The sequence below is a fragment of the Coturnix japonica genome, chromosome 5 (assembly GCF_054131305.1).
Source record: "Coturnix japonica strain WE chromosome 5, WE-NBRP24, whole genome shotgun sequence".
Taxonomy (NCBI): domain Eukaryota; kingdom Metazoa; phylum Chordata; class Aves; order Galliformes; family Phasianidae; genus Coturnix; species Coturnix japonica.
Window position 1 is genome coordinate 7,383,462 of NC_140667.1, and position 126,053 is coordinate 7,509,514.

The following is a 126,053-nucleotide window of genomic DNA, read 5'->3' on the forward strand; positions in this document are numbered from 1 at the left end:
TGAGACGCACCAGTTCTAAGGGCCTCTCAGCTAATGAACTCCACTTCTCCATGTTCCTGAATTTCTGTTAAATAAATAGGTAAGAGAAGAGCTGAATACTATTCCAACAGAATGAATTAATCATAGAACTGAGAACCGTCACACTAGACCACACATCCATTGCCTACATCATCACTTGGCTTAGGTAACAAGAAAGCTAGTCTTACAGAAATGAATCAAATACTATACATATATATATATATATATATATAATTTGAAAAGTTATGACATAGTTGGTAAGAGTTCAATTATATAATGAAGTACCTGTTGTGTTCTTTTTTCCCCCATTACATATCTGGCATAATACAGCTTCATCTGGGTGCATGTTTCCTGTTGACCAAAAGCTGATATTACTGAAGTGCTCTATTTTCTTTGTCATTTCTTTAAGGATATTGAACAACGATACTTTGTCTTTGTTTTGGACCTCAATATCTCTGTCCTTTAATAGCATAATAGCAAGGGATCCTGGCACAGAGGCTTAAAACAGAGATCAAGAATCCAGGAGATGTATTCCTGCTCCCAATCTGAGCAACAGTTAATGCTACAGTCACGTAATACTGCACCCATTCTCTCCAACAGTCTACAAAAGACAAAGAGGGGAAAAACATTAACTTGAATATGATTTTGAAATGTGCTTGCATTCAGTTGCAGTCAGTTCGAGTTGGTTTTTGAGACACATAAGAGCTGACAAGTTCTTCCAGAAGCAGAAAATGAATGGACAGAAATTATATATGTAAAAATAAATAAATATTTTTAAAAATTATTCTTTAGTGCAATTATAAATTACAAAATTTGTACCATGTTGGTAACTTAGATAAATAGACCGATCACCAAATATCATAGCATTGCATTATTATCATTATTAACCAGCCACATTTTATCTTTTGATTCCTGGATGCTGATTTTCGATCATTTGTAATTCATTGATAAAGAAAACACTTGTTCAAAAATTTACCAAATTCTCCTGAATAATGCACATCTAAAATATCTGCACTGTGTTCACAACCTTTTAATCTGTAGAAATGTACAACTGGTAATAAATAAAGTATTATGAGCTATTTGTTCACCTCTAAAACACTAGTTATGTATGCTAAACATTTTATTGAAGTGCTGGAAACAGTAAGCAGGTCATGTCTGAACAGCATGTAGAACAAGTCAGATCTGGAAAGCTATTAAGTCTCCTTGAGATGTTAAGGTTTCAGCCAATTTACATTAAGTTTACAAGAAATGATCCATGTCTGAGTCATCTGAGATTTTAAAGATACGATACGAGAGCAAATTTGGTGACATACAAATGGATATGAGAACTAGCAAGGGGGACTGCAGTCAATCTGCTGCTCATTGTACCTGGAAGTCCTATCTGCAAAAAGCCCCTCTTCCTATCTTTTGAAAGACATATTAAGACAAAGATGTATAAGAACTTATCTAGAAATTACTCTTCACCAGGTTTGCTGTCCATAATGATGTTGCAAACTCTTCTTTAATTGTTGCAAGGAGTTCAGTAACAGTTTCTCTAAAGTAATGGGTAGGGAGAACAGATGGGAGAAAAAGCCAGACAAATATGGTACTAGCATAAACTCTGCACAGCCCTATCTAGGAAGCAGGAAATGCCAGACAGCACCATAAAGAATATTGTACTAAACAGGTTTCTGAAAATCTTGGGACAAAATGGAACACATCAAGGGAACTCCTGTAAAGCTTCTTTGCCTTATACAGGAAGAAATCACTGTTTGGTGTTAGCTAGCCTAGGAGGGATAGATCGACATCAATATCAACTCTTACAAATGTATCACTCCCTAAGTGATAAATTATACAAGGCATATCTCAAGGGGCATAGATGAGAGATAGACAGGCTATGAATGTTCAACAGTCTGGTTCAAATAAAGATATAAGGATACTAGAGCTTATCTCAACTATTTAAGGATTCCTTTTTAACTTCTCCCTCCCATATTCAAATCCAGTCCTCCAATCCCAGTTTAGCTAGTTTTTCCTCTCTTCTTAATCTTTTCTCTACAGACATATATTTGAAACTCAGTTCGCATGGCCCAGTCCTTACTAAACTCAGTTACTAGAGAATACATTGCTCTATATCAAGCTTAGCCCTTCTGAGAATTAATTGAAGCACTCATATAAAACTGAGGAATAAAAGATAAAAATAGACTACATGCTGCTAGTCACGAGCAGCCAGAAACTCTTACTGAATGTCTGAGGAGACCCAGACTGCACCTCTTCTGAAATTACTCACTTCTTTCCAAAATATGGGTGCATTATGCAAAGAGCACAGCAGCTCCTTTGCACAATATTTTTAAGTATGAGAATTTCAGATAATAGAAATAAGTGTTATCTCTATTAGCAAATGTAATCTTAGTTATTCATAAAGTGATTTTCTGAATTAGAAAGCAGCCAATAGTATAGAACTGCATAACATCTATGAGCAGGTAAGACCAAAGTATTTGATTGCACTGTTTTGTGCTGTCCTGAGATTGTGCACCAGGCATTGGACTGCTTGGTCCCCTTGAGCCAGGACTCTCTCAAGCATTCACATTTAAGTTACTCCATTCTACCCAGATAGATAGCGTTACATTGAACCAGAGAAAGAAATCAAGTCTATGGCTGCATGGCCTTGTTAGACAATCTTGTGGGAGAGTCTGGGTCTTCTTTCTCCCTTGTGCAGGTAGTGAGCATGTTGCGTGTGTCTGCACAGCTGAGCCTGCTTCAGAGGTGAAAATGTTGGAGCCATAGTTACAGAGTATTGCATATGAGATAATTAGACTTGCAGATAGAGCTGCTAACTAGCTAAGGCCTAATCAGTTCTCATAATGATCTATGGCTTTCAGGAACTCGTAACTCTACAAGGCTCTGGATATAAAGCTGGATACTTCTCTTTGCTCTTTCCTGCTGGGTCCTTAGGGATGAAGAAACTGAAGAGCACAGCATATTGCAAGATTTAGAAGTACATCCCTCTCCCACCTTTTTCTTTTCTCTTTTTTTTTCGTTTGAAAGTTTCTGCAAGATTTCCTCTTTTGCTGGCATGGATTTAGGCAATTATTTAGCAAAAAACTATTCATTAACATATTTTGGACTTGTCATGTATGAAGTTATTGGCCAATGAAACAAGTCTTGCATCCATCATTCAGCAAGGAGAAACTCTTTCAGAGATCCAATTGGTGTGAAAGATAAAATTCAGAGATAAAAAATTAAGATGAAATTTAGGAAGGGTCTGCTATGATACCAGTTACATAGTAGAATATCTTCTGAGGACAGGCTCACCCTTGCTGAATGATGAATGAGATGACTATTACTTTGTAACTATGAACTTATGATTCACTGAAGAGCATCCCACATTTCTTCTGCTACATGACAAACTTGTAACACCTGAACAGTCTCTGAAACCAGTCATAGGAGTTAATCACACTGTGGTGGGATACGCCACTCCTCAGAGGCTTTGCTACAAACAAAGAATGCTTTCAGACACACAGCTGTCAGGATGAAACCCAGCTAGAAACTTCCTCTCTTTGAATACAAGTATACTTCATTATTGATGTGAAAGGACATGTAACATTTAACCCGTATTGTACTTGTGTTATTGATCATCTCACAGACACAGCGGATTTTACATACCCCAATCATCCCTGAAGGTTGAGAGATTCCCAGCAGATGGCCAATTACTAGGTGGAAAATAAGGAATGTTCTGAATATCAACTAGACTGGTCCTCAATGGTTCTTAAAGTGTTCTCCAGAAGAAGAATTGATTTATCTATGATTTACCCCACTTGGTGCCTTTGTCATGGCCAGACTGCACCACATTCTGGGCTGTGAAATTCAATTAGAGCGTAGCAGGATCAACAACTTAGGATAATTTCTTCTGCCTTGTATACTGCTTGCTATTACAAATTCTTCAACACTATCTACATGGAGCCACTACTTTGTAAATAATGGTACCTTTTGCACGGTGTGAAGTACTAAGGAATATTGGAAATCACAACTATGTAGCTATAACTTTTGTTGTAAATTCTTACAACCAGAGTGGTATTGTAGGAAAGAAGTCAAAGAAGTCACAGAAAGGGTCACAACATTTGTACCAGGACTGATTTAAACAAAAAGGTGGTTTTGTTGTTGTTGTTTTGTTTGTTTGTTTGGGGTTTTTTGTTTGTTTGTGTTTGTTTGTTTGTTTTGGTTGAGATTATTTTAACATTATTGATGAATTATTTTGTGCCAGATGATGGTCAGAACCATGAAATACATAATGCCATCTTCTTTCAAGTGCAGTAGTGGAGTACAGAGGTATAGAATATAATTCCTGTTATATTTTTTGTCACTGAAATTTCAACTCTAAAGAGAAAAAAGAAATCTCAAGCAAAACATAGTCCTTCAGACAACTGCAAATTTAACTCATGTGCACATTTAGCCATGCAACTGTGACTATACAAGAAACAAAATACCCTCATGAATTTGAGAGCCACGAGACAAATTATAGGAAGCTGGGAAAATAGAGGGGAGTTCCACAAGAGGCTCACATGGTGATGGTTCCTTCTGTTTTTTGGGGGGAGGGCAAAGCTGAGCTAGGCTGGAAACAGAAGCAACTCAGCATTAGTGGCCTTGGGCATTCTTTCATACAAATGGAGACCCAAATTCACTGGAAACTTTGGTATCAGTTAAGGCTTCTACGTTCCCTGTTGCTAATACGTCTCAGAATGAATCCATATTAGGGTCATGAGCTACGGTTTAACCCTGTGTACCTTTCAGTGTTGTCCCCCAAGTCCTGAATGTAAAAGGTAAACTCCTAGTGGAGGAAAAGTAAGATCCTGGTTTGAGTAGATTCTTTTTCAACATCAGTGTAAAAGAAAACCTTTCCCCAAGACAAATTCTGTGCAGGAAGCAGCCCAAAACATCACCAAATAGAACAATCTATTGAAAACGGCAAACATAAACAGAAGAGAAGCATTAACTCTTGACAGCTTGAATCTTCTCACTACTTTGAAGATCTGAATACTACCTATCAACCAGTCTGATATTTTGTGAGCAGTGACTAACACATAAATGAAATAGCATTCAGCTGTATCTGTCAAAGACATCAAACTTAACTAATAAAGGCAGGAACATCTCCATTAAACCAATATGCCTCACAAAACCATGTTACCTTTCCTTCCTGCTTGTATACCCAAACCCGGTGCATTCTAGTGGGGGGTGAGGAAACTCCAAAGTCTCAAGAATTTTCATAAACCTCAGCTTGCTTTCTCTGTTAAAAAAGACACACAAGAATTTACACCTTATGATGAGGCAGAAAGGTGCAAAAAGTAGAGAAAATATGAACCTGGGGAGAATTCAGAACACTGCTTTAAGACACACTCTCAAGTTAGAAACAAGTCAGAGAAACAATGTGAGCTGTGATACAGACAGAGAACACATTTCTACCCAGCAGTTAAGGCTGCTTCTGTTGTCTCAATCAGTAATCATTTGCACTTAATCACCACCTACATACACGTTCTGGATAAACAGAAAATCACTTCTGAATTTTATTTTTTAATTTACCACCAAACACATTTGTTTAATTACTTACAAAAGCTTTTGAAATTGAATCAGGATCCATCTGTGGGGTTTATAAATAAATTTCAACTTCCAAGTGAACAAACACGTTTTTCACAGCATCCACCTTAGTCCAATCATATTTTTCCTCTGCATGTGCCTACACGATGAGTGAAGAAAAGGAATAAACAGTCATTCCAAGTGCTTGGCAACAAACTCTCTCTATTATTGTCAAGAAATTGCACATCAGATGAGAAGCTGCAGAGCTTAATTAAAAGGAAACACAGTTACAGTTTGTTACTTTCTTCTTAAGTTACAATTTATTTTAAACTTGCAGAAATCCTCAACATCCTCTTAAAGGAAATAAAGATCTCAGAAATGCAAACAGATTATAGAAAGTACCAAAATGGCATTCAAGGATTGCTTGGTTTAAATATCCCTCTGTATTTCTGCACAGTTACTCTACTGTTTGGACTCCCTTGCGACTATTATTGGCATTAGCTTTAGTGGAGGCATTTTTTTTAAAGCAGAAAACCTGTGGCAGGTCTATAAATGTAAATGCCTGCTTTTAAAAGGAAAGAAAGACTGGGAGGGAGAAAAAGAACTAAAGAAAAAAAACAAACAAACCAACAAGCTAATGAGAGTTATGATATCAGGTTTCTTTGTGTCTATTTTCATTCTGAGATGCAAATGAAGGGCGAAGCCCACACTCTAAGATACAGCAATACAAAGGTGCTTTCATATGTGTATCTAGATTTTTATGATTTGAAATATGGATTTTATTTCTGTTATGTATCTCTCTATATTGCATGTAAAAATCAGCAACTTTATGAATCACCCATTGCATCTTTGAAGAACAGTGTCTTCTTGAAGATCGTAAACATGACAGGGTTTATCTAAAAAGGGAGATAAAACTGATCAGCACTTTGAAGACAAAGGGAATTCCAGACACCCAAAAAAATCACTACTGCTGCTACTGGGTACACTTCAGAAAAGAACATCCAAGTTTGCTCTCTCTCTGGTGTGAGGAAGGAGGTATTTATTCTTCCAGATTCTGCTTTACACAGGTACGTACCTACTGATGATAAGAATTGGCGCCTCCTTTCCAGGTGACTGTACAGGGATGTGATGTTGTGAGAATGGAAGAATTCTCTTCCACAACCGAGAAATAAATCTAAATTTGGAAGGAATGTGAGCTTTCAGAAGCAGCTCTCCTCCTCTCAACATTTCCAGAAACAACTGTAGTAAATGCCTTTTATAAATCTCATTTGGAGATGCTTGACTCTCTTTGTCCACACCGTAGGGAAATCTGGGTGAGGTTTTGGCTTCTGCTTGGGCAGCTAGAAGGCTGACACACCTAATTATTAAGCATTCAAGTGCTTTGCAAGGTCTAGTCTGAAAAGTAAATTCCTCAAAAATTATGTCAGTGATTGAAAGGTCTCAATGGGACTATTATTGGACTTAAATTTGTGAATAAGATTAGGTATTTTGAATTTAAAATATTTAAATCTCTGAATGAGAGATTTCATGCTGTTAAATGATCACTGATTGCCTGAGAGACATTACTATACTCTGTCTTTCTACACATCTACTAACAGCAAAATTAATGGAGATTACTGCCATGTTATTTGCACATCACGATAAACTGCTTTTCAGTCCTCCCAAACTGGCCACTGAGGATTTGAGACAATGGCAGAACAAGTTTTCTGTGGTTTTTCACACCTCTGTAATCTAAATTCTGCCCCCCAAGGAAGTTTTTATAATTAAGATATGGGAGACTGACAGATAATTTAGGAAAATATGAATTAAAACATGAATTTGTTGATGTTTTGCTGGATCATTTTCCTTGTTCTTTCCCAAACCAATGTAGAAATGACATGAATGCTTATTACAAGGAGAAACAAGCAAGGAAACATTAATCCTACATGGCGAGGGCATGAAAAATGAAAGTCTTTATCATATTTAGTATGCATTGCGTTTGTTTCATATAAAGCTCAATTAGGAGACCATTTTGAAACACAGCATAATTTCACCAAATTATTAAATTACTCTTTGATTCCTGATATCTTGTAAATGGAATGAAAATTTCATACTTTGAACTCTTTTCAGATCTGTATACCTCAAAAGCACACTGAAGAAATCAAGCCTCTTCTGCCAGAGACTCAGAATACAGAAAAATAAGTTTTTCCTCCACAACACTGCATTATTGCATTTTCCTGCAGTCAGAAACAGCGTTTAGAGCTGTGGGAGGCATGGAAAACACCCTGTTTTGCCTAGGAATTATCAGATAGATGGGAGCAATGCAGAGGTGGGGAGCTAAGCTAGGAGGGAGTGAAACAAACTGGCAGTTAAGTGAAGCAGGAAAAACAATTGTAATTAAGGAAAGCCAATTTAAAATGTGATTCCAGGTGAACATATCAGAAGGTAGTTTTACTTGCCAGCCTACACAAAGAAGTGGAAGTGAGTTGAATTTGTCAAACACATTCAGCTCTCTTGAGGTCTCTGTCACACTGGAATCTATACAGCCAGAGTAATGGTTCTAACTGTAACAGAAACATGATAATTGATGTTGTTGGATTTCTTCTGTTTGTTTTTGTGTGTGCGTAAGACCTAAAACTTGCATCTTTGTTCAGTGCCTCCTGTACACAACCCACTGAGGAAACTGACATCACATTATTTTACTGTTTCTACTTCCCCTTTCTACAGTGACCCAAAAGCTGCTTCCCCTGCACTACCAGTAATATCACCCCTTCCATCATAAAAAAAAAGTAACCCATGTTCTTCCCTAATTGTAACAAGTAGGTGTTTCACATTTTTCCCATCCATAATTAGGTTTTATAAAATTCTTGCTAAACCTATTTTTCTCTAACAGGATGTCAGGTCAAAAACTGAACCCATACAAAATTTCTTTAAATGATTATTTAGAATTTTAAATTGAAATGGTGTTTCAAAGTGAGCTAGGCATATTTTCTCATCTTTTTTATGCAGTAAGCAGCTTTGCTTTGCCATGTGGTAATTCTCAGGATATCTCTAAATACTGAAAGAACAGAATTGAAGCTGTTGGATACAGACATGTTCCATCACATTCCCTCTTGAATGCAGGTTTCTGTGTCATTGTACAGTTATTGGCTCATGATACTGGCTCATTAACCATCTATTTCATAATCCAGAGCTTCCATTATTCCTAACTGCTGCTTAGAAACTAATGATGACTGTGCATTTTGTTCAGACAGAAGTTCTTAGGACAGTGAGAAATTCCCAGATAAAGAAAACTATTTCCTTGCTAAAGACTCTCAGAAACCCAACTTTTGCTGACTTTCATAATACCACCTAATACAAGAAATGTTTACTTGTACTTCCACTCATTTGGCAAAGGGATAATTTATTTTTATTCTGCTGTAACTAATGGACTAATAAGAATTATATCAAGAGAACAAAAAATAAGTTTAATTAATTAGTCTGTTCAGAGCAATTTTCTATCCAGTCTGTTGCCCTTTTATCTCATTGCATAAAAACTATCCATAAATTTCTTCCTGGCCCCTGTATACATGATTGCATGGGATGAAATAAGATTGGAATCCCTTTAATGAAGTAGGAAACACATCCAACATGAATTTTCAGAATGACAGACTATTCCTTACTGTACTGCACTTCACAGCATACAGTTTTACTGCTCTTGTGTAGAATGCAACCACAGTGAGGATTTACTTCTGTCAATGACATACTTGTTCTACATGCTTAGCAGACTGCATGATGTGCACTCCCCCAAAGCAACAGTTACTGTCAGACCTTCCACTACCAGTGAAAATACAACTAGACTTAAAGAAATTCCTCTTCTGTTGCCTATAACATTCTTTAATTTTATTGATTTCTTCCTCAGTTCTCCATGCTTAGGATACAAAAATGAAGCATAAATGTATCCACTTCCCACAGCACTTTTAAGCAAAGCACTCATCATCCCTCCTAACTTGCAAGCCAGAACACCATATTTTAGACAGCTTTGCAGTTCTGACCTAGAAATTGCATTGGCTGTGTGTTTATAAGGAAATGAGCTCACATTTACATTCTCATTTATATATATTCAGATATTAATGGAAGAAATTATTAGATTAAGCAAGAAAATGAAGCAGTTTCAATCAGTGCTGATGTTTGTGTTGAGCCTAATGGTTTTTCCTTTAGAGAGTCAATCTGGATACAAACCAAAAACAAACCAAACAATCCCACTGAAGCAGATTTAGTCATTGGAAGAGATGGAAATAAATATTTAGCCAGAAGTTCATTCTCAGTACTTTGACCTTAAGAAATCACCAATATCCTGCTACAATTAGATCAGTGTCACAAAAATCCTTTACAGTTCTTAAAACTTCATTATTTGCCTACTGATGCCCTTGATGGCCTTTCAAACATTCATTTCAAGAATAGCAAATAGGTTGAGACAAATTTAAGCTTAAACCCAACTTAATCAAGTTTCACAGGCAAATCTGATACATTCTCCAATTCCATCACACTTTGATAACCTCAGAAATAAAGAGGTTACCATACAGAACACCTCCTTTTCAATATATAAAATCATCCTATTTCTTGAATTCCAAAACCAAAGAATCACATGGTTTTAATCATGAAACACTGAAGTTACCCTGAAGAGCAGAAGCAGCAAAGCTACTGTTTCAAAGCAGCTTTCACAGCCTAACCAGCCATATTTCTGCTTTTCTATTATGTACATCTAGCATTCCTGTATTTGACTAAATTATTCTTATCAATTATGTTTACACATTCATTTCCCAGAAAATTTAATCAAGTTACAAGTTTAGTCATTGCAGCAATTACATCCTCTGCTTTCAATAAAGCGAAGTGATTTTAAAGAACATATTAACAGTAATAAAACAAGAGCTAATGCGTAACATTTTCTTCAGTAATTTTTGGAGAAGGACTCTATGGAATGTTAGGATGTATCAATTTGAACTCATCAAACAGTATCAGTGACAATAATCTCTATTTACATGCTTGATTTCAAGGCTTTGTATTTCTCTTTCAGACTACTTTATAGTACCTTAGGCATTATTTCAACATCTCTTGGTGCGAACTGGATGCATAATGTATTGCTCCTGGGTCTTGATATGTAGATACTGATTTTCAGTCCATCATTAATTGTATCTGCTGATCTGGGAAAAGTGTACTATGTTATCTCACAAAATTTGTTCAGCTTTAATTGCCACTGAATTAAATATTAAGGCGAGGGAATCATTTTTTTTATAAATCCAATACTACTAACAGCAGTTACTCTAATTGTCTTTCTACATAACAAGAAGAAAATTTTTTTGCAAAAGCAATTAAATCTCCTCTGATGTTTACAAATTAAACATTGTAAAACAGACTGAGAATTAAATTAGCTAAAATTCAGTAAAAACAAAATGAATCTGGGCTATTTTCATTGTTTATGCTAAGCAAAATGCAAAAGCAAATAAGCAGAGGCAACTGGAAAAAGCCAGGAATGTTCTTCTTCCCAGTATACCTTCTGATGTCCAGTACTTAAAAGCTGGTATCTACTGTATAGTTGCAAAACCACTGAATCACAGAACCATTAAGGTTGGAAAAGATCTCTAAGATAATCTAGTCCAACCACCCATCTACCAACAAAGTTGTCCACAAAACACACACAAATACAAAATACATAAAAGATGGACAGCAATCCTGTATTTCTAGTCACAGGCACTGTTAATTATGTGACAATATGTTTCATGCATGAAATGCATAAATGTGTGATACTCATGTATTTACCTGAAATTCACACTGATGGTATCACCAGCATCAGCAGCAAGGTTGGAAAAAGCGAAGTATTACTGCCTTCTAGATGGGCCTGAGGAAGAAAAACCTTTGAAAATAAGTTGTTCAGGGAGATAATTGTATACTAGAGAATCTCTCTGCAAGAGCAGTTTAATTAATAAACCCAGTATCATTGACTTGGTTCCGGGACCACAGGATGAAAAAATGCAGACATCAACATTATTAGTTACTCTCAGAAAGTTACATGAAGAAACAAAAGTCACATCAAGACCTGTGTTTAATCAACTTGAGTGACTAAAGAGAAAAGACAAAGGCAGTGAAGAGCAAAGTTTATTGAGGACCACTTGACCTGAAGAAAAGCACAAAGAAGGCAAAAAAAAAGAAATAACAGATTCTATCCTAGAGGTCCATTTGTATGAGCCTTCAAATCACAAACACATCCTTTCTAGGATGCATGTGCACAAGCACCAGGTTACAACAACCCTTTGGCTGTTGAAATAGCTTGGCCACATTAGCAATGCTCAGCAGATCTCAAGCGGTGGGGAGGCTCAGGTAAGATTTTAGTCACTTGATTCAACTGCACTGACCTGGCTGTACTCCTATCAGTTCCCAAACTACATCTTCTATACCTGATTTGGTAATATCTACATGTATTTTTTTTAGCCATTCTTCATGTAATAGTATCATCTTGGCCTTTTGTCATGCTGTATATTTATTGCACCAACACCTGAAATAAAACACCTGGTGACTTTGCAAAAATGAAGAGATGTAGACTCTGCAAGGAAGCTGAGAAAGTCCAACTCACTGTCTGATGTATTCATCAAGATCATATTTCACTACTGCAGCTATACAGCAGCTGGTGAGCATAAACTTGGCAGTGCCTCCTAGCAGACAAAATGATCTCCAAGTAGGGAATCCAAGCAGTTTGCCAGGACTCATGAATTCAGCTTTGTGTATGTTTTTGAAAATAACAGCATTTTTCCTATTCTGTAGTTTAGATAAACACCCCTCTCCCCACCTCCCCCCACCACTGTCCTACTCAGTTTGCCTTTTCTTTTGTAATTACAAAAGTAATTACAAGAGAAATACTACATGGTAAAAAGGTTTAATTCTTTCTAGTCTGTGAGACAGCACATCAAGTATCTGCAATAATTAATAGAAGGCAGTTTATAAAGATCAACCAAGGTTTTGGTGCTGCTTCTATGAAAGCTTCTATGAAAGCCACTAAATAAACAAACAGCCCATGCAGACAATTTTGATGACTCATTCCTACTAAGGAGAAGTTCACATCACACCTCAGAAAGTGTTTATTTTGCACTGGAAGCAAAGATAATGCTTAACTGAACTGAGTGAAACAGATGAATTGATTTGAAATATAACGGTTGAAACAGGAGAAAAAGATGGTATTCAGAAAGAAGAAACAGAACATAAATGTTACTGTGTACATTTTTGGCTTGATGCTGCCTATTAAAAAAAATTCCAAACCCTGGGAAAAAAAATCAGAGAAAACAATTCAGACATCGGTTTGGTCTAAGGCACAGATACAGCCACGTGCATACCAGAATCTTCTTGCCAGTTAGTTACCAAGGATAAAAAAAGAAATGCACATTGCTGTTTGCCCTTTGAGGGATTCAGTTTCCTGCCTAGAAGACTGTTGACTGCTTACAGTTGTAAAATATTACATGCAGCTGCACGAAAACACAGGGCACAGGCTAATGACGTGCACTAGACTGCTGTGTATAACTGAACCGTCTGGCTGTTTTAATCGCCGCACCATGTTTTACATAAACTTTTTCCTACTTTCTTATTGAGGGTAAGTGGAAGATATTTAAAAGCAAGCGGAGCAAGAAAACAGAGACTCCCTTAGACGCATTTCCATTACCTAATTATTCCTACTTTCCTGTTAGTTTTTCCTATCTCTCAATTAGTCAAATTTTGTTTAATTCCCCAGTGCATACTGACAGAGAATGTACAATTTTAGTTGGAATACCCATAAGATACAACAAACATGTGCTGCATTTAAGAGTGCAATCGCTTCTATTCATATTCTCTTCATACTCCTAATATTTTGCAGAAGTGATTCCTACAGGTTCTCAACTTTGTATGTTTTCACTTTGTTCCTGCTATTGCCAAAACTTATTACCAGCTACTAATATGAGATCATGGCGCTCAGACTGTGATCTCCCCCAGCAAACACAACACATATCTATGGAAGTTGTGGCAGATTCCTCAGTCTAAAAGCCAATGGTTGGCAAAACGAGAGTCCAGCAAGGAGAGTATAAGGATTATATCAAAGGAACAGGGAAATCAACATTGTCATTTTATTGAAATATCACAATGCTGTAAACCAAATACGATTTCAAAATACTTCTTGGCTCTTTTACACTTCCAGGTCTTCGGCAAGTTCTCAATTAAATTGCCCTTATCTAATGTTTGTGAGAAAGTAGTATGGATCGATTTCTTCCTTCCAGCTATTCAAGCAAGACTACTTTATTCATATAATTCATCTATTCAACTGCAAGAGATTATTTAAATAAAACTTTTCCTCACTGAGTGACTTTTATGTTTCAGATCCCCTCCCTTTCCTTCCTCTTTTCTTATTAGTTCTCTAATTGTTTTACTCACTGAAAATTTCTTGCAAGAAATGTCAAACTTAATATGTTATGCATTTGAGGAGATAATTCAGATGGTTTGTTTTACACTGTGTGTTCATGTTTAATATGACCTCACAAAGAACTCTCTTATCTGGCACAAAGAGCTCTCAGATTTCGGACTTCCCATTTGTTCAACTGAAGATTTCTGTGGTTTGCAAAGCTGGACGGAAACAACCAAGCAGAAGGAAGTTAAATTATGCAAGAAAAGTTTGCTTCCACTGTAAAGGAATCCAAGCTACAAAGAAACAACCACAAGGTTTCCTGTGAAGAGTCTACCTTGCTGCAACAACCAAAGGCATTTTAGATCTAACAGATGAAAACATCAATAATCTTCTTCTCTTGAAAATATAAGCCCTTAGTTCCAATCAACCCTCTCGTGCCACCACACCTAAGCAGCCCTAGAAATTATGCTTTTGTTTGATTCATATGCTTAGCAGAAGCTTATAAATATTTACAGTAGAGAGAACAATATTGACACACCCGAGAGGCAATGACTTTCTCTATAATTTCCACATAGAGATGCAGGAGATATGTAGTGGTCAGAAATATAACTGTAATCTTTCCAATACTGAGAACAAACAAGTCCCTTGTAGTCCTTTTTCCACAGGGGATGGATTTGGGGAGGAGAGGGGGGAAGGGGAAGGAAGGGGGAGGCAGCAGGGAGGTAAAGAGCTAAGGATTAAATCCTGGCAGACAATAATCTAAAGAACCATAGAACCACCAAGATTGGAAAAAAACTCCGAGATTACCCTATCCAAGCACCGACCTACCATATTTCCCCCACTAAACTACACCCCTTGGTACAACATCTAAACATTTCTTTAACACCTCCAGGGACAGTGACTCAACCACCTCCCTGGGCAGCCCATTCCAGTGCCTAATCACTCTTTCAAAGAAAAGACATTTCCCAGAATCCAACCTGAACCTCCTCTGCTGCAGCTTGAGGCTTTTCCCTCTAGTCCTGTCAAAGGAAGATCGACAACTCAATTGTTCTGATTTTGTGTTTATGTATGAGCTGTTTGTTATATTAGGTGCAAAAGAAGAAAGCAATACAAGTTTTTGACCTTCAATGGTCTGGGACCATGCTAATTGTACTACACCTGCCCTTCACCACCACCCCTTTTGTCCCACATGTTACCTTGAAAGAACTGCATCTTCTAATCATATTTTCTTGTTTCTTTGGGGAAAACATGTTACATCTCTTTAACAGAAAATGACTGCTGAAGTGATTCCTAGATAGAAAAAAAACAGTGAAAAGTGTCACTGACTCCTTCAGGTCTGATCAAATGGGATTAGATGACTAAGGAGCTGACAAGGGAAAAATAAACTTTTTGCTGAACTTTCATTTGTGTGGTACGATCTATGTTACCTTCTGTAACCACAATTTGCTTTGTCTTCATTTTTAAATTGCCCAATATTAGCCAGATTCTATTGGTTTTTGCACTTTTGCAACCATGAGCTGCTTGTCTAAAAATATGTTACGCTATAGAACCTAAAGAATTATCAACCCAGAGAGAAACACACTGTGAAGTTTTGACAAGAGATCAGAACATCTTTGCTCCAGTAATATTAAAAAAAATTCCACAGTTATTGCATTTATTACATAGAAACCACTGAGTCAAGGAACGTTAACATGCAATTAGTGTTTACTGAGTCTCTAAGACTTGTGAGAAAATGGACAAAATTCAGATATGCCTTACAACCCAGTTAATAGTATTCCAAATATTATTTGGTGATATCTAACAGTATTCCAAGAAAATTCTGTAATAACTGCTAGAGCTACCAAAAAGCAACATTCTAGTCATGCCAGTATACAAAGTTTCCATACAAAATACTTTAAAATAAACAATAAGCTAGGAATAGATTAAGACTAGAAGTTGTCTGATAGCATCCATTTAGCAACTATGAAGTCTGGAAACTGAAAAGTACACACTTCTGGCCCTAATTTTATTGCTGAATCTTCAGATATTCCAGGCTGATCTTGGACTGGCTACTAGTGGGAGCTAAGACAAGCTTATAGGTTTTATTGTCTCTTCTACTATACACTGGGCATGTCTACATTGTCAGTTTATTCCACAGATTCTTGCTTCCACCTTGCACATCGCATGTGTTTGTTCCCTCACTTCTGGGCTGCCCTTCAGAGTAGGACAATCAGGCTTATGCCCATAAAGAACTCTACTCATTAGGTAGTAGGAGTGAAGATATGCCTTGCTACACCTCACACCAGTTCCATTCCCAGCTATTAATACATCATACCATGCATGTGTTAATGTAAAATAGACTCTACAGTCTCTCTGGCTGCTTACAATGACAGAGCACAGAACTTCAGATTGTATCTTGATCCCAAACTGGAGCTTAGGACTATTTTAAGGACTAAATGGTGATAACTAATCCTGTAACTTGGTAAGCATAGAGTAAGTACTTCACATGGAATGTACAACTTTTTATAAAAGACTGAATGTGCAAAGGCTTGTAGGATATCAACTCAGAGATGAGCCCAAGAGGGGGTTGTGCCAGATGGTTCTAGGTCAAATCATTAGAAGAACAATCCAAAGGTATACAGACAATCAGTGATAAACAGCATTTAACCAAAACAAGTTTAAACCTGGACTTTGAAACAGGATGTAAATATGCCAGAACGAAGATAAACCTAAATTCTATCAATAAGTATAACAAAACATTCCATCAGATCTCATCCTAGGCCTAAGAAAGCGACTAAGAGTCACTTTAAAACTTCTTCTCAAACTACAGAGAAATAAATCAAATAATTTTAAAACAAAACCAACAAACATCGCCTTCCCTGACTGCAGCAGCTGTAAGCATAATCTAATCCTCCTGCTATGCAGATTCATGAAAAGAATTTAGGCACTATTAATAAATATAAAACCACTGAAATTCCCATTGTAGCAATCATTTTCACAAGAACACTTGATTTATTTTTGTTCTCTTCTCACTCAGCATGGTTCCACCGCCTGCTCTCGATGAAACTAACTTGTTTAACTATTAAAAGCAACTGAATTGAGGAGGTTTCCCCAGAAGAGGAACAGAAATTTTTTACTGAAGAGTAGTATAAAATGAACAGACTGAGAAAAAATTATTAACTGTTTCAAATGTTCAATTAGAAAAGCCTGAGAAGATCAGACACACACATCTGTAAGCATTTCATTTTCCATTCCTCACTGCTGCCACACCTTTGTGGAACTACCACCCTGCCCTACTGCCAGGTCGCTAAACTAGGATGGCCAACAAGCCAAGACATGGAAACATCAACTTTCGCCACTGTCTGAACTGTTACTTTTTCCTTTCAAGTGCATATCATTTGTCCCCAAGAAATACATTCACACAGGTCTTTGTCTATCAAGGGAAAGTAACATGTAAAAAAGTACTTTCCAGGCATTTCATATGGACATAGAAACGCTCCTTCCAGACAAGAACAACAGAGTTTTAGATTATGTGCAAACTTCCTATAAAAGTGTTTCCCACATATATAAATGTGATGCCTAAATTTATCATTCAAAACCTCTAAAATATTCATGTTTTGTGAACACACTCCAGTGCTTTCCAGAAAATGTTCATTAGCTACATGAACAGAACATGGAATCTTCAACACAGCTTTTCTCTTTTCATTCAGGTAAATGCAATTATTTCTTCTATATGAAATCCTTTACACAGAAAAATAAGGAATCTCTGATTTTTCATTTTCACTGAGGAAAATAGCTTTGTGGCAAGTTTTAGGTTTGGGGTTTTTTTTGTTTTTTTGGTTGTTTATTTTATTTATTTATTTATTTTTTGCATGCATATGCGTGTGTGTCAATTGATTAGCTTAAGGTAATGACCATAAAGCAAAACTGCAAAATGCTTTGCAAAATGTATTCTGTTGTCAGTTTTGCAGAAGTACAAGGCCTCGTGGCAGTGGAGCTGCTTCCTCTCTTTTCTTGCTAACATGTAGTTTAAGCATCAAGCTGAAGACGTCAGCACTGATTTGGAACAATCTCACTCTGTACCAGGGCACTTTCAGTGACGTAACAGAGCAGCTGACCCTGAGTTCTGTATTCCTTCCTAGATGTCTCTCCTGCTTCTTTCAAACCTCCTCACAAAAATTTTAGATTATATTTTGCATACCTTGGGCATATTTTCCTGCCCTGAGATCATGAAATGACACTCTACCACTTTTGTATTTTATGTCACTCACATACTATCTTGCATTCAGCATCAACCAATGCAAAACTCAACCATTGCTAACAATGCATGTCCCCTCTCTGATGATACAACTTGTAACCTGGAATCTTCTGAAAGATTTGCCTATGTGGGCTGGAAGATGGTAACGAAGGGAAAATAATTCTCAGAGCAACAGAGTAAATACTGTAATTTTTTGAACGAATACATCTTTCTATACGCTGTTTGCACATGAAAATTCCAGGCAGACTTAGCCAGCCCAGATAGGCCATTAGCTCAGACAGTAAGACTGTGGAACCATTCCCAAATGATAGTGCACATGCCAACACTAAGCAAGATAAGGACATCAAAGAGGTGATAGATAATACAATCTGTGGAGGGACGTGTTTAGTGTACAGTTTCTGCAGACTCCAGGCAATCAGAGCATCTGTTTTGGCATGAAAAAGTTGGCCATCTGTGCAACTAGACTTAGGTATTGCATGGTGACTTCCTATAGGAGGAAAACAACATTTACAGCTGGAGGAGGCACTTCAACATTAAAGTAATATAAAATTAAGTACATCATTAATGACAGGCATATTTTACTTGTAATTTAGCTCAGTGACCTCACATTTTTTCCTGCACTGTAGGTTAAGAGAACTGGAGCCAGAAGTTGGACTCAGTGATCCTTGTGAGTCTCTTCCAATTCAGGATATTTTATTTGCTGGTTAACTTAGAAATATGGGAAAGAGGCTTATACTGATTTAAATTTTGAATCATAACAAATAAGCTTACTCTAGATCATGTATGTTCTCACTGCACTGAACATCTTCCCTTGCTCCTTTTCCATTTATGTGGCTGACATTTTTTTCCCTCCTGGTAAGCAGGCCATTCGTAGTTCACTATTTATTGTAATTCTGGAGGCAGTATTATCAATTTAGATACAAAGTATCTACTGGAATAAGTATTCGCTTGCATGAAACAGGAATGCCTTATAGTTTCACAACATTCTAATTAAACTTCAGGACTGCCTACACTCAAGCTTCTCAGCTCTTGCTCAAGTAATCTTACTTTTTATACAAGAAAATTGTTTTGTTTTCTGTCTTGAAACTGAAGGACTTATTTAGAAATATGTTTTTGTTTATCTTTCCTTTAGTCTGCAGTGGATCAAGCCCCCATCAGTCAATGTCTGATTATTTTCTGAGTCCAGCTCTCCTGCATCATCTTTTGTAGCAAGTTTTATTACACAAATGAAGATAAATAACATCATCCCTTTCTGATTCAGGGAACAAGCCATGAAATAAAGTGTTAACTATCAACTCTCAGAGTGTCTGAGACTTATCATTGCAAGTGACACAACCTTTTTCAAGAAAGCAACTCTCTTATCAAAAAACCAAAAATCTAGAAAGTAATACAATTCCCCAAAGTATTAGAAAGGCTAGAAGTCTGAGAACACCAATGTGGTTCAGTATTGTCCTACTATAACTTGACTGTTCTTAACTAGATTTCCTTAGCCATGCAACCTCTTTTTCATTTGTTTTGTTTACATCTCATCATAACCTGAATGCACTGCATTATTCATCTGCTTTAACACCACCAGTTAAGGGCATAAATAGCATTTTTGCATATGGCATACCTCTCATACTTCCAATCCAGTCCTGAGTATTAGTTCATCATGTTTCTGTTGTTCCCATGCCGTCTAGTTTCATTTCCTCTACCATCACAAGTTCCTCCGTTGTGTTGCCAGGCTGCAGTATTAGTATATAAATATTTGATTTCTCATTGACCGCACCCAGTCTCAGATGAGGTGCAGTTCCTCCTGTACCTACACTGTTCCCTATTTTAATCTACATTCATGACTCCTCTTGCCATCCTGCTTTCCAGTGATGAGACTCCTTTGTGATTTTCTTGTATTCTTATTTATCTTAGTTTTCATCCTTTTGGTGAACAAAAGACTAAGCCTGCAAAATATACAGGTCTTTCTCCACCTTTTTCCCTCACTCCTTATTTTAAAATTCTTCGGTCTCATTACGATTGCAGAGATTTCTCCAGTTGATTAGATAGAACATGTTTAAAGTAGGTCACCCATTAGCCTTTACTTTTTTACATGTGAGACAACTGCTTCACGAGCAGTGAGGTTTCTAAATGGAAAATAAAATAATGTGGAGGAGGAAAGGCTACACAGCTTAGGATGTAGATTACTCAGTTTCAATTTTTGGTCCCATTCACATACTATATATTAACAGACATTTGCTTGTTATCATTTTAGATGTCTACTTTAAAATATTTTGTAGTATCATGGATATACCTCCCCCCATTTTTTTCATCTCTTTTGTGCTTGTTGCACCTCCTTTATTTGGCATTCACTTCAGTGCTTGTAGATTATTAACATGACTCCCTCTCTGAGTTACCATTTTACAACTTCCTCCTAAGTCAAATTTTCAATGCAGTAATCAATTTTCTGCCGTGTCTTGCTCTAAAAGTTTTGCAATTGATCAATAGCCTTTTATGTGGCTCATGTTGAATAATAATCTTTCCTCATCAAACAACTATACCAAAGAGAGTTCTTTATGTTGCCATAGCTATGATTTACATAATGATTATTGAATAAAGTTATAGAATTATACAACTCTTCATGCTGACAGCTAACTGAGCCACTTCTTGGTTGTTTCTCCCCTCTTCAGTCATGCCACATACATGCCTAGTACAACTTTCTGGGATAAGGAAACATCTTCTGCAATGTCTCTGTGCAGCACATCACAAAACTGCCTTGCCACAAGTAGGATCACAAGTACTGTTAACCACAAAAGAACACAGTGAAAACAGCACAATATCTTGTTTGAATGAAAAGAACATCTAATATTGTTGTAGTTTGCTTACTCTGTTTTGTTCAGTTTTTCATATTTTTTTCCCCCAATGCTTCCACATGGCAGGAAAATCGTAGTAGAAGTAATTTGGTATCGGCAGGAACTGTGAAAGTATAGTGAATCTTGAACAGCTTGTTACTGTACAACTACCCAAGGGTTCTAAAATTGCCCTTCAAAACTCAGATGTAATACGACAGCAAAGATGCACATTTAGAAGAAATAAATTTGGGCCCTAAACTTGTTCTCATATGAAGTTCTAACAATTATTTTTATGAAGTTTCAAACACAAATGCTAAGTACCTTCATGAAAAGCATATCACCGACACTGCAAGAAAACTGACTTCAGCAGCACTTGACAAAGACCACTGGGATTAGAAAAAGAGGGTCTGTGAGGCTGCATTAAGCTCCATTGGCAGTGTCGATTTACAGAAGAAACATTCCAAGTTTCTTACTCTCAGAAAGCAGACTGCAAATTGCAATTAATTTTTCTTTGCAAGGACGTTGGAAGAAGGAGAATTTTAGAAAGGGTCCTTTTCTCAAATAACATTTGATGTAATGAATTTCCTTGCAGTTTTATTACTGTGCAGCCATGCCGAGAAAGGTAGATCCTAACATACTTACTGTGAAGTGTGTGGTCATCAGCTGTGTAAATACAAATGTAGCATTGTTAATTTCTTTCCTACAAACAAGTCCAATTTTTTTCCCTCATGGACATGAAAGCGGATTTGGAATGTACCTCCTTATGAATGTGATAGAAGAGAATTTAAACCCTTCAAGAGCTCTACGTGGGAACTTTACGGGGTAGAGACTTGTTGTGCCTATTTATTTTTATTTCTTTTTCTTTCAAACAAAGAGGCAATCACCTCACTAGCAAGTAATAAATGGCATAGAAACTTACTTGCCAACCTAGTCTATGGTTCAATGTCAGTAATAAAAAATGAGTCATAGAGAGGAAAAGAACAGCTGCAGAAGAGAGAGAAATAAAACTTTAAAATGAGGAATGTATGGGAAGAGGAGGAAAGAAAGAAAAGGAAAGGGAAGAAAAGGTAAAATAAAAACTCTGCAGTGATTTTCCTTTGGGAAGTACATGCACATACAAATAACTGAGCAAAAGGTACCAGAGCAGTACTATTGTCTATTCAACTCCTCTTTGAGAACGTACATCTCCTCCTTGACATGACTTCAGGCAATTCAGAGAAGGTTGGGGCTGATCACAGAAATGCAGAGCATTGTGGAGAAGTTCCAAGACTTTTTTTTTTTTTTTGGCCTTTGCCAACCATTCTGAAACCAAACCTACAGGAGCGAAATCTGGCTTAGTTCCTCTGCCTGCGTGTTTCAGAGATCCTCAATAACATTTCCTTTTTCTTACTCCAGTTGATCTAACTCAGTTTTTTCATGAAGTATTCTTTAGGTTGTATTTTAAGAAGAATAAAAAAAAAACACTCTGAGTGCCAAACCATAATTAAAAGAGAAGAGAAAAATTTATATATGAGGTTTAGCTAATAGCTCAAATATCCTCCCCCCTATATCTCTACCTTCTTGAAAGAATGCCAGACAGAGCTCAATTAAATGTCAGTGCTGTAGACTGAGAATAATACTCTATTATATGCAGGGAGAGGGGAGGGAGACACTGGTTGTGTAGGAAATCCCTTCTCTGGAAAAAAGAAAATCCTTAAATACGTAAGCTATAAAGCTCTGAATCTGGAAATAAAACAAACAAATCCAGCACATAGGTCTGAAACTAGATAGTTGCTTGGGTTCCATGTTAGTCTTGCACAGTTAATTCTTTATATTTCCTATTTATTGGTGATTTAGTAGCCCATTAAAGCCTCGTAATTAAACTTATTATTAATTCTTAACTTATTTTTTTATGAGTATTCTGTTAATGTAAATATAATTTGGGGGGAAAAAAATGATCAGAATAGTTTGATTGCTTCAAAATAAAAGGTAGGATTTGCTTTGTTCAAAACTTTATATATTTCTGACACTTTGATTTCAGTTCTCCTTACACCCACATACATTTTTACATGGGAGTGGTTGTTGCATCAGGACCATGCCATATTCCATCCCTAAAACTGTAAGTATAATAACTGTGTCTCATCTACACCCAGTAGGCTCTTTGCAGTTATTATCAAGTATTCCACCTCCACAGGGCATGCCCAAACATGGAGATAAGCACAACTTTCCTTCAAACTGCCAAATATTATGTAGCCACACTAACTCAGAGAAATAAAGAAACTATCAGAGTTGAGGAAAGGAGAAGAGCTGATCCATATATCAGTGGAGTGCAAAAAGGATCCTGTGGAAAGACCCGGCTGCAAGAGAAGCAGAACTAGTTTGACACAGTTATGGGAACAGCCCAGAAAGCAAAAGCGAAATCATGGTTTGCAACAGAAGCAATAGAAAGGTTCAGCTTTGTGTTGTAAGAAATGAAAATGGCAGCCACATCTACAGTCAAATGACTTGTTTCAATACATATTTTCCCTCCTGCCAGGAGGACTTCCACACAGCAAATGCATTCTGGAAATAGGACTGCACAACAGTAAAACCCCACAGCCATCTGTCACTCCTTCCCTTTTCTCCCTTAGTGTCTGGACATCATCATCAGTCCACCATAGATAACTGTCACTGTTACCTGAGACAAAAACTGTGACAATAACGAAGAGATTTTTTCTAAGAGGCAGCATTTCTGGAGGCTTTAATTTTGGTTTTGAAAACCCAGTAGGGCTGCATAGAACACCTCTTGTTTTTCAGGTTGCAGGTTCCAAAATTAGGAAATATCAGGTCACACGGATGTATAATCATCATTCTGTTCTGCTGTGTGCATAAGGAGCCGCCCTCACAATTTCACAGCTGTATAATTTTCTCCTTCCCCATGCATTATTCAGCATCGAACCACAGATTGATGAATTAGTTTCACAAAAACAAGGTCACATGTAACGCCACTTCAATTGCACTCCTTTTCAATGTTTCAATGAAAAAAATTAAAAATTATTAATTTTTGTTACTTATAAACATTAACTACGTTATATATTTTATGAGGGCTGTTCCAAGAAAAACATTTCCTACTTTATGATGTTGCCCACAATGTCAGAGGTGAATAGTGCTGGTATGGGTCTGAGAACAGCGAGATGGTGGGTGACCATCCACCTCCACAGGTGCTGGTTGTTGTGAGCATGGCATGGAGGCCATCACTGACAAAAATGCCGAGCTAATGATGACTGTGCTGAAAAATAAATGTTACGTGGCTGACAATTTGCTCTATTAAACAGTGTTATTGTGGTTATTGTATCTATTATAACTTCCATGGAAATAAACAGGAAGCATTACTGTCAGAGTGACCTACATACAAGCAGCACAAGACTATTTCTCTTCTCTCAGTGTGGCCCAGACAAGCAAAAGGTTGGACATCCATGGGCTAAGTGAAAATGAATCCTATCTCTGTCACATATTTTCTATCTGGATCTGGAGAACTTAATTTGATTAAAAAAATAATAATAATTAAAGGCTGAATGTTAGCTTCTGGATTTCTGAACTGAACCTTCAGCTCCAGTTACAAAAACCCCATTGGTCCACAGCTGCAACTGGAGAAAGAGCTGCTCTTTGAGTACATGAAGTTCTGCTTACTCCTACATGTTCTACAGCATGATTTCCTGCATGTCCCGTTTTTGTCAGGACTGCACACAGTGTTAATGAATAGAACTGAACTGTCTCAAGCTCACAAAGTTAATTGTTTCTTTCGCCCACAAGCCCCATCAATCTGTCCTGGAGGTGCTGTGATTTGTTTGTCTTGGGGAGCAGTGTAAAAACAAATTATCATTTTTGAAACATTGTGGCATTGCAGTGGCTAATCACAGGGAAGCACAAGGAATTCCTGGTCATTAGAGGCAGCCCTAAGTGCGGCACACAGAATAACGTGGCATAAAAAAACCCACCAAAATGGCTATTAAGTGAGCACTTTCAGTGTCAAGCACTGTGCAGTCACACAGTCTGTGGTCCTGGGAAGGTGAAGAGAAGCAGCAACATGTGATCATAAACTGAGGAAAGCACTGTAACCACTGTAATCAAACTGTATGCCTATATAGTTATATCTCCTTTCCCAATTAATTTTAAATGGCTTGATCAAATTATTATATTTAGGGAGGTGTTAAGAATATCTATTGCTACGCTAAAGAAAATAGGCTTTGGGAGGAAGCCAACAAATTAGGAACAGGTAGATGAATTGGGTACTGAGGGCTAAGAGTTGGGAATACTCACAGATGACATAAGGTAAGAAAACAAAAAGAATTCTCCCTACAACTTCCTGGTTATTTACCAAGTTCACATTTGAGCAGAAAAACCTATACCAGCCATACTGGCCATGTTTTCTACAGCCTCAGAGCTTGTAACCTCACACTGAATGGACACTTTCATTCTTTGGAGCATTTTAGTGTTTCAGGAGTAACAAACCTCTTGTTGCCACTCTCTCATGTACACTACAACCTCCTTTCTAAGGGCTGACACCAAGAATTAAGCAGAATAAATTCTGCTGTGATATTTATCCCCTATAAGACTAAGTTCACTCTGTGGCACTATGGTTAGACACAGCAGAAGATAACATTTGAAATTAAAATGCAACTTTAATATCTTAGCAACAACTTTTTTTTTTTTCTTTTTTTTTTTTTTCTTTAGATAATTTCTGGGCTCTTTAAAATGTAAACTCATTAAAAACATCCCTCCTGTATTACTGCAATGACGCTCTGTATCAGGAAATCCTTTAAATAGTTCTCTGAAACTCCTGGAGCTCATTCAGAGAATTCCCATTCCTGCCCCACAGAAGAAATTTTCCAGTTCAGGTTTCCCATCTGAAACGGGGAATGCCCTGGCACAATTAATGGGAAGCCTAATCTCAGAGCGTCACAAGGAGACTGAGAGAGCAGATCATATGAAATAAGGGAGAAAGAGAGAGATCGGCTGGGACAGGCTCTGCAGACTGTTAATAACAAAACTACACCCGAGTGCATTTTCAGCCATTAATCACTGCAATGCATATTTGATTGCAGCCAGCATCTCTTAAACCCAGAATGGGGAATTACACCAAGATGTGAAAATCTTAGCTTCTGTAGGAGTTTTAAGTGTTTTTCCCCTTGGCTGGTACCAACTGTACGAAGGCAGAGCAGTCACATGACATGCTGCTAATAACCCCCACAAAAGTTACTAGCGAAGTTAATTCAGACATGAAATGATTCAGACATGCATTTGTTCAAGGATTTAAAGACTGGAAGTTTTCAAATACAAAGGAACTATAATAGTGGAGAACCATCCTGTGCAGTATCTGGTCCCTGAGTTAGGAAAACATGATACACTAATAGAGGACAAAAGAAAACCTGGCCATCTATGGTCTCCCAAATACCAGGAAATGAACTATTTATCTGTCTTGCTCAGACAACTCAAGGAAGCGAATCTATTGCCATTGCTAACATAGTCTCCAAGTGAATGTGACTTTCCTTTTCTTAATTAAAGGCCTCCATATTCCAAGCTGCCAATCTAGCATTATTCACATGAAACTTAATTAGCATAGGAAGGTGAACATTGCTTGAAGAAGTTACTATTCAGTTTCCACTGTAGCTACATTCTCATTTCCTGATCACTGTGTTGCAAGCACCACAAATTTTGCTTCTTAAGGAACAGAATTTTTGTCATAAAATATCTGATAGATAACGTTTCTCATGATTTTGCTGTTACTTTTTGTCTGGTGTGAAACATTAGCTTATGATATTTGGCTTTCATACCACATCTACTGAAGCTGCCTTCTCAACTCTAAACGTTCCATGTAAAATGCAAAATAGACCAATTTCTCTGCCTAGCAGTTTGGTGGGTTTTTTTTCTGTCCATCATGGCAATATCTAAAATCTAGTTGTAAGGGACAAAAATTGCTATTTATTTAGCGGTCCATCATCATCAATTGACTAATTACAGACTGTATTTAAGGATTAATTTGTCTGTCACTGCAATACAGCAGTCAATTGAAAGCATATTGTTTTGACAGTTGTTTATTCCAGATGAATGTATGTGAGAATGTAAGGTGGAAGAACGCTGTTACGTGGAATCTGACTGGAGCTGTGGGTCATGTTCTTAAATGCAAAAGAGCATTCACAGGCATAGTTACAGCAAGGTAGTCATCAGCTTTCTATATGTGCTTGGTTTCATCCTAACTAAAACCAGCTGCCTGGCCAGAAGGTCCAAAAAAACTGAGATGAATTCTCTGAGAGCAGAGTGCAGAGAATGACATGATGTCCCCACAGAACCTTACTGCTCATTAGGTAACAGACCCTTATTCATGGGTGGGGATGAGTATGTTTCTATGGCATAAACCTCTCTTTCCAGTCACACCCTGAGCTCTTTCTCCCACCCAGGAAATTAGCCACAAACAGGTTGCTTTGTTGTATTTCTGGTTCTAAGAGTACCTTATTTTGTAATGTGTTACTATAATTATTGCTTGTTTCTGGTTATTCCTGTAATAATTTCCCAGGAGAAGAGGAAAAGAAAAAAAAAACAATCCCAAAACAAATATTGAGGGTAAAAAACAGAGAAAGGATATAGGAAAAATAAGTGATTATGTCCTTCATTGATAAAAATCCAACATGGTTTCTTCCTGTTGCGTAATTATTCTAAAGTAAGTTATGCTTTATGGAAATACACAACCAACTGACAAACAGATACACACATAGATGTCTTGGTACCTGTGATCCCTGTGCTATTCTTTTCCAGGCTGTTCTTTGTAGATTTGTACAATTTTTGGTTGGCGCCACTGAGGTTAAAGCATGGAGTACATATTTAGTGCGTTCCTCAGAAGTAAACCAAAGATGATATTACTCTTCTGTGCTTTCAATCAATGCCTGAATCTCATCCAAAAGGAATCAATCAGTTCCTAGGAAAAACAAACAAACAAACAAAACAGAATTTTTGATGATGATTTGAATACAAACTTCTCTGGAGATATTAGGCATGATATGTATTAAAATAAATAAAAACAAGTCCATTGAGAACTCAAATAGCAGACATGACTTTAACGTACACTTGGAATGCAGAGGAGACAAGATCTGAGAGAAAAGCCTGATCCTATGAATCCTTGATTTCAAAAGCTACTGGTTGCCAAACAACGTGCATATTCTAATTAGGACCTTGCTGTTGGTATTTTAAGCCTGACATCCGTGCAGTACAGTGCCAGGTACACATCGTATAACTGCACGCTGTTGCAATCACTGCTCTGGTTTGCACAGGTGCTCAGATCATCTCATTTTGCCTGAGAGCAAACACAGGACTGTGTTAATAAAGATGTTGACCGTGTTCCGAAATAGAGTAAGAGCTTTAAAGACCAACAGTTCCCTATGTCAATCTCTCCTGAATCATTTCATTAGAAGTTTAATAACAGTGCTTTATAATTAATCCAAAGCCCCGAATGCTCCTGTTGGCTGCAGTAGGCAAGAGCTGCCTTTGCACATAGCGAGCTGAGACTTGTTATTTCCTACAGGTTGGTTTTGGTGACCCTGTAGGAGAAGATTTAATAACTGAGATGCTGTTAAATCTGCTGCTTCTGCCTGCTGTGATGCTGAGCATGCCTCCTGATTGGTAGCCATCCACTCATGCCCCAGGAACGTCAGCAGGGCTGCAGCAGAGTGGGCTGCACACAGGTTGTATAACCTGGTATTCCAGAGACTGTGAAGACACTTCTGGAAACTTAAGTGCAATAATTAGAAGCCCCAAGCCTCTGAAATCTGGGAAGTCCTTGCTGTTGCGTTCCCATCCAGTAACTCTCACTGGCTTCAAGTCATGAACCATTTCACAACTCCTTAGTCTGAGATTTACCAAGAGCAGGCAGCTAGAATAAGCACTGACTCTTGGTCACACCACTCTTACAAGTTCCCCTAAAGCACACAGTGACTGTAGCAAATGCAGTGTTATTTTGTTGTTGTTTGTTTTACAGTAAAATAGATAATTCAGTGAAATAACAGAGCCACAATGATATTTACCAACACCTAAGTTCTCCTTACAGATGTTTGAATAAAAACTTTAATTTTGGCAAACCTATTTCTGCTTGGCCATGACTTTCATGTTTTCAAGTGAGAGGGGATATATCATCATTCATTGACAGTCAAATCACAGGCCAGCATGTGGGCAGGACTTCATCTGACTTACCCTGACAGCTTTTTTTTCCTTCCAGTTGTATCAAGTGACCTCTTCAGACCCAACATTTGTCATACTTTTTCAAAGACAATAATATGAGTTACTACTTGTGATAAAAAATATGGCTTCTTTTTCATATTGTCTGTATATCCTGGATAATCATTTGTTTACGAAGTTACCTGTGTTGATTTCATGGTTATTACTGCAAACTAAGCAACTGGGAAAGTACTCTGAGAAAGTGGAATTATTTTTCTCTAGCGCACATTCTTCAACTTGCTATACTATGAGCAAAATAATTAATTACTAGTATGCCAAATTGCTGCCTTGCTCAGATAGCATGCGTATGAATAATACTGCATGACATACAGACCACGTATTCATCTGGGGGTATTCTCCATCTCTCGACAGGCTGACCCCGCCAACAAACATCAGCCTCGCATTCTTTAAGCTTACTCAGAAAACTATCAGGCGCATGTGGAAAAGGCAGTTAACTGACTCAGTGAAAATGATCAGATTTCCAAAAATGATCCCTCTGATGTAATCGAGATGTCTTTAAAAGAACAAATGAGTCATGCTGCTATAGCAGGACAGCATTGTGGCTGTTAGGTATAATCATGGAAAACTGTGACCAGGAAATAAATCACACTTGTGTAACTCATGCATACAGGCTCTGTTACTGTCTCATCCCAGCTCAGTGCAATTCAAGACCTCCTTTGGATTCAACTGCTCTGAACCATCATGCAACACATGGCAAATTCCTTTTCTGGCATATATCGTATCTCTGGCCATGACTATTTCACACAGACAACAGACAGATGAGCCATGGTGTCATTTGTCTAATGCCACACTGAAAAAGGGAACGCCTTCACAGAGTGGCATTAATCACCCGCAAGGCAGCACTTTCACCTTTTCCCACCAGATACTACACCTGAAAGGAAGGAAATCAGATACTTGTTACCTTTTATTCTCAGGACATATCACTTCCACTAACAGTTGGTCCTTCTTTTCTCCAAGTCTCAAACAGACAGATTACTGATACCCTATGAAGCAACAAAAACTAAAAATGGATGTGTACAATGAACTAGATACAAAAATAGATTCAGACGTACCTCAAGTGCAAAACAGAGAGGATTCCAGGGGTCCCATCCCAAGGCAGTGATCTTCAACAATCTTATCTCAATATTTTGATGTCCTGTATAGCTGTGGGATGGACATTAAAATGATTTTGATTTCTGCTCCTGGACATGTAGAGAAAGTCCAAATGCAAAATTCACTGAGATCAGAAGAGCTAAAAAGTTTGGTCAGATTTCTCATTGCTAATGGGAAACACTGATTACTGTTTACCTAACAATGAACTTTTTTTTTGGCAAGTAATAATTGATAAGGTATAGACTTGATCCTAGAACAACTCCTCCAGGACAACCCACCTCCTGGTTGGCTGTATTTGCCTTTGAATAATGTAACATCTGCTCCAGTGTGGTTCACTTTTATAAGTATGGGTAAAGATAATTAGGTGCTTTTTACCATCCAGGCTATCTCTGTTTTGTTTGTCCATGCACTGCAAGATGCTTAATATCCACAGGTTCCCTTTTTCATTGGAGAATTCCACCATTAACTTCCAGGATTTTCAGTAGCTCTGACAGTCTAGATGACTCAAAAATCCCAGGGAATTAATTATAAGCATAAGTACTGGTAATGGTGTACAAAAGATATATGGGAGACAGTCCATTAAAGACATGCACCAAAGTCTCCCATTTTCTTCCTTTGAAAGAAAAGTGAATGGGATTGTCTTGTTAGGAATCACAAGGACTCTTAAAATCTGTAAAATAGGGTGTTGCAATAGTTAGTATATCAAAGCAGTTACTTTCTGCAAAGGGGACGTGATGCATGCATAAAGAGAACTATCCATGTTCTTTCTTCGATTTTGGCAAAGCAAATTGGTATCACTCAGTTTCCCCTCCCACTTAAGTTTCCTGTCATTCAAGACCGAGGCCTTTACTTTCAAAACCAAAATTCTTCCATTAAGGTCTTAAAAACATATGTCTGGGAGAACAAAACAAAAGAAAGTCCTTAAAATTACCTTCCAAAAGAGATAACATTAAGTAACCTGTAGACTCGGCAGTTGTCAACTGATGATAAATTCTTGTATATAGAACAGCTGATAGTCTGCATCAGTATCCACGAACACTACAGTTAGATGGAACAATAAGAAAGAATAACAAAAAAAAAAAAAATTAAATCACAATCTGGACAAAATGGACCCGGTGCTGAAATGAGTTTTCTCTCTTTAAATTAATGGTTGTGATATTTCTGTCTTCTCCTATAAACTAGAGATTTACCCAGATAAAGTTCAGAATAGGTTGTTATGTCTGAATGGGTTTACTTTGAAAAAGCTGTACTTTAAGGATGCTGTGACCTAAGTTGAAGAGCAAGTTAGCATCATGCAGAAGACATGTACTGGAAAGGAGCAAGAAACTCCTGTGGCAGAAGTGTCTGTCAAGTCATTTGAAAGTTCACTTGTTGAATACAGAGTTTGATTCTCAGAGCCAGCTGCATTTAGGGAAATATGACGTTACTCACCTTTGGAAGAAAATTATTAGAGAAACTCCCTAAAGTGGAAAGAAAGCCACGTACCTCCCCAGAACTAATCAGGGGAGTTAGCTATGCAAACAAATTACATGACTTATCAGACTGTTTTGGATAATTAAGTCTCATGGGCCAGGGTGTAATCACTGGAAAATTCCCACCCTCTCCCCACCTCTGTGTATGACTTTGAATATATTTCTCATGTGTCTTATTCCTGTTTTACTGTAAGCTCGTCAATCATACAGCACTACTGAAAACAGGATGTAGAGGTGAATTGTTATCTTCCAGGTTAAACTGTTTGACTGTAAATAAGAGACAAAAGCTCCCATCCCAGTGAACTTAAATTCTCTGTGCCAGAATACTTTTGCTCACTGAAAACACTGCAAAGATTACATACATTAGCCTTATGCTCAGAGCCTGAGAGCCACAGAAGAACGTGCTCAACATATTTGTCTAGCCCCATGTGGATGAGAATCATCCACAGTTTGTGATCAGCCTGCAGAGCTGCCACAGAACAGAGGGCAGATTTTGCATCAGGCTTTTCCTTAGACCATGGATGAGTTGTACACCACTGTATAAGGCTGCCAACTTTTTCTTGTGGATTAGAATTAGGGAAAGAGCTCTTGGAACCAGAAATGGGTGACAGCTTAGCAGTTCTGGAAACAGACCCAGTTGTCAGGAACCGAAGTCGAGCATCGTAAAAGAAGATACTGGATAGAATGCCCGGGGTGGGGGGGAGGGAGAGGGATGGGGAGGAAGAAGTCAAGTACGGTACCTTAGAAAGGAAGATAAGAATGATGTGAGCAACTCTCATATGTTCGTTAGCTAAATAAGGAATGGGTAAAAAAATGAATACAGAAACAAATTCTCTCACAGCATTAATAACTTCGCAAAATGATTTTGTTAAAACTGAGAAAAACGATGAATACCATGATAGAAACTGCATCATCTTGATATCTCAGCCAAAGATACTTCATTTTCTTTCTAAGAAAATTCCCAACGGCAAAAGTAGGCATCCTAGACACGACCATCTTGTTTCTTGTTTTAAATCAATATTATGCTATATTTCTGATAAGCTTATATATTGCAGTAAATACATCCCTCATACCAAGCAATATATAGTCCCCAGGATGAACAGACTAAATGACCTGCAGGTGGTCAGTTCAGACTCCAGTGATTCCTTGTGAAACACCTCACACTTTCAAACATTCCACTAAGGGAATGCCCCTGGTGGGGTAACTTGTGCTATTGGCAGCTGCCACTGAGTCATCAAGCACAAGAATCTATTTCCCAATGTCTTGAACATCAATGATTCAGTGACCACGTAGATAACAGGCTGCTTCCTTTTAGAAGTTAACCACAAAGCCCAGACAGTATTATTAAAAGAAATAATGTAGCTAGAAACTGTATCTAGGGGTGACAAATGAGCCAGACTAGTGATGGATCAGTAGCTGTTATTAATTAAAAAAAAAAAAAAAAAGCAAAATAGTTGAAAAGACTTCCCCTCTTTTTATAAGACCACTTTTGTATGTCCTATAAGACAGAAGTTCTTATGTATTTTCTACTTAGAACATTCTAGAAAACATTGTTTTAGCAAAACTCCTGTGATCCTGCTAGCTAATAAGACCGGTGAGGACAGAGATTGTTTTACAGATATTTTACCACATATTGGTGAACGCATAAGAACAAAAATTCAAACTGAAGGTCAGGCAGCACCTGATCTAGCGTAGGTGTCCCTGTTTGGGACCAGGTGGCCTTTAAAGGTCCCTTCCAACTCAAACCATTCTATGACTCTATAGAACTTTCTGAGAGGTGGGACACAATCTGCCTGGAGCACTTCCCAGAGCACAAGTCACTACACAGCCCCTTCCCAATTCACTGTTTATTCTACTGTTCTTGGCTAACTTTCCAATGCAGTCTCAAAAGCCAGCCATAGTAGTATATTACACAGCCTACTCATGCTAGTAATCCCACTGTCCAGAGAGAGGGAACTTTGCCTCTCTTCTCAGTCGGGACAGAGTACGTGCAATCTTGGCCAGATACTTGACTTGGAGGAGATTTAAAATTAACACTCAAGCATGAAAGACCTAATAATCCATGGAAACAATCAGAATACCACTATTAAAATGGCCTAAGTGCCAAGGATAACTATACTTACTGTTGCCATGAGTGAAAGACCACTCATTTCCATTCAAATCCTTCTGTCTTCCATTCAAAATATAACTCTGAATAGGCAGCACTGAGGTAATAATATGGCTGAGATCTAAAATAGGGAATAGAGACTCAGAAATGAGAACAGAAAAAAAAATGAGAATGGAAAACTGAGGGGCAAACAAAACAGAATTATGTGAGAACTTGTGGGAGTGTGAGTGCCAGGGATAAAGCTGAAGAAAAGAAAGAGAGAAATGAGTCACACTAAGACAAAGAGGAAATTAAAAAGAGAGAGATCAGGAGAGTAAGACAAGACCAGGGGTCTTTGCAAAGTTACATTTCCAGAGGCTGCCCTAATAATGTCAAAACATATATTCTGATTTTGCTCTGAAGGGGTTCTTTTTCCTTAACGACTAAATATCACCGGGCTATCCATCATCCACTAAGCTACCCAGAGTGAGGGTACTGATTTTTGAGAGCACTGCTGTATTCATTACTAAGTCTCTAAAAGAGCTTGCAAGTGTGATAGTAAAGCCTGATGCTCAGCAGTTAGCAATACAACTTGAGGAAGGTCCTGCTGCATGATACCAATCTCACGCTTGTTTCTTTTATACCCAAGCACTAATTTTAAACCTCCTCCAAGTAAAACATCTGACCACGATTGTTCTTGAAGAAGGAATAGCTGTCCAAGGAAAAAAAAAAAAGATCTACTGTGAACCCTTACACAGCATTCAATTAGGGTTAAAAAGAAAACTCATTTGTTAAGAGAAAAAATGGGTAAGCAGATACAGTTGCATTTATATTGATGTCTCAAAATACTCCCAAACTGGACTTTAAAAACAGGAAAGCAGGTAGATGTATTGAATGGTCTCCCTAATTCCTATACAAAACATGTTTCATTCAAGGGCAAGCTATGTTGGGCAAATTTAATCACTGTGTTACACACCATCAGGCAAGACAAACATAGAAACTAAAGCTCCTAGATTATTCCTTAGTGCTGGTGTTACAGTTTGAACTCACATTGAAAAAAAATAAATACATCACTATTTCCCAAATGAGCTGGAGTACAAGTGGGTTCTCTTGCAATGACTCAGGTACTCAGGAATTTATGTTCTACTGACTCACAATAACTTAAGCTCTCGCTGGATACATTTTTAGGCATTGAGATCCAAGTAGTCAGTGATGGGAACCCTATTTATTAGGACACTTTCAGCATTTCATTAAGTTGTACCGACATAGAAATAAAGTCCTGATTTCCCGCTGGTCCACAAACTTTACATGCAAAACAAAAGAAGCAGGAGCTGAGACAAAGCTAGAAATAGGGACATTGTAATCCAGGCCAGTAGTGAAGCCTCCTCAACCCTGAGTTGAAATGGGCCCCAGGCCCATGGGCAGGGATATATGTGATTGTGTATATGTACCCAGAGTGAGGCTGGCTGGGGGCTGTTAAGGCCTATTAGTACCCTCAAAGAGCTCTGATTGCTCATTATCTCCTCCAAGGATGTCAGCTCAGTCTTTATTCCTACACAGTCTTCAACGATGCAGAATGGCATGCATACATTAGCCCCGTGCACAGCACCAGTAAAGGGGAGATGACAAGTACAAGAAGCTGAATATTTTCACAGCTGTAGAAGATGGTATAAACATGGGATATGATAAATGGCTGCATGGATGCAGAACTTTAAGAGAAAAGGAAGGAGGGAGAATATCGCACTTTCCCGTGGCTGTTTCAGAATGAAGAGGCCAAAGCAATCGCTGCAAGTAGAGCAGGCACTCTGCAGACTCAGCACTAAACGGTGTTTGGAAAAAATCCAATACTTTTCTTTCTTTTATAATTGAAACAATGCATTTTGCAGGTGTCCATTTATGATTTTAGTATTATATTGACATTAACCACCTGTTCCTTTCCAGCTGAGTTAACACTAATGTTTGAGGCAGCCTAAATCTGATTTGTATAACCTTAAAAGTACATATAACATTATGATTTATGATTCACTTTAACTCCTCTCGGCTTCATTACGACCTCAAGAACACTCAGAATCTGAGACTCTAAAGCCTATGTTTGTATTAACTTCATTCTGGGTACTTCCTTCTGTTCTGTCTAGAAAAAAAAAAAAGAAGGTCTGATTACAACACCAGGTTTTTTCCTCAAGAATGACTTCAAGTGATTTCAGACAGACTGCTGCGTCATTTGTGCTCCACAGCAAAATCAGGAACTGGACAGTCAAATCGTGCCATTCCAAATACCCAGGGATTCAATGAGAATACAGTATTGGAAATTCAGTTGCAAGATGTTTTGTGAAAGAGGTTCACTGAATTTTCTGAAGTCACAAACCTACACCAAGAATATTTTTAACCTTTATACTGAATGCTTTCATTCGAGATCTTTTTAATTAGATCAAACAGTTGTTAATTTGTTGAGAAATCATGTTTACTGCTTGTTTAGAGACTGTAAGAGATCAGAAAGCCTCTCAGAGGCTCAGGATTCAAAGCACATATTTGTCAGTTCTTACCTCTACTCAATTGGAGCAGACAGCAAACATGCTGTGGCTGACTGCCTCACATTTACCCAGCAGGCACAGCAAATTGAGCTTCTGTTTTATCTGTAGTCTATGAGAATCACAGAGAAGTGGCTGGTGTTTACAGTTTGCATTGGACTCATTCGCTCAGGAATCAGAAATAGCTTGCATGTTGCCCATTGTGCTGGCATGTCATGGAGGTAATAATTCTGCTGTAGAGACAAGGTATATACTTTTCTTATGGGAAAAAAGAAATAAACAAACAACAACAGCAAACAACACAATAATACTCCTGTAATTAATGATTCAGTGAGGTACAGTAACCAGAGATGAGGCTATCACTTATTAAATCCACTCGACTTTTTTCCTCAAGAATAAGGAGTACACTAAGACTGCCTAATACTTAGCTGCCTTTCCATTACATTATTTATTGCCATAGAAATGCTAGAGCTGCTTTGAGGATAATACTTGATATTGCGATGTGGTAGTGGATGTAAACGTCAAGGATGGAAATCCACCCTATCTTCAAGTTTCAGAATAGTGAATGATTTATCCTAATAAGTAGTTGAAAGGGGAATAATAATAATAATAATAATAATAAAGCTTGTGGAAAACCCAGATCAAAATAAGAAGTTTCTTCCAAATTCAAGAGACAGTTTTATTCCGGGCCTTGACCCTTACTGCCTTCTCCCAGAGCTGGCACTTCAGTACATGTGAGCAATGGATGCGTCTGACTTAGCTGCAAATTGTTCTTATTTTCCAACCATCATTGTCTGCATCACTAAGGCTGTTACCAAGTCACACCATTAATATCTGGATTATTATGGTTATTATTATTTAGTTATTCTTTGGTATCAGCAATTCTCTTCCTCCTACATCATTCGGCCTCCTGTCCCTAGAGCAGACAAATTGAGACATTTCCACACCCTTAGTGCATTTCTTGGTGAAGTAGGTGCTATAGAATATTTTAACATCAGAATGTGAGGGTAAGCCTGTTTAATATTCTAGCAGATTCATGCTAAACAATACACAGTGGAATTGTTGCCTGGAAAGTTACAACTGTTTCCAAAACTCCAAGAAGAATAACTGATACCTCACTGGAGTTTAATCATATTACTTTAGGGATGACGTACAGTATCATGCATTTAGCTATTAAGGATAAGATCTTTCTTTCTCAGTTACCCACCCTGCTAATAATAATCCTGGAAGACTGTCTACTATATAAGATCCAGACTTTTTTCCTTCAACCAAAAATTCTAGAGAATAATCTGCCTCTGTAGAGAGGTACCTACAGAGGTAATAATCCTCTGTAGAGAGGATTGACATCTGAATAACAGATTTGATTCTGAAATATCAGAACTGAATAAAGTTGCTGAAGAAGGTACTGATTTGCTGAAGTGTACTCATCTTGCAAAGAGTGTGTAAGCACACAGCAAGCTGTGCTGTAGCAAGCAAGTTTTGATCAAGACCACTGGGGAAAGTTTCCCTTCTGCTCTTAAAGGGAGACAGGTTAGATGGGCCGCTAACATGGACATCAACAGATGATAATGTAGGCAGAAACTCATCGAGGTTCAGTTGCTGTTAAAATGGCAAGGGAACAAAGAAGCTAACCCGTGGCTTTGTTAACTACAAGTTGTTAAAAGGAGTGTAAGAAATGCTCACTTGGGAAAGGCCTTGCTATTTAGCCCACGCACAATGGTATATCACAGAAACAATTCCATCTGCCTTTGCAGATTTGTCCTCCGCTTGCAGTGGGCAGATGTCCCATCCTGCTGACTGCCCAGAGGGAAAGATAAACTCCTTTAGAACACATGAAACTAAAGAAGGTTCTCTATCCTTCAGCACGTCACACATGTACAAAGATTTCATAGGTCTCTATTGTTCACACATTTCTAAAGCTTTTCACCCTAATGATATAGGCAAAGGCAACGGTTTGTGGCTCTTGAATATCTCTGAGGCATAAAGCTGTGACTTGTTCCTTTTGGGATTTTAATTAAAATGCCTTGGAAACATTTTCCTATTTATTTCCCTGCGGAAACAGTCCCACAATGCCTGTAATGAATGCCACGTGTTCACAGCAGTGCTCAGCAGACAAAGCATCTCACAAAATAATCCACTGATTCCTGGAGGAGGTTACCTATTCCCTAGTACAACACTTACGCCTAATGTATTACACACAAGGCACCAAAAGAGCTGAAGCCTATCAGCCTCAAAAAAAAAAAAAAAAAAGTAAATAAACCCGTGCAAAATAACAAATTAATCAGCCTAGATCGGGCACATGTATGTAATTAACAGATTGCCATTTTCCTTTAACCACAAATTAACCTCCCATGATGCTCTGTAACGTGACAGCAGAGGGGCTACAACACACACACAATAACACCAATTAATGGGAGATAAGGGGTACAGAACCAGAGCTACTTCCACATATGAAATCTCAAAAACGTGTTAAATACCTGTAAAGGTTGGAGTGATGGTGATCATACACATTATAACCTTAATGTGGATGAAAACACAGGATGCAGAAGAGGCATGGGAGATACGCGCTCTGTCCTGGAGATCAGGGGACAGTTAGTTAAACAGGGAGGCAGTCCTAAAACAGATTGGCTGCAAGCCAGCAGATAAGTCCCTCCTCCCTCCATTCACAGACTTGCTCTGCTTCCTATCATGCTGCCTGCTTGGCCTGCAGCTCCACTTTCAATACCCACCTCTAATCTCTGGCATATGTTCCCCTGCTGGGAAACTGCATGGCCCTCTTCAGCATGGACTGTGGACTCACTTGCTGGTACATATACCCTCTCAAGCCAGTCTATCTTCCTTAGAAAATGCTCATCTGGTCTCAAAGAGATGCCTAATTACAGACTTTATTACTTGACTGCTTGTATGAATTACAATCATATTAACTAACTATTAATTCTTATTCCAAACAATCAGCTGGAACGGGGCTGGGAAAAAACTACTATATAGCTTTTTATTGCAGTTAATTCTCCTCAGTGTTTGAGATCAAAGGCATTGGTTTGATGATGTCATGCTCTTATTTTAAGATGACAAATCTATTGCGTTGTAACATGTACAGCATGTACATGCAACTCATTTTCTCCCCCGCATTTTTCCTGCTTCAGCGTTAGCCCACTATCCATTTAGGCAACGTTTCTCTTCTGAACATTCTTGTTCCATTTTGTACGTGCAAACAACTTAGGAGATTCCTACCAAATTACTCTTAGGTCGCTTTGGAAAGTCACGTATGCTCTGTAAAGTCCATATCCTTACAATAGAAAGAATTTATTTTTATTGTTGTCATGACAATTGTCTATGTTGGAGGGTTTTTTTAATTTAAAAAATAAAAATACACATGTTCAGAAGAAGCAACTATATCCTTTGTTTCTCTTTACAAGCGAGTGCTTTGCAAACTGACTCCTGACCTGAGCACGAAGCAAGTCTCTGCCAGGCACGTGGCAGTTCTAAGGGCTGTGTGTACCATATGTACCTTTATCTCTGGGACACGCACAGCTGGTGGTGTTGTTAGATACAAGTCTCCAAGCCTATGGAAAAAATGATTCTCTTTATATCACACACTGCAGTGAGAGCACAAAAGTTCCTTTCAAAAAACAAAAACAAACATTCATTAAAAGTAATCATTCATGCTGTTTCTCTAGGGAAACAAGAAACAGCAAGCCAAAAATGAAGAGCAGTTTCTGTCCGTGCTTACTCATTGATGAGAGTCAGTCATTTACATGCAAGCCTGTTATTTTAGTCACTTTGGCTTTCCCACCTGCCCTCTAGCTTCTACTCCAAAAGGGCAGCTATTGTCCTCTATTGTTTTCCATTGCTTTATTTTTTTTAACCACTTCTTAAAAGCCACTGTAGTGCCAACATGTCACTTGAGGGAGAAAAAGAACTAAAACCTTAAATGCAAATTATATAACACTAGCTTCAGCAATGCTGTATTTTACATATTCCTCCATAAACAGCTTCTAACAGTGATTTGGCAATGGGAATCCTAAACTATAAAACACAGAGAGTGACTTAATGAGGCCTGCTTCAACAGTTGTTGAGGAACTATAACAGTTTACAAGTGGACAAAGGAATTCTTTTGAAAGAGTGGCAAATCTTGCTGGATTAGTGAGCAGTTACAACTTCCAAATGAGCAAATAAAAGTATGGCTTTATTATAATATTTCCTCTTGCCTCACAGACTTACGCTAGTAAGCTCAAAATAACCCATTCAAGGAATTTTGAGTTAGGCAAACGATCATACATTTACATATATATTTGTGAATGCTATCACCCCTTTCTTGACATTGGCCATGAAGAAGCATCACTAGCAGGGATTATTCAAAGCCAGTGGGAAGACAGAAAAAGAGGAAAGATGAGCTAACAGCTGAGAAAGTTTGGCAACCAAGGCTTACAGAGAACGAGGCAATAGAGCTGTGGTGTTCTATAGGGTTTTATCAGTTGGCTGATCTTGGCATAAGCATATGAGTCACAAATTGTTTCAGATGTTGAGACTTCTCACTAAGACGAGCAAAGGGACCCCACAGAACACCACTACCACAGTCAGAAAAAGTTCCCACCTTAGTATTTATGTTAGTGGGGAAGCTTATCTTTAACTGTAGAAATCAGAAGGAAAGTGAAAATCTAACATTCTTGTAATATTTCTCACCTCCAGTCTCTGGAATCTTTATAATATCCCCCAGTAGCTCAACCAGGTGCTTTTGACTTCTGTTGTATGAGTTGCTTTCTTCATCTTCTCATAATACTACAGCTTGAAAAAGGTGAGACAGTGCCAGGAGAAGAGAAATGCATGAACACAAAGCACCATGTGCTTCCCTCATTAACATTTCAGTATCACTGGAAGCAGAGGGCAGCTTTTTTAAGATTACACTGGACTCACTATTATAATCTTTTCAGTTTTATGGCACTTTTGTGGACAGTTCTAGCAGCATTTTCATTTTATGACACTGGATCCCATTCACACATAAGCAGGAAAAGAATCTTCAAAGAAAGAATATTTACATATCTTCAAGTTCTATTTTAATTTAATGCAAATTAATATCTTTAAAATCTTCATAGCAATTCTAGAAAAAGCATTTTTAACTGCAGTTATAAATCCACAGTTGAGTGAAAACATTCACCTACTTAAAAATGTCTTTGGTTAAAGAAAATTAGATGTTCTCACCTTGTTGAAAGCCTAGAAAAAGTCTTCTTCACATTTTTTACCATGGGTGAGATGAGGAATCTGCCTATAAAACATCGGGCATTTGCACACCTTATGGAAGGAAACACTATTTACAATTGCAATCTACAATTGCTTAATCTGCTGTTCATATACAAAAGTTGATCTAACAGAAAGAATAATCACTAAACGTGTGCAAACATTTCCTTCTAGTATCACAAGAACTTCAGAAGAAACCTTAAAAACTCCAGTCAGAAAAAAATACTCCAAAGTTGATAGTTAGAACTCGTGGTTGGTAGGGTAATTTCCTCTCATTAAGACTTTTTCTGCTTGTCACTTAACAAGGAAGAGAATGTTTAGTTAACCTGAGAAATGAACAAAAACAAATTAAGAAAAGTATTGTCTAGGTATACAAGTATCTAGAGTACTTGTGTTCACCTGCCCTAATCTCTCTTGCTTTCTGTCATTAGACAAGCAAAATTTATATCACTGGATTAAGTATTATCCATTGTTCTGGCAATTCAGGAATTTTTTAAAGCTGGTATTACATGAAGTACTGATGTCTGTCATCAATTCTGAAATTAGAAGTTTATAATCATATTTAGAACATCCACAAGCAGACAATCACCATGCAGAGAAAATAATGGCTAAGACTATGCCCTAATCAGTCCCAATCTCATGAAAATTCTAGACTATCCTTTCTGGGTTCATAGACTCATCAACATACTTAATAAAGTACTCTGTAAAAACTACAATTTCTGCTTAGTTAGCTGTCTTTTGGTGTACAGTTCTAACAAAATCCATCTCCAAGAGCATTAGACACTACTTTCACACAAGAATAAAAGGCTCTCCTGTTTCCTCCCTGCCAGGTTTACGTCAGTCCAAAACACTGTGAGAAGATATGTATAAGGGAAAGTCACCTTCTCACACATGCATATTGCTTCATAGATTCTTTAGGATATCTGTCTGCCAAGAGTGCCTGATTCCCACTATCAACTTGCTCATCATTTTTGTTTGAGCAATGTATGTCACGTTGCAATTATTTTCTTAAACATAATCAGGGCAGGTTTCTCACAGGCCTGCCCAATGTACCAATATACATACATTGACACGCATATATTGTAATGCATGCAGTATCTCAAAATGTGTACAGTAGAAACGTTGGAGACTTGGCAGGAGAATTCATGAGCCTGTCTCCCAGTTCATCCCACAGCCTGAATCCAAAAGTCTTTCAAACACTTGCTAAACAGTACAGTGGCTGGTCCTCTCTGCTAATCCATCTCAGTACACACAACGCATACACACTTTAAATGCTTTAAAAGGAAGCAAAAGTCAAATTCATAAATGTGTTACGAAATAAAAATGTTGGAGATGTATTTCCCTAAGAATTTTCTGAAGATGAATTCTGAAAATGAATTCTTTGGCAAAAACACCTCTCTCTCTCTAGGCTCTAGAACTCACCTGATACTTAAGTCATATAAATACAACTTAAGACGCTCCTGAGAGGTCAATCTACTTTTGTAAATTCAAAGCAGAGCCTGTTAAAACTGAAATTGATGACTTCCAGGTAAACAGTACTGACCTTCACATGCATCATTCTTCCTTTTAATACAGCCAAGTGTGTCACCAAGTACTGATAAATGCAGTTGTCACAGTAACAGGTGGTTGGGAAAAGCTCTCTCTTTTCATAACAGAACTGTTAACACAACAGTAGTACAGTGGTGGTCAAACTACAAGCCTGTTCATTAGCTTTCGGTCAATGAAACCAGCTACCTTGTGGCTACTAACAAAAATCTTACGAAAAGGAGATGATCACATTTATTTTCCTTTATGAGTATTTGCTTATTTCAATAAGAGCATCCAGACCCTCTATTAGATTCCTCTGCAGCTGTGTCAGCATAAAAATACACAAGGAAAGCAGCCAAGGACGTGTCTTTGAGCACTGCTTAGGATAATCTGGCACATTCCAAAATATGACTTCTGTTCCAGGTTGGGAGTCCCTCCGAATCATTAGCACTTCTCATAAGTTTAATTAAGACATCACCTGCTTTGAAGACTATGTAAACAGATAAGGCTCAAAATAGGAATGGACTGAGGAAGGACTCCTAATCCGCCTGAAAAAGCCATGCTGTAACCTCTGTATTCATCAACAGGAAAATGCAATCTGTTACAACAGCTGATCAAATCCTTTAAGTGAGATCAATTCTTTTGTGACACCAAAATAAGCAAATTACTACAATCATCATACGGCTGAAAGCTAAAATTTGAGCAATAAGCATTACATTTCAGAAGACTAAAAAGAGTTTCAGGAGAGGATGCAAGTTTCTTGATTAGCCAGGAGATCCATTAGTTTGTATTTTCCATAAAGAACAGGAAACTGAGTGATACTTTCTGCTGACACAGAGAACCAAATTATGCTGCTAATGGCAGCTGTGATGTTACACAGCAACTATGAGTATCCACACAGTCTTCACAGGTATTTAAGCTTATAATTTACTGGGCAGGGAAGAAATTCTAAATGTACCAAAGCTGCAGAATTAAACGTGTTCACACATTTTCTCTAGATAAGCAGCTGAAATGGGAATTAGTTTATAACTAGATTGAGAGGTTCATTTGCTTGCACCTCTTCAAAGTGAATTGAAAAGCACATGAATGTTACACAGACAATGCAAAAATCATGAAACTAAAGGTGATATCTAGAGCATTAACAATTCAGAATACTTTCCACACAATAGTTAAAGTAAAAATGATCAGTTTCTTCCTATCTAGTTCTAGGCCACACAAAAGGAACTTTTTAAAGTATGTAAGAGAATCTTGGTCTCTAATCTTTTAGGTGATGAACAACAGTAATTATTGACATAGCATGATTCATCTTCCTTTTGCACCGGTAATGAACAAACAGAGAAGTTTGTCATTTTCCAGCTAATAATTTCTAGTAATGACATAAATGGCTAGCTTGCCAGAACAATTACTATGGTGAGAGCGAAGAACAATATAGTTATTGTATTTGAATAATTATCCCCCACTAAGCCTTCAAGTCAAACCAAATCTGACGTAAAAAGAAAGAGCGTAAACTGAAAAGCCATCACTGTTTGCTTGAACCCTGTGATAGGACTTAAGCAGATTCTGCTAAGTAATCACCAGAAGCTGCCATTCAAATCTCTAGTAAAGGTTTTGTATCACAGTGTAACCAACCAATAGGCCTTCTCTGAAGTTTTTGTCTCCTGGAACATTTACCAGTTAGTACATTTCTACTAATCATCAGCAGGCAACACCATACAGTAGGCACAGCCTCTTATTTCCATCAGACCAAGGAAAGATACTATTTACTATTCCTTCTTTATTCATGTCAGGTGCTTTTCAAAATACTTCAAAAACTGAGCCATCAAGCCATTGCTTAAATTCAAGCATAATGTCTACATTCACTGATCATATTCAGAGACCTTGAGAGAGCCAGTTAGAAAAACATACTGCTGTGTCTGCCCTCTGCTGGCCTCTCTTGTATTTCAGTTTTTCCTTGACGGTAACAGTCACACCAAGCACACCTGCCAGAAGTACATCAGATTCCGTTTTTGCGGAATGATTCAGTGAGCAGCTGTATGTACAAACTGACCAATACAACTTCATGGGAATAAATCTTTTGCATTAACTTGCACACATTCCTGATAATTTACAAAATACAAAGTCTTATGAAGCGTACTTCACACACTGTGCTGTTAAACACTGCATTTCACTTTTCATGTTAACACAATTAAAAAAAAAAGGCAGTAGGAGACATGGTAGTATTAAAGAAATAAAGAAGTTTCTAAAATCTACCCAGTATGTGAAGGGGTAGAATGATCAAGTTACTAAAGCGGGTTTTATCAAAACATCAACTATAATTTGGCTAATATTTGGAAACTTCAAAGATAATAAAAAAACATCATCATAACAACAAGAAAACACAACAAACAATGGAAAATTTTTCTGCAATTACTTATATTGTGTCCTTTTGCTCACATGGTATTCAATACTTTAAATGTAAGACATAGAAACAAAACCAAACAACAAACAGCAAGGCTACAAATCCATATTGGAGTAGACAAAATTTCAAGTGCCAGGATACTTCTTGAATAGAATAGTGCTTGATGATATGAATGAATAGAATAGTGCTTGAATAGATAGTGCTTGATGGCTTATTAGCAATCTTCATAATTAAGTGAACTAATAGCTACTAATCGACAGTAACAGATCCTAATCCATAGTATTGGATGAATCTCTTTCCTATTTGGGAAACTCAACAAAAACACACAGATAGCTAATTAAATGTTAGTTTTGCTGTACTACTACATAAGTAGTAGTGAAGGGAGGTTTCATTTCAAAGCCTCAGAAAAAAGCACCATCCCCTAAACAGCATGAGCCAGACAGTTAAGGGAAGGGAAACCATCCACGAATGGGAAACTTTGCAGAAGCCCTTCTACAACATGGATGTGGTACAGAACATATATTGAAATATTACCTATGGAGGAAACAGAAGTTACTCGCATTACTTGAATAACTGGCACAATGATGTAGTAAGTGATCTTGTAAGAATAAAAATAATCATCAAAATAACTTCAATTTGAACAAATAACTGAAGTGTACTTTCACGTGGCCTATTTGTATGACACAGTCTCTTCCTATACTATACTATGAATTATTCTTATACAGTTATGGCAGTTCCATTCAAATTCCCCACATAGTCTGGCTCCCAGAAGTTTCCCTCTAAAAAAAATAGCACCTGATTTGCACTAACATTCAAAGCCAGTTTACAACCCTGCATGCAATTTACAAAGAACACCACCCAAGCATGTGAGACAAAGGAACATTGCGTACATTGCATTAGCCTGCAGATGAGACCACCACCACTAGTACCTGTTTCAAAGAATGCTTGCTCTTTATCTAGCACTACCACAACATACAGCTTTGCCACTTACAGGAAGGGGTGACTTGGCTGAATAACAGAAGACTGTCTGTCATGACAATCCAACTCCTGCATTCTTTTCTAGCTTAAGCAGATGTATGGACCATGCGGTCTGGAAACAGATCAAAGAGGGTTTTGAACACGTAGACACAGCATTCCTTGATAAGCAAGTCAATGACGTGCTTCACTGTGAATTCTTAAGACAATACTTCTACATTTTAGGAAAGGGGAAAAAATTCATCATCAACAATGTAGAGCTAGTTAGAAACAAAGATAAAAACAGTGAGGTTATAAAAAAGTAAAATGAAATCATGGATTATGCTGCTAGGTTCTGTAACCTATAGATCTTGTCTTGTCCTGCAACTTGATTGTTTACGGAAAATCATCTGCTTGGTAGGAAGACTCCTTGTAACATGGATTTTTTTATTTTTTTTTTTGCTTCAAGGTTACAGTGAAACACTTCAGAGCCTTTTGCTATGGCATGTCTTGCTCTACACTATGGATTTTCACATCCTTGAAGCAGAGTTATTGTGAAAGATACTGGGTTGTTCACCCAAAATTCTTCTCTGTTATGGCAAATAACACGTGTGAAATTAAGATACCCAGGGGCTAGTTGTGGTATTGCCCATTTTTAGTATAGCATACAAACAGATTATTCTCTTACCCTGATTAACCAATAACTGAAACAGCCAAGATCATCTGAGTGGTACTGAATAGGGGTTGCAACATGCATATCTGAATGAAAAATCACCAACTCAATCCCGCTGGCACTTGTCATTGAGCAACCATTATTTCCTGTACCTTGTTCAGACTGCTTTCAAAGAAATTACAATAATGCACAACGTTCTGAATGGACATTAGAGAGTAAAAAGCATTTGTTATGATCTGATACAATCCAGAAAAAAAGATTCAGAGGAAATAAAACACAGTGATATGAGACAAATAAAAAAATACATTGGCTTCAAACCACCATAAGACAATTAATCCTAAAGGCAACTTTTTTTTTTCTTTGTTTTCTTCTTCATTTTATGACACAAGAAATCATACCAAGCATGACACTTTAGTCCAGTGATTTCGCATTAGTTTCCCACACTCACTCAACAATCACATCTACTGTAATACAATCAAAATGCAGCTTGCTATACAAAACAGTACATAAAAGCCTTCATTTAGACTTTGTCATGTTTATGGTTCCCTGTTCAACTTTAAAATTCCATTGTATACAGTAGGGATAATCTCTAGATGAAAAAAAAGCACCTATTGTATTTTGTATTGATGGAAACAAACATGTGGGCCAAAAGATTAGGAGGAAGTAGAATGGTGCATTCACTTTGCAGGAGTGATAATTTTTAAGGGATTACACTAGGAAGATTAATTCCAGAAATTTTATTGCAAAAGGAATATATGGAAGAAAAAGAAATAAAAGCCAAAGATTCTGACAGTAGAATCAGGATTGAAGTGTAACACATACAGTTTATGGCTTGCCAACAATCACAATGTCCAAAATAGCTATCCTTCAGTTTTCCTAGCTGTGCCTCTTTCAAAGGAAAATTATATGAAGAAAGCAATTTTCACCAAGCATTTCCTGAAGGCAGGCATTTCCCAGCCAACAGTAACACAGACCTGAAATTTTAATTTTTAGTGTTTCAACTCAAGAAAATAGAAGTTTCCATGGTATTTCTTGCTCAGGTACCTAAAAGAGATGTTGGTAGATTTATTCTAAAGACTCAAACATGAAAGTTTGTACTTCTATCTGTGAAATTTTAACTCTAAGGCAAACTGGCTTCATATGTAAGCATGAGCATTTTACATGGTTCATTTTCTGGGCCATTTCAACCATTGCCCTCATTACCAAATACTTGAATTCTCCATAAAGAGAGTCACTGATTATTTTGGTCTGTATCATCACGAACTTGTATCATCTCACTTTCACTAAAGCTGTAGATGTTGCTGAATGGTACAATAACCTATGTAGAGGCATTTATTTGTGATCTGACTGTTACTGTAACATGACTAAATTCCAGAGAGGTCCTTCACAGACTGATGGCTGACGAATCACAAACATCCTTCTTCTGTCAAATGACAAGGCTGGCTAGCAGGCATACGTAAAGAAAACAGACTTAAAACTTGTATTAGTCTTACTGACAGATCCACCCGATTCAAAAGCTGTTTCAGGTTTACTTAACCTGGAAAAGAAGCTGCGTTGTCTTCGCCTATTTGTGTCAAACAGGGAAAGTGTTAGCACTCACATGAATGAAAAGGCACAATAAACGATATATATACACACAACAGCGCCTTCCAGTGGCTCCAAACAAAAAACTGACCTACACTACATGAATACAAACACACAAAATTTAAGTTCTATATACACATCAGTCATGCAGCCCTTAGCAATGGCCAGGCAGGAAGTAGATTATAGAAGTGCTGGGGTTCACAGCCCAGCACTATTGAAAACACAGTCATGAACAGAATTGATCAGTGAAAAACTCCTGGAAAGACCAATGCATATGTCCATTATTACACAGTAGACTAAACCTGGTAATCAGAAATTTCTTTCCTCCCTACTGTTAGATTAACAATTTAGGAAACTTATGGCATCATAACAAGACAAATTAGTAAACATTTAGTGAAAACGCTGAAGTCAGCATTAACTGAAGTTTTTGTCTTGCAATTATCTTTTTAATTAGGGCAGGAGCTCGATAAACAAGTCCTACAAAAATGTAAAATAACCAAAACTTAACAAAAACAACCAGAATAATACAGACTCAGAATTCAACTGAATTTATATCATCAGGTTCTGTAAATGCAGTTACTTCATTACAAACACACACAACAAGTGGTTCATATTTATTTATAGGAAGAAAACTGTCTCTGCTCACTTAAGGTTCATCCTGCTGAAAAATACTTCTCCAGCTGAGTTTCCATTCAATATATGACTAACAATGGCATATTTCATACCTACATCATTAATGCACTGGAAAAACAGAATTAATCAGCAAATTTTCAGTGTGCAAAAATTGACCTTTTATACTGCAGCCTCTGATTAAAGCCATTTATTCCATCACAGTAGTGCTGACACAATTGCCTTGGGTTTCAAGTTAACAACAGTATATCACTGAACACCTGAAAACAGTATTTTTCATATTTTGTGATACTGAAGATTCCTTTTTTTTTTTTTTTAATTAAGCCTAAGAAAACCTATTAACAATTAAATGCTGCACAAAATTCTGTTTTCCTCAGATGTTGGTGACATCAAACTAAAGGCAATGAAATCTATAACCAGTGAGATATCACCCCTTACAGACAAGTTCAGTCCCGTCTCCTCCCTCTGCATGGTATGAAATAAAGCAGCAATCATAAAATACTGAACAAAGACAGATTCAGTTACTGTTTAAATGTGTATTAATGAAATCCAATTATATGAATTCAGCTGCAGATTCTATCAAGTTACTTCATATTTTGTGAAATTACATTTCTATCTAAGATCTAATTTAGTCTTTCTCAGAACTTCCTGTCATTTCTCTTCCCTACTCATCTTTACACTCATCTCGCTTTGCCCAGTGTAGCTTAGAGTAAAGAAGATAAAGAACAGTTAAACCTGTGATGCAAATGTAACTAAGCAAAACCTTTAATTTGTTTGTAACTTCTCTGCTTTTATGTCAGAATTCACTGAAATCTTTGTTAAAAGTTCACAAACCTTACTTCAATCTAATCTGTACAGCAAAATGTGCTAAAAGTCTTTTGCAAACTGAAAAAAACACTGCAGCAATGTAAAGTTCGCTACTCCACAACCTCAGTATTGATCAGGACTCATAGCAGCATATTGTTTAATGACAGTTCTTGCTTACCTCACTGTAAAAGCTAGACATTTAGCCCTTAAAGTATCTCAAATTCCCTTTTAAATTTTACACAGTTGGTTTTTTTTTTAAAGCTTTTTTTTTTTTTTTTCCCAGAGGAAATTTAATTTCTAAGCACACATTATGTGCTATTAGTACTAAATGTTTAAAGAAATATTACATGCTAACCTCAAGGTCTCCAGCTTTACAGTATAAAACCTGGTCATTGGAAATGACTAAAAGCATGAAAATTTATATTTTCCATGTTAATTTAATAAGTTAAATTCTTTAACTGTCTACCTCACACTATTTACTCTCTCTATTATTACTTGGGGTTGTTTTTCTGTAACAGAATTCTGTGCTGTCAAATCAGGAAGCAGCCTTCACTGAGTTCAACACAAGGCGAGACGTATTGGATTCTCAATATTGGCTTTGAAGGTTTCCAGAAACTTTGAGGCCAGATCATTATCTACTACACGACCATCACTTGAGAGAGTCACTGTCATGAGCTGATGCTGCTGAAGTTTCTCATTCCCTTCTTCATCTACCACAATCTTGAGCTCTGATCTTCCTCGACCCACAGCTAGGATGCAGGACTGTGGAGGGTTTATGACTGCACTGAAACCGTTGATGCCAAACATACCTAGGTTGGAGATACTAAATGAAAACAAAAAGTTACCATTAATGTCAGAAATAACATAACTCCTAGAAGAAGAAAGTCTACATTCAGTGATTACTATCAGCTTATTTTTTTATGATGTCCAAACTCATAAACTCATTAAGAAATTCTGAACTGGATTTCAGTTGGGCACATTCAGACTCTCAGGGATTTGAGGTTTTTTAATTACAACTAAAGCATCTACTCTCCCATAGGCAATTTCTATTGAAGACATTATTCACATCTCTGATGCAGCACTTCTAAACAGTTTTTCTACTTAAGAACTCGCAGATTTTCACATCCATTCCCCTCCAGCACGACACAGATACTTATTCTAGGCAGCTGCACCTTAGGCACTTGACTACATATTAATAGAATGATATTTCTGCAGAACAGAGTAATTTCTAGTATTATTCTCATCACTAACAATCATTTACAGGAGAACATCAATGAGGAGCATTCAGACAGCATCTGAAAAATGGTAAAAGTGAGCTACGCTGAAATCTGTGTAACAAAAACGTTGTGACAATCCTGATTATCATAAAATATAGCATATTAATTTTTGGAAATTGAAAGCCTGAAAGGTCAGTTCAGAATTTATTGTGCAACTGTGTCACTACGTTTATGCTTTTTTATTTTATTTTTACACCTTAGGAGAGATTTTTCTAAAGAATGCATTCAAGACAAACAAGGCATCACTGAATGCTGTGCTACCTCTTCAACAAACCAATTTAAATATTTGTTTCTAAAAGGAGCACATAAACAGGAGGGGGAACAGCTGTTTACAAGGGTGGATAGTTATAGGACAGAGAGGAATGCTTTTAAACTGAGACAGGGGAGATTTAGGTGAGATATTAGGAGGAAGTTTCTCACACAGAGGGTGGTGACGCACTGGAACAGGTTGCCCAAGGAGGCTGTGGATGCCCCATCCCTGCAGGCATTCAAGGCCAGGCTGGATGTGGCTCTGGGCAGCCTGGTCTGGTGGTTAGTGACCCTGCACATAGCAAGGGGGTTGAAACTAAATGATCGTTGTGGTCCATTTCAACCCAGGACATTCTAGGATTCTATGATAAAAATGTTTTCCTCACAACAGTATGGAATCAAAGTAAAACAAACTAACATTCTTATGTAATTATGAAAAAAAAAAATGCAAAAACATAAGTCAGAACTGTATGAAAAACCTGAGTTCCTCAGCAGGCTCTAACGAATTTAACTTAGACCTGTACTAAAAGAATAATTTTCCCCGATACATGGTACTTGGACTATGCTCATAATCATCCATCATAATCATGCCATGGAGTTGCATCCTGAATAGATCAATATTTTAAAAGGCGTTGACACTTAGTAGAATCTCCAAGAATAAAGCAGTTCTAAACCCATGCTGCTCATATTAAACACTGCCAGGGAGCATTACCTGAAAGTTCCTCCCTGGTACTCTTCAGGTAGTAGCTTTCCATCTCTTGCTTTCTTTGCTAGAGCCTAAGAAAAACACAACAAGAAAAAGAGAGAGAATAGTAAGAAATTCAAATGTCATAACAAGCTCCCATTCTTTCTACTTCATTAAGACATAAGTATTGTTCAACTACAAAAAAAAAAAGTCACCTGATTTTGGTGAGCAATTTAGTGACACTTCTTGTAATTGCAACAATCAGCCAGACAAGACCAGGACACAAAACTTCATTTTCTTAATTATATTGGGAATTCAATATAAGCTGTCCTCTCATTTGACAAACCTTGGTACGGCCTTCAAAACAAAACCAACTGACTTTTCTCTGTAGTGGTTTTTGTATAAAAAGAAAACAATCTAGTGACACACTGATGAGACAAACACAGTATTGCCCTCAACATAATTGTAGGAAAAAATACCATATAACACCAGAAATTTCTGTTTGCATTTTCCTTCTGGTTCAAAATAATAAAACTAATTAGAATTTCCAAGTGGATTCCATGAATATTTACACACGGTTCTAGAGATTTTTTTGAAGTGACTTCTAGGAACCCACTCCTCCACAGATGTGCTATTCAGGAATCACAGGTGTTTCCTACAAATATCACCATCCCAAGAGGGTATTTCTACAAACTCTCATACCCCTTCTTCCCTGCAACGTATCTCAAAGAAATCCCTCTCTGCTTCCCATGAGTTTTCCAAAAGCATTTCAATCATTTTTTAGCAGTCTTCCTCCATCTGAGAAGCCTGTGCTAGCACATCTCCACCCTTTGAGTAAAACATTTCTTCTAAACACCTAACCTAAATCTCTCAGGTTTAAAACCATTCCCCCACATCTTATCACTATCAAACTGTAAACAATTTTAGCCTGCCTGTCACAAAATATTTCTTCTGCTGTTGGCAACAACTGCCAAGAGTTCAAGTCACTAAAAGGCACTTAACCTATGCAACATACTGCTCATTATTATAAGGAGTTTAATGTTATCTTTGGGATGACATTCTCAGCTGTATATTGAAAAGTTGTGGATGACACACAGAGTGTAACAGAAGCAGCTACAAATTCCTGGGCTAAGGACCAAAAACCTCAAATTCAAGAATTGAAAATATAGAAATTAACCTCACAAGGATTACTGAAATACATCAATAGCAATGAAATGCAAAGTCTATACAGGTTTATTATTCAAATGTTCTAGCCCAAATGCAATTAAATAACACGATGGTTAAGTTATGGTTCAGTAAAAATAAACATAAATCTAAGAAACAGCATTAGATCCATCTCAAAACTGCTTTTCTTGAAATTGACGTGTATCTGGGTCACATTTCTTTTTCCACTACAAGGAACTACACAGCTATTATATTCCTCAGCTTACTAAACACTCAAGTTCTACCTTTGCAGAGGCAGCAATTTCCTGTATTCCTTTGGCAGAAACATCTTTTATGATCGGTGTAATGAGACCTCGGTCTGTTGCCACAGCAATAGAAATGTCAATGGACTGCAGCTGCCTGCAGCCTTCTCCATCCCATGCTGCATTCACATCTGGCATTTGCTAGGAAAAAAAAAAAAAAAAGGGAAAAAAGGACGGCTAGTAAAAGAACAGCGGTGCAATCAAATATCCAGAAAAAAGGAAAATTCCTTGAGATACATAGCTAGACAGATACATGCGTGCACCAAATTAATTAGTGCATCGGATTGTTGTCTGTAAAAGAAGGCAAAAGAACAAGTCACATCTGTCCTCAGGACTGCCACAAGCCAGAAAAGCAGGTAATACAACATACATTATTGGTTTGATTGAAACTTACTTTGTCAAGAAGTATGTATGTATACTACAGGAACTGAAAATACACAGTTTCAGGGGATCTGGTTTTTTTTTTTTTTGGTACTACTGGAAAACTAAGAAATGAACAAAAACCTCCAGATTCCTTCAAAAGTCACTGATACCACCTTATAGACATTCAGCACACAAAAACTACAAAGCAGTGTTATTCCTCCCCCTAAATAAATCACAGGATATTGACTTGAAAAGCACAAAAAACAGAGATTGCTTTGTACTCGTGTATACTTCCCAGCCTTATCTCAAGTCCGACAGAAGTAACTCAGTGTTACTGGGATGAAATTCTCCTAATGTGCAGTGTCTGTCTAGACTCATAATGAAGATTCAAATAATGTTTACTGATACATTTAATGAAATTTTTGAGTTTACCATATAAAGACAAGTCAACTCATTGGAAAAAAACAAAAAGCAAACAAACAACAGAACAAGACACATAGGTGAAGTCTCAAGTAACTTGTCAGAGATACCGTGCAATTACTGCTTTCACAAAGATCTGTATTAAGTGACCTTGATGAAAATAGACAACTGAAAACTGACATCATATTTCAGGAGAAAAAGCAAGGGAGGAACCCCCAGCTGAGTTCCATTCATTGAGACGCTAATTAACACTGTCATGTCACAATTTCTTCAATGGAAAAATAGGAAGAAAAAATCCAGTGCAAAGCTCAAAACAAAATAAAATCTAAACTACATCTAGTCTGTGCATTTATTCAACGTTTTCTTTGCTAACAGATCAAGAGAGGTAACTCTCATCACTGTAGTATTATGGATGTTACTTCTTCAACTGTAAGTGTAATACTAAGTGACTGAATGGACAACACACATAGCATTAAGCAGTTACAAGCAATCTATTTCAGGCTAAGCATCATATTTTATTGAAAGAGGATGAAAACTTTCTGTCACAACCTAAGTAAATGCTGGACTTAGAAGATTACAAACTAAGATCAAGTGAATTATCAAGTAAATAAATCAACCTTAAAACTGGTTGACAAGTGTTGTGTAAATATTACAATTTACATTTTTAATAATCAAGACAGTTTTTTTGGGAAAAACAATGTACTATTATTACTTTATTTCAACTTCAAGCAAGAAAGTATCCAGATGCATTACAAAAGAAGCTAATTATCTAATCAGTGCATTTATAAAAGCAATACAGCTTTATCATTTTACATGAATCAAAACAGATTCCATATGAAGATTTTTAGTAACAAACATATGCTACTCTTCATGCACAGGTGAGGTTAAGTCTATTATCAAGTTGAATTTATTATTTCTTTTAATCTTTGATTTACTCCTTCAGATACATTTCCAGGTAAGGCTCTTCTGTTTAATAAATAAATAAAGAGAAAGAAAAGTAAATCGAAAGGAACCTCCATGTGGAAAATTGCTGGTTTTCTTTTTGGGACTGTGAAGCTACTAAAGCTCAGCATAATAATAAAGAATAGGTAATATTGAAACATAGGATCTTAACTTCAGGACATGTCAGTGTAAAGGTTCAACTGTTCTCACAAAAGGAACAAATAACTTCCAGAAACAAGCAAAGACTGATTCCCTGAAGAACATTTAATTCTAAGCACAGGTGACCATGTACGTCATTGAAATACGTCTGAGCTAATACACAACACAGGCATAAGACTTCAATAAATATTTGTTTAAAACTTTAAGAAAAAATTAGATGCAAATAATCAGCTATCATGTCAATTGCCTCAGCCTGCTGACAAAACATCTACTGCTCATAACTATACTATGAGGATCTTTACTAAAAAAACTCACTTTAACAGTCCACAGTACTAAATGTGGCACTAAATGATAAAATGTTAGAAGCATTGCTACGATCACATTCCTATCTCCATAGTCTCACAAAATACTTGTCTCTTTTGCAGTTTACTGTAAGATGTATTCAAGTTAATTGTTCACTTACCTTCAGAGTGACTGCTGCTGCCTTGATAATAAAATCATTTACAGATACTTTAATGTCATCTGCAAAAAGAAAAACACTGCTTTTAAGATGTGTTTATCAGACTTGAGTGATGACAAGATTCCAGTAAATCAGTAGATTTGCTTCTTAGAAACAGTGCCAGACAGTATCTTTATTATCATAGAAGTAAGAACGCTCTTCCTTCTCTCAGAACCAAAGGAATATCAGGAATGAAAAGTCTCCTTAGCAGAGACATTCCTCCTAGTTTTTGATACTAAGTCAGATCAGCTGCAAACTTGAGTATTACTACACATTCCTATAAGTAGTCCATACGTGGTTTATGCCTCTCATATTTACTTTCCACTTAGAAAAGCACTGTAGCATCCAAATCTACAAAAACAAGAATGCAGACTACTAATCTTCACGTACTTTCATGCATGAACTGGAATAATTGCAAAGATCAGCTTTTATTCAGCCATGATTTAAAGGTATGTCATACTCCAGTTACCCTTGGGGCCTTATATTGTAAAAATTATGAAGGTAAAAGCATCTGTGAATCCTTCAATTGAGTTAACAATATATTTTAAAGCAAGCTGCAAAATAATATGCAAGCAAGCAAGTTAATTAAGTAAAAAAACGATACTACATAGAAGAAAGGTAGATTTAGCTAGAAGCATGTAAAATAACCTCCATGGGACAGGATTGTATGTAAGCATAAGAAACACTGCATATAATTTACTACATTTGCCTTCTTCCCCTAAAATTCAGAGGTATAAACACAATTGCTATATATGTGATGATTATTTATTGTGAAGGTTTTAGTACTGAAGTACTCATTACAGTCATGACTGGCAACATAAGTAAAGCCTACAGATACAATGAAGAATATTCCATTTTTGCTCTGAAATGAACATGATGATAAATGATATTTACACAATATTAAATACATCACTCATACTAAACAAGGTACATTTCTCAGCTGCCATCGTGACAGCTATCAGCTGGAAAAAAAAACAACAAGAAGCAAAACTACTTATTTTTGAGAATGTTTTTTGGTATTTAATACACAAACTTTTAAGAATGTTTCTGTGAAGTTAAAGTCATTTATAGACAACTGTTAAGTGAATTTCTCTTAAGTGATCATTAATTTCAAGGAATTAACCAAGTGCCACATAATTAAATTGCAATACGTGCCACAATTAGCAACTTAAATGTAAGGAGAAACCTAGAATAACAGCATGGAATTTGCATTGATGCATCTGCATATCAGACAAATCTATATCTCAGTCATACAGGATTACCATTCAAGGAAGATCACATGACAATATTTTACTTCAAAGTTCATAGTATGGGTGATTGCTATATATTTTTACCACAATTGCTATATATTTTGCCACAAAAATCACAGAAGGATACAGCAGGAAGCAGGCCCTGGGCAACCTGATCTAGCTGTGTATGTCCCTGCACATTACATGGGAGTTGGACTAGATGACCTTTAAAGGTCCCTTCCAACTCTAAAGGTTCTACGATTTTATGTTGCATTCAGTTTTCATGTTGTATCTCACTGAGTAGTAGAAACCACCTTTGCATCAGAAAAAAAAGTTTACCAGGACAGTTCCTGCAATCCAGTTTTATGCTGAGACTTAAAGCTCTTTCCCACTCCTATACACTCAAAAAATATCCATTAAGAATCCACAGAAGTAGGAAAGATATTAAAAAAAAATTAAGCATTCCCAAGACAGTTTTGTATCTCATTTTTTATGGCCTGCATCTGATACTAATGTACCTAAGGCTGATATAATATCCACACCACATATTTTCTTTGACATTAACTTCTGAGTAAGATATTTAAAAAACTAATAAACAAAGACCAAATAGAAAAATGCTCTGGCTACTCCTGCATTCAAGACTAGTCATGCTAAACTCCAGTGAAAGGGAAGCAATTCCTATATCTTCATCAACTAGGAAATGTGAACACATCAGTTTAATTTAGGATCTCACAAATGGACAGTTTTCTGTGTGAGAGGTTTCTATACACCTATCAGCTTAGCATAGTTTTAAGCACATATGCAAGTTTCAATGAAAGACATTTACTATGTCTTACATTAATACCGATAGTCTGCCTTCAAGGGGAGTTTACAATATGTTGGCTGGTACGGGCTAAGAACTAACACCAAGAAAGATTATTTGAGTGTATCATGTTCTGTCCATAGAAAAATCGACACTTACTGGACACCAGATGATATGAACAGGACAAAGTACACATTAATACCATACGCTATAGTAGATCAGTTTAATCACTAACCTTTGGCCAATTCACTTCTTAATTTCAAAATAGCATCAATGTCACAGTCAGCAGCAGCATATGCATGAGGTATGGTAGTTTTAGACTCTGTTAATCTCTTCGCAATAACTCTTCGGACGTTGCTAGCTGGTATTTCTGTGAATGTGCCCTGAAAGAAATCATGCACTACACACTAAATATTAAGAAAGCAAATACACATTTCCCCTCTGCTGCACCAAAAGTCCAGCCTGGATGCACTTTGAGCACCTAGAGACCAGATGTACATTCCATACTCAAAGTAAAATGGTTAAGATCAGTGAGTGCTCTAGTCTATTCCACTGAATTAGGGTACACAAAAGAGAATTAATCCTACTCCTTTCTTTGAAAAAGTCTGCTAAGAACATGTCCAAATATTCAGGTTTGAATTCTCAGCTAGGGTATATAAACACTCATCTTCACCTGCCAGATCTTACATATTGCTTGGAATATTTAAATCATAGAGTATTTCCTAAAAAAAACTACTGCTTTTTCAGTTCCCAGAGTAGTCATTTCAGATAGTTTTCACAGCAAATCTTCCTTCTTACTCTTCCAAATAAATTCAGTAATATTTCAAAGCAAACATTTTCTCACCTTCATAGAAGTAATTATTTTTTTTTTTTAATTGACTGAAATATCAGTGAAGACAGAAAGAAAGATTTCTTTCTCCAGTTCTGGGAATTTCACATCACCACCTAAGCAGCAGTGGTAATATTTACTTCTTACAACATTAAGGACTTAAAAGAAACATTACCGGTGCAGCAGGTTGTCCTGGCGTGGAAACTGGTGGAACTGCTGGCCTTGGATAAGAAGTCACAGCTGCTGCTGGCAAAACAGAAGGCACTGCAGTAGGCTGAGGAGTAGCTGGAGAAACCATAGGTTTCATTTCACTGGGCTTACCCTTCTGCTTCCCTTGCAGAAGTTTAAGAGCATCCCTGGTGATTAAACACAAGAAAATATTGAGAAAGAAGAAGCAATTTCAAAAATACCAAAAGCATTACTACCCCATCTCTAACTCTAATTGATTAGCAACCTTCCTTTATGCATTTGCACTTATGTTGTCAAATCAAAGGTTCAGCACTCCTGTTAATAAAAGGGCCTTGAATATGCAGTAACAGAAGCCATTTGTGTCAGAGAAGCATAAAATTCGTGATCAATATCAGTCAGCATACAAGGCAGTTTGTGAATTGCACTAAAACTTCTTGTAAATAAGGCATCAAAATATGCTTGCTCATGCTATAAAGTCTCAAGAAAAAAACAAACAAAGTGGTTTCATTTGTTATTTTGGTAATTGCTTCAACTAATTATAAATTAATTACTTGTAATAGGTTTCTAATGCCACCTTATAAATAGTGCTCACTATAAAGAAAGTAATACATTTATTAATCATTCATCTGTACTTTCTGACATAAATGTGTATAAACAGGTACAGAGATAAAGTGCAAGTTCACATGTCAACCGCACCACTACTGTCAATTGCAAGTGAAATAAGTGATGCCAGTAAAATCTGTCTGTACTAGTGACTTGGCAAAAAAGCTGCATCGCCTCTTAATGCTCCAGATCTGATAACACAATGTGTATCATTATACCCTATGTGATCCTCCATCACTTCATGAGGCTATCATCACCAAAGCACGTTCACAAATGTTTAATTACACAAAGGTTTATTACAAACTGGCAGAGAAAATGTAAAAAATAAAAATCTAAAAACCAGCCCACTGACAACCCTGGAATGGCTTCTAAACTTCAGCCATAGCTACCAAACTAAAATATTCCCTAATTCCATTATACTGCTTAAGCAAGAATCTACTCAAGTAAGAGTTGACAGTTTTTATGGTATTAGATTTTTGTAAAGGGACAGAATTTCATTATAGCATACCCACATTACACAGAATACATCTTCAATAATTGTTTATACATTTAAAGTGAAGGAGATGAGTTAAAATTACTTCCATTTATTATGTGTATGGAATAAAAAACAGATGGTCCTACCCATTGTAACCAAGTCAAAATGCTTTATTGATTTTGCTGGCTGCTAGTGCTAGTGAGAGCAGATAGGAAGGTACCAATTGGAGGAACACAGCCTCAGAGAACACAGTTTTTGCTGGTAACTAACTTGCCCACCTTGTATTGGTTGTATTTACAAATCTCTACGTAACCAGTAAATAGGATGAGACAAGATAGAAGCAGCCTGAGACAACCATCAATTTTAACATAACATTTAGATAGTTTAGGAGAGTTACAGTGTCTGAGCTGATGACCAAAAAGCACAGTGTAACCTTTAGCACAAGTTAATTTCTGTTAACACATCAGTTTGTAAGTGTATTTCTGAAAAGAACACAATATATTGTTACAAAAAAAAATGCAGTCTACTAAATTATCACAGGGAAAGCTACTGTGTGAAATAATCTACTGCTGCTAAAAGTAGATTTTACAGTGCATTGAATCTAAAGATAAAAAGTGGATAAAAATAAATTTTGCTTGCCTATGAAACTCACTGTCTTTGTTTCTGGTAATCTGATTAGCTCTGTTCAATAAGGAAACCCAATGTTTGGAAGTAAAAAGTGAACATGCAACACTCCCTCAAAAAAAAAAAAAAAAAAATCAATCACCAGCCTGCCTGGGAAAAAGACTATGAGTCACTTAACTATAAAGTATAGCATGTATTTTAACAGGTATCTCAAGTTAGAAGAAGTATTTCCTTGAATATCTGCAGCAGCTCTCTACAATAACCTGCATGTATTTTATTTCCAAGTGTAGTATCAAAGCCTGCAGGCACCTGAAAGATTAGCACCATTTCAAAGTAACAGTTACAAAATAGGAAAATAAAAAAATAGTAAAAATCAGCATTTTAAAAATATTTTCACAGTCAAATCTTCTGTTGTCATTGTTGTTTCTTACAGAAGAGCAATGTAAAAACAAAATCTTTCAGTAAGCAGTTTTCATAGCTACTGAAATAGCTTGGCCACATCTCCATGACAACTAGGGGATGTTAATTAGGTGGTTCAAACTCCTGGAGGGTTTCCACCTGCCAGAGACTACTAATGCACCAAAGAACACCATAACAAAGAAAATAACTTTGTTGCTGTTATACAGAATATTCAATCCATTCATATTTTAATCCAACTCAGCCAAAGGCATGGGAAGAAGTTTTGAAGAAGCAGGGAAGCTTTCACTATCTGCTTCTCTGAATTAACTTCAGAGTTACACTAACCTAGTAGTCTTTGTCTGGAAATGGTATTACAGCAGCTTTCAAGGTCTGTGAAAGTGAAGGGAGGATCTGTTGAAAGCAACAATTTCCACATAATAATAAGAAAAAGTACTTCTGCTGAAAGCTCTTATCTCTAATACTTCACATGCTAATGCAAAGAAAATATACTATTTCAAGGTTAAGAATTCTGGATCTACCACAGTGGGTTTTTATAAGACTTCTGACTCTAAGGGGTGAATGTCAATCATGAGCTCAGAATACTCAAAAGAAGATTAAACTACTAAAAGCTCAACTGCAATGAACATTCCTTAAACAAAAGACAGGCACTAAATAAAAAATAATAATAATAAAGGGGAAAAAAAATATAGAACTCTGGATTCCATACCATTACTTTTCACTGCTTTCCTTAGTTTAAGGAAAGAGAAATCAAACTAAATTCTGGCAGGCTTCGTGGTTGAACTTCAATGAAGGAAGCAAAACACTTCAATTTGTCAAAGAAAAGGAACCGATGAAAACACTCCAGAGTTGATTTGTTTTGGCTCTGACTGCAATTCCGAGTAGCAAAGTTCTTTACATTCATAACAGTAGCTGCAAACACTGCTGCCCAGTAGTTGACAGCCACTCTTAAGGCTGAGTTGCAGGACATGGGACAGCAGATTCATACAGCCATAATAGGATACAAAGCCAAAAAAAATTATGTTGGAACTTTAAAGGCTTTTTAAAACGTGTCCTCATCTACTCTCCCTATCTGCTTGACAGTTCTTTCAGATTTAACTGGGAAGCTACATACTCTTTAGTGAAGATTCCTCGAGGCCCAGAAGGTGTAACACTGCTTGGATCTAGGCCATGTGTCTCCACAATGTTGCGAGCTGCAGGACTTAAGCGCAACCTAAAGAAGTGGGGAGAAAAAATAAACTATTTAAATAGTAAGGTTTACTTACTTACCATATATCAAGAGAAACTCTAAGACACATGCTATATTTCAGAAGCAATAGCTGGGGAAGAAAACACAGTTCTAGGCAAAGGCTGTGATCCTAATAAATCATAATGTGTGCCCCTTCAGCAAGCTTTAGCATAAGGTTGAATTTGAAAACATAACAGTGACTTAGAAGAACCAAAATAAGGACTAGAAAAATCTCCAAATTTTCCTCCTTCAGCAGTTAAACAATATACTGGAAAATGAAGATAATTGAAGAACCAAACAAATTCTTCAAGAGCAGTTTATAACAACATAAGCAATGAGCTTCAGGAACTCAGCCAAAAGAGTTGCTCATCTCTGTCATTTCTCACAAAGAGCACATAAGCTCATGGTCTTGAGTTTTTCATATTCCTTTGTTATGAAAATGAAAACAATTCTTTTCCAATACCAAAAAGTACAAGAACTTAATGTTTGGAATGGGTCTTTTTTTGTTGTTGTTGTCTTATCACCCACCCCTCCCCCCCCCGGAAAAAAAAAGAAAAGAAAGGAAAGGAAACCAAAAGCAAGCTAAATGTAAATTGACCACCTGATGCATAAACATTAGTGCACATCATATGTGAACAAATGTTTCTCACCTAAGTTTAGAATCCATCGTAAAGCAATTACATACCAGAATAAAAACCCATGCATAAGAGGTGTTCTAATAGAACTATGCTGGTTGAATTTAAGTTTTGGGCTCACAAGCAGAGAAATATCCCAGGCAAGCAAGTTTTATTATGTCACATACATTGACATACACTCTTAAAATATCAGCTGAATATCGGGTAAGAAAGGACTAAAGATTCTTCATGGTTCAGCTCTACTAATCTAAATAAATAAAAGTTCAATTTCATAATGGACATAAAAACTCACGGCAGTTTTCCAGGTTGATGTTCCACTTTAGGAGGGGCAGAAACTGAAGGACCTGCAGGAGTTGAGGTAACAGCAGCTGCAGGTGGTGCCTGAGAAGTTTGATCATTAACATCAGCTGGTATTTCAACCTGTTTCCAGTCCTGTCCTTCTTCTACGAGCAGACCAATTATGGAGCCCAAGCGTACATTTTTGCTTCCTTCTTCTACCTAAATTTAAGGCAATGAGAATATTAAATATTGCATTGTCTAGACTCATGACTAAAAAGGGTAACTGTGAAAATTTCAGGGATATTAATGACGCTCCTTCAAGAAGATATATCCTGTTTTATTCCTACCATTAATAACAAAGACTCATGACCGTAATTAACTACAGCTGCTATTATAAGGTAAAAGAGAAATATTAACTAATGCACCCAAACCCCATACATCTAATGTTAGTATTCAGAAGTCAAAGAGTATCTCTAAGAATAAAGCAGCATTAGATGCTGGAAATGAATGTGGATCTTTCAGTAGAGAGCCTGAAAATTTCATCAGATGCATACAGCAATGTACCTTGAGTTGACTATAATGTATCTGGTAGTAGTACTTATTAAAACAACAACAACTAAAACAACATAAAAAACCAACTTGTAAATGGAGAAGCTAAAAATCAGAAGCCGAAGTCCCCAAAACCTACAGCAGTGGTAGCATCTCTTCTCTTCTTTCTGAAGAACATAACATTGGCTTCATGCTAACATCCACCACTAAAATGTACCTAGTTTAATACAAGTGGTATCAAATAACAAGTCTGTCCGAAAAGGAAATGCTAGCAATAATGTGGTAAGTAATTTACTACTTCAGAAAACATCCAAGAAGAAATCACGCAGAAAAAATAGAATGTAATTAGACTGGATGAGTCCAGTTAGTTCTAGATGTTCCTTTTAAAGTTAAGTTGTTCATGTACTGCCCTCAAAATAGCTCTTCAATGCTTTTGCAAATAAAATGGCTACTACATTAACTTAACAACCTAACCAAGGGCTGCACAATTGGATACTCCTATGCAACAGTTGCAGAAGTACAACTCTCCACGTCCTCACAAGCATTAACATTTCCAGGGCATCAACATCAGGTTTCAAAGCTCACTGGGACAAAAAAGTAGTTCCGTATAACTTTGACTGTACCAGCCCAAATATAGTCAATTTCCAAACAAAGAGAAGACACACTCATTCTCTCTCATAAAGCCATACTCCATAAACATTTGCCTCAAATGGACATGGTATGTATCTGCACTGCTGATAGCTTTGTGAGAAAATGCAAATTACTATCAAACACTTGAAAAGCCTAAACTAAAACAGGAACAAAATAATGACATATCTGCTAAGGAATCATATTTTTCTTAGAAGATAAAATCAAGTTTTCTAGAAACTTAAACAGTAATAAAATAAAATGCCGTGAAACAGTAAAGACTGTACCAGCAGATGCAAATACTAGGACACTGTTACACAGATACACTCACTCTACTAACAGAATGCATCCCACTTCACAAGGTTTACTGCTCCTCTACCCAGAAAGACCAACACTAGATCTAAGAAGGAACAGCAAAGCCAATCTTGGCTATATTCTCATAAAACATTCCACATTTACAGCTTTGCCAGTCTACTTCTTTTCCTTCTATAAACACTAGGTAAATAATACTTTAAGAGTACGTATTATATGGAAAAAAAAGACCCAACCAACAAAACCAAGCCTAAGACTTAGATTGATATTTCCTGTTCTGATCTCCTGGTGCACTTTTCTTCATTAGTATTTTGAAAAGCTTTGCCTGAGAGAAGAAATTATGCATCAAGATTTCATCACATTTTATTTTGATGGAGATTAGTTTAAAGTACCCCGGGGTAACAGAATGATAAAAAAAAAATAAAAAATCAGGAACTGCCTGGACTAAGGCTGAAAGATCCTATCACAGGAAGGTCCATTGATAAGCAGATTTGCTTAAGTGTGTATATTGGCAGTATTACCACCACTCATAATCAAATGAAACAGCAGTTTGAAGCAACTGCAAACATAACCTACCTCATTGAGTCACTGAAGCAGAAAAACTGGGAAAAACAAAAGAAAATAATGCTAAAAATAGAAAATACTAAGATTATACACTCCAATAATTTTGCAGCACTATTGTATTCAGCACTGAATACGGCATTTAAAAAACTGCTCATCAGCACAATACTCAGACATTTGCTATGAATCTTGTATTCAGCATTAACAACACAAAACAGATGTCCCACAAGTTCAATGTCCTTTCCACATTAATATGTAGCAGTTAATAACAATTAATCAGTTAATTGTTTTTTTCTTGTTGTTTGGTTGTTTTTTTTGTACGTCTTCATTGCTTTACAAAGGTGTGCATGCAAAATAGAGAGCAGCTCTACTTCAATAAAATTTTTATGCATGGTACTCAAATAGAATAAGCATTAGTATAGATTTGTGGTGTATAAAACTTTATTTCAATATTGATACCAGAGTGCCTTAAGGATGCTATGATAACACGCAGAAATTCAACAGGGATGCCTGCTGATTCAGTATCACTTCTCCTATTCAGACTTCGTCTATAAGCCTTTGTCTATAAATAATTACATAAGCATTCAAAGCTGTCACTGCTCCTCATGCTGAGTCTATTGTACTATGCTCTTCCAGCTAAACAGGTGAAAACTCCAGCAACCACCATTCTATATTTTCAATACATGTTTCCAGCACAGATAACTCCAGAGTTTGTGTTTCTAACAGTATGTGTTTAAAAATACTTTACAAATCTATGCTGCCTCTGCAGCTCAGAACTGGAAGAGACTGAAATAAATAAATAAATAAATAAAATGTTATTACATTGCTTAACTTTTTACTTCCTGGACCTTTTAAATTATGTCCTCTGTGTTTTGAAAATTCATAATGCCAGAAAACCCATTTATATACATCTCAATGAATCTTGACGCCTATAATATAAAAAGAATGAAAAAAGTCACTTAGGGATATTTCAATTACTCTGTGTGTATCCACATCCAAGAAGGTTCTAAAAGAAACCTAATTTTGCTGACAAATAAGCAAAGCACAGGTGAACCACAACAGGGTGAAAGAGTCGGAGGACACAGCTTTAGTTGTACAGAGGAGTAACCTCTGGTGTCAGTGCACAACAGTGGCAAACGAGGTAGATGGACCTTATGTTGGTTCACTTTACAGTAGAAGTTTTCTATGAAGTATTTTCAGTCCATGGCAGTTCTCACTTAAGTCACAAATGAGAAAATAGTAATGGGTATTGAATACAATTCTTAAAACAATTATTCACCCTCCGTTTTCAGTCCAAATTTACCTATTTTAGGCAAAAAGTCAGTGCTAATTTAAGAATTCTGCTGAAAGAATAATCACTTTTCTGAAATCACCCTTCTAAAATTTTCACCTACTCATTTGAGTTTTTATGGCATGTTACACTGAACAAGATGTGATCATTAGAAGACAGATTAAGAGAGACAAAGAATATGTGCAGATAGAGCTATTCTATTCTTACTCTGCTTCTTCTTAAACTATGGATACTTGCAGCATGTGGTCAAGGAAAGCAAAAGTGTTAGAGAAGCTTGAATTAATTGAATCTAATGATTAACATTTGAAGGTGAAAAACAATGTTAACTTCCCTTTAATTACCCAGTTTTCTGAAATGAACTCAAATCAAGATAATGTTGAATTATAGTTGGCATGAAACAACATAAAACTTCTACCTTTTTTAAGGACATGAGCAAACTTCAGCTAGTTTGATAACTCAGATTTACTAGATGCTTAATTTCCCATTAGCTACATCATAAACATAGTAGTACTATTTGAAAGGACAGTCTTCTTTGTATGAAACCATATTTGATTCATGTACTAACATTGTTATGCCTTTGAGACGTTATTTATTCCCCATTCCAGTTACTATCAGGATTTTAAGAACTCTTAAGAAAACACTAACAAAACTGGTTATGCAGCTTATGAACCTATGTCCCTTTAAACAGATGCTACAAAACAAAAATAACGTGTTTTTTCCTTCACTAGGAATGCAAACAAATGCATTTAGAGAAATGATAACTTCCTTCTCAGACAGGCAGAATCCCTACCAGTATTTTTGCCAATATGCCATCGTCGCTTGATTCCATGGTAACCACCGCTTTGTCTGTTTCAATTTCACACAGTGCATCTCCAGCATTCACCATTTCACCTGCAAAATATAATAGAACTTAATGCATGATCTAAACTGCTTTTATATCTCTTTAACCATTGAAGAGAGACACTTAAGCACACAATACAGCCCTTTTTACATTCTTAAACACATGCTACAGCTAGTAGATTCCCTGTTGTGATCTGTCATATTGTATTGTTCATTTTCATATACAACCAATAAGATTCAGAGATAGAAATAAAAACAGTAGAACATTGATATAGCAATGTTTACAGAAGGCATTCCAAGACAAAGTACACACACACGATGAAAATTGATAAGTAGCACTGCCACAAATGCAATCCTCAGCCTTCTCTATTCATTGCTTGTCAACAGTCTAAGTAAGATACTTAAAGTTTTTGAGGCAGTGGTTATAGGCAGCAATGCCTGTGACTAAGTATCATAGTTCCATAGCTTGTACCTACACTATCAAAGCTTTTCAAACAGAAATATGAAGAACTTCAAACTCTTTGGAAAGTGTATCTGCCAGCTTGGCTTCTCAATCTCTTCTACAGCCAAAAAAAAAAAAAAAAAGAAAGAAAAGCAAAACAAAAAACAAACAAACAAACAGAAAAACTTTGTGAAATACAACCATGCACAAATGTTAAAAATTCCTTTTACTACATTACAGGAATATAAATAGAATAATTACAGAGTATACCCCTCTGCTTTTCAAGAATACCCATATCTGCTGTCATGCAATAAAAGTTACTGTCTGAATTCCTTCAGCAGATCAATACTGACCATGTGGCCTATTTAATTCTGCCACCTTGACGATAAGCATCAGAAAATACCAGTGCAGGTTGTAACCTACATTTTAAAGCTTATAATTTAATAGTTTCTACGTTTGGGTATGATTGTCTGAATTAGGATAAAAGAATATCAAGTATTTATTATCTTCGCGATCTCTGCAGGGATAAGCAACAGGGACATTCAAACCTCAATTACATAGCCTTAGAAATCATAAACAATCTCATTATGGAACTTGGCAGGGGAGGTCACAAAGTAGCACCATTTTTTTTAATTTAATAATCTAATTGCCGCACTGCACTTTGCAATAACTAGAGCATAAACGGTACACAACAAGAAGCTGAATTTCCAGGCTATCTATCAGTGGCTTAATCCCATTGGATTATTAATTCAAGTGCCCTACATATCAGACCATTAGGTAAGTACCTCATAGCTGTTAAGAAATCAAATTGTTGAGCAAATTTCATAACCTATATAGCTAAGAAAGGAGCATAACACCCTATCTGCTTGCTCATTCTCTTCCTGTAATCTGCAATCAATCTGGCAATATTCTGCATCATTGAGAAGATCTCTCACTACTGCAGACTACCTAGCACTAACTCTAACAGCGCAAGCTAGCAAAAAAAAAAAAAATATATATATATATACACACACACACACATATATATACATATATATATATATATCACACATTTGTCCCTTAAAACATAACTCCTAACCCAGGCACATGAGGCCATTCATAAAAAGCTAAGGACTCTTACACAGGGAAGGCAACTGGAAACGACTTCAAGGAAATGGGTAAATCACTTTTTCACTTGTTTGAGTTTGTATTCTTTTCCCCGTTCCCAGTAAACACTGCAGCCAAGAACTGGTCACAGATTTGGAAGGCAATTAATCAGATGCAATTTTAATCAAGAATACTTCACAGCTGGCTTCAAAATCTCACGGGTTTCAGTGACTAACTGTAATAGAAAGGACCACAGTTGTTTCCAGTATAGAGTGCAAAATGTGATAGTTCCAAAATAGGGCCTGATTTGATGTCAATTACAGATCAGCTTTCACAGTAGAGATGATTGGAAAGAACAGCTTTGCAAAACATACCTTTGTTTTTACATTTTTGAATAAAAATGCAGTTTTCGCAACAGCAGTTGCCTTACTAGCAGAAAGCTCTCTGAGATTATATACAAGGCACTTAAAAATTCTTTTTATTTTCACATTTAAAAGATAAAAACTTAAAGGAGTCATTTCTTATAGCTAGACTGAATGATTAGTACTTCTACTGAAACTGACTTTCCCTCTAGGAAATCCCTTCCAACTGACATTCAATAGCCTGAATTCTCCATTCAATTACTAGCAGACAAGTATCCAAATCACAAGATACAAACTGCATTCTTTGAAGTGCTCTTTGCAAATTAAATCAAAATCGACTGAGCAATGAAGTCCCTTGAGGTGCTTTCTCAGAAGATGACCAAGTTACACTGTGTGGGGAAACTGCTGCGCTGTTGCCTGCTCTGTTTCCTACCCAGAGTAAGAAGAGGGTTTTCATCTCCAGGGCTGTTAATCTATCATCTTTCATCAACATTAAATTCATACATAATAAACAAAAATGTTTAGATACACAATTTTTAAGTGAAGGACTTTATTACCCACTGGACATTATATGGAACTGTGAGGAGAAAATAGTAAAGCTGTCAATTAAATTCAGTATTTTTCCTTATGCCCTACTGAAATCATCTGATACCATGAAAATGTAAAGTGAAAACATTCGATTCTTAAACAAAGAGCAAAAGAATAATTCAGCTGGTATTCTACTGGCCCCTGCTGGTTATGCTGTGAAATACACTTTACATGCAATCACCTTTCTTCTGTCAACTGCTTTTAAATAAATGCTTTTTTTTAAATATGATGTTATCAAACATTTATATTCAATGGTGCTGCTACATATGGACGGTCAACATACTGGAGGATCACTTTGCTATGAGCAACTCTTGCAAACAGAAGGATTATAAGCATTAAATGACCGTGTTTTTTCCCTCGACTTTGTTTTTTAATGTCAGCATTATGATCCTTATCCAGACTGTCAGAGAAAAAAAAAAGTTCAGCGGCACATCAGTGCCAATAAACAGATCTTAACAAGGTGATACCCTTTACTTAATTTTGGTCTTGCTTCTAAATAGCAAGTAGAGCAAAGACAATCCTAAAATAGCTCTCAGAGCTAGCTGTCTCAAAGTCAAAATCAAGATTTCACTTTCATTAAAATACTTCTTTTCCCCTCTTGTGTTGGGGCTGGCATGTAGTGGGAAACCTGTGGAAAAATCACTGTATGGCTGCTGAATCCTAAGACCAATTTATGAGGAAGACCAATTCATTCAATTCAAACAAACAATCCACAAATACCTGCACCCTGGAACAACCTAATAAACAGATAACATTCAAAATGTGGTCAAAGCAATCTTATGGAATACAGCTAAAGAAAAAATATTTAAAGCCAACAATTATAAAGTGAGGTATAGTCCAAAAAGACAGCACAGACACACTAAATATTTTGCTTCAAAATACTAAGATACAACCTGAAACAAAAATCTTACAGAACATATAGCTGAAGTATTGCAACTGAGGACATAGAAAATAATGTCTCACCTTCCTTCTTTAACCATTTCACAATGTTTCCTTCTTCCATTGTAGGAGAAAGCGCAGGCATGCAAACTTTAATTGGAGGTGCAGCTGTAAAATAAGAACACTGTAATCTAGACTTGATATCTTCCAAGCACAAAAGTGTATGAGCCAGAGAGACAGACGAACTAAACTTCATCATTAAAACAAAGCTGTTTTTCCAAAGCTTAAATACAAGCATTTACTTTAAATGCACTTCCAAGAACACTGAAGACAACAAGCTACAAAACCTGTTACATAGAAAAGAGTCAATCTGAGAATGAAGCCATACACAGAGTGTTAAGAAAACTGAGTTCTGCCTTTAGTAAAACTATGATATAGTTGTGTGATATGTGATATGTATAACAAATACAGAAAGTACACATGCTGCTTAGGCTTTGAAGCAATTAGTTTGTAATGTAAGCTTCCCCCTCATAGCTAAGACAATACATTATGAAAAACACACAAACTAGAATTTCAAATCTCAGTACAACATACTTTAGAATGCCTTGGTGAACTGAAGTGAAGCAATTATAGAACTTTTATCCAACAGAATTGAAAAAAAGAAGGAAATTTAAACCTTGCTTAGAGGTCAAATTACACACTTCATCATGTGCATAATGAAAAAGCAACCATAAAATGCATACATCCATTAGAAGAATAAGGAGCTACCATGAAGCTGTGAGTCCTTCTTCTTCCCCACTGAAATGCTAAAAAATTCAGAAGATGAGGCACTTAATATCTCCGGCCTCTTGAGTATCAGAGGCATATGTACTAAGTCAAACCTTACTTTCATTTTGTATTTCCACATGTGACCCTGCATATTCCTCATTCTACTACCGTCAGAGCTCCTCTGATCATAATCTTGGCTAAAATACCATGCTACAGCCTCTTATTTACTCCAGGACATGTAGGTAAATGGAACAAGTCTCAAAGACAAGTGAGCAGTAAACTGTGTCTCAAACTAAGACTTGTCAGGTATCAGCAAGCCCAAAGAAGAGAAAAACAGCACACACATCTCAGACCTTAAGAGAGGCCAATCCTCTATATCACATGAAACTGGAGGAGAGGTATTGCATAGTTCCCTGCTGATGAACCCTGACATATGCTCCATTCAGAAATTCCTTGGTGGTATTTATCAGTTCTTCTTCCAACATATTCAGCAAAATCATGAATGCATTTTCTGGTCAGTCTCTACTCATCTATCCTCAGACTTCTAGTCATGGACATAAGTGTGAGAACAGAGTGGTGGAACTGTAAGGAACATATTTAGCCAATTGGTTTCTGACTCCTAAAGAAAGGCTAGATACTTATAGTTAAGACCACTGCCTTAATGTTGAACTGCAATGTTAAAAGTGTGCCAAGAGATAGTACATAACTTCATCCCCCTGAGGTTCAAAATTTAAAGAAATACATATTCTGAGTCCAGATATGCAGAACCTTAAGTGTCAATGATATTTTCTCAAAAACCACCACAAACACTACATGCTCCTCTTCTTTAATGCAGGTTGTGGAATTTTTTCCAGATGTAAGATTAAAGCATTCTTATAAACTAATAATATTCCAGTAATCCTAGAACATCAGGCAATAGTCTCCCAGTATCTGATCAATTTAAGGCCCATTTCTGAATTATTTATCTGAAACTGTATTAAATGAAAACACAAAAACAGGTGCATGAGAAGAATGTTGTATTAAAAGGCGAAAATCAATTATGCTTCATATTCCCTATTCTTCATAGCCAGTCAACAGCGTTAAGATTTATCATAAATAGGAAGCAGCAATATACCTCTCTCACATTTTGTTTTGCTTAGAGTAAGCAGAACAGCTTTAAAAACTTAGCAGTTCTCCCATTTTACTTTACTTTATTTTTCCCATTGCTGAGAATAAAAAGAGTAATGAAATAAACTCTGGAGATTTTAAGACAAGAAAACAGAACAAAAGTGCTTCTCATCCTTATTCTACGTCTTAAGAATTATCCTGGTTAAGATCTCAGAGAAGACAAAGACAGAAAGGAAACTTCAATTAATACACAATGTTTTAAAGGAATTAAATTTGTCCACCTTTCTTCTTTAACCAATTAATATTACCACACCTAATAAATCTGCCCTTGTCTATCTCACTGCTACAGGACTATGAAAGAACTAATTTATTGCACTTGTAAAAAGTATTAAACTGTAAACATTTCAGAGGTTGGGTCGAGTTAAAGAAATAAGATATTTTTCCCATTATTTCTGGACACAAAGCATTTTTAAAGCAAATTTGAAACACTGCAGCAACCATCTGATAGCCTCAGCAAGCATTAATGACCTGCCATTTCATAATGCACCAAGAGCAGAAGGTGAGCTATTTATTCCCCATAGTCCCCAGGACATCACCACAGTTAGGGTCACGCTGCCCATAACACTGCTGGAGAAATGAGCCCAGGGTATATAGATGTGATTTGTGTTTCTAGAAGAATGCATGAAGAAATACACATACTTGTTTCAACCTCCTATTCCCAAGCTAATTTTCCTTTTACAAATCAGCTCTAGAAATCGATCTGCTCTTTCCATTATACTTAAATGCTTGTCAGTTTACTATTATTCATTACTGTAATGCTTAGAAACACATTCAGACAATGTTCTGGGTAACAACAGCAATTTAAAAAAAAAATAAAAAAATCCTTGGAGATAATTCAGTTGAAGTTTCTTTTTGCAATCTCTCATCTTGAATCAACGGACAAAAAAAGAAATAAATGACATTAAGAATGTCTGCTATTCTCTGAATGCCTGTGTTGTTCATTGTGTTCATACTATGTCTAGTTTTTTTTCAAGTACTGTAGGTTAAAGCATAACTTTAGAACTTCCTTTACGCACTGTACATTCACTGACATATATTTAATGTATTTTCTACTTGCCGTTATCCATACTTGAAGATTTACACAACATAAATAAATGTGCTTTCGTTTATTTGCCTAACTTGACAAGTCAACCTAGACATCCAAATAAACAAAAGAATACGAATAATTTTGAAGTCATATCCCACACACCTCTAGGATAATCTACAACTGCTAAGCACACTTCAAGGAAATAGAAAGGATTCCATATATCTAATGAGATTTAAAAAGCATTTTAAAACATGATGGCTCATACGCTTCAATTTAGTAACAAGTTACTTGACCCATTCCCCAGAATATATTGCATCCCATGGCATAAATACAAAACCAAGTAACACACATTTGGAGTACTTTAACATTTTCCCTGTCACAAAACAAGCAGCCATCACAAACCATACAGTCTCTTCCAATCAAGTTAGAAGACAAGATTCAGCGGCAAGCACATGCGATGCATTAGAAAAATAAACAGGAGACGAAGCAGAAGAAAATCCAAAAGACAAGGCACACATTAAGTTTGAAAATTAGTAACTGAGATTTTCTGCATTACTGTGCCCCACTGCAATAACCACAGAATCATAGAATTACCCAGGTTGGAAAAGACCTTAAAGATCATTCAGTCCAACCTCAGCCTAACCACAGTACCCTAATAATGGTAACTGCAATTGAGGAGCAGAGCTCAAACTTAGCAAATAAGGTATACAACTGCTTCTAATCAACAGGAACAATTGCATGCATTCATACATCACTGATCTGCAATTCTATTTAGACACCATAAGAAGAAAATACTGTGAAAAGTTTGTGAAAACTAATGCCATGCTCCACTTTTTCTGTAGACAGCAAAGTCCTGCAAGTTGCATGTGACAAAGTTGGTAACTCCTTAGGAAGCAACTGACATTTTACTTCAAAACACAGTATGCTACATTTATATGGAATTACACAATGATTTCATTGTGAAAATAAACACCTGGCTGTAAAATTCTGCAGCTTGTGCCTCCAGACTTAAAACACGTTGCTAAAAGACTGCTGGTGTCATGGATGTTATATTTTAGATGGTTCACCTGAAAGTTTGACATGCTGCTTAAATTAGAAAACAATTTTCGTATGGAAACATCTTGATCCTCAAATGCACCCCAGCAACAAAGAATTTAACAGACACATCATTGGTCTTAAATTAAAAAGAAAACCTGAGCTTACTTGCTGATTTAAAAAGCAACCAAGGTATACAATGTAAAGCAATTATCTAGAAAAACATTATGAACTCTTGATTACCTGCAAGGAAGCTTAGAAAAATATGCTCAAAACGTAAAAAAGCAGAGAACTGAATAGATTTTATCCACACATTGGACCACTCTATGTATACTTGTATCAATATTTTTAACAGGGAAGAGGTATTGTGGTAAACAAGCAGTTTATAATAGTTGCAGTGATTTCTCACTCCAACATACTGCTCACTGATCTTCACTTCTTTATGTGTACAATGAAAAGGTTAACAGCATTATCAGAGCAAAATGCTGTCTTCTTCTAATGATGTTGTCACTGCAGACAAATGTGTTGGCCATGGTCTACCCAACAGCAAACTGCTTCCCTTCTCTCCCTCCATTCCATTTTATTTATTTACTTTTAAACTGGTATCATCGGTGAAACTTAAGATGGGTTGCTAGGCTGCTTCTGATGACCTATCAAGTAAAAAAGACATTCTAGTTGCTTTCTGATGTCCGGATGGCAGACATGGTCAACAAGTTCAATGAAGAAACTTCCCAAAGAACACATTCACTAACAGTATTTTGGTGTCTTATAGAAACTTCACAGCTATGAAATCAGAGTGCTTTTTTATGCAAAAACGCCTGCTTCTTTCATCTACAATGTATCACAGATACAGAATCATAGAGGTTGGAAAAGACCTCTGAGACCTCATCTATTCCAGCCCTCAAAACAGTTTTGCAAGGTAGTGAATCGATTACATTTCAAATTGTGCTAATGTAAGGAAAACTTATTAGCTTAGCCTTTCATGACTGCCTCTTGTTCTACATTAGCTTTAACTCGATACGAATTCATGAGACACGTGAAAGAAGCTTTTCAGCCTTCTGACCCACTTACTCATACTTCCAGCAGTGCTAATATTCATGATGCTATTCAGTTATCCAGATTAGAGAATGGGTTTTGCTGGTAGTTAATCTCATCACAAGGAATACGATTTCATTCATGATAGCTCCCTGATCTGACTCATCGCACAGCAATATAAATAACACTGACATCCCAAATGCCCGCACAGAACACAGGACAGGACTTAAATCTACATTAAAGGAACTGCTAACTACAAATAAAGTACTTATGGTAAAGGAAGAAGGAGAGGCAGTTCGATTATATTTTCTCCACTCCTTCCTCATCCCTCGGCCTCACTAAACAATCCATTCCTTGGGCATTCACTTAGGGCACAAGCATATAGAGACATCTACGTTCACAGCCGGGTTCAGAGTGCTGCAATTAAGGCTTGCTCTCCCAAAGATACACACGAACAGCAGCTTGAAGAATGGTTACCCTTCAAAGCTATTTTAGTTAAACTTTAATTACTTTTTACAAAGTTATTTTAGTTCAGTTAGCGATCAGACATCCGAACAGGATACAGGTTAATTGCAATGTACAGCACAGTCCTTATAAGCACTCTGGGAAGTAAATACTGTTGCTCCTTATGTGAAAGACAACCTTCTGTGTAGCCAAGAAAACAATTCTTAAAATATGTCATCAATAAAAAAGATTTCTGCCGCCTCCTTTGCCCTTTACACTGTGTACCAAATAAACTGAGAGAAAACAGGAGATCCCTGGAATAGGCTGGTGATTATAATCTGAGTACCTCATGTTTAAGCATATCCAACAAAACACCGTTTCATTGCCTCATATCTGACCTCCTTTGTTATGGAAACAGCTCCAGCTTTGTCAAAACAAAACAAACAAAACCTGCGATGAACTGAGGACAAACGCTTTAACACATGCCACCCCTGAGGTATTTCGTAATTCCCCAAGCAATACCCTCTGGTTAGTAGAGATTTAAGACTTGCTACAATCTGACAGCAATTATAAGATTAAAGAATATTAGGTTAAAAAAAATAAAGGTAATAGTTCATTCTTTTTTTCTTCCTGCTATGAAGAAAGTCCATCAGTGCCTTGTGTCCTCAGTTTACTATACAGCTCCACAAGGTCACTGGAATGTCAATTACCTGCTGAAACCTCAGTGTGACATACACCGATTTGCAACTATAATTAAGCAGATCTACACCTTGGTGCTTTGACTACCTATAGATACAACTGGAATTTCACATATCCCTGTTTATGAAGATGCAAAATGCAATCAAGGAGACAAAACAGAGCAATGCTGTTCAATTCATTGAAAGTTTTCCCCCAGTACTAGATCCATTTGTTATCTCATGCAAATATTTAAGTTCTGGTTATTTCTTCTGTTACATAGCGAATACATTTTTTGGCTGAAACTGTTTCACAGTTCATTTGATCTTTAACAACCCTCACTCCTCTCTGAACTGTCTCCCATCAGCCCATACCTTTCCTGATGTACAGCATTCAAAACTATAGCAAAACTTTGGCTGAGGCATTATCAGTGCAAAGTAGAGTGACAGAAGAATTACCACGTGCCCTCCAGATGACACTCCTAGCTCATCAACCCACTATAACTTCTGCAGCATGCGATGATTCACTCACATTCTGTTTCCAATGCACCATAAAGCCTTGATTTCTTCCTGCAGGATTATGACATAGAAAACTACCACATCCTATCCTAATTGCTGCAATTAGTTTGCAGTTTAATCATGTCCTCAACTCATATTTGGATTGACAAACATTTTTCAGACCTCTAACAAAAACAGCATTTAACACTCAGCATCAGGCACAAGTCCCAAAAGGGACCTGAATGACCTCAGATAAATATCCTTCCAGTTAGGACAGCTAATAACTCCTCAGCTTCCTTTACAGTTTGAACAACCCTATAGAGAATCCTTGAGATTATCTTTATACAATTTCCATTTAGGAAAAAGCATTGAGAAAAACAAAACCCACCAACATACGATACCACGCCAAAAGCCTCACAAAGTCAACCTACAGCACAGATAGCACTGTTGCACCTTACAAAAGGAAATCTGAGTGGCCTGATGAAACAAAGTTTTCCTAAGCCTTGTCAGTATTTCATAATTTGTTTGGCTGGTTGCTTAACTGCAGGCTCTGAAAACAAACAAAAAGTTCAGGAAAGTTATTTTCACAGAGTTTTTTTGAAAATACAGATGAGAAAGATAACCAAGACATCTTCCTGCTTTCCCCCCATCTCACCTGTTCTCTGCAGCTGCAGAGCTGCAACACTAATTTGTGTGAATGACACCTAACTTGTCTGAAGTTATTCTCTGAATAACTTGCGCCCTTCACCTGGCTTAGCTTTTGTCAACATGTCTGTGCATTGATTTAGCTCTCAGTGAAAGCTCAACCAAAAAACAGCAGCAATACATACTTGGGTTTTGGTGTACTCTGTTGCGTAACAGACTGGGCCTTATTTCTCATACTAACTTATAGATTGTTTCTTCAATGCTTCTGCAAGATTACAGCTACATCATTTTACACCTTGATTTTTTCATTTTTGTTCCTACATGCTCACTCCTGGTCATTTCACTTGAATTGTGCTCTATGCTTTTTTGCTTCTTCTTTCAAATGCACTGATGAGTTTTATTGGAAGCTGACCTTTGCTTTCCCTCCTTCCTACGTTACACTCTGCCCTCCTTTTTTCAAATGCTCAGACATTTTCATGCTATTTACTCACTGACAGCTTAACATCTGGATGCTACGGATGTTAACCTTATCATATACGCATAGAAAAACATATTTGGGCTCCTAAAGGTGCAAGAAAACATCATCTAAAATAACACATGCACATGCAGTAAGCACAACTTTTTCAAGGTAAACTAAAGAACTGAAGATGTGTTCTTTAGAATGTGACACCAAACTAACAGAGGAGCTCAGCACAGCAGCCCTCAATTGGATGAGAAGCCAAGAAGCTGCCTTTGAAATTAAGCACAGCATTTCAGTGCTAAACACTAAGTTTCAACTTCTTATAGACTCGACCTCAGAGAGCTCTGCATACAGCTCCGGCCCAACAAGGCTCCTTGCCACCTCTCTCCCCACACAGCAGCAGGCCGGCTGCAGCCCAGCACTCACCCAGCAGCTCCTGGGTGCCATGCAGGAGCCTCCATCCTCCCCGTGCGGGCAGGGCCAGCCCAGCACCCAACACCGGCCGCCCGCCTCGCAACAACCTCATCACCCCGGCTCCACCGCTCCGCCACCAGGAGGCCGCCATCTTGCCTGGCCCTCACTGCAGGGAAGGGGCTGCCCTTAGCGCTGCCTGAACGGAAAAGCCGGCTGCGGGTACTCGGGGTTACGGTGTCATGGCTGCCGCCGGCGGTGATGGCGTCCAGCTCAACAACGCGGTGCAGGTAACGAGAGGTAGCAGCGCTTAGAACGAGGCAGGATTTAAACCAGGCCTTAGAAAGACGTGTCCTAAAAGAGAAGACAAGTCCCCTTGCAATTGAAGTCGTAAATAATAGCGTCATTGCTGAAATATGGCTGTCACCCGTTTGAACTGAGTCTCAGGATTGAAATTCTTGACGTTTTCTGATCGCTTTTCATTGATCCTTTTTCTGATTTATTTTTAGGATAAGTTACATCCGAGAAATCTTATCCCAGAACTTTGTAGGCTGTTTTACGGTTTAGGCTGGGTAACAGGAACTGGTGGAGGAATCAGCCTGAAATATGGGTAAGTAAAGGTGGAAGAGCAAGAAGCTGTATGATCTTTAATGGTCCAAAAAATAGTTTTTGGTGTATATCTGAGAAGCACCGCTTTGCTTTTTAACTGTTCATTACCCCCTACTTATACTTTCAAAGCTTCTAATGGAAACAGAACCCCTGCTAGTGACTGCTGAACTAAAAAGAGAAACTTTCACTCTACAAAATACCTTTCAGGGTCTGTCGCTGCCCCATCATGGACACTGTAACTTAAAAGTTACTAATCTCTGATTTTTCGTACATGCAGTGTGTATCAGAAAAAGAAACAACACAGCTGTTAGTAGAGTAGCTTCCAATGTATCTTACATGGTAGGAGTGGTAACCTGAATGATTGTACTCATTTTTATACCTTCATTAGCATAAGGTATGTTTCAGAATGAACAGCCGTGAGGCAAAGAGCAAGTAGACTAGCCTAGAATGGTTCCATAGGAACAACTGAAGTTCTATCAGCTCATTTTACCTCACATCCTGATCAACATTACTGACTGTACTGTTCATAGCAACAACTCAAAGTGAAGATGCCAAGATATGGCATAGCATTATTAAAATCAGATCTATAATTTTTATCAGCTGTCCTATATTTCACTTCTTCTGAGCCATGAATTTCTTGTCAAGAGAGAAAAATATTCAAACATCTCACACTTCTTAAGAGGTACACCTGTAACTTGACTAATTATTCACTAGATGTCTCTGTGCTCCCGAATTTAAAGCGTTGCTGCTGAAACTAAAGAGTGTTTAAGTACGAGATAGCAGTCTGATTTTCTTTGTTGTTATTGAAAATATTTCAGTTGCCTCCTTAAAATTATTTACATTTAAATCAGTATTTTGATGGATTTTGTTCATGTAAACTATGGAAGAACAAAACAAAACTAAACCAAAAGACAACCCCATCTACCCGTGACCACATATGTGGAAGAGCAATAAATTTACTGTCACAGTTTAGTTTTGCTTTTTCTTTTCAAGTGAATGTAGAGCTCTAATGCTCATGCTGTTACAAAGACGTTTGTTTTTTAATAGTTTTACCTATCTTAAATTTTTTTTTTAGGAATGAAATCTATATTGCTCCTTCAGGAGTCCAGAAGGAAAGAATACAGGTATGTTTAACTGCATTTCTACCTTAGAGCTCATATTCAGATGGGTAAAATTACCTATGTTTAATGTTTTATTTTTCCTTAGATAAAGTTGGGCTTACAATATGGTCTGCATTCCTGAAATAACTGGATTTCTCCTCTTATTTAAGTACTCAGCTGCCAAGGCAAGCCTATGGCCAGCATAGAATCAAAGAAGACTGAAAGTTACTCTAGATCAGCTTTTCTCTTTTTCTAGATTAAATGGCTTTATAGCTATCTGAGTAGTTTCAGGTTACTGTAGTACACACGTTTTACACTTTAACACCTCTTTTCTGTTTCATAGTTTCATTTTCCTTCTACAGAGGAATATATATGAAACTGTTCAGGCAATCACAGGTCAAAATAATTTCTCTGATACAGCCAGAAGATATGTTTGTTTGTGACATGAACGAGCGGGACATCAGTGGTCCCCCAGCTCACAAGAAACTAAAGAAAAGCCAGTGCACGCCTCTTTTTATGAATGCCTACACTATGAGAGGTATGTAGCAAGTCTTTTTGCTTTACTGTTGACTGAAATGCCGTATATACATTGTCAACAACATTCAAATTCAGTACCAGATTCTTTAAATGTAGAAGTCACAGTGAAAAAGACACGAGCCTGTAAAATATAAATAAATTTGTCCAAGCACACATACAATGGAATGTAATTCACAGTAACATCCGTAAGCCTTTTCTACAGCTTCCTACATAACTACATAATTTTCAGCACTGATTTTCACCCCAGTCTATTAATAGGTTGTTGGAGGGAATGGGAAGTCCTTGACACGCCTTGGCTATCATCAAAGGTTCTAAATTATTACGTGAAAGAAATATGAAGCTTTTCCTTACCTTATAATCACAGTGCCAGTTTGCAGTGGAGCATCCATTTCCTTTTCTGGTGTCAGGGATGTTAAAGAAGGCTCGTCTTTATAAGTTTGGCAATTCTTTAGAATCGTGGATACCTGATAAAATTATTACAGTGTTTTAGTTTTTATAGCACATAAGAAAACTATAGAAGGGGTGCTTCTCTTTGCTTTTGTGCAAGTAGTTTTTCTCTTGCAATTTGTCACTAAGTAAAAATTGACATTGCTGTCCTAAAATACTCTATAATTATCCTTTATAGGTGAGCAATTATTTCCTACCTTTATTTAGGCTGCTGTGCAATTTTTCTTCTGATACAGTAAATTACTGTTTGCTAAGATGCATAGCCAAAGAAAATGAATCAAATACAGTAACAATTTTTTCTTAATAAATGCCTTTCAAATATTATTTTTAAAAATTGTATATATATGTATATAAATAATATTAAAATATTAATTTTTTACTATTTTTTTTTTCCTCTTCTTAGGAGCGGGTGCAGTGATACATACCCATTCCAAGGCTGCTGTTATGGCTACCCTTCTTTACCCAGGGAGTGAGTTCACTATTACCCATCAGGAGATGATAAAAGGAATCCAGAAGTGTTCTTCAGGAGGCTATTACCGGTACATTTTTAAGAGCAGAGATGTGCTATTTGATTGCTTGTTTTCAGCAAAATAGATGATTGATAAATTATTTGAGCTATGTGTGTTCAAGTGGATAATATAAAGTATTATAAATGAGTAGTAACAAGACATATGGAATAAATCATTGGCTTCCCCTAGGGAGGTCTCAAGCCTAAAGAAGAGGTCTGAGATAGAATCTTGCAAAGTCAAAGTTACTGTGGTCCACTGAGCTGTAAAACAAACTAAATAAAGAGCCACGTCTTGACAAATATCTCAAGAACAAAGTTGTTAACTCATCTGTCCAATGTTTAATTGATACTGTAGCCAGCCAACATTAGGTTCGATTGATAAGCGCAAACTGTGTTTGGATGGACTTCATATATCATTACCTGTTTTAGTTTAGAGCAAGTTGAGGGAGTTGAGGATTTCAGATTTTACTTGATGGACTTTGAAAGAAAAATCAGAATAAACAGCTCATTAAAGATAACATTGTTACTTTCCAAGGACGATCTCTGAGGTAAGTGCTGAGTTATTCCAAATTATGTGTGATGGCTTGTTTTGAGGACTCCACCCACAGAGTTTGAATTGAGACCAGCAAACAACATTTATATAATATGTGACAATTAGATGAAAAATTGAAAGGCTAAATTCTTTCCACTTTTTGATGTAAATTTTTGTATATAACAATTGCCCTTTGGCAAGGGAGCAAACAGTATGTTTGGCATGTGATTTTATGCCTGGACATATTTTATTTAGTGTTTTGGTTGACTTGCCAGTTTTACCTTCTTGTTAGCATTAGCATTTGCTTTTTTTTTTGTGTGGCAGAACTTCCTAGTAAAAACATCCCTTATACTGAACTGCCTGACACTGGCTTGGAAAAAAAGCAACAACAACTTCCTTTTATTGGATTTGCATTTTGGATTTCCAAAACTTACGTATTTTAATCAGGAAGCACTGTGTCTGTTGCACTCCATATCTACAAACTGTCCTATGGCATCCAGCTACCATATCAGAAAAAGAAAAAAAAAGAAATCAGAACTCTAGATCTCATGTTTACTAAGTACATAAGTTCCATAAGTACATAAGTTCCACCAGACTGCACACTGAATAGAAAAGAAATTCTGGAAGCTTTCTGTTACAGATAGGATAATCAGAAATATTTACTGGCCTAAATACGATCCCTGAATGTTAGAATAGTTTTACCTTTTGCTTCTGTAGAATTAAATCTGCAGTAAGTAGCTTTCAAAATCTCAGACCGTCTCCAAGTATTTTATATGAACTTTTTGTCTCAGTGCAGGCTCCTTATGTTTCAGTAAAATATTTTTTTATCACTATAGTTTAACTCTTCCAGAGTCTTCTGTATGTTTTACAGCTAATCATTCTTACACTAAAAGGTTATGATTAGGAATCAATTTGTGATGTTTATACCTGCTTCCAAACCGATGTCCATTTACAAAGTAGAAACTAGGAAAGCAATCCCTTATTTGAAGTGTCCTAACTAGTAGCACACACTCCAAAATCTAATTTAAATCATTAGAATATATGAGTCAAAGTAAACCTACAAATACTTGATTTGAGATTCTTTGAAAAGAATCGGCATTGAGAACTGTGATATGTGAGACATTTACATTGTGTTAATATTTAATATGAAGTATAGGCTATATTAATTTTACCATTGCTTCCCCTCTGTGTTTTTTTATAAGTTCTGCTAGCATCTAGTCTTGAAATATCTAAGAGATCTCAATGATAAATCCGAACGTGAACTGGGGACTTATTAAAAACTATTTAAACAAGTTTCTGCCAGTGTTAATTAAGGTTCAAACAATGCCAAATATCCCGGTCTCCTTCACAAGAAACTCTTAGGCAAGTTCCACTGAGTAACATGCATCATCTTGTCTTTGGAACTGGGGTTCTCAGGCTCTTTTCAGATCACATGTAGCCCACCAACCACTCTATCACAGAAGAATTTATTTTTCATATGTTGATACTATTTATATGCCTTAGCAGGACAATTTTTTTTTTCCAGGGGCTTTTTGGACTATCTAAATTCAATTTTATTCTGCTCTCCAGCAAACAGTTTTATTTCCTTCTTTGCAATATGATTCTTTTGAATAATTTAAGCTGAGATCAAGCTTGTAGGCGATGCCAATACGTGATGAAGAAAGTCTGAAAAGGTTGCAAAGGGACCTAACTACAAAGTGATGATAGGTGAACAAACAACTGTATCTAATGCATAAAAAGTGTTATTTTCTTTTTGTGCCTCAAGTGTGGTTCAGATATTGCCAGCAGGTCATGAAAGTGGGAGACATTCCTGAATTCATTTGCTGCAGTTCGACTCACAAGAGAAGAGCTTAAAAATCTCTAGATGAGAATCAGTTAATACCTTTATGCAAAGGAAAAGCTCTTTCTAATGGAAGAGCTGAAGTAAAAGATAAATCACTCTTCCAAACGTTTCAATTTTAAGGTACATATAAGTCTATTTTTCTCTTAGATATGATGATACACTGGTGGTTCCCATTATTGAGAATACACCAGAAGAGAAGGATCTCAAGGAAAGAATGGCAAAAGCAATGGAAGAATACCCAGATTCTTGTGCTGTTTTGGTCAGACGTCATGGAGTCTATGTATGGGGAGAAACATGGGAAAAAGCCAAAACAATGTGAGTACAATTAAGGCATATTTTGCTATTATACCTCAAAATTTTATAGAGTGCTGTTTTGTTTATCTCTGACCGTTGTCAGTGACTCAGAAATTCATAAGCTTTTGGCCTCATTGAATTTACGGGTTCACTGGGCTCATCCATGACTTCGCTGTTTGATTTTTCTTTCCAATCTATTCCGAATGATAGAGTTCCCAACATTTTCCTTTTGCATGGACAAGTATGAAACATCAAGACAATCTCTGCTTTTACACAATACCTGCCAATACTGTTCACAGTCTTCTCTAGTCCCTTTTGTTGGGGAGGAGAGGAAGTAGGCAGGCGTTGGAAATTACATTCTTCATTTGCTGCTGGAAGCGCAACACATCAGGATCATGTAGCTGAAATGCTGGGCACCAGGGTGTCCTTGCTGACATTTGATGCAGCTGCAATGGAAGTAAACGTTAACAGCTATCCAGTCAGACTGTCACATAGATGATGTACAGCTCTCGAAAGATAACTGTTACCATAAAAAACAGTAAGACTTGAATGTATTGAGCCTAACTTTACACTTCACCTGTTTCTCCATTTAATTCTAGGTGTGAGTGTTACGACTACCTATTTGATATTGCAGTGCAGATGAAGCAGCATGGGCTGGATCCTTCAAAACATCCAGCAGGAGAAAATGGGATCTTGTGAATGACAGCAATATTCAGGTGTGAGCTTATCTGTAGAAATTATCTGTTTGCAGGGAAAGGCTATAGATGACACCATCTGTTCAGTCTTCTTTCCCACTTGGATACCAGAACAGAAGCTTCAGTACTCTCCCTGCTCTCTTACCACTGCAGTTTTGTCTACACCTGAAATCACGCTTCCTTACCATCTAGTGCACTAAAAGGATATATATAATAAGTATGTCCCTGTGCCTATTTTAACACTTAGGTACAGCTTCGAGTCCAATTGCCCTTTCAAACCAAGGTACATCCAGCATTACCAGAATGAAAACAATGAAAGAAAAGAACCTCATCCTAAAACTCTAGTTTTTAGAGAGATGTCTGAACATGCACTTCTGTTCCTCAGCAAGTTCTTTTTTTCAGTCTTTTCTCAGTAATGTTACTTGTCTGGTGTGCTTTTCTGCTCTTGAGCAGAAATTACTTGTTGCAATTTGAACAAGTTGAATTAATTAGCATCACATTTACATCAAGTGATGCTCACTGTGAATTTCTTTTTTCTAATGCAGAAGTGATCAATGTTTTTGTTCATAACCAGTATTTTTAAGTAAAAGAATGTATGTAATATGATCAAGCAGTTTTTTATGTAATTGAAGGAGAAAGCACTCTGAAACGATTGACACATAAGCGTTTTACAGCACAGTAGGGCAAAACACAGTGGTAGCACGATAGTTCAGAGTTTGGCATCCCTCTTCCTGTAAATCTAAGCAAGTCTAAAGATACTGCTACTGAGATCAGAAAGAAGTCCCTGGACCAGAGCAGTGGTCTAAATAGAAAGGGCTAACCTGTTGCCAGAGTTGGCCCATCAGATAATCCTCTCCACCCACTGTGTTTGCATCAGAAGAGATGAAAAACGGGTGCTTAGGGAGAATGAGCATCAAACAGCCAAGTACTCAGAGCACTGGCTGTTATGCCCACGCTAGAGGAGGAAGCAGTGGGACAGGACGCTTACTGTCAAATGAGTCCTTGTGCGAACAAGTATTTGGAGTGCTGCCACTGCACGCAGGGACATCTGCCTACCACACCTGCACAGAGCTACCCCATGGCCTCTGAGACAACTTCTAAATTTCTCCTCAGTAGAATTAATCTTCCTTTGCCCATTTCTTATGGCTAAATACCTAATTTTAGAGTGTAGAATCATTAAGGTTGAGAAAGAATGCTAAGATCACCTAGTCCAACCTTTGACCTATCACCATCATGCCCATTAAACCAGGAAAATCTTTGTTTATGTCTTGTTTTCCCTACACAGATTTCTTCTTATGTGACTATGGGAGTTCCGTTTTCCGCCTCTCACTCTTGAAGCCAGAAGGGGGTGCTCTTGTACTCAGCTGACTGACAGATGTTGGGAGCCGATTTTGACCAGACATATCAAAGAAGAGTTACAGAGATCCTAAACGATCATTGCTGTTTATGAGTACTGGCAAAAGCTACTTTAGGAGGAATGAAAATTAATGTTCAAAGTGCTACAGAGAACTGATGTGACATATTGTTTGTGTGATTTAAAAAATAGGATTTTAACAAATCTGCATTTGCTGATCCTGCTCTACTGCTGCATCATTTGACTTGGTCGAGATATCAGTTTCTGAAAGATAAAGCAGTCCCTATTCTTTGGAAAGATACAAGGACCCCCCCTTAATTACAAGTTATGTTCAAAAGGATTGTTTAAACTACTGATTAATTTATGCTACATTAATTTCTGTGAAATTAAGCCTGTAGCATGTGCATTTTTAAGTCATATTTTAATTGCTATTCTGTATAGGAAACTCAGTTTTGTAGCATGCGTTTGGAAGTTGTTGCTGAGAAATTCCTCCAGGTCTTACCTGTTCTTTACCTTTTAAATTCATTCACTTTTAATGCGATTTAAACAGATTTTTTTTTTTAAATGAAGTGCTATTAGCCAGTCTTATGTCAGTTTACTCAAACAGCTCATTAAAATTTCCTTTTATATGTTTATGTAACTTTCGTGTCTTTATTTCAAAACCTGGAATAGCCCCCAGTGGCATCTGTCTAAGCCACGACTGACCAGCTTTCTGACTGAGTATCAAGGCTCTCATCCCAAAGAAGAATAGCAATTGACAACTTACATTGCCAGAAAGGAGAGGTCTTGTTTCCCCTTCTGTTTTCTGCTAGGGGCCATACATTCCCACCGTTTCCCTTGCATCATCTTTGGCACTTGTTTGAGCTCCTGTGAGGTGAATTAACTCATTAACCTAAGAGAAACTACTGCAGGGGGTAACAAGAAAATAATTACATTGCTTCCTAATCAGCCACTGTTAAAAAGTTAACTCAGAGGTGGGTTCAGAGTACCAGAGCTGGGGCAAAAGGGGACATAACTAACATCAGAGACAGAAAAGACACTATTTGATGAGGATGACTATTCAGACTTACTCAGCTACTCGTGGGAAGTTATTTGGCTAAACGAAGAAGTCGGGAAGAAACTTCTTGGATTTTTTTACCCTATGCAGATAACTGACTTTCTTTAGTTGTGTATATCAGACCCCTGATTTTAAGGCAACGTATACTGATGGTCCTTTTATTTACTGGTAATGGTGTTACACTAAATTCATGAAAAAAAAACCCATCTGTTTTGTCTTGATGGATATGTGTGTGCCCATCTAACAGTCTAATGCTGAGCTCCAGAAAAACTCATTTTCATAAGGCATCAAGTTATAAAACAAGTGCCTGCTGATGAGAGCTGACCCAGGTTGGGCAACAGCTGATTCTAAGCAGTACCATCGTCTCGTGTGGGTTGGAAGGGACCTTAGAGATCATGTGGTTACCTGCACACTGGTGTAGTCAACAGAGTTGCTGCTGCTATGCTGCTGGTTTGTCATCAACCCCACGCCTCGTGTTTCCACATCTTCATGGCAAGTGCAGTGTGTCTTTCTGTGCAGGGCACAAGAGAGCATGTTCAGCATCTGCTGCTACCAAAGCGCAACTATCAAAGAAGGGATCAAGACCTCAAGTGATGAAGAGTTACCACTAGACTGGAATGAGATATTGTAGGGAACAATTTGCCACAGGAAACTCATCAAGTACCTATCTACCAGCAAAACTTATCCTTACCTTGCTGGGAGGCTTCAGGTTTTCTCAACAGGAAACCCCAAATCTTTTTGCTCAAATTTGCCCTAAACCCTGGCTCTCAAATTTGCGTGGTAAGTCAGTTACTGACTTAAGAACCTTTAATAGGAATTTTCACATAGGTAGCCTCCCCTCTACTCCCTGCCTGATGATTGGGCTGTGAGACTAATCTTTGCCACTGTATTCTTACCTTAAAGAATTAACCAGTGTTTCTGGGTGTCCTCACATGTTAGGAACCAGAATAGCACTGACTGTTTTGTGTCTTTTGTGTAAATACTTTGCTTGCAATTCTACATTCTGTGATTATACGTAGATTGCAGCAAAAAACTAGGTGGAAAACTTGGGTGGTTTTATCATGACCTGTTGAAGTTTTATCATTACCTGGTGAAGTCTATTTGCTGTCTCTTGATTGTGACCTTTGATTCCTTCTTTAAACTGAGGTTTCTGCAAAAAAGTGAATTCCTGCAGTATTCTTGCAGGTGTCATAATACAGCATAACGATATCGTTCCATAACAGTGATAATTGGTAAGGAAAAAGATTAGTTCTGTTTTGCATGTCTAATAATGACAAACTACGATGGAACAGTCAAGGAGAGCCAAATATTTTGCCAATTATATTCCTCTGAGGTCATATGTTAATTACAAATATGCACTTGCTCATCCGAATACAATTTGTAATACTACAACCTTCATAAAGATTGTCAAAAAAAGAACCCACATTTTCTGTAACAGTTATGTTTTTTCTTAGATAATTCTGAGATCCCATTCATTCAGTGATACAGAAATGAGCTAAATACACTCCTCCCCCACCTGTGCGTGATCCCTTCAACAAAGAAAATGCTAATTTGACAACATTGATGGCTTCACAAGCCTGTGAAATGATTTCTCTTCCCCAGAGTGTTCTAAAAGCTCTTACAGTTCATTTCCAATTATGCAAAACAAAGATATTAACATTTCCAGAATCATTTATAGCTTCCAATTCACATCATTTTGAAGTCAAGGTCATTTTCTGATGTGAACTGTAGATTAATAGCCAGTTAAATATGTATACGTTTGCAACAAGTATTTGATCACCATTGAAGCTGATTATCTGGCTTCAGTATCACTAGATAGGATTATGTAAAATGTCATAATTCCCACTTCAAGGGGATCATCGAAAACAGTAATTAAGTTCCAGAATTTCCCAATAAAAATAATTTCCTAGCTATCATCCTACTTGCTTTCCAAGAAGGAAATGAAGTTGTGGAATGCAGCACCTTGTAATATCAACTGATAAAGCTATAACTTATATTGACAAAACTGCCTACTGCAAGTCCTTTATAGTGCCATAATGCCTTAACAACACCATCCTATTTCCTGTAACTCTGAAATCATCATTTAAATATTAACAACTGAAAATCCTACCGATTAGTAGAACAACACAGCTAGATTGATATCCTTCCTTTAAATTCCTTGTTACTATTTGGCGAATAGATATCTAACAATTTTCTTTTTTGCAATCCAGCCATCCACCTACCACCAGTGAAGACAGCAGGAAAGTGGTAAATAAACGTGGAGCATTTTATCTATTTTTCTGTTCTTTGATACAGAAACAATCAATATATAGAAGAAGAAAAAAAAAAAAGAAAGAAAGAAAAACAAATACCAAAACCCTCTGAGCTGTTGTAAATTACAGTATCAGTACGGAATGGAGTTACTGGTCGTATACTTTACACATTCACACGTGAGTTAAAGAGGTTAGGAGAATGCTCCCTTTTTTGAAGCTGATTTGGAACTCCTTTTTCTTATAAGGAGAGGTGGTTTTATTTTCTTTTTCTAAATATAAGGTGAAATAAAACTGTGACCTACAGACCCACACAGTGCACAAGTACTGAGTCACAGTGTGCTTTTATAACAGGGGTGCGTATGGCTGAGCTTTGAAAGAAATTAATCAAAGCTTTCATAGAAGTCAGAGAGTCTCCCTGCTTGGTTTCATTTTACATCAGCACTGTACCTTGGTGATTCTTTAAGCTTAATGTTGCACCAGAAATGTACTACCTGATGTGTTTTCTTATAAGAGCAAGCTTCTTAGTCCTTGTGTCCTAAGAAAAAAAGAAGAAAGACTTTCTGACACTTATCCTGTCAGTACATGAGAGTTTGCATCAGGTGACAAACAAAATCCTAGTGTTTTTCAGCTGATTTTATCAGCACAGGGATCTGTTTCTGCTAAATTTAAATGCCAGTGGCTCAGCACACGGGGTGCATCACTGAAAAGTTATTCTGGAGGTGAAACTCCCAGTGAAACCATAACAGTTGGTTCTTCCTCTGCATTTTATTCTACTAATATTTTAAATTGAGTTTGTTCTTAAATTCTTGGATTTTTCTATGTCTTCAGACTTACTTGCGTCTGATGGGTTTTACTAGAGCTCCGTCAGAAAAAGAACTCGTGGTGGGCTGGGCTGCAATACTAAGAATGGACCAAACATGTTTGACTAGATGATATTTAATGGAAAATCACAGAAATTATATTGCCTGAACAGCATTTGCAAACACCCACTCACTCTACACTTACGTATGTGTGTTGTTTTGTTTTACTCTAAGATACTGTGCTACTGTACTAGCAAGTTTCTTCCATCTTGACAGATAAAATTACAGAGTTTAATCTCCAGAAACTAGCTCAACAAGAATTTATTTAAATAGCTGGGCATAAATTCTCGCTCCTAAATGAGCCTCAGATTAGCTCCAATTTCTCTAATGGTAATTTCTGATAATTACAAACAGAATACACTGGATATAGAAGAAAGAAGAGGTCTTATATTTAAAGCAAAGAGCTGGAAGTCTAGATTCTGTGGCTGATTCAAGTGTTACCTTAAGGTCATGCCTTGAACAGTTCACTTTGATGGGAGTTTCAAAAGAGTGTGAATGAATCAGATACTACCCTAAATCCCACTGCAGAGCTAGGTGCGAAATTTCATCAGGCTCCCCTGGAACTCCCAGGACTTCACTCTGTCTGTGCTTCAGATCAGGGGATAACATTTGCATGTTCTGCATAGATGGCAGATGCCTAACAACTATTTTTTTTATTTTTTTTTTTCCATAAAAAAAAGAAGCAGCCCTATTAATGGAAACATTTTAAGAGAAAGCTTGCGTCAAATAACTTAACCTCACGTAGGTTCACAAAAACAAGGCGGCCAGAACTGATCTTTACTGCTTAGCCGGGTACATTGTGACTAATTCCTCCTCTCTTGAAGGATACCAGACATTTGCCTTTCCAGATCTCATTCCCACCCCTTAATTCCTATTCTCCAGAAAAAGCAGATTATCCCGATGGTCCCCATCTTGGGGCATTTCCTGGAAACAACATTGCTGCAGTACTTTCAAGTACATGTACATACACAAACGATGATGGCAGACTACCTTGACCTCAGTACTAGAAGTAGTGACTGCATTTCTTTTGTTTTCATGTCACATGTGCATGCCTTCAGTTTTAATCCTGCTTTTCTGACAGATTTTACTCCCTCACTTCTTTTTCTGTACCTCCTTTGAAATGGAATGTAAGCTTAATACTATTTTCGTTCTGGTTGAACATGCAAACTCAGGAATATTTTAGTGCCAGGCAGAACTGTTCAGATCTTCCCTGGTTCATCTGCCACATCCCTGACACAGAATGGCTTAGATTGGAGAGACCTTAACGATAGCCTAGTTCAACCTCCCCTGCCCAAGCATGTTCTGTTGTTTGCATGCTTGAAGGATGCTGGTACTGAAAGGGTTAACGTGCCTTTTGTACCTCAGACACGGTAGGATTTTGCAAGCAAACGTCTCTTGGTTGCAAGAGCATACGAGCAAGTACGAGACTAATTTCCTGTTAAGGAGTCGCTACATTAAAAGGATATTTGCATAATCATAGACTAAGATAATGTAGGGAAAACCCCAGAGATCATTCTGATGCCAGGATTAAGCCAAGCCCAACATGTAATTTATTTGAATGCATGAAAACTGCTTCTTATCATCCGCTTCTATCTCAAGTCCCCAAGCACTTTAGTTGGCAGCGGCAAGCTCTCACTCCTCCTGGCTAATTCATTATCCTCAACAACTTTTAAAAGGGTTATTTTAAGTTTAACTTAACAGTCCCTGCAACTTAATTCATACAATAAAAAAATTACTCTTTTTATGACCTGTGTCACATGTTCAAAATCAGGCTACCGCATCTTCTCGGGTCATCATTTCATTTAATGCCCTCGCCTCCAGGTTATGACAACTTCTGAAATATCACATGCATAACAAAAATAAAGGTCCAGGACTACACCTACGAAAAACATAGCCAAAAACAATGAGATTTCATAATGCAGGCTTTTTTTTTCCAGCTTGTATATAAATAAAGGAGTGTCCACGTAGGAGTTCAACAAAATGCCCTCAAGAGCAAGTACATTAGCAATTAAAAATCAAGGAACTTACGTGTTTCTGAACAGATTAATACTTCTCCAGGGCTGGATATTCCTTTTTACATCCAGATGTATGCTTTATTTTTCTATTTAAAGAATCTCATTACCCAAGATTTTGTTGTACTTTTCACTTGACGATTCCCCCTGTGCAGTCTTGCTTAGTGGCTCTCAGGTTGCTGCAGAGAGGCCTGAATGACTGTATTGTATTTTATTTTGTTACCCAAGTTAGATGGGGAAGTTACATGAATTCTGAAGTTCAGTAGCCAGTAAAAAACAAAACAGAAACAGGAAAATTAAACGAAAATAAAAAGAGAAGAAAAACCATTGCTGTGACTGCCTGCCAGAGCTAAAATGAAAGGGGATACAAAGAAGTGTAAGGAGGAACAAGGCAGCTGCTGTTTCTGAAAAGCAGCAAGTGAAGCAGCTCCATGGCATTTCAGGCTTCAAGCCTCGAGCCACAGCATAAGAGGGGAATCTTTCAAACAAAGCGAGGGAAAGACAACCATTATGATAACAAATGATTTAGTTAATTGTAGTAAAGGCAAGAGAATATAATTAAGGCCTCAGACACCTAAATAAGAAAGCACTTAGTAGCAATAGGTGCAACATTAGCAGAAGAGAACCATTATATGAACAGGAGGATCTGCAATATTTATTGCAAGCACAGCCCTAATAAAATGCTTTCCCTGTAGTAGGAGAGAGTACTATTTTTAATTACACTTTAGCAATGATTAAAACAGCAAAACCCCAGTAGCCTGAAAGTAGTCCAAAAATATTAATCCAAAAAGTTCACACATTCAGATTTGAAATTTCTCATGCTTAATGAGAACATCTGGACATCTTAAACAGTTAACACAATACACCTTTCTCCCAGATTTTGGAAGTGCTAAAAAAAAACACCTATCAAATAATGAAGACAATAAACTAAGCCTAATTAGAACAGAACAACAGTCAGTAGACTGAACAATAGTGAATCCTGAAAACTCACACTGCACAAGGTCAGTTACAAAATAAAATGAAATGACACCCCATTGCAACCTGATCCTACATAAAGTATGGGAGAGAATCATCCCAGCTACCTTCAGTTTTAATTTCTCTTCATAATATACAGTCTACGTTTAACTCAAACTTGATAAAGGTTCCCAGGCTTCAACACAGAGACCAAAACTGTAGCATTATGTCATGTAACAGCATTACGCAAGTCTTGATCTCTAATCATGTTTTGGTTTGTGCAGAAATCTGTGCAGAAATCTATATGAAGTAATTTATCAGAACACTTAATCTCTGGGGGAAAAACAAAAGTGCTCAAACTACCTTGCTTCCTTACTCTGTCATTAGTGACAGGCCATTCCTAGCTTCAGTTCCAGAAATCCTCCAGAGCTCTGGACATCTCCAGCATGTTCCCATCTGCCTCACTGGTCCTTACACTTCTCTGATTTTTAACACAAACCATATTCAGAACTGATCCCAACATCACAGGGAGTACTTTTAAGAAGATTTATGCAAGGAAAAAGTATACACACATGAGAGAGCAGCATACACTAGATAGATAGATAGAAGTATACACACATGAGATCCCACGTGCTGGGATAAAAGAAGGAATACATCATCGTCTTGTACAGTTAAAGGATTCTGCCTAGACTGCAAGGAATGAACACAGAACTCCTAAAAAAAAAAAAAAGAATAGGGAATAGGGCATTAAATTCAAATTCAAAGTTGTTACACCATTGACTGTAATAAAAATCAACTTTGTGCATGAAAAAAATAATGGGACAAAGCTTATGTTAGAGACTATTGGGTGTAAATCACTCAGGATAAGCGTCATGAAGTTGGCAGACTTAAATAGAAAAGTGACCAGACTTAGCCCTGCTTTGTAGATGTCAGCAAGGTTAAAAGATTTCCCATTACAGGATTAAGTTTAACACACCATGAGGTGTAAGACGCAGATGCAAATTTAACACGCTTGCAAGCCAACAGTGAGATCAAGAACTTTAACGTCTATCCCACAAACATGAGCTTTGTTGCATTTGTAATTATCCTCTCCTTTAGAAAAACAACAAAAAAAACCAAAAACCATAACATTATTTTCCACATTCAGTTAAAATCCTTAAGCTGCTACTTTGAATTACGGTTGACAAAAGACAGATTTTATTTCTTCCTTAGGAAATCACATAAAGATTTTCTGGGGCTTTTTGTTCATTTTTTGAAATATCTTTCATGCTCCCAAAATTGCATCCCAAAATTGAAATGACAGCTCAGATTCTGCATACACAACAAATAGGTTTTCAAAGAAACAAATGAAAGAAAGGCAGCTTAAGTATAGGAGGAGTCTCTGAAACGCTGTTAGCCCGGAGAGTTTAAAGTCAGAATAATTTCATGAGTTGTATTTTCAACTTGTCAGCTATGCACTGAAATTGTGCTTTGTAATACTACTAATCTCTACAGAGGAAACTCCCATTGTCTCTTATGTTTTTTACATTGATACAAGGACTAGGATGTCATAAGGCTAATATTATGCCAGGAAAGGATTTCTCAGGGACAGAAAATGATGCAAGTGGCTGACACCTTTCTTACAAAACGCAGGCAAGCTCTCTGGTACGGGCTGAGCTAGAGATGGTAGTTTTCAGAGGGGTTTTCAGAGTCTGGAGATGTCCTTCTGAATTAAATTCCATATGCAGCAGTCTCTTAGGACTACCTAAAATATCCCTTTTGATCATTTCTGTTCTAAATGAGCCCAACAGCAGCACAAAAAGCACAGCATCCTCCTCAAACTATGACCTCAGTGCTTGAGTTTGTAGAGAATAAGAATGGGATTTCCCTGTATTTGACAAAGTAATTTCTTGCTCAGAGAAGTACCTGGTCTTTGACTCATCTCTGATCTCAACTTTAAGATCCATGGAGGCCTTGCTTCCTACTACTTCTTTCAGGCACTTATGTGCCATCCAAAAACAAACAAACAAAGGTTGGCTTGTGATGCACTTCTCCATAAAGACTTATTTTTATTCAAAGGTTTAAAAAGATTAAAGTTTTTAAATACAAGCCGTGTGTGAAGTAGAATCAACATCTAATAGCAAACTATAGTGCCTTTAATCTTAAGCCATATCTGAGTGTTAAGTGACTAAACATACCAGAGAAGATCCTCCTTGTTGAGCCTAGAATCCATTTCTGAAGAAGAATGTTTAAGCCTTTGGAAAACGTAACTGAAGATCGTTAGCTTATTTCTGAGAAGACTGCTCTTTCAGATGGTACCCAGGCAGTCAATGGTCTCATTTAGGTTGATAAAAACCTAGTGGTACCCTTCTGGAATGAAGAGACTCAACCAAGTTTCTCCCACCTTCATGAAGAGAGCTAAAATTTGAGTTATTCTGAATCTGTAGGGAGCATACATCTTTCTGAAGACACTCAGAAACTATTCCCTGGCTCATAAAGAAATATCAATGGGCACTGATGAATTCTCAGGGAACCAAGAGATTACTTAAATGGAGAGAATCTTGAATTCTAGTCTGCATTCCTCCAGCAGAAGAACGAATTTAAGTGAGGCAGAGCAGATTTCAAATTAGTGTTATTTATGTAAAAGCAGGATATAAAATCTACTTTTCAGTGTCACTTGTGAGAAATATTTCACTCAGAGCCTAATTCAGATATCCTCACACCTTTCCACAGTGCACCAAAGACGCCATATGGGATTAGTTTGGATGTAGGTGTTTGATTGCCCAAGTTATGTGGTGGCTATATGCAATTCTAGGAGAACTTCAGATGACAAAGGAAAAAGAGGACAAGTTACCTATGAATTAGATAGTTCTAACAATACTTAAGTTGCTTGAAAAGAGCCTAAGATGTTTGGATAGGCATTTTAGAACAAATACAAGGAAGTGAGTAATCATAGCTTCCAGGCCTCCCTTTTAGCAATATATATATATATATAAAATCTTTTTTGCTTTCTGTGATTCTTTTCATCTTCTTTTGGTCCTGATGTGGATGACAGACGCGTTTAACAATCATTCACCTTGGCAAATTTTTCATTTTTCAAATTAGTAACCTTTAATAAACACACCCCTGTAATTTGCATTGATAATCCTTTTCCCTAGAAGAGTGGGTGTTGCTGCAGGAACATGTCCAAAAGTTGCTCTCCAACCTCTTAGTATTGAAAAAAAGCACCATGCCACTAGCTATTATGACTCAATAATAGATTGAAATCTCTTGTTATGCTTTAATATGGGATAACAACTCCCTTAGAATTTCCATTAACAACGAAGCACCTCAATGAAATACAGACAGAACAACAGCTGCAGTGAACTCGTAGTAGATGATGTTTCTGCAAGACCTAAGCATTACGTTAACTCTCACAACACTGCATCCTAGACTACCAGACACAGTTCCTGGTATTCACCCAGGAAAAACTATAGCAGGAGTAGTTCAAATGCTGATATGCACATAGTTGACTAAGTGTAATTTGGAGACAATATTGTAACACAGGCATGTTGTGACTTTATGAATGTGGTAGCACTACTGCCTTAAAAAGTACAATAAACTGACTTGAACAGGGAAAATAAAAGCTAACATTCTAGTGAGTCATATGGGGAAGTTAGTTGTATCCATGAAAGAGTATCATTGTAACAAGTGCAGTCTTCTAATCTAAAGAAGAGATACAGCACTGACAAGTTTCCTAAGAAAATCCAATTCAGGCCATGAATAAACAACCCCTTTTCCATGCCTGACCTTACTTTGATACTGATCTTTACTAAGATTAGGTGCCACATCCACCTTCTATATAACGTTAAAGGCTCAGGCTAGGATCTAATTCCCTGTGTCCACATTTAAGGATAGATGGTAGGGAACCTAAAATGATCCTTGCTTTAACTTCATGAATGTTGCAGGGATTTATATATGTATTTATATTTATATATAAATTTATATATATATATTTATTTATTTATTTTGTGTGTGTGTGTTTGTCATCAACCAACCAAATACTCATTCCCATGTTAAAAACTTGAGTCTAATTTAACTGTCAGTTGCATTATTTAACTTCTACTCAAATTAACAGAAGTAGATTCCATCTTGCTCTCAGAATTTGAAGTTTAAGTTTGGAGAGCTAGAGGTAGTAATAACTCAAAATGAGAAGACGGGTCCTTTTGCTCTGCAAATGAGATGGTGCTAAGAATCTGTTTTACCACGTAATTCAAATAACCTTCCCTCACCCAAATCATTTTCCACAGTGAAGGAGAAAAAAATAAAGGTTATTTGATCTTCATTTATATGTGTCAATCAAGTACTTCTTTTCTTCCTCCTCCTCCCCCAGTTGCACATCTTTCCCCATTGCCCTGCAGCAGAATGTGGGTGGAATTCAATGAAGGCACTTATACTATTTTTCCCCCCCCACTTATTTTTGAAGAAACTATGATAACTGCTGTCAGTAATGTTTATGGAGGTAGTAGGAGAAGCCTTTTCTTGATGTGTTAACTTAGGATTTTATGTACAAGCACTTTTCCAAAGAGTCATTTTGTTTGCACACCAGTCAATTACATGATTACTGGAAAACAGCAAGCACAAAAAGTGTTCTCTCAAGTTAAACAAGCAAGGTACTACCACTGCTGAGAGAGTCCCTGTGTAGTTGCCACCAAACAATTTTCTTTTATTTTTCCACAGGGCTGTGCAATTAACTTGTATGCCCAGTGTTATTTCAGGATGGGCATACTGTTCAGCTTAGTTGAGTTATGCAATAGAGATATCTTGATGAAACATAACTCAGGATCATTGCCACTAATTTAGGTGGAAAGGTGCCCACTCTGCAAAGTGGCCAGGGGTTTGTATCTACAGAGAATAAACTCTCTGGAAAAGTACAAAAGAAAATAGAAAGGAGAAAGCATGCAGAACAAAACAAAACAAAGAAAATAAAAGATGATAAAGAAAAAAAATAAGAAGAAAAAAGAAAAGATGAATATTAGCCTTATATGAGCAGGATTCATGAGAAATTGTCTCAAGCCTGAAAGCATCTAGCTTGCTTACATGGGTTAGGTCAAGACAACGACTAACCAGAGTCATGTCCTTATCTGTGAACTGAGGATAAAATTCCTTTCTGCTGTGCTTTGTAGATTGTGACTAATGTAATAAGACCTTGTGTTCAACTGAGACTATTAACTGGTAGTTAATAAATAAATACTAGAGCAAAGAGAGAAAACCATGCAGGAGAATATAAAAGAAAGAAAGGGAATGAAAAAGAAAGCAGCAAACTTACTGAAAAGACAAGTACAATGAATACTCAAAGATATCTAGAGGACAGAAAGATATCCATAGTGAATAAATGTTATAAAGAAATATGGGACAAAGGACTTATAAGAAGAGAAAAGGGCAGAAAAACATGAGAGGTTAGAAAAACATTTACTTTCTAAATATGGCTCAATAATAGAAAAAACAGTGGCTGTGTCATAAAACAATGAGTGCCCTGTGGCAGGACAACAGCCTTCTATCCATTTTTCCATACTGGAAGAACATATTTCTTCTATGTGTAATTGCTTGCATTTCTCTTGTGGTATTGTCAAATGGCCTATGCCTTCCAGAGTTGATGATAGCTCTGCAGCACAGAGCCCCAAGTATAGAGTAGGTTCCTGTGAATTCAAAATCCTTGCAAAGAAGCAGTGCTAATAAAGAAAGTTGCCTTGAGGGCTAGTAAGTTCAGCACTAATTAAAATGGCTGATTAGCAGCTTTGAAAAGCGTGGTTCTCCTTTTCCGCAGCATGGACACAGATGAGTATTACAGCTCCTTTCTGTAAATGTTGTACAGCCTGCATGTTATTCCTGATCCTCTGGAATGAAAGTAATTCCTTTCCTTCCTTTTCTCACTCTATGGAAGCCATTCCAGTTGCTAGTGCAATGGAGTTCAGGCTTTTGTTGGTCTTCTCTCATCTCTATAGGCCCACAAACTAAGACTGGATATAAGCCACTAGCTATCAGAGTGTCTTTGACTTTGATTCTTTAATTCTGAGTTGACAGTAACTCAACTGATTAATTCCTCTACATTAATTGCGACCTTCATGGCAATCTAAAAAGCCAGAATAAGTACATGAATATGGTATCAAACAGTGAGTTATTGAAGTAAGGAATGGCAGAGATTTCCAGCTTTAAGATATGAGAGGTGGAGGAGAGAAAGAACAGAAGAGAGAGGACAGAAGCTGTGAGAAGCAAACTGCTGAAAGAAGTCTTCCATGCACATCAAATTTTCTCAGTCTTGACTGGATTGTATAGTGTTCAGTAGAAAGCAGGTGGCAACCCAAGCAATATCTGCAGTTTTTGCTTGTTTGTTATCAAATACAAAGAAAAATAAAGAAAGCCCTTAAGAATTAGCTAACATTCCACCTTTATCACGATACTGCATTGTTTTGTGAAAACAATACCAAAGTTTTCCCACAGTGACTTCTAGACTTATTTCCCCATGTCTTAGTTGACATGCCCTGTGCCTTAGTTCACACAAGTTCCTTGGTGCAACAACTATACATGTGAAGCACATACAAACGTGACACATATGAGTTGGCTTAAAAACAGCGATCGAGTGAAATAACTGTAACAGCTTCCTGGAGGCAGAAAGTCAGCTTCAGTAAGCAGAGTAAAAAGGTTCAGCACAAATTGTTTTGTATCATCCATGAGAATGGCTAATCAGTGAAGTCGGGCCCCTGAATTTTTACTTTATCAAGTCTTACAAGGCAATGAAATCACCAGGCTAACTAGTTTTGAAATACTGATACTTAGATTGAAGAAGGTCAAGGATCTTGACAGCATCTAAAAGGTTTTACTAAGTCACTGCAGCACTGTGCCAACACATCTCTATCTTGCACCTTTATATCAGACTTCCAGTCAAGCTCCCTCCCTGCTTCAGGAGAGAAAAGTGACCCTCAGATACTGATGAGACGATTGTACTCAATTCACGTAAACAATTAGTAGGAACAGTCATACGAACTGGGACACGCATGTACAGCATGTGCAGGTTTTTCATATGGAGTAAGTATATAAACAAATTACTCCTTACTTGACCTAGCAAAGCACCACACCTACTCTGCACACAATTACATCTTTTATGTTCTGCATGAAAGAATATACTGCAAATGAATCTTAGTACAAAGTTTAAATAAAGAATTACCAAGTAATAATTAAACCAGCCTGTCATTTATTATGATTAGACACTAAGGTAAGATCTGTTTCTTTTAATGCTTCTCAAAGAATGTACTCATTTTAGAACACGTACAACCAGTTACGCAGAGGTCTCAAAAGACATACTGTTCTCCTGGCTTAGTGATGCACAGTGTATTCATTTTTATTGCTGGAGTTGACCCAGTTATTGATATCACAGCCAAAGTGACACGCTATCAGTCTTGTCATAATGAGGTTATGACCCAGAACTTTCTCTTGTAACCTCTTCTATAACATTCAACTAAAGATCCCTTCTGTTATGAAGCTTCAATACAGGACAAAATATGTCACTGTGGTTCAAACAGGAGGAACACCATGTTCTGCACTGCTAAGCTACATTAATATGGAAAGCTTTCTGTGCACAGATGGCCAACCAGAAGTTAGAACCAACTGAGAAATCAGACCTAATTGTAGCAAATTTGAGTAGTATAGGCTCACACATGCATAGTTCCTCACATCTATTTGCACTCTACCACAACAGAGGGTGGAATTTGTATGGTGAGGAAACAGCAGCAGCAGCTAAACAGCTTTTTCACTTCTAAGTTCCTTCAGCGCACCACAGATCATCTACAACCAAAGTTTTAATTCCAGATTTTTTGGGTTACAGATAATGCTAATCCCACAGAGTTACTATTTACTATTTATATTATAGTTGCACCCAAAAACCCAAAAGGAAAGGGTATCATTTAATTAGGAGTTTTGCAAACAGTATGAGTTGCTGCATCAGAGATCTAACACTGTTCTTATCGGTGAGCATAAAAGCGATGGATGTAACAGATAAACTGTGAGGTGGGAGTGGATTGGAAAGACTGAATAACTGTAAAGCAAACAGACTTCACTGCAGTTCACTACTTGCCTAACAGATGGGAGTGGTTCATGAGCATCATAGCAGAAAAAGCTTTTGAGGAGGGATTTAGAGAGGGATAAAGCATCAGCTTTATGGATTTTGGCAAGAGCTGGCTTCCACTGCTAGGTAATGTGGCAGAGAAAATATTTAAGACTTCTGTCTCACTGAAAGAAGAGCAGCTGCCTAAGTTGCACTAAGTGATCACTCCTCAATTTAATACATTAATTGCCATAGCATATGGTGAGAGATGGTTTTGTTAATTGACTTGAGCCCATTTAGCATCTATGGTCTGAAAAACAGTTTTGAATTTCATCTCCTGTGAGCACATATAATTATATCTTTTCTTTATTGTTTATCCTGAAGTTGATCATGCTCCAGCAGGGCTGAAGTCCAGAAAGCATAGCTGTATGTTGAAATGAAAATTGCACAATAACCATCATCACAGAGACCTAAAGGGAAAGTTGTAAGATTTGTTATAATCTCATACAGCTTTATGAGATGTTTAAACCAGAGAATACAAAAACGTTTTCAGAAATAAGGTATAATCACATTTCACATGAAACTCAGATCTTTTCCACTGTGGCTTCCACTTCACTTTCAGTGAAAACAAACAGCATCTCTGTTAAATATAGAGATTTGGGAGATAAGGCTGTATTAATTATTAGTTGTATTGACTTCTAATTTACGTTGGGTTAAAACAAGCATTTAAAACTAGTTAATAATATAATTAAGCCTTCATGAAGTTGATAGGTATGCCTTTATCATCTGCAAATCACTCCTCCTGCTCTATGCCCTGCTCCCACAGACCACTAGCTCTCCAGAGTCCCTGGATGCTATTCCAGTCTTGATTGCTCATCCATTAGCCCGACACCTAGAAGGGCCCTCACTCTCTCATCAGCCAGGAACTTTCACTCACTTAGTAGCCTTTAACCACGTAATAGAATCAAGAGTAGATTTGTTACTCAGGTTCCTTTTACTGATATAGGATGTTAAGTGAAGAAGCATGCTGCAGGTCAAGCTTTCAAGCAGCTGAGCCAAAAAGTTCATATGCAATCTTCCTCCCACTGCTTTATTTACATCCCATCTGTTCCTTTTACACTTCACCATGCCCTTCCTACTGCTTAGCTTCTGTTGTCAATCTGCAGCACATTTTTCGATTGATTAATGATTATGACTTAAACATGCATTATGGACTGTGCTACCTCCAATCGTCTTCACCGTTTGTTCATGATCTAAGAGTTTGAAGGCTATCTTTGGCTATTTTCTTGCTTTCATGTCCTTATTAAAAGGCATGAACATGGACCTTTGCTGGACTATAAATACCTTGCTAGTACACCTCCTCCCAAGCCGCTTAGTCACCTTCTGAAGCACCCCATTATTTTGGTTGCACACTTCCAATAATTAAGTCTCCTATTTTTTCTAGGCCTCAATTATCTTGCTTTCACTGACACCTATATAGTCTTATTTCAGGAAACAGGAAAGTTAACCACAATATTTATTTATTTACATCCACATAACATAAAACCTAGGTAGAGATGTTAGAACACCTGGCATAGGTTTAGAAACATAATTACAATATTATAGAATCAGTCAAAACACCAGCTGCTCTTTCTTTCCTATATCTCTTCTATCAGCTACATATCATTCACTAGTTTCTGAGAAGATTCAATAAAGATTAAAACTTCCCTTAAACCATATCTATTACACAATCATATCTTTACCTTGCTATTATAGCTTCGCATCACTTGTACAATCTTTGGAAAGAAGCTATGGGGAGTAAGTAAACAAATAACTTCTTTTTAGAAGTATTAATGTTGTCTTATATCACAAAGCCCATGTTACTGCACCCATAGCACAGTTCGTCCACTTCTGTTGCTCAGAAACTACTTTCATGTAGTTCTGAGAAATGCACAGAACAAGTCTACCTCTCCTGCTGAGATGAAAAACAAAGCAATTAATCATCCAAATACAATCTAAAATAATTCCTACCATATAAAATTTTCTGATAGGTAGCAAAGAATATTTTTTAAAGGTCAGTGGAGATGTGGAATGCACAATGAAATACTGATGAATTGGGATAAGACCGGTAGTTGATATATAAGAACAAGTTAATCACTTAGTGCTGTAAATAATTACTACTCTTACATTTAAATATTTGAGTACAGCAAGAGAAGCATACCTTCAAAAGACTAGGCCCTTTCTTTTTAACATATACGCACACATGTCTGAAAAAGGGTGCAATGGTATTCTTGCTGGCAGCCTGTCCAGCCCTGGCTGCTGCCCACATTTCAGTTGTGGGAATTGTAGAATTACTCGAGTTGGAAAAGACCTCAAAGATCATCAAGTCCAACCACAGCCTAACCATAGTCCCCTAACTCTAACAACCCTCTGCTAATTCCTATCTCTGAGCACCACATCCAAATGGCTCTTAAACACATTCAGAGACCATGATACTTCCAGGATGGAATGCTTCAGTAGAGAGTCTTGATGTTTTACAAAGGACACCTTCAGGCCAGCCATGATATTCCTGTTGTTCCAATACGGACTTGCATCAGACTGGGGTTTTTTGTTTGTTTGTTTTGCTATGAGCTCAAAAATTTGAAAAGGTTGTAAAAAAATTTTAATTGCAAATTAGATACCAGAAATTTTCCATGAACACGTGTCCTGTGTGTTCAGTTTAGATGCTTTTCCAGCCTCCCAACTTCTGAAGAGAACTTCCAGATTAACATTACAAATAAGAGAGACGCATTGCATCAACACTTAAACCTGAAAAACACAAGTACAACCTAGAAACATTGGTAAATGGGTGTTGCTATGAAGGTAAGTAGATTTAAAAGTTAGTAGTTTGGTGATTCTATTTTTTTTTTTAATGTGCTTTATGAAATATTGGTTTCATCCAAATATGCACATTCTTTTTATTTTACCAGTAATACTTGAATCTGCAGAGAGACTACAAATAAGTACTAATAAATATACCTTCCAAACTGGGCTAATCACCCTATGTATGAGCACAAGAGGTTGCAGCAATTTCTCCCCATTTGGTAGTGGAAAATATGAGCAAACATTTCTTGGCCACACCGGTAAGACTGTGAAGCCTTGATGTAACAAGGGATTGAAGCACTTGGACTGTATGCTCCAGGTCCTTTGTAAGGACTGAAAGTTTTGATTAATCACTCTGTCGACTGCTTGACTTGCTATCTAACGATAAAGTTTAGCTACATCTCCACAAAATCTAAAAAGACCTCATTGTTTTCTTTTTGTTGTTGTTTGTTTTTTTGTTTTTATGTTGGTTTGTTTTTACTTCTAAAGCCAGCTTAAAACTGATAAGCATCTGACAACAAGCAGTTCACCACATAGCACTAAAGCTTTGGTATATCAAAGGGCAAGAGATCATAGATCAGGCGTTTGTCTAAAATGTAGCCAGATTTGCCAAAGAGCTCAAGGATAATTCTTTTCAAATGCTCAGCATCCACCTCTATAGGCAAATTTTCAGAAGAGCTCAAAGCCATGCATGCTAAAGGTCTCTGAGAATGTTGCTAACTGTTTTGGTTCTCAAACAGAAGCCAAGCTTTTTGAAAAGCCTGTCCCCTTTGAAATATTTCAGCTAAAGGATATCACAGTATAGCTCAGTTATTATTTTGGGTTCTAGATGTATCTGTACATCTCTATAAAACAACCACAGCGTAAAATTTTTTGCTAAATGAAAAGAAACTCAGTCCCTTTGGAACTCAGATCTTTTACTTTGTTATTTCTTGAAATGTCTTCATAGACATCCTTTGTATGAAATAACTCATCCTTGTCATTTGGAAACATTGCATCACAAGGATTTGTGCAGTCATATTTTTCCCAGTGCATCTATTTATAAAGCAGACATTCTCTTTTCTCAGCTTTTCTTATATACATACTTCTTTGTAAAAAAAAATGCCTATTTTCTTAATTATAAATACTGTGACTTATACAAAACAGAATTACACCTGACTTGATATCCTAGCATATCCATTCTGTAAATTTAATTTGGTTTGATCTTTCTGGAGTGCTGCAATTCTGTTTTACTAAACCCTTACTTATGAACAAAATATAGGAGAACGGACTCAAAAAACTGTAGATATCATAAGGAAAAAAAAGAAACAAGAAATTGTCTGGAAGGAAAGTAGAGTGCAATTTAGTAATAGAGTCAAGTGGAAGATGGCACACTTGCACAGACGAGGCAAAATTCATGAAGGCAGAGTGGAGAAGGTCCAGAAAACAGTTTGGAAGGCACTGAGGTTAGGGACAGAGTACAGCCTTCAAATACATTAAGTTTTTCTTTTCAGGGTTAGTAAGCCTTCAGCTGGAATACTAAGCCTACAACCAGGAACTCCACTTCTATAAGTATGGCAGATGGAAGCAAGAGGTCAAGAAGAATGGACAGGAATATTTAAAAGACTGAAAAGAACTAGAGCTTGTTAGCCTAACAAAGCAGAGACTGTTCACTACACTTGCTGCTGCAGAACAGAAATTTACTATCTTTCTCAGAGACACCTCCAGTTGTGATGACTGCAATCTCTAGGTAGTAATCAAGTCTGCCATAACTGCAAAATGTATTGATTTATTTCAGAGAGCAACACCAGTATCCAACTGAAATATCCAGCACTAACTGAGATGAAAAAGGTCTGCGCTGCAGAAATGGAGCTGGAGAAGGCTTGGTGCATATTCAGCATTAAAACAAGAAACAGGAATACCAAGAAGGAATGAGGCATGGGGGCAAAAAAACCAAGTTGCTTGCATATGAATGTCAGTCTCCTAAGTAGATGTCATTGAGGTCATCTGATTTATAAATCATGATCAGAAAAAAATTGAGTCACTATGTCCCTCACAAAAGATTCCCATTTTCATACAGATTGATGGAGATAGACTGCACAGTGTGACTACTACCAACGGTCATGTAATATTATGTTCTGAAGGTGGGACAAAGACCTGAGGAACATGTTCAGGGTTTACCCTGCTTTGCAATGGAAGTCAGACTGGAGAGCACCACAAGTCCCTTCCCCACACTGTGCTGATCCCATGAGCTCAACTTTTTTAAGGCAGCTGGTCCAGCAGTGACTTTTCCTCTCACCAGAGGACAAGAACATTTGCAAGAGAACGTTTCATCAATCTGCAGGTTGTCTGGGGGCAAGCTCTTCAGGAGCATGCGCACATCTGCATGTCAGTACATCTACGTAAGGGACATACGTGTGCACACAGGGCAGAAATCAGATGCTGCATTGAAATTTACAGGCTTGCCGAGACCCAAATGTCCATCATTTAGATGGACTCTGGTGAAAGATTAAAAAGAATACTTGTATCTAGCTTGGCCCAGAACACCCAGGAAGGAGAAGAACTACTCAGAACTGCCGGCAGGAGTTTACAACTGGGAGCAATAGGGTAAAGTCAGGTAAAGAAAAAAAAAAAGTTTGAACATCAGTAAAATTTCCTAACAGTGAATGTTATTAGACTGGATAATCTCCCCTTAGGGAAGCAATAAAAACGACATCATTTGCATCTTTGCAAACGAGACCAGACAAAGCACTGGGAAATATACTGTGGGGAATAATCTTGTAAAAAGATTGCACTAATTTTTCCCATCTATTCTTTCTTCATAGGATTGCTTCATATGCGCAGTATGCCATACTCCTTTTCCTGTTACTTTATTCCTTTTCCTGTGTGTTTAATGACAAAAAGCCTGGAGCAATTGTTACCTTTCTAAGTAAAATATGACCTACGAAGACAATTAGCCTTTTTTTTTTAATTTAAAAAGTGTCTTTTTTTTTTTACTTAAAATATAACCAGTAATACATACAAGAACATACTCTGTAAGGTACTAACACACTTCAGCACAATAAGCAATTAGGTTTACCCTAAATTAATTATTGTTTGACATGCTACTCATACATACACTGTGTAACATGAGGAAGTCAGTCTGACCTTAATTATTGCTTGTAAATAATCCCCAAGTTGTAACTAAGTAGAGCCTTTTAAAATGTAATTATTATAATACCAGAGTTACAGAGCTCATTGATTTATAATTGCTTAATTGCTTATATCTATTAAACCACAGCTGCGATAGGTTCATCATGCATACATGCTCTACTCTGGAAACTGATTAAGTATGGCCAGAAACTTGAACCAATATTATCTCCCACAGCTAAATGCTAAATAATCATTCCATTCCAGTCAAGGTCAGCATTGTTGATTAGATGGTTGATCAACTGTGGGAAATGAGCTGGTCTTTTCAGAACAGATCCTGCAGAGTAATAAGATGGGGGTAGGACACAAATATATAGGTACCTCCAGGATCCTGCATCTCCCACTAGATTTCCAATTCAGACCAAAACTTCCTCCTTACTGTGATTCTAACTGTACGTTTTTAAGATTGTGAACTGTAATAAGCTATTGGAAATACAGGTAACTGTGCTAGTGGGAAACAATATCCAAGTAATTACAAAACTTCCCTATCTTTCTAAGCGAGGCATCTGCAGTAGTTTGCATGTTTGCATGCAAAGGATATACTGTGCTTTTGTCTGTCATGCCAACTACACGTATGCAAACAGCCTTTCATAGAGGGAATTCAAGCCACAAACATGGTCCTCATATCTTCTATGTGTTCAGCTCTTTCTCTGCCACTGTCTGGTAATAAGCAGAACAACTGCGCAGTGAACAACTGCACCACATTACAAGTAGATGTGACTGGGGAAAAGGAGCAAGATAGAAAAGCAAACACTCAAGAGTAGACAGCATGACACTCTCATTAAAATTAGAGCATATCCCGCCTGTCAGAATGGCGACACCAACATTTTTCTCTGAGAAACTGTAACCTGGCACTCAAAGGTTTTAATATACTTCAAAATACCACCTCCTTCTGACAGAGATGTGTGGATTTTTTTAATCATTAAAATTTCAGCTAAATATAAGCCTTAGTTCAAATGTTTTGTCATTTTACAACGCAGAGAAAAACACCAGCTAAGATGCATGTTAATTCTGTATGTTCATGGAACACAATATGACAAGTTGGAAGGGACCCACCAGGATCACTGAGTCCAACTCCTGGCTCCACATGGGACCACCTAGAACTCACCCACTACACCAGAGAGTTTTGCCCAAATGCTTCTTGAACTCTGATAGGTTTGGTCATATGACCGCTGCCCCAGGGAACCCTTTCCAGCAAACACACATTACACCACAGAGTTAGATCCTACAAGAAATCATAGAACTATGAACTGACAACTCATAACTACCATAACACCTGGAAAGATACAAGCATATTCACAGAGCAGGTATCAGGAATAAAAAATTACATATATTATCAACATTCATACAAATTTTTATATATTTCTTAAAAGCACTGAACTTTCTGTAAGCCTGAGAAAAGTGGTTCTGTGAAAGACTATTGAATAAGTTGCTGCAGTGAATTTCTTCCATATGCCAAAAATATGGAGAAGTGAGAATGAAAACTGCACTTGAAGCTTTGGGTTAAAGAAATCAAGCCTGTAAGGATCTGAAAATCCCATTCCAGTCTCAGGCTTTCCTAGTCTGTACAGCATGAAAAAAAGCCATTGCCATTGGTCTCAATTTCTGCACTCCTATAAAGGGAATATTAGTCATGCAGGTTCATCAGTCGGGTTACATCTAAATTCCCCATGGTAAATGAGACTAAAGAAATGCAAAGTATTCTAGTGTTGTACAATCCAGATAGAGCGATAATACCCTGCTTGTTATTACCAGCATTCCATAGCAATTAGGGAATCACAGCAAAATCCTAAATCTATGGGAAGAAAATCAGATCGCCTCAAAGCGTGGTCCTGTCCCATCATGTGACTGAGCGTGTAGGATTAAAAGCATCCCTATCTCAGCATTTCTTGTGCACTATTTTTTTTTTTTTTTAAAGTTTATAATTGAAAACATTGTTTTTTGTTGTTCCTCTGCCCACCCTCAAGCTGTCAGTTATGCAAATACAGCACAAGTCCTGCTCTTCTGCACACCCTCACCAGTCATCAAGGCTTCGCAGCCAAGTTCTGCTCCCACTTCTACCTGCACAGACCTATTCCTTGCAAATAGACAATGAGCAAAGAACGACTGTAGCAGACATCTATTCTTGAGCTCTGATTTCCTTGGAAAGACAGTGGATAACCTAGTCTTATCTGTTGTGTTTTGGTTTCTTGTTTGTGTTTTGTTTTTTGTTTTTTTTCCAAATATAACATGAAGAAAAAAAATCACGTCTGGAAAAAATGTAATTTATCTTCCTTATCTGCAATGCTTATTGAAAAAAAATACTCTTTACATTGCTGACAGCTTGTTATTTTCCTCATCTGAGAACAGCTGACATCTCTTATCTCATGCTTGGAATATAAACGCTCTAGTACAGCACCATCAGATCATTCGCTATTTCTCCCTCTGTCATTACAGTCAAAGCAAGAACAATAAGAAAGAAGACAACCTCATGGGTTTTTCAGTGCACAAATGTATTCAGCTGCTTGTCAAACTAGTTGGTACATGAAGTATATCCTGAAAACATAGAACATCATAAATACTATGGACAGCTAGAATTTATCCTAACTCCCAAACTTTTTGGTATTTCTTCATTACTTTGTGTTGGCTGAGCACAGCATCTATCTGAAATAATGAAGGCATTTTAACCAATAAAATTAACTGTAGATCCAAATACAGCGTTTGAGGTTAGAACTTTAGAACAAGGTAACAAAAAGTTATCTTGTGCAGGAAAGGAAAAAAAAAAACTAAAGAAAAAACCCAAAACACACAAATAAAAACAACTGAAGAATAAGCAAGTTGAAATATTCATAATATAGAGAGAAAAGGAAAAGATGCAGTCACAAACAATCTGTAATTAAATACCCACAGTAATGCAGAGAAAGTTACTTCCTTGATGTTCAAAGAGCCAAAGGAAGGAAAAAGTAAAATAGACTCCTTATTTAAGGAGATCAGCCTGATACTGTGTTGGTAACTCAGGAACTGAAGTTATGACAAGCCTGATAATAGAAACAGCTGAGGGTGAAGGTTTGTTTTGCTGTGAATTTACTGTGTTTTTGCTGGACATCTTAGAACAGTTCCTAATTGATGTCTGAGAAGAGCCAGTAAGTGAATCCTAATTGGTCACTGGTCTTTAAGAGAATTCTAGAGCTGATTCTGTTCCATCAAAACACAACCTTTAGGATGCAAATAAATAGATAAATAAAAATGAAATCTGATGAACCTGGAAGGTTGGAATACTCAGCTGATATACTTTGAAGACCTATTTTCATAAATTACTACTTAATATTAAAAAGGAAAAAAAAAAAAAGAAAAGAACAAACCAGAACAAAGAAGCAAACTAACAAATACCAATCAATTCCAAGCAAAATAAAAAAAAAACACAACACATCAAGTGACAAAGACTGTGAGCCTCCAGAAGGAAAATTTTCCAACTCTGCAGTAAACTTTTGTGTTGGGATAAGCAACATAAATAGCACTTCTCCCAGTAATTCCTTATATAAATTATTATTAATTTAAAAATACCTCCTCCCCACTCTCCCTGAAGAGAAAGGGACATAGGAGTGAGACATTTCTCAATTCTGCTATAAATCTCTGAACCTGCTCAAGCAGGAGTTCAGGTGTAGGGTATGATGTAGGTGTGGTACAACTGTATCCTCTGTCACAGTTGTGTGTGAGGGGCAACAATGAACACATGGAAGCTGCTCTATGCTGATGGATGGGGAGGCATATTTTTAGAGAGCACTGTTTCCCAGGGGGAATCTTGCAGACAATGCTGAGGGGAGGTCCAGAAGCACAGACAGGAGAGTAAGATGATTTAATACTCGCTGTCCTAAGCTTGTGCAAAGCAGCTCCCTGAACAGACCTACTCATTGTAACTCATAGGCTTGCTTGCTTTCTCCTCCTCCAGTACCATATGAATTCACTCTATATTTTTCAGAAGCATCATCCATATATAAAAAATAACCTGCTCACAACATCTACTACTAAAAAAGCATAATAACTTTTAATCATGCTAGTATTTAAGAGACAGAGCCTTCATCCTCACCAAATCCTTTACATACAGTTCCTACACACAAGAAAAAAAAAAAAGAAAGAAAAAGATCAAAGCATAAGATTAACTTTAATAATCAACAGCCTTACTTGAGGACACTGAACACCAAATAAACAGAGACAGCTCCCTGTATTTCAATCCTCACTTCATTCTCCCAGCGGGGAGGTTCAGCAGGCTGGATGCCTTGTTCATACAAGACTTATTAGTAAAAGGATCTTGCACATTTTGAACCATCTTTTAATTGAGATCTCTAAGTAGTAAAGTACAGATTGGTGTTGCTCCTAATTAAGTACATCTGTTTGCACCCAGAGCACTTTTCTGTCAGCTTGAAGGAACACCCAGGACTGGCAAAACAGACGCCTTGAATTAGCACAGAGGTCATATGTGCTGACATGCATAGTATCAGCAGATTGTCCCACTTTTCCACCCACTGAATTCTTGCTGCTAATCTAATTAATACCCTCTGACTATTTCAGATGGCCACTTGCAAGAAACAATAAAGATAAAATGCTGGGGTATCTTGTGACACATACCTGCTTTTTTGTCTGCCCTATTTCCAACACATTTTTCTCTGTTCTGTTTGTATCCCTTCTGCTCATTATCTGTAAATGGTCTGCCTTCAGTTCTTGTGCTTTGAGAGAGGAGTGCAGTACTGAGATTAAAAGAAAATTATCCAGAGGAACTGGGAATCCGGATATCTCTTCCCACTTTTTTTTCCTATATCCTTTACTGCTCCTCTTCTCATTGCCCCTTCCCACCTCTCCCATCTCCAAGGCTCCCTGGTTCTCCCTTCACCTACAGGCAGAGCAAGCTGGGGCTAACACCTGTACTGAGCTGGGCACAGCTTGCAGAGCAGGACAGCCCTTCCCTAAGCATTTGTAGGCAAGGAGGGTGCAGATTTGATACAAAGAGAAATACTTATGTTTACTACCATCTCTAGCCATTTTCACATGTTCTGCAAACAAGGAAGAGGTACTGCAGCTCTAAGTTGTGGCTCCTTTGCAGAAAACAGGAAGGATATGCTCTTCCCCCCTCGCTCTCATATTACTTCACCTTTGGCTGTGGCCAAAAAGTGAAACATCCAGGGATAGTAATAGCATTTTTGGTCCTTTGATTATCTGGAATCTTTTATTTACCACTAGCATAATTTCAGTAAGAAGAGAACATGAAAATAATAGTGGTAAAAAGAAATGGTCCTAATGCCAAAGACCTCCCTTCCCAAAAGAAGGGGTATCAAAGAGTGAAACACAACTGTAAGCCAAGAGCAACAGTTATTAATTACGTACATACGTGATAGATCTCACAGCAGAGGTTCTCAGAGAGGTAGGAGGTGAGTGAAAGCAGTACTGTACAAATTGTCACACACAAATACAGGAACTGTAAGTAAAGCTGTCCAGACACAGGACAGCGGGAGCAAACAACACCTCTGCAGAAGAGACGCGTTCAGGAAAAGCCAGCCAATAGACACAGCAAACTGGGAGGAGGGGGGGGGGGGGGGGGGAGAGGGGGGGGAAAGGTGGGGAGAGGGAAAGAGGGAGGAGACCTTACAGTCCTTTTGAAATTGAAAGCTTGATTATCAGACTTTTATACGAAGTAATTCCTGCACTCAATACAGTGATTCACAACTCCATTCAAAAAATGATGCAGTCTGCATAAGTAACAGTACTCTTATAAAACGTTTGATCCAAGTACATTTTTCTAGCTGAGTTGAATGGCAAGAAATCAAAAAGGTTTCCCAAAAAGTTAAGCAGGGCCCATTAAGAACAGGGACTAGATGTAGTTACTACCTATTTTAACTTACATTTCAGGTACTCATATGGTAAGGAGATACTCACAATATGAATGTGCAGGTTTGTATGAAAATGTAATACTTATTTCAGTAAGAGAAGATAGTTTTCTAAGAGGACCCAGATAGCTGTATGTTTTCCCTTATACCGACCCTTCAGAAGAACAGAATTCTTTAGGAACAAAAAAGAGTCTGACAGATGAAACTCAAACATTACTAAGCTTAGCATTTCACTAACCTTTTGTTATGCTTGAGTGATTTAATATGATGCTGGCAATAAGCAATAATTGTGCTCAGTCAAATGGAAAACAAGGACCAAGGACTTGAACTCTTCATCACCATAGTTCTTAAACAAGATCAAAAGCGTACCCTCGGTAGTTGCAGTTACTCTCTCTTTGGGCAGTCACTAGAGGGCAACATCATCTATTCAATCCGTCCTACAGACAAAATCACAGCACTCGCACCCTTTTCTCCAGAGACTCGCCATGCCCAGGTTGGCTGCACCCACGCTGCCCATAGGATTGCCACTAGCTCAGCTCTGAAAACTCAACTTTCCAGTTGCTCACTCAGCTTTAACACAAGGGCACCTGTAGGGCACTGTGAAAATTGCCTGCTTGGGATCCAAGAGGAGAGGAAAACTCAGGAGTACTTGGCTCTCCACACCCCTCAGCTTACAGCATGCTACAGGAGGAGTGTGAAGGGCTTGCTCTCTAGCTTGAGCTACCCACGCCTTCTGCCACACACACAGTAAACCAACAGTCACTGTTATACATCACCATACCTTCACATCACGTCCCAGCGCTCAAATGTCTGTAGAGATGGTTCCCTTGTCATTTGCTCTGCAACACGCTCAGGATACCTGCTCCATATCTTTGCTGGGCGGCTTACATGCCACAAGAGCAAAGACATTCTCAGGACAGTGCTATCTCCCAGCTCAGGGGGAAACTGATAGCCAGCTCCACTCCCTCAGTTATACACACAAGCACAGCTGCAAGCACAGAACAATCAGTGGCCCAGGCAACCTACTCAGTACCTCAGCCCCACAGCTGAGACACTCAGCTGGCCTAACTCAGCTCATCAATCAGCCCTGGCAGTGCACCAGGAGTAGGAGGTCTAACTGAAGTGGTCTTTGTTTGCATAAAGGCATTCCCCAAGTCACATAGTTCAGGCTTTCCTGTGTCCTTCTCCAATTCTTGTTGGTTTTTTTTTTTTCCTACTCCCTCCACCTTACAGTAGTCGTTTTCAAGCAAAAATAAAGGAGAATGCTGATGCTACCTTTCTGAAGTACTGTTTGGGCTGGAAAATGCCTTCTGGACATGTGGCTGAAGGAGATGCAAATTTGAAAGCAGCTGCAAGCCACAGAGACTGTCTCTTCACCTGCTCCACAACCACCCCTGTGCAGCAGCTCCATCTCAACTATCTCTTAAAAATCACATTCCTACAATAAAGATGTCCATCATCAGTCTAGTGCTCTCATTTCTATGTGGAATTATCTGTAAGAGCACTCACCCAATGACTTCTCCAGATTGCTCAACATGGAGAATGCTTAGGTATTCTATGAGTTTTTTGCTTCGATCTTCACTGGCAGTCAGATTTTCCATACCTCTCATGTCCCTGAACCTCTAGGTGGTCACTATGGTGCAAAATGTCCCCTGCTAAAAGAGCAGAGAAAGTCTGAGACCACCTCATAAGTCTGAATGTGTACAAATGTATGGGGCAGGTGACATACATCCCAGGATCCTGAGGGAATTGGCTGATGTGGTTGCTGGGCCACTATCCATCATATTTGAAAAGCTGTGGCTGTCAGGCAAAATCATTGGTGACTGGAGAAAAGGAAATATCACTTTCATTTTCAAGAAAGGGAGAAAAGAAGACCCAGGTAACTACAGGCTGGTGAGATTCACCTCTGTGCCTGGGAAAATCATGGAGCATTAATCTCATAGCCTTCTATGATGGTGTGATGGTATCAGTGGAAGGGCAACTGATGTCATCTGCCTAGACTTGTGCAAGGCCTTTGACATGGTCCCATACCACATCCTTATCTCTAAATTGGAGAAATATGGATTTGAAATCTGATTATTTGCTGGACAAATAATTGGTTGGATGGTCACAGCCAGAATGTTGTGATCAGTGGATCTATGTTCAGGGGGAGACAGTTTATGACTAGTGTCCCCAATAGGCTGGTCTTGGACAAGTGCACTACAACATCTTAATCAATGATATAGTGGGAACGTGCCCTTAGCAAGTTTGCTTATGACAACAAGCTGAGTGGTACAGTTGATATAATAGAAGGCAGGGATTCCATCCAAAGGGATCTAGACAAGCTTGAAATGTGGGCTCATAAAATCTGACGAGGTTCAACAGGGCCAAATGTAATGTGTTGCACTTGGGTCAGGGCAATCCCAGATATGTCTAAAGACTGGGAGAAAATCTTATTGAAGGCAGTCCTGTGGAGAAAAATTTGGGTGTTCTGGTAAACAAAAGGCTGGTTGTGAGCCAGCAGTGTGATCTTGCAGCCCAAAAAGCAAACAGTATCCTGGGCTGCATAAAAGGAGGGGTGGCCCCTTCTATTCAACCCTCTTGAGGTCCTATGTGGAGTACTGCATCCAGGCCTGGGACCCCCAGCACAAGAATTTATCTCACAGGGGTCTTCCCAAAGAAGCTTTGAACCATCTTCAAAGCCTGGAGTACTATGAAAAGTGCCTGAAGTTCCAGTGTGAGAAACACTTGTTTTACAAGAAACAGGTCTACAGGTCATAAAGAATTTGGGACATTTTGATTTTCACCTGGGATTTTCCCTTCAGAGAGTGGGTACCTCAAGCTGCTCTACCCAGTCTGATTCTTGAGTGCCTGAGACAAGAATGCATGTTTTAGTTTTGAGGGAATAAATAAGCAGAAGGTATTTATCTGCTGACCTGCACTGTTAGTAATTGTGTATGTAGTATAATGTGCTAGATATCAACTTCATTAACACATGAGGAATAATACTTGCATGTTGGAAGGATGCCACAATCTGGAGAAGGGGAATTGGATGGAATATTGATATTTATTTTTAAAGGGTGGATGGAGATGCGATGGTATAAAAAATAAGAAAAAGAAAACACTGGAACTAAATCCCAATTAAAGAAGGAAAATATGCAAATCTAGGGCACAAATGTTTTTGTTTGCTGCACTGTCCATGGCCTTGAAAAGGGAACACATTTGCATTAGAAAAATAAATTAAAAAAACAGACTTGAGTGTTTTCAAAACTTGTGAGTTGTGATAACTTTAGATCTCCAGATCTCCAGACATGGTTACAAAATGAGGAAAACCTTTGTGAAAATTCAACAGAACTTTCTAAGATGAAACAAAAAGTCAATTATGTTTATGCAAGACACTAAGAAAAAATAATGTTAGAGCAGAAGCTTCCTTTATCCTTTATGTACTGAGTGATGATGGTCTCTCTGCACTGGAAAGAGTAGCTCTTATCTTTCTGCATACATACAACAGAAGGATGCTTGGTGATTATTATTCACTAAAGCTCCTGTACTAGGCAAAGCTACAATCTGAGTCACTTGAACAGAAACCCACCCATTCCCAGGCCTACAGCACTTACTCACAAGCCAGCATTTAGATATGCAAATAACAACATATTGTAATCAGCAGCTTGTCCAATAATATTCCCTTTGTTTCATCAAAAAGGCGTATCAGTTTTGTACAGTTGGCAGTGAACATGCAAAAAGGAATTTTAAAAAGCAAGAACAGCCAGAACAGCAGCTCCTGCCAGTCCGATTGCAAGCATCACTGATGTCAGATGATGCATCAGAAGCTTAGGGTGTTAATGACTTGTTGATGTGTTTGATGTTATGTAGCTATTCCTTAGCAGAGATTTTCATGGTAGGTTTTGTTTTTATAGATGTTGCTATATTACTCATGAACTGGAAGGTTCAAGAGGAATTTTTGAAAACAAGATGAAAGCTTGAGGGTACTGGCAAGATGGGAGAGAGAAAGTTTGTCTGAATCTACTGAATGGAACCTGGTTTAGCAGTGGAGTTGGACTAGGTGATCCCCAGAGGTCCCTTCCAATCTCTATAATTCTGTGATTCTGTAATTTTCACGTATACGTTGTTCAAAACACAGAAACACTAAATATCTTGTCCCTACTAACAAGCCTGTTACAGAATCAGGAATGCAGGACACCTGGCTTCATCTGCTCAGCTACAGTCATTTGTTTATATTCATATATACATACATATATATATAATCAGCCGTAATCCTTGAACAGAAGTTAAAACGTATGCAAAAAATTAGGAGAACTAAATTATCATCCTGAAATAATTCAGCTAGTTTATCTTCTTTGTGGGTTGTTGTTTTTTGTTGTTTTTTCTTTTGTCTGTCTTTCCTTTGGGGATTTGCAAGACAATTTTCAGAGCCTAATTAACTTTTTGCATGAAGATGCACTCCTTTCATTTTGGAGAAGTAATCACATTTAATCTGCAGACACCTAGCCATTATAGCAAATCTGTCTGTTCACTATGACAGATAGATTATGAGAAAATAAATGGAAAGTGACATTCATATTAGACAAAGTATGTTTTTGGCAGCCATCAACAAGCTGTTCTAGTCGCTATGACTTTTAACACATCATCGCTTTTTCATTACAACCTGATTGAGTAAGTTAGGTCACCGAGTGGCTTTTGCAAACATTTATTATGACAGTAACACTGAAGTTACACTTGAAGTTATCAAAACTCTTCAGAACGAATTATTTTCTTGAACATAGTGTATCCCTCTATCAGCTAGAGACTAGCTATTTATAGGGGAGCTTAAAAGCTCTTTAGGTATAGAGCAGTGCAGATCCAACTGCAGAGAGGGTCGAAGAAGCTTCCACAGCATCTTGTTCCAGTGGTGAATGTGCTGGAAAAGACAGAGTTTTTGCAAGGGGCTTTGCATAAACCAAAAAATGTATATACATGAGAAGACAGACAAGCAAAATATTAATGCAGTGAAATATGTCTTAAAAAGGCAGGAAGGAAAGGTTTCATTCTAGATAAAATGACTTAAAGTATGAAAAAGATGTTCTTAACTGCACCAAAGAAAAAGAGATACAGGTGTTGTTTTGCACTTCATCCAGATGTGCAATCAGTACTTTGCAGAATACGTGCAGAAATGAGGGCTGCTTAGGAAAGCATGTATTCTGAGGTGATTTATATCAGCTAAATAAAGGTAATTAAAGATATAAAGGACTGAAGCAGTAAAAACAAGACTGAGCTATTTAACCAAGTGTGACAGCTTTGCATGACTGATTATTCATGAAGTACTTCTAGGTAGTTAGGAAACAAAAAATGTGATTCATAACCTCTAGAAAGAAAACAAGCTACTTAGTAAGAAAGCTAATTTTATGATACTCCTAAAACCAGTGTAAATATTTGAATTCCTTTCTAAAAAACGTTCTGAAAAAGATGAATAAATACATCCATTCACATAATGCACAGGCATCTATATACATACATTTCATAACTGGCAATTAAAAAGTAGGCACACCTATGTATGCAGTATACATGCATTAAATGCATACTCCAAAAGCATTAAATAATTGTTTATCATTACTACCAGCCTGCTGTCAGGTATTTTTATGGAGAACAGCACTGTCTTCCAAGGAATGCTAAAGTAACAAGCCTTTAAAAAAGAGAAATGGTCTATAGAATTATCCTCTGATCAGGCTGAAAACTCCTCTTCACTGGTAAATAATTGAGTAGTACACTAAGTGGTGATTGCAGAGGGTATTAACAACTCTTCATTAACTCTTCACATGCAGTAATTTCACCTCATTTACTCCATCAGTTAGCTACCAACACTAACAGCACTGCAAGTGTATACATGTAGGGGGTTAACATGAAAGCCACAACAGTGCAGCGAATTACTAAGTCACTGCCCAGCACCTAGGAAATCCCTGACTGCAACTCACAAATGAACTAAATATATATAATTTTGCAAAACGATCTATTAATGGAAAAACCTACGAAGTAATTCCTATTTATTTATATAGATATCACAGCACGAAGAGAGAAAAGTGTTCATTTCCCTAAGAGTTTGGGGTTGTTTTTATTTAAAACTATCCCCTTTATTTACTTTTGTCTGCCTGGTCAGTTACTAAGTGTGACTATTTCTCATTTCTTGCACTGATGAAGCACGGTGTATACTTATATATTATTATAAAACTATGAGCATACCCTATTATGAGCCAGCTTTAAACTAAATATAAAACAAGCACCAAGGAGTTACTAGGAAAGTTAATTAAAATAAAATAATGTTGTTGGACTATCATATGCTGTGACTAGATATTGCTACAATTGCCAGTGCATCTGTAGTTGAACTATTCTTGTATCATATGGAAGTAATTTCCCTGGAATGGCCGTCTGAATCAGACACTGAATTTCACAGCCCAGCAACACAGCCAGACCTAGCTGCAGAAGAGCATTCATAATTAGGCAAAGGGTAAATTAACAATATGCTCATAGCATTTAGATATGAAAGATAGCCATAGAGGTTTTCTAAGCTACCTAATCCATTAGAGAAGTCCTGAAAGGGTTAGAGACTAATATAACCAAATACCAGAGCTTGTGACCTTCTGCAGTATCTGTTATGTGGACAGCTGAACTTCCCCAGTACAGATCACCTGCTCTGAATTATTTTCCAAACCTGCTTTGTTTCTAGAAGCCTTTGTAATAGCAGAACAATTAGCCTCAGTGTTTTCATACTGCAACACTGTCAGCCCAAGAGAGGAAGATACACAATGCAAATGATGACCCGAGGACTCGGGAATTTAATAAGCAAAAACACCACATGCAAACTTTGGTGGGTAGAGGCTCCTCTAATATGTATGAGTGTTGGTTTTAGACTGAGATGGAGTGATCTTGCTAGAATAAATCGCTGCGTAATAAGGAGCATCCCTTCCTTACCTGCTGGACTTAGATGACCCAGCTCTGGGCTGGCCTGTGGTGCCCTGACCCTGCAGCCATGCCATGGACATGCAGGAACACCCTGGAAGGAAGCCAGCAGCATGGGTTTTAAACAGTCAAGGCAAGCAGGCAGTATGACATAAGCACTTATGCTGCATGATAAAAGGTGTTTGTGGCATCTAATAAACTTATTGTCTGGCTCATGCGGGTGCTCACTGTTGTTATTATTGTTATGGTTAATGGTAGTAGCACTAAATTAGTGTAGTAACTGCTACTCTCAGCAGAGACCAGGCTCTCTGAAATATAAGCCTGTAAAAATTAAAAGCCAGCCAGTCTCACAGAGTTTACATCGGAAACATGGGAAATAGTATTTCAAATTTGATCTAGCTGCAGCTGAGGGGTCACAAACTGCTGCCACGTTCCAAGGCATGGTAATACAAACCAAAAGCAAAGCAGCCATTCACGTGGGCTTATCAGCCTGTGCCTTGAAGAGACTTTGGAACTGATATTCTGCTGCTCGGTTGCCCTCGTGACAGGGCAACAACCCCCAGCAGACAGGTGTGGCTGCCAGCTAGAGTGGCTAATCTCTTGGATCAGCCTGGTGTGAATGAGTAGAGCACATGAATCAGTCCAAAGGGTGGGTGTGAGCTTTATTTTGCTGCTAACCAAGTGGAGGCGTCTCTCCTGCAAGCAGGACTGCTTCCCCAGTGTGATCGTAGCATGGGGCCTCCTTGGTCAGGAAATGAGAGGAGCAGCTTAAATTCAGTGCTGTCAGGGCAGGAAAGGGATTTGTACATTGCAGCTTCAGCCCAAGCCACACGCAGTCTCTGGTGGGGAGCATCTGTTTCCAAAACATGTCTGGAAACCACTGGAAAGCCTAGTAAAAAGTATGTTGAGAGTGTCATGTCATAAGCAATACTGTTTCAATACGTGGTTTAGATGTAGCCACCAAGGCCATCAAATACACGTTTACTTGCCATGAGAAGTTCACAGAGTGACTGTGACCAAGTGCCTGTCCTGTGCAGAGCTGGCCACATCCACCTCTGTCATGACTATCTTCACTGCAGCCAAATTACAGGAGGTTGGTGTGGCAAGAGAAACGCATGTGCTGGTTTGGGATACCCCAAACTCGTGAGCCTTTTCTGAGAACCTCCACTGAGAGATGGTCTATTGTAGAATTACTTGCCATTCTCTTCACTGTTTCTAATTGGATGTATTCTTCTTGTTTTTTGTTTTTTATTTCTTTCCGTTAAAGTTCATTTGTTGAAACAGGTGAATGTATACTTGAAAGGGTGAATAAATATGGTCTTTTCCCCCATAATGAACTTGCCAAAATCAATTCTGTAGCAAAACTATCCTTCCTCCAATTCTGCCCTCACTTCTTTCATCAATCTCACACTGAAATAACACTGTTAATCCCCAAGGAGCATCAATATTTTTGCTGCAGAGCATTGCACAACTTGTGGTATGGACTAATGCCATGCATTAGCCGTGAAGCAAGGTTTGACGTAGCTAGAGAACATCAAGTACAATACCACATTTTATCAAAACCAAACAGCAGAACAATGCACACAAGGCTCTCGCAAATGCACCAGACCCATCAGATTTCCATCAGATAAAGTCAGTACAGAGAAGAAATATAGGTACACTCTGTTTTCATTAAAGCAGGAGTAGGCTCAGAAGTTCTACTCTTCCTCTGCACAGCGCCCTTAAGCCGACAGACCTCAGGATCAGCCTTTTGGGCAGAAACATTGTAAGTCTGGAGTTCAAACCACAAAGAGCTTTCCCACCAGAAAGAACTTGTCCAGCTTCTCCCCACGTTGCTCCCCAGTGGCACATTTATTGCAGTATGTTTCCCCGAAGACCTCTGAGACCCATCCTCAGTCCTATCTGAGGCTCCCAGGAGGCAGCACAGGGACAATTCCCTCATGGACATAAGGTCTGCCCAAAGGGACTTCTGCCACAGAACTGGGTAGCACCACACATGCAAGCCCTGCCACCATGCATAGCACTGCTCAGAGCAGTGAGCTACCTAACAATGTCAGAAATGAGTCCTGCTAATTAAGGGGCTGCAGCAGCCCTGGCCAGCCAGTGTGAGGCCACCTGGGATGTGTATACCAGCCAAGCATCAGAGGGACTGGGCTGGTTCTGTGGTCTGGCTGCCTCCATGGGGTTTGGGCTGCACTTCACAAGGCTCCATAGGAACAGCTGGTGCTGTGGGGCAGGCCTGCAGGCAGGAGAGATGCGGAGAAATGTCCAGATATTGTGACATGTTAATTGACACCTTCAGTAGAAAATGATTCATTCTCAACAATGTGCTAGGTTGATCCTGACTGGAAAAGCCGAGTGGAGAGAGGATCTCCAGAGTAGAGATGAACGAGGAAACACATACCACTGAAACTCGTGCTATGACTTGCTAACAGTAGAGCTAAGGTTTTGCTTAGTTCAGTAAGTATCCTAATCTAGACACTAATCCAAATCTCCTTTAACAAGACACTTGGAAATCTTGCAAAAAGAGCCTTCCCAAGCTCCTGACATTGGGAAGTTTGAAACCTATACTGCAGAAGTGATTTTCTCTACATGTTCTCTTTCAAGCACAGCTGAAGCCAGACAACACAAAAGGTGAGTGAAAATATTTTTAGAAGGAAGTTTCTAAGCCTTTCTTGCATTCGCTGTGGGCAAAGACTTAGTCTCTCTGAACTAGTTTGTTCCATGCAGTAACAAAAATGATTTATTTATTCTAGCCTAGTTTTAAAATACAGGTCATGGACATTCTGTTATTTCATAAAAGAATAAATACACGAAGACAGAGGCTCATCTGATTTATGGCTGAGCTGTCTGGTATATGTTATGGCTTGAATTTACATTAAACCATTGTGACTTACAGTAAATTAAATAGAGACCATAAATGGAAAATGTTTAAAAGGCCATTACATAACTGAATAAATGGGCTGAACATGTTGCTTGCATGCCTCTCCCACACCCTGATTAGCAGAGGATGATGGCTTCATCTCAGATTGAATCTGTGCTGTTGCCGCTATACGTATTGCCAGGCTACAGCAAATATTACAAATCACATGTCATTATTTTTAAAGAACAGTGAAGGAAAACAAATACAATCAGATAAACTGACTGCTTTTGGAACTTTACCTTATCCTTATTGAGTTTGGTTTAGCACCACCATGTGTGAGGGGACAAGAAAATGAGAAAAACAAAGAAAACTGCATCTTTAGAAATTGAGGACTAAGGGGATGGACAAAGTTTTACCCTGCAGGAGACTGTGTTTGCACTGACACTTCAAGGTAAGCACAGGTTTTGGCAAAACACTGGTTTTGCCATCAGCCACCAACAGACAAGTCAAATGCTGCGCAGCTCAGGCAGAGTGCGATTGCAGGTTCAGTATATGGGGGGCTGGGGTCAGGAAAGCAAAGCCACTGGTTGTGCCTCCTACACAGAGTAGTGCCAACAGCATGTGTGATCCCAGCCTGTAAATAAATGAGGGAAAATGACTTCAATTTGGAAAAAAAAAATAAAAATCCAGCTATTTTTGGCTGCCCTATTCCAATGTAACCATGGGTGCACATTGCCAAACCAGCTGCAAGGAACATGGACATGCCTCTCTCACCTAACAGTAGTTTTGCAGCAAATGCTGTGGCACTGAATGCAGCCTCTGCCTGTTAGTTGCTCTTGGGATTTTGTTCAGAGGTGTCCAAAAGGATACAGAGATGATTATCCCTGAGCAGCTACACAGTGAGCTTTGCTCTCTTTGCCAAATTCTTCCTTCTGACAAAACAGTAATTTGGTGGCACTTTCTTATTATTTCTTAATTCTCTTCAACACTTGATGACCTGTGTTTATTTATAAAAATCTTCCACTGCTAATTTAAACTACCTTCTAAAATTCACTCATTTCCCAGGTTCTCCTTTTAGACTGTATTCTTCCATTCGATGAGCAGAAACATATTGGAATAACAGAAATGAGCCATGGAAGTAACTCTCTCCCAGCCAAGCAATTTTGCACCCACAAAGTCATCCAGGACAGCCTCTGTCCTTTCATGCCAGCGTGCTGCTGGTAACAGGCAACCCCAAAACTCAGAAAAGAGATAAAAATTGTGTATCTTGGGCTGAGTGGGGGAAATCCAGAGAAGTTCCCATCAGAATCAGCTGGGAGATCTGAGCTGCCACTCTCTGCAAGGGAGGAAAAACTGCAGGCAAGGAGGAGGGACTCCAGCTTGGGAGAAATGCTGAGAACTAAGGCCATCCCCTAGCAGGTCCCTGCTGTGACACATACTCCTAGTGTGGCCTGGGGCAAACCAGGATTCAAGCTGACCAGATCTGTTCTCTGCAAATCACAGGCAGTCTTGTTCTCCACCTCACAGGACATGATATGCAGTCAACACTGAGATGGTAGTGGTGTTCCCTATTGTAGCATGCTGACTGGCTTTTCTGTGCACCACTTCTTGTTAGTTTCTGGGAAGGGGTTATTGTTTCTGCATCACTTCTGATGACTATTTCATCATGTATCACTACAATTTAGTTTTACAACATAAGGGTAGTTTATCAGTCCATAGTTCAATAAATATGAATCTGAAGTATTTCATATTAATGCACATAACTCTTTGTGAATATTTATCCCCTAATCAGCTTGAAATGCTTCCTAATTATTTTTACCAGCATCTTTACTTCAGAGACAAGTGAACTAAAATCAATATTGAAAAGCTAGGTTGCACCACATTTTAGATTTCAGGTGGCCTTTCTGTGAATAAAAGAGAAAATCCTTGCATAAAGAAGTTTGTAGTTTCTATGCCACAGTGAATCTGCAAACCA

The 126,053-nt window shown here is 37.6% G+C and overlaps 2 protein-coding genes and 1 long non-coding RNA gene across 8 annotated transcripts; 1 reads left to right on the plus strand and 2 right to left on the minus strand.

The window, feature by feature from the left end:
• Positions 1 to 309: 309 nt before the first annotated feature.
• On the minus strand, positions 310 to 34,355 carry LOC146760639 (uncharacterized). Its single transcript, XR_014946965.1, has 8 exons — positions 31,272 to 34,355; positions 30,301 to 30,391; positions 27,748 to 27,935; positions 11,344 to 11,422; positions 10,616 to 10,727; positions 5,600 to 5,725; positions 5,180 to 5,278; positions 310 to 619 (listed from the first exon to the last, which is right to left on the minus strand). It is a non-coding gene; the product is annotated as an uncharacterized LOC146760639 (long non-coding RNA).
• A 13,580-nt stretch (positions 34,356 to 47,935) lies between these two features.
• On the minus strand, positions 47,936 to 91,061 carry PDHX (pyruvate dehydrogenase complex component X). 3 transcript variants are annotated; one of them, XM_085548194.1, is made up of 14 exons: positions 90,981 to 91,061; positions 88,687 to 88,792; positions 85,456 to 85,621; positions 81,903 to 82,015; positions 71,226 to 71,309; positions 67,735 to 67,835; positions 63,618 to 63,823; positions 62,577 to 62,675; positions 59,330 to 59,510; positions 58,561 to 58,708; positions 56,259 to 56,317; positions 53,894 to 54,052; positions 52,473 to 52,537; positions 47,936 to 51,057 (listed from the first exon to the last, which is right to left on the minus strand). In XM_085548194.1, exons 5-14 carry the CDS (start codon positions 71,284 to 71,286, stop codon positions 50,793 to 50,795), a joined length of 1,344 nt encoding a protein of 447 aa, XP_085404320.1. In that variant the 5' UTR covers positions 71,287 to 71,309; positions 81,903 to 82,015; positions 85,456 to 85,621; positions 88,687 to 88,792; positions 90,981 to 91,061; the 3' UTR covers positions 47,936 to 50,792. The 3 variants fall into 3 exon arrangements, with proteins under 3 accessions (XP_085404320.1, XP_015719071.2, XP_015719070.2); XM_015863585.3 differs by lacking the exons at positions 85,456 to 85,621; positions 88,687 to 88,792; positions 90,981 to 91,061 and adding an exon at positions 83,473 to 83,518; XM_015863584.3 differs by lacking the exons at positions 81,903 to 82,015; positions 85,456 to 85,621; positions 88,687 to 88,792; positions 90,981 to 91,061 and adding an exon at positions 79,321 to 79,478.
• On the plus strand, positions 79,534 to 87,864 carry APIP (APAF1 interacting protein). Of its 4 annotated transcripts, none has more exons than XM_085548196.1 (8): positions 79,534 to 79,595; positions 79,815 to 79,915; positions 80,990 to 81,038; positions 81,358 to 81,552; positions 82,402 to 82,537; positions 85,029 to 85,196; positions 85,775 to 85,891; positions 87,156 to 87,864. In XM_085548196.1, the coding sequence occupies exons 4-7, from the start codon at positions 81,387 to 81,389 to the stop codon at positions 85,872 to 85,874; spliced, it is 570 nt and encodes a 189-aa protein (XP_085404322.1). In that variant the 5' UTR covers positions 79,534 to 79,595; positions 79,815 to 79,915; positions 80,990 to 81,038; positions 81,358 to 81,386; the 3' UTR covers positions 85,875 to 85,891; positions 87,156 to 87,864. The 4 variants fall into 4 exon arrangements, with proteins under 4 accessions (XP_085404322.1, XP_015719073.1, XP_015719072.1 ...); XM_015863587.2 differs by having other exon boundaries at positions 81,377 to 81,552; XM_015863586.3 differs by having other exon boundaries at positions 81,435 to 81,552.
• Positions 91,062 to 126,053: the final 34,992 nt, after the last annotated feature.

Excerpts from the sequence above, each read along its gene's own strand:
- PDHX (XM_015863584.3), bottom strand. The coding sequence starts at position 79,459 with ATGGCGGCCTCCTGGTGGCGGAGCGGTGGAGCCGGGGTGATGAGGTTG. Across the intron at positions 58,709-59,329 it reads CAGGACAACCTGCTGCACCG|GGCACATTCACAGAAATACC; the intron begins GTAATGTTTCTT and ends GATTTCTTTCAG. Across the intron at positions 56,318-58,560 it reads AAGAAGTGAATTGGCCAAAG|ATGACATTAAAGTATCTGTA; the intron begins GTTAGTGATTAA and ends TTCTTTTTGCAG.
- APIP (XM_015863586.3), top strand. The coding sequence starts at position 79,548 with ATGGCTGCCGCCGGCGGTGATGGCGTCCAGCTCAACAACGCGGTGCAG. Across the intron at positions 79,916-80,989 it reads GGAATCAGCCTGAAATATGG|GAATGAAATCTATATTGCTC; the intron begins GTAAGTAAAGGT and ends TTTTTTTTTTAG. Across the intron at positions 85,197-85,774 it reads TGGGAAAAAGCCAAAACAAT|GTGTGAGTGTTACGACTACC; the intron begins GTGAGTACAATT and ends ATTTAATTCTAG.